The following is a 144,179-nucleotide window of genomic DNA, read 5'->3' on the forward strand; positions in this document are numbered from 1 at the left end:
ATTTCTGTGAACTTGCCTGACTGGCTGCCAGGATTTTTTTTAGTTTTGGTTTTTGGTTAGGAATCCTGACTGGTTGTGGGATGCTGAGTTGTCTGCCTTACACATAGGAATCTTGTTGTGGTTGGTATTTATTTATTTATTATTTGATTTATATCCTGCCTTTCCTCTCAGCAGGAGCCCAGGGCAGCAAACAGAAAGGCTAAAAACACTTAAAATATCATAAAAAGACCTTAAAATACATTAAAACAAAGCGACGTTAAACACATTTTTTAAAAAAGCTTTAAAAACATCTTTTTTAAAAAAGGTTAAAAACATATTATTAAAGAAAACATTAAAAGCAATTCTAACACAGATGCAGACTGGGATAGTTCTCAACTTAAAAGGCTTGTTGAAACAGGAAAGTCTTCAAAAGGCACTGAAAAAATAGCAGAAATGGTGCCTGCCCAATATTTAAGGGGAGGGAATTCCACAGGGTAGGTGCCAACACACTAAAGGTCCATTTCCTATATTGTGCAGAACGAACCTCCTGATAAGGTGGTATCTGCAGGAGGCCTTCACCTGCAGAGTGCAGTGATCAACTGGGTATATAAGGGGTAAGATGGTCTTTCAGGTATCCTGGTAGAAAAAGAAAAACAAGACAGTGATGATGTATGGTATTGTATTTAAGAAATCATCACTGTCTTTTGTTTTTGTTTGTCTATTCGCATTTCATTTACCTTTATCCTCACTCCTTTTCATCCATAAAAGCAACAACAGTGGTTCCATGCGCTCCACTCAACCTTCTTAAACCCACTGATGATGCACCCTGTTGCTTGTTTCTTGCCCAATAGTGATAAAAGAGAATTGACATACTGGGCAGCATGGCTGCAATTATTGTTGTTCCCAAGTTGCTCCCTATGAAGGTAGACAAAATCATGTGTGCTTTCTCTCTGCCAATTATATTCACTGGATTTGGGTTTGCTGATGAAGTGAGTTTATAGCAGCCCACAGGGGAGACAGAAAAGGGTAGAGAAACTTTTTCCTCATTTCTCAGACCTCTTTCTGAAGTGAAGGTTCAAATCTGTAAAGAAATATGGATGTTAAAAGGTAGGGGCAGGGCATTCTAGGCAGCGGGTTGCCAACCCTACTTGGATATGGATATCTTTGCAGAGGATCCCTAGTCAGGCTTTATCAACAACACAATCTAAACCATGTCTACTGAGAAGTAAGTCCTATTGAGTTCTATGGAGCTTAGTCCCTTAGTAAGAGTGTTTAGAATTGCATCCTTCGGGGGCATCCTTCTTTACTCCTGAGTGCTCCCATCTAACATCACCACAACACTAGGCTTTTTTCTTTCCACAATGGTCTTCTGGTGATTGGCCTGGCCTGAGGGTACTTAAATCCTTTTTGCAAGAAGCAAGTTGGCTAGATTAAATGTCCCCTACCCAGGTTCCATTTTTTAGCTAAGATTTATATCTTAATTTCCAATCAGAGAAATGTTCTTGTGTGAATTGTATGCACCAAGCAACTATGGTTGATGCTTAATGTATCATGCTTAATGACATCACTTGGGCCTGCCCTGTGACATTACTCAGACCCACCCCATAACATCACTTGGACCAGTCCCATTACATCACTCGGGCCTGACCCCAAAGTCTCGGGGTTTGGGATGCTTCTGACCTGGCAACCCTAGCAATAAATGAAATAGCTAACAGTTTGCTGTCTTTTCTTGACACCCCAAATCAGCTGCTTTGAGGCAGCTGTCTTACTCTGCCTAATGATAGGGTTGACCTACTGAAGTGTTTTGGCCACGCACCTATTTCCCAGTAGTGTTGAGGTTACTGTGGAACCCATCTATAGCAGGTGCAGATTCTTGGATTAAAGCCTCCATTCACGTTAATAGCTGCACTGTACATTACCAGAAAGTCCAGTGAAATGGTTCCTAGCACTCTGCCATCTTCTCTTTACACACGGAGTTCATCCACAAAGCATTAGGAGCACAGAATTGTCATAATTCAGCACAAATGCTTTGTCTGGCAGCTGCCTCCACTGAATAATATCTACCGAAATTATTCACTTATACAGAAGCGATACTGGGAATTGTTCCAACAACTCACCAGAGGTATGGCTGCTTGGTTCCAGGCAGGATGGCTTTCTGCTTCACAAGATCAAGTTCTGAATCCCTATTCCCCTTAATTGTTGTGTATTGCTGACATATCATTTAAAATTGGTATTTTACATTTTGACATTAATCGTGTTTATCTCTAGCAGCCTGTGTCATCTTGTGTGAAGGATGAAATTCCAATTGACATTTGAATCCCTTTTACTGAAATCAGTTTGATCTTTTCAATGCATTCTCTTTAAAACTCATATTGGCCTCTTAGAGCCGTAGCAGATGTCAAAATATACATGAATCCAGTCTGAATTTATAGCTGCCCAAAGACATTCTCTTCTCAATAACAAATATTGGTGGCAAATTTTAAATTTGCTTAACACATTGATTTATCCTTGCATAATTGTAGATTAAAACTTTAATACAAAGCTGGATGGGAGGTCCCTCCCATTTCTCTCACGTTCTGACACCCCTTTTGCTCTTTCTCTTTCTGCCACCCCTTCTCTATCTCTCTCCTTTTCTGACAGGCCCCTTTCCATCCATTTTCTCTCCTTGTCACCTGCATGGAATTAGGTAAGTACCATGCAAAGTTAGGCCTCATGAGGCCCTCCCCAATCTAAGTAAATATAAATGCCAGGAAGCTTGGACAGAGAAGCATAGGGAATCAGGCTTCACCTAGTAAGCTGGTGCATACTGTATTTTCTCTAGCCTCAAAGCACGCTTCAGAAGATAACAGGAAGCACCGTGAAGCATCCGTTTTGGACATAAGTGCGATGGGGCTGGTTTTTGCTGCTAAGTGGGTTATCAATTATTCCGCAGAACAATTGAAGCTACTTAGCAGGACCCCTGAGCTGGATAGTCAGCTCCAGTTATGGACATCTATAGGTCTGGCCTTGCCCTGATATGATCCAACAGTTTTTATGTGCATGTGAATGATTTATGAATGTAATAAACAACAAATTACAAGATGCTTTTGAAATCCACCCAAGATTCAAGAAAGACTTGAAAAGTGGTATTGGTGGGTGCTGATTGAAATATAAAGAAGCCCCAATGCTGCATATGGATCACAGCAAAAGCCCTCTAGAGAAATGAAAGATCAGAGCAACACAGCTTACCTTTTACAGAAAACAAACTTCGCAGTACAATTATGTGCACACCTACTCAGAAGTAATTCTCACTGTATCCAAATGTCCTTACTCTTTAGTAAACATGTTTACTACTACAGCCAAAAGGGCCAATTCCATTATTTATTTATTTACTCTCTAGAATGGTTCCACACATCACTCTTAAGAAGAGAGATTTATAAGAACAAAACACATATATGCCTAACTTTAAAAAGTGATCAATTATTGTTTTAATCATAGGAGTATCTGGGATGGGGACTTTTTCATGTGTTAAAGTTAATAGCATGACTATATTCAGACGATAGTTTTTAAATTATAGAAATGGTTCTGAATATCCATGACATCTAAATTAATAACTTAGGATGCATTGTTCACACGCATATGCTCATTGCTGAGTTTCCCCACTCTTGAGTACTGTGTAAACTCAGAAAGTGGGGGTTGGATGTATGAACTGACTACAATGAAAAGTATTTTGTTTTAGGTGGTTTAAGGAGATAACAAAGCTTTCTTTGTGATTCTCCTTCACCTGTTCAAGTAATCAATTCATAGCCCTAGCCAGTCACTATTGTTCCCATGCAGAGCTGCATAAGAACATAAGGAGAGCCCATCTAGTCCTGCATTCTGTTCTCACACTGGCCAACCAAATGCCTGTGGAAAGTTCAGATGTGTGATACTGCATCAAGAAGCCTTTCCCCCTGACATTCTCACATACAATGCAAACATCTGCAGGGAGGGACACTCTGTGTGCACAATGCCCTGTTGGCTCCACTGGTGGATTTGCACAGCACTTACTGTTCTGGCCTATTTGCCCCTGCCACTCTCCTTCACAGTATGCAGCAGTAACTGCGACCAGAAGGTCAGGGTGGCGCTGCTGCTCACCAGCCACTATTGCCTATAAAAGGCTTTCATGTGACCTGGAACCCTCATTGCTCAGGATTCCAGGTCACATGGAAGCCCTCACACATAAAGATGGATAGGAAAAGGCGATCTCCCTGTAGACATTCACACAATAAGTGTGGACTGGACACCAAACAGCAGAGCAAGTCAGCACATGCATTGTCAAGAGTGGGGTTACTTGGTGAAGTCCTGCTCTCAGTTCTACCACAGCATCAACAAAAACTTCATGTGACTTTCATAACTCAGTCATCAATGATGCACATACCCCCAGTCCACTTGCACAGGACAAGTTCTCAGCTGACTGAAATCCTAAATGCTATATCGTAAAAGATAAAGTGGTTCAATAAAGTTTTGTTGTTGTTGTTGGTCTACTTAAACCCAAACACCCCATTAACAAAGAACCAGATGATGTTTCTTGATTGCAGAAGACAGGCAGTCTGAAAAAGACCCATTTTGGCTTTCTGTTGACAGTTCTTCATGGATCAGTAATTTCTTCATAACTGGCCTTCTAATGGGGCATCACAGAGGAATCTATTTAACTCCATTACAGTTTAATCAGATGTGGCATCTGTTAAACGTGCCTGATATAGTTCTAACATTTTGCTGGGCTACATAGCTGGGCATAAGTTAACCAATTCACAATGGCAGAAGCAGAATGGTCAGAATCAAGAATAAGCATGCCATAATAGAGATAGATCACAAGTAAAAGATTATCATATTGATACTGTTGAACAGACGATCATTGGTAAAGTAGATATTTTATGATATCCACTGATAATGTAATTGATGCAAGTGTCTTCCTTCTCAGTCTCCACTAAGTATGAAAGAGAACCGATGTGAGCTATCAGTTGTTATGTTGTAGACTTCAGTCAGAAGAAGTTCATAGAGACAAAGTTTGATTACCTCTTTGTCAATGTTCCATTTTGAATACACAGTGTATAAGAACATAACAAGAGCCCTGTGGGATCAGACCAAAGGCCATTCTAGTCCACCATCCTGTTCTCACATTGACCAACCAGATGCCTGCAGAAAGCCTGCAAGCAAAACTTGAGTGCAGCAGCACTCTCTCCTGTGATTTCAACAACTGGCATTCAGAGGCACACGGCCTCTAACAGTGGAGGTAGAACATAGCCACAATGGCCAGTAGCCGTTGATAACCTCGTCCTCCATGAATCTGTCTAATCCTCTTGTAAAGTCGTCCAAGTTGGCAGTCATTGCTTAACTACATCTTGTGTGAGTGAATTCCATAGCTTAACTACGCACTATGTCAAAAAGTACTACTTTTTGTCTGATCTGACTCTCCCAACATTCAGATTCATTAAACTCTAGTATTATGAGAGAAGAAAAACTTATTTCGATCTACTTTCTCCACACCATGTATATTCTTACATACACCTTTATCATGTCTCCCTTTACTCTCCTTTTTTCTAAACTAGAAAGCGCCAAATGTTGTAACCTTTCCTCGTAGGGGATTTGTTCCAGCCCCTTGATCATTTTGGTTGTCCTTTTCTGAAATTTTTCCAGCTTTACAAATCCTTTTTTAGGTGAGTCAACCAGAACTGTACACAATATTGTATGGTTTCACCATAGATTTGTATAACTCAGTTATGATATTGGTGGGTTTATTTTTTACTCTTTCCTAACATAGAATTCATATTTTTCATAGCTGCTAAACAGTGGGTCAACATCTTAACTGAGCTATCTGTTTTGACCCCAAGGTCTCCTTCATGGTCAGTCACTGCTAGTTCAGATCTCATGAGTGTATATATGGAAATTATTATTTTTTGTCCGTGTGCATTACAGTTGCTTACACTGAATTGCATTTGCCATTTTACTGACCATTCACCCAGTTTGGAGAAAGCCATTTGGAGTTCTTCACAATCTCTTTTTGTTTTAACCACCCAGAACAATTTGGTTTCATCAGGCAAAAGTGACTATTTCACTGCTTACTCCTAAGTCTATATCATGAATGAGCAATTTAAAATGCACAGGTCCCAGTACTGATCCTTGGGGGACACCATGTTCTACATATCTCCATTCCTACATTCTGCTTCCTGTTTCTTAACCAGTTACTGATCCATAAGAGGACCTCTCCCATGACTGCTAAGCTTACTCAGGAGTCTTTGTGAGAGACTTTTACTGAAAGATTTTTAAAGTCCAGTACTACCAGATCACCACTATCCACTCACTTATTGGCACACTCAAAGAACAATCAAAGGTTAGTGAGATAGGACATACCTTGCAGAAGCCATGGTGTTTCTGCTTCCGAAAGACTTGTTCTTATATATACTTGATTAGTCTATCTTTAATAATGCTTACCACCAGTTTTCCTGGGTCAGACACTATGCAAATAGACTCATAACTTTTTTTAAAAGCTTTACCTTGGCTACTTTCCAGTCCCTTGCAATCCTATACTTGTCTACTCAGAAGTAAATCTCATTGGGAGTTCAATGGGAGTTACATCCAGATAAATGGATATAGGATTGCAGGCTCAGTTAAGATGATGCAAAATAAAATCTGCAGCACAGAAACTTGTATAAGTAATATATGGTATTGTTTAAAATAGTATTTTTATAGCTTGATAAAAATGGCTTAAGGTTGATAGAACTTTGTTTCTCAAACACAAGATCTATTTTGGGAATAGGTTTCAGCAGCTTGAACAGCTCCTTGAAAATTCAGACTAAAACCTGGAGTGGATTCACTGCTCCCAGATGTTATTTGACTACAACTCCCATCATCCCTGACTGTTGGGGGTGATGGGGGAGATGGGGGTGTCTGGGGGTGATGGGCACTGAAGTCTAACAATGCCTGGAGAGGCACAGGTTCCCCATCCCTGCTCTACATTTTTTTAATGTGCAGAGAAGTATTTTGTATGAAGAACATTCAGTATTCCTGTAGTTTTGGGATGACAAGCTGGCAGTGAATACTATACCTTAAATTCCTAGCAAATAAGGTGTTAAACATGCATCTGTACTGTACCACTTGGTACTGCAGGTGGTGGCTCATTTGACTAAATGATCCTCTATACAAAAATATCTCACTGTTATCAGATCACCTAACTGATATCTGACAATTTTTCCCCAGAAACATCTTGCATATCTATCCAAATCCATCACCTATTAATCTTCCCCCAATTTTTTTTCATAATTTATATTGTAATTACCGATGTGCTCTGGATTCCCCCTCCCCTTTTTGGATTTAAAATTATTTTTGTAATTCCTTTCATGAAACTTTCGTTCATATTTTGTTAATAATTCATATTTAGTTCATTAGTTGTTTCAAACTGCAGTTACAAATGTGGGACTGTGTTGACCTGAAAGGACCACATTGCCCTATGGAGGTTTGATACGGAGGTATTCACCCCACCCCACCAGCCTTTTATGGGTGTGAGGCTTAATTCCCTAAAAAACAACTATAGCTTCTTTCATATTTGTGTTTCTAAATCACCATTCACAATATCCAGGAGCACATGGATGTCATTGGTCTCTGTTCCTATTGAATTCAGAAATTCACAATCTTAAGAGGTTTCTACATATGAAATCCCTGCTTATGTGTAACATCCAAATTGCCTTTTAGTAACGATACACTCTGCAAAGAAAGAAAGAACCTCCCAGCATATGTGAAAACCAACTGTGAAGGAATTAACCCCAAGAGGTGGGTTGTTTTGAGTTGTTTTCAAGATGCCTTGGCCATTTGAGACAATGGCCTCTTGCAACGTGCTGCCAACAAGTTAATGTCAGTTGCGATGTACATACTTGTCCAGAAGAATTGGAATAATGCTACTAAATCATTTTGTACACAACACTGAACAGCTGTCAGCGAGTAGCACTTCCTGTCACTACCGATCTGCTGTACGTTAAGAGAAGTGGCCTCGAGATGTAAACCTTGGCCTCCTATTACCAACTGTATAAGACATCTGTATACCTCCTTTTAACTTTAATGATGTACTTTTCCCTTTCACTCTAGATTGGGTTTCTCTCCCGTCCAAAGTCCTGGGTCACCCACTGTTTTTTAGCCTTTTTTTTCAAGTCATGCTGGGAATTATTAATACATATATAATGCTATAAAATAGAGTTCTTGTAAGGAACAGGGTCAACAGAAGGGAGACTTTGAAGTGCATCCACTCTTTAAGACATGCAACTTAATTGTTCATGCTGATTCAGATCATTGTCTCTCACTTTTCTCTTGAAAATCATGTGCAAGCAAAAAGAATGTAAATGTCTCAAGTTAGTATAATCAAGACTAGGTATGGGATCTGTTGGCTGGTGCTGGTTTAAAAGCATTCCATTATCCTAACTCAATTAGAATTCATCCTTTGTCCATTAGCCACTGCTTTTACTAATCCACTTTCCCCCTCGCAAAAAAATATGTTGATATTAATATCAATATTTTGAAAGAAAATATTGATATTTGAATTATTTTGAAATATCAAAAAATGAAGGAAATATGTAAATTCTCATTATTAATAGTGATATTTTAGAGGCAGTTTTTGAAAATAGCTGATGGGTGGGCGAGCGGGCATGGTTTGGGGAAAATGGCCTTGCAAGCCAAATTGGACCCCCTGGTAGGCCACAATTGGCCCACAGGCTGGAGGTTCCCCACCTCGGCTTTATCCACTCATGACTGCTGCAATGCCTGAAAATTTCATCGAAAAGGAATGTCAAAAGGAAAAAAAATGTTACAGCCAGTTTTTTTATTTATTTTGCCATAATAAAGAATGGGAGAGAACACAAAACTTCATTTTTCTGAATTAGGATTTCGTTTTCAGTTTGAACCAAACCAGGCATTAGTTCTGAATTGGACTGTTTTCAGACTGTTGTGGATATGGTGGGTAGGAGCAATATAGTTTCTTTAGCTCAAAGCCACATTGCCAAAAGTATTTGGTAGATTGTAAACTAAATATGACTTAGCAGTGTCATGAACCTGTAATGGTCATGAGTTATTAGAAATCTGATGACAACACTTTGGTTCCAGTAAGGGACTCTGGGAGATGGTTATAGTCAGAAAGGACAGGCCTTGCCAATTTGCAAAGTTAAGTTTCATTTTCCCAGCTGAAGACGGTTAGAAGAAGCCTTAACGAGCTGCACCTGTTTATCTTTGTTGATTAGCCAGTGCCTGGCACCCAAGGTCATCCTTGGCCTATGCAGTTGGAAAACACCGTTGGGAGGGGGGCCTGAAGGCGCGAAAATGTGAGAAACATCGAGAAGAAAGTTATATCAGTCAATTCCTGATTGGTCAATTAATCTTGGACCGTTAGGATCTTTTTCCCTTAAGTATAGGGCTAGGGACCCACAGCCTTTGTTCTCTGTTTTCTGCCTATGCTGACTGGCACCAGAGTTCCAAACCTTTTCTGCCTTATGGTTCCTGGGGTTGCTTATGGGAAGGCAACCTATGTCTGGTTCCATTGCTTTATGTTGAACATCCATCTCTCTTAGGAGAGGTACCACGCAACCAACTACCTCGTATGTAAGTAGTTAGGTGAGCTAGTTTATTATTTTCTTGTTGTGTGTATGAATTCTCTTGTAAGAACCTAAACCCCTGTTGGGTGAATGGTCTTAAAGGATTACTTGCTGCTATATGATATGTGCACTTATATATTTTAATAAAGCTACTTCTATTTAACCTGGTGTGTTCATTTGAGAGAAGGGGTGGTTCTAAATTCAGTGTTTTGACCCAACCTCAGTCACTCACTACCAAAGAGGGTTAAGAAGTTAAAAGCTTGGATTTTAAGTGTTAAACCAGAGGTGCCTGGCAAGGAGTGTAACTGTGACTCTTGCCTTTTAGGACCTTGGTTTTATATACCTTCTGGGCTCAGAGATCCCCTGGCTCTGAGTGGACCAGTATACAGGGGTGGTGGCAGCCTACCTTCTACCTTGCAGGGTTGTTGTGAGCGTACACAGCCTTGGCAAGGGTGAAGTAATAGCTTTTCGGTTCCAGTCTCATTTCCCTAAGGGTGGGGGTCTGAGCCTGATGCATGTTCCCGGGACCCTGAGGGTCGGGCGGGCATGACATGGTGGCAGCGGTGGGATCGAAGCCATTCCTGCTCTTAAGTGAACACGCTGTGTGAGATAAGTGCATTGCAGCAAGTTGTAAATTTTAAAGAGACTTCTGACACAATTGTTTGTTACTTTGGGTAGTAAGGTTAGTGCAGAATGTCGCAAAAGATAAAAACCAGATCTCAAAAGAATGGAGCCGAGGATGTGCTCCTGGCAGACACTGCGTTGCCTAGTCAGCTTGTTCAGCTGGAAGAAGGCGCTGCTGCTCTGTCGTTTATGCCTCAGCCTTCTGTGGATGACCAGGAGTTTGTGTCTAAGCAAACTGAGGATAGCGAAGAGGAGGAGGAATCAGATTTGGATGAGGAAGAGCTGCCTAGGAGCATGCAGCGCTACCTGGCTAAGCAAATGAAGCTGTTGTCCCTGCAGTTCAAGGCTATGGAGGAAGATCGCCGGAGTAGGGAAAGCTTTGCTCGTGAGATGCAACAACCGCGAGGAGGAAGACCAGACCTCCATAAAAAATCCTTTCCGACCTTTCGTGAGACAGATGATATTTTTACTTTCTTCCAAGTTTTTGCTCACTCTTGTAGAGATCAAGGTGTGCCTAAAAAGTACTGGATGAGTGCTTTACGCATTAATGCTGAAGGCGAGTTGAGAGAACTGTTGAACTCTTTGCCACTGGAGTATGTAGATGATTTTGACTACTTTTATGCTTTAGCCAAGTCTCATTTTGCGCTAACTTCAGAGGATTGTTTTCGGCATTTGGAAACAGACCAGAAGAAGTCTCGGGAAAGCTTCTCAGCCTTTGCTGCACGGATGGGCAGAAATGTGGAACGTTGGGCTGACACAGCCGAGGCTGTAACCCGAGAGGAGGTTTTAGATCTGTTTGCAAAAGAACTGTTTTACAGACGCCTCCCTCGAGATTTGATGGCTCTGGTCAGAGACCAGCAGCCCCGTTCTCTGACTGAAGCAGGCATGCTAGCCGATCGTATGTTTAAAAACAGAGCTGAAGAAAAGTATACTTTGTTTCGGAGACCGGAGTACGTTCCTGTGAAACCGCTGAGGCGAGAGACCGCAGGTATGCAGAAACCAGGGCAACCGGCGAAGGAAGAGAAAGGGGGGCCTGCTGGCTACTTCAAAGTACCTTCCGCCCGGCCCGAGGCTGCGTTGCAAGAGAAGCCCCGTGGAGAAATAATTTGTTTTAAATGTGGGCAAATTGGTCATAAGGCTAATTCCTGTTCTAAAATCTTGTCTAAGCCCAATCCTGCTGGAAGGAAGAACCCAAAGGTTGCTCCAGTTGCACGTGTGAGAGACTTAACGTCCCCTGGAGCGGAACCTCCTGAACTTTCTTCATGGTCGTCAGCCGAGGAGAATGAAGGAGCAGAATCGGATTTTGTATTTTCTGCCCCAAATTCACAAGACCGTCCTGAGACCCCTCGTGGACCAGTTGTTAAAGCCCTGTCGGTGAGTGTTGTACAAAATATATCCGGGGGCCAAGAGGGAGAAGAAAAGGATGGTTTGCTGCAAGGGAGGGACTGTCCAGAACCTCTTTCATCGGAATGCAAGGAATGGGTTCAAACGCAGTTTTCAGAACCCATATATGTTAACTGTATTCAGGTCATGGGACGGGTAGATTCGGGCGCAGAGCTCTCCAGTGTTGCTGAACACTTGGTGAAGCCAGAGCAATATGTCCCTGACTTACAAGTGACTGTCACGGCGTATGGACCCAGGGCCGTGCAAGCTCGTGTGGCCGAGCTAGTGCTTTCATACAAGAATTGGACTGGGCGCCATAGAGTTCTAGTTCATTCAACCAATAGTTTGTGGGACGTTTTGATAGGAACAGACCTGCTCTTCCTGCACCATAGAGAGACTGAACGTAGGGCGGAGAGGGATGCCCTTGCTAAGTCTCAAGTTTTGTTAGACACCTTGAAATGTAGTGGGAGAGAAGCCAAGGCTTCAAAGGAACGGGCCGTGCGCTTGTCTGAACCACAGGAAAAAAAGTTTGCCTTTGCAGCCCAGAGAGGGGGGCTGATGGAATGCAAAGTGCCGCCTGTTGGCTCTCAAAGAACTAAGACAGCTCTAATAAAGAAGGGAAGCCTCCACAGTTGTAAAAGCAAAAAGGAAGCCAATTCGGCCGTTTTGTTACAAGCGGAGAAATCTGATTCTCTTAATGAACATTTAATTATGGCTTGTGCTAAAGTGTGTGACTTTGCAGAGGGGAGAGCTGAGAGCCTGCCCGAACAACAGGAAAAAAACTCCTTGCAACCCAGTGTGGGGGAGACAGAGGAATGTAAATTACCGGCAGCCAGCTCTCAAGCCTTTAGGGCAGCTTTATTGAAGGATGAGAGTTTGCAAAACTGCAGGGAAGAAGCCGGGAGAAGCCCTCCTGCCTTATCAGAGACTGTGAAAGTGAGATTTTATTGGGACAAAGGCTTGCTTTATCGAGAACATGTTCCTGGGGGGAATTTCACGGACTGGCAACCAGTCAGACAATTAGTCGTGCCAAAATCTTTTCGCCGGGATGTATTGCAGCTGGCCCATGATGCTGTGACTGCGGGGCACCTAGGTGTGGAACGGACTTTGTTTTTTGTTACCCAACAATTTTATTGGCCCTTAGTGGCTAAGACTGTTAAAGAATATGTAAAGTCCTGTGATATTTGTCAACGGCTTGGGGATGCACGTGATCACCCCAAGGCACCCTTACAAGTGTCCCCGATTTCTAGGAAATACCTGGTTTTGACTTGCACTCCTGCTGTGGAGGTTGCTGAAGATGCTTTATCTCGGTTACCTGTTCCAGTTGACTGACATTTGATTCATGCTCATTCCACGGACTGATTTCCCGGCTCTGATGACCTCTGGACCGTTTTTAGACCTTGTTTTACTCTTTTACGCTTTTAACATGTTTTATGGACTTTTTAAAGATTTTATGGCTTATGACCTTTTTTTTTTGAACTTGGACCAGTTTTGGATCACCCCATTTTTTATTCTATTTTTTTTATTATTATTATTTTTTTTTGATAATAAAGTTTTCTTTTTTTTTTGGGTGTTTTAGGGGTCCCTTATTTCTTTTTTTTTTTTCTCCTTTATTGTTTGTTATTTTGTAACTTTGAACTTAATTAGAAGGCATAAGACAAGAAGTAGCTCACTTGCTTAAAATGTATTAAATTGTTTTTTCTTTTCTTTTTTTATATGCTGTATTGTAATGTTGATGGAATTTCTTTTTTTTCTGATTGTTCCCTTATTCCTGGTTGCTGTGGCGATGACGCAGAACTATTCAGAGTTCTGACATCATCTTCCCAAAAAGGGGCGTGTCATGAACCTGTAATGGTCATGAGTTATTAGAAATCTGATGACAACACTTTGGTTCCAGTAAGGGACTCTGGGAGATGGTTATAGTCAGAAAGGACAGGCCTTGCCAATTTGCAAAGTTAAGTTTCATTTTCCCAGCTGAAGACGGTTAGAAGAAGCCTTAACGAGCTGCACCTGTTTATCTTTGTTGATTAGCCAGTGCCTGGCACCCAAGGTCATCCTTGGCCTATGCAGTTGGAAAACACCGTTGGGAGGGGGGCCTGAAGGCGCGAAAATGTGAGAAACATCGAGAAGAAAGTTATATCAGTCAATTCCTGATTGGTCAATTAATCTTGGACCGTTAGGATCTTTTTCCCTTAAGTATAGGGCTAGGGACCCACAGCCTTTGTTCTCTGTTTTCTGCCTATGCTGACTGGCACCAGAGTTCCAAACCTTTTCTGCCTTATGGTTCCTGGGGTTGCTTATGGGAAGGCAACCTATGTCTGGTTCCATTGCTTTATGTTGAACATCCATCTCTCTTAGGAGAGGTACCACGCAACCAACTACCTCGTATGTAAGTAGTTAGGTGAGCTAGTTTATTATTTTCTTGTTGTGTGTATGAATTCTCTTGTAAGAACCTAAACCCCTGTTGGGTGAATGGTCTTAAAGGATTACTTGCTGCTATATGATATGTGCACTTATATATTTTAATAAAGCTACTTCTATTTAACCTGGTGTGTTCATTTGAGAGAAGGGGTGGTTCTAAATTCAGTGTTTTGACCCAACCTCAGTCACTCACTACCAAAGAGGGTTAAGAAGTTAAAAGCTTGGATTTTAAGTGTTAAACCAGAGGTGCCTGGCAAGGAGTGTAACTGTGACTCTTGCCTTTTAGGACCTTGGTTTTATATACCTTCTGGGCTCAGAGATCCCCTGGCTCTGAGTGGACCAGTATACAGGGGTGGTGGCAGCCTACCTTCTACCTTGCAGGGTTGTTGTGAGCGTACACAGCCTTGGCAAGGGTGAAGTAATAGCTTTTCGGTTCCAGTCTCATTTCCCTAAGGGTGGGGGTCTGAGCCTGATGCATGTTCCCGGGACCCTGAGGGTCGGGCGGGCATGACAAGCAGCAGTGGCGGCTGGTGACTCCATGTTAGTAGGACAATGGAATCTGCTCCGGGATTTAGTCTGAAATTTCAAGAAGCTGTTCAGCACCTTGGACAGCTCCTTGAAAGATTGGACCAACACCGACTTCCGGGAAGGGTGACTTCGCTTGTGCCTGCTTTTGAGATGGGCTCCCGCCTCAAAAGAAGCTTATTCAGATATAAATCAGTCAGAACATTTTTTTTTTGACTGATGAAATTTCTCTCGGGCAGGGAGAAATGTAGAGATCAACCTCAAAAGCCTGTTTTTGTTGGGAGGACTGGATTTCATTAATTTATGAGAAAAGGTCCAGCCAGCAATGCCGGACGGACTTCCGAACAAGCTCTATCTGATTAATGCGATACGTTTATCTTTTCTTCAAAGAGAAAACGGACTAACAGGCAAGCACCCTTCTTTCTATTATTTTTTTTACTTGGTTTAAATTGTTGCAGCAAAAAGAGATTTGTCAAATGAATCAGCTTTAAAGAACTTCTGGGTGAGCTATAACTCTTCTCTGTTATTCACGAAATTAACAGCTTATCTCTGTTTCTATTGCAAAAAGCTGTCCTGGAAGTGCATTCTAAAGATATAAACAGAAGAGGGATTTCTATTCCGAGGAACATTATATTGTCTGGGACTATTCTCTTTTTGGTCTATTTTATTTTGATGAATCTGCTTCTTCATGATGCCACTAACTGTTTTGATGCTGGGAACTAAATTTGTTTTGTATTCTTGAACATAGAGAGATAAGGCAGGCTGCTCTGTTTATACTGTGATGTCATCAAGCCTGGAATATTAACCCAATTGTTGCTGAAATAAGAAGTGGTTCTTCTTTATTTTTGTTTTGTTTTGTCTTCGTGGTTTTAAAAATGGCAATCAAGAAAGTGGCTGAGAATCTGGAAGTAATTATGTTTCAGAAAATAATGGATGAGATTGAGATAACGAAACAAACCCTGCGACAGGGCAGTAAGGAGCTGAAAATTGAACTGAGCAAAATGACGCAGGAGCTTAAAGAAATAGGGGATCCTGTGAGAGAGGAGAATGAGATCAGAGATGAGAAAAGAATAAATAAAGGGAAGATACAAGCCCTGGAGATTGGAACAAATGTGGAATTGGAAAAAGATCTGGAGTTTATGGATATTAGAAATAAAATCTACTGTTTGGAATTTAACGTTATCTCTGAAGAAATTAATGAAGATATTAGAGATAAAGTTATCAATGTCTTGGATAATCTTCTGGACTGGAATGACGTGATGGAGCTTGATATAGAGAAAATCTATGGAATTAACTGCAGCCATGTGACAATGAAAAAACTCTCAAGAGATGAGCCAGTGCATTTTGTAAAAAAGAAGAACAGAGATATGACTTTACAACAATATTTCAGCAACTTATTCAGAATTGATGGCAAGAAAATATTTGGGATAGAGGAAATTCCCATCAGACTTTTATTATATGACTATGGCTATGACAGCAAGATTATTATGGAATACTGATAATGGAAGATTGGACACTGAAATTACTGGACTTAACAGGACTATTGAAGATGGAAGATGGAATTAATAGGGATAATGGAATAATGGCTATTGAAATTATTGGACCTAACAGATTTTGATGAGATGGATTAATCGATATGTTTATTTGGACTATGGTTATGACAATAAGATTATTATTATTATTAACGAGATGGATTAATCGACATGTTTATTTGGAGAAAAATTGATAGATATATTTCTTAAAGAATTGAAACCTCTCTTTGACTTTTTGTGGAAAGAATAAAGTAATGTTTATGAGATTTGATGATTAATTAAGATAACTACTGGAGGAAAGTGATTTTATAATATAATTTAAGAGACAGGATTGTTATATATTGTAGACCTACAACTGATTTGATCTGCGACAAATGGGAAGTCAACATTTTATTTTTTTGTTTAATCATTTTTGTTTTGTTTTGTTTTTTGTCTTTGAATGTTTTATGATTTTGTTTTGTATGTTTTATGAAAATTTGAATAAAAATTATTGTAAAAAAAAAAAGAAAGATTGGACCAACACCCAGAGTGGGTTCCACTGCCGTACTGACATTGAGGCACCAGCCGCCACTGCTTAGCAATGTAAGGCTGTGGCACAAAAAAAGAAAAAAATCAGTGCCGTTATGTCAACATGCAGAAAGAGGTTACGTGAAGTGGTTTAAAATGGCCACAACTTTATTGAGGGACACAAACAACATAACTAAGATGAACAGTGCCAGCCATAATCAGATCCTAGTTGTGGGACTCGTGCGTGTGTGTTTGGAAACTGATGGAAAGTAAATGCTGGGCAATGTCAGATGGGCACTGTAAGCAAAATAAATAGAAGTTAAGTAGGATTGCCTAAGATGTGGGGGCTCTGATGTATGTATATTCTCTGATGTGTGTGATGGTGTGTACAAGAGTGTGGGTGGCCACACACCTACATTTTGGGCACACTCACTGCTAACCCTTTTGATTTCAAAGAGCCAGTGAACTTGGGAGAGGGGCAGTGGAGGTTCATGGACTCATAAAAGGTTAGGCTGCCTTGCCACAGATGTCAGCACATGATTTGTGTCTGTTATTCTAAATTAGCTGTTAATGACAGCACACTTTCAACATAAACCCAAACGTGCTGCTTTCTTTTAAAAGTTAACTCACTGACAGCTAACATAATTAATTTTCCTACCAAAAAAATGGGCTTAGTCGCATTGTAATCTTTCTTTTGCCGCACAGTTTGACACACAAAGAGAAAAGAAGCAAAACACATCCTAAATTGTAAAATGACATTGATTAGACATCCAATGGCAAACAGTTCCTCCCCCCCGCCGTGGAAATGTAAATATGTGTTTTATGTTCCTTGAAATTGGTACGCTCTCTCTTTCTAATAGTAAATGGCATATTAGTCCTTCAGTACATAACGTTTAATGCACACAATGTTTTAGTTTGTTACTGTAAATCACTGCACACAAAAATGCTTATTTCATCCAGTCAATACTCCTCTAAAGTAAGCCATGCTCAGGGAAGTCATTCACCCAAACAGTGGGTGTGGTAGGTAGGTAGGTAGGTAGTTTATTGCAGGCCATAGGCCGTCGCAGCACAAATATAAATACAACAAATACAGCAATAAAAACTTCAAAATTTCAGAATAATTAAAATTGTCTGAATCTAAAATAAAGCTATGACATTTAAAACTATAACAACGCGGAATGCCACGATAAAACCTTTATAAGGTTTATGAATATCTCATGGACCTATCTTTATTAGGCTGTAATTAGCGATTATAATTAGAGTGTAAACAAATTTTATAAGTAGACCTCGTTTATTTCTGTGATCCTGTAGTGATCAGAAATTTTGTCTTCAGCTTTTGGGCAGCGAGGGCGAAATGCGCCACAGAATAGGTAATTTGAAAATTATTGTCTGATAATAGGAAAAAAACTAAACAATCGTCCTCCTCGTGTCTAGGATAGGATATCAGACTGTCAAGATATTTGGATCTAGGATGTGTGTAAATCGGGCATTCAAATAAGTAGTGGTTTAGATCTTCCACCTTCCCTAGATGACAGGAACATAGTCTTTGTTCATATTTAATCTGATGGTATCTGCCTGTTACGATGGCGCTGGGCATAGATTGAAATCTCAAGGGGGTAAAAGCATGTCTAATCTGTATGGGTAGAGGATAAGACAAATAATTGGCCCTTAGATGATTGGTTTTAATTATACCATACCATCTAGAGAACTTGGAATTTAAGATAGCCAGTCTATCTCGCCAAACACTATTTCTCTCTATCTGGGCCCGAAAGTTGAACTTGTGCAGAGAGGGAAGTGATTGAACTGGAATGTGATAGTGGGATAGAACCAATTTGAATTTTGTGAGCCAGTGTTTCTCTACCACTGCCACATCAAAACATGCCTTTGCTAATACCTTAGATGTTGAATTTGGTAGTGTGGCCCAGTATGTCAGGAGTGTTTCATGTATCCTTGCTGAGACTGGGAGTAGGCCAGTTTCAGCTCTCATAAACGCAGCCGGGGTACCAGATGGTACAGATAGCAAGCGCCTGAGAAAGTTATTTTGAATGGCCTCTAATGTCGGGAACGAGGGGACCGTCCATCCCCAGATAGCCGCCCCATAAGTAATCTGTGAGATGACTTTGCTTTGAAATATTTTCAAAGCTGGAGAGGCTAAGTATCCCCCTGCTGTCCTATAGAATTTGAGGATCGCCCCTGCAGTTCTAGAGGCGGCTAATTTTATAGCTGACAGCTGATTTTTCCAAGCAAGATTGTATTGGAAATGAATTCCCAAATATTTGTATGAGCGACACTGCTCAATTGGGAAATTCCCGATAGACCAGTTATGTTGGCGATATCTGTTACCGAAGACCATGATCTTAGTCTTCTTGTAATTAATTTGTAGGCCCTCTTTGTTACAGTAAAGTTCTAATTTCGCCAAAAGTCTTCTCATACCTATAGAAGTCAGTGAAAGTAGGATCATGTCATCAGCATATAACAGGAGGGATATCTTCCTGCGACCTACAGATGGAGGAAAGAATTTTGGACCGTCTAGCTCGGTGGTAATATCATTCAGATATAAATTGAAGAGGGTGGGGGCTAATAAACAGCCTTGTTTGACGCCTTTATTTGTTGATATTAAATCTGTGAGGTTATTACCCACTCTAATTCTGGTGGAGTTGGAGGAGTAAAGTTCTCTAATTAGGTATAAGAGGCGCCTGTCAATGTTTGTTTGTCCCAGTTTGGTCCACAGGCGAGCTCTGTCTATCGAATCGAAAGCGGCCGCTAGGTCTACAAAAGCAGCGTAGAGATGTTTTGTAGGGCCCCTTATCGATTTTCTAGCACGGTATGACAGGGTGGCACAGTGATCAATAGTACTCTGACCATGATGAAAACCCGCTTGTTCTGGGAAAATTATTGAATTTTCCGATACCCACTCTTCAAGTTTGTCTAAAAGTAGTTTGCTATATAATTTGGCGCCTGTATCTAGCAAGCTGATAGGACGATAGTTGTTTGGATCGTCTTTCAGTCCTTTTTTATATATGGGGATAATTATGCTTTGTTTCCAACCCTCCGGAAAAGTACCCGTATTATTTATCTGTGTAAATAATTTGACTAGGATGGGAATCCACCAACCGGGGAAGTTATAAAACAATTCCGGGGGGAGCATGTCTTCCCCTGGGGCCTTGCCCTTTTTCAGTGTGGAAATGAGCATCTTTACCTGCAATGGCGAAACCGGGGGCCAATTTTCCTCTGTGCATCGCATGGAAGAAACCACGGGTGCCGTCGGGTCATGATAAATCTTAGTAAAATGTTCAGACCAGACTGAAGTTGATATATGGCTAGTTACAAATTGTTTAGAATTTCCTGAACCTCTAGCGACCAAATCCCAGAATAGACGTTCATTTCCCTCTGCCAGGGCTAGGTGGAGCCGTTGCCACTGAGTTCTCGCATATTGTGCCTTTTTTTGTTTGGTCAAATTTTTATAAAAAGAACGGAGGGTGATTAGATGAATTTGATCAAAATTACCAGGGTCCCTTGTCCTTTTTCTTAAGCATTTAGATAGTTGTCACTTTGCCTTTTTACATTCTAAATCGAACCATTCAGAAATCCTCTGGTGGGTAGATTTGTATGACTCTTTCCGGGTTAGCACAGGTTTTAGCAAGGAAGTTATCTGTCGATAAGCCTCCTGAACATCAAATTTTGAGGCAATGATATCCTGTCTGAGAACAAGAAGGGAGTTATTCTCAAGGTAGCTTAAAACTGAGGAGTGCAGATTTGAAGACCAACGAACTCTATGTTCTATTATTTGGAGATCATCCAAATTAGGGAGGATCAGACATCTCCCAGGCAGAGTCGTACTTAGTACTGTTAATAAAGGAAAATGGTCACTATCATATCTGTCAAGCACCGAGAACTCGAGTACTTCCGGAACTAGGGAACTTGAAACCAGCGTGTAATCAATCACGCTGGCTCCTCTAGAGGATAGGTGGGTGAATGTGCCGTTAGACCGATCCACATATGAGCCGTGTAGACACTCCAAGGAGTGTGCATGAATTATTTCTAAAAACCTCAGACCTTGTTTGTTTAGTATCCGATCATGGCAGACTCTTACATTGTGAGGGGTAGTATATGTCGGCCCTTGGTTTGAAGAGGGGCTCTCAGACCAGCCTAGACCCAGCCTAGCGTTAAAATCCCTGCAGAGAATTAACTTATAGGCGGGGTATTGGGATTCCAGGGAAATCAAAAATTCTGCGAGGAGATCCCAAACGCAGCCTGGATTCAATGTACTGGCCTTGAGGGGGGGGAAAATAAACATTTATAATAACAATGTCTCCAAGCAAGGGGCCTGATAGCCTCAGGGCCTGTACATACTGCTTGCAGGTTGAACTTAACACAAAGATATCAATCGGCAGGTCGTCCGAGATGAATATACACAAACCCCCACTTCCTCTGCCATTAAGATTAATTTTGATTGCAGGTAGGGGGTAGGCACGGAAGCCTGGGAGGAGTATCTCGGATCCCTCCATTACCCAGGTTTCCTGTAGACAGATGATCTTAAACTGATTTATGAAGGAAATGAAATCAGCGTCCTTAACTTTGTTGTTCCATCCCATGATGTTCCAAGACAAAAACCCGATCTGTCATTTGGGGTCTGGAGCTAGAGTAGATACAGCCAAGACTGGAAGTTGTTTCTGGACTGCATCTGTGTTCGTCATATGCTGAGTTGGACTTGATTGGAGTTCAGCAGACAGCAAAATAGACCTTTGAGGAGACTGAGTCATATGATGCGAGGTTATTGGGTGTGATTCCATTTTTCCATCCATCATCTTGCCTCCTTCTCGAGGTGGAGGGGGTGTCACTTCTAGCTGTTCGTGTATGACTGAGAGGCGAAGCAAAAGTTGGACCAACCTATCGAGTATTGCATTCCGTTCTGTTGTGGGGAGAAACGCAAATGAGTGTTGCAAGGATTGTTCCTCATCTGTCAAGAGGATATCCTGCATCCCCAATTGTTGTAACTGATCAGCCGGAAACAGATGAATATCTCTCTGAAAAAGGGCAGGGGAGTTATCGGCATCCAAAAGGTCTTCCTCCCCACTCTTCTTCTCAAGTAGGTGTTGCCGTGGCTGAGTCAGTAATGTTTTTCCTAGATCTAGAAGCATATCTTGTTGTTCCCAAAAGTTGATGGTTTCAGTTCTATTTACAATCAGTTCATGTGTATCCAAGGTGATCAGGAGTGCGTCATTTGGAATATTCTTACAAAATAGCTCTTTTTGGGGTAGCTTGTTGACCAGTAATAAATCCGTGGGTGGTCTTTGGTTTTCAAAAAAGCGCACGGTGATGATATCCGGCTTGTCTAAATGTACCTTGTAACGCCAGAGGTGATTTGCTGTTTCCGTGGATGTAAAAGTAACCACTGCACGAGCCTTAACGTTGTTAAAATAGAGATATTCAATTTGTTTAATATCCCTAATGTTGATATTTATATTTGGTGATTTTGGTAAAAATTTCTTTAAAATATTGATAAAATGCCTCTTTCTAGATAGAGGACTAATAATGCCCCACGGTTTTGGGCAGTTTTCAAAAACTAATTTGTTCCTAATTAGCACTAAATTCCAGCTGGGAATAGTGGTAGTCGGCTCTGGTAGCTGTAGCAGCTGCTTCTTTAGAAGGACATCCTGCCATGGATCCTGGTCTGTAATATGGCAGGTTAAGTTTGTTCTGATAGGGGGTTCTATAAAATTCCCATTTTTCTGTAATGAACAAGTTTTGGGTTGCACATCAGGCGAACCTCTGGGCTTATTCTTTCCAGTGAAATTATCCTGAGGCCTTTTTGAGTTCTGGAGCCCCTTTTTAGTAAGTTCGTCCAGTATTTTGAAGAGTCTATTAAAATTCATCTTGTTATTTCGGCGTGGCTTTTGAGCCTTCATATTTTTGCTCTTTTTTAGCTGAATTGTTGGGTGCCTCTTTTCCTTCTTTGCTCGCGTAGTATTCCTTCACAGAGGTTTATTTATAGCTAGCCGGTTTGTTGGAGGGACTTTGCCAGTTGATGTCAATAGGACTTGAGGGATTGATGCTAAGGTGGTTAGCAAGGAATTACATTCCTTCATGTAGTTTTTTAAGTGTTCCAGCTCCGTTGCCAGCATAAAAAGCCATCCTTTTACAGATAGTCCATTTAAATCATCTAGAATACCACTCTGGTTCTCTTTCGGAGCTTGTGTACCCATTAGATTTTCAGGGTTGGTGATAGAAGAATCCCTAGCCTGTAGAAATCGGGCATCTGTCTCCAGGGAGTCAGCACAGAGCTTTGTAACCATTGTTGGAGTTATGACCTTCGCCGTGTGTTGTAGGGCCGAGTCTGTATACACTGAGGTCTGTGTGACATCACTCAGTTGTTTAATGTCATGTTTATCAAGCCTGTCAGCTAGCCTGATTTCTTCTGCCAAGTTCATTGCCGGGGACTCCCTCTCCTGACTATCTGGAAGTCCCTTATATGATATAGACCAGTCCAAACAGGTTGTAGTGTCTTTCCATTCTTGGTCAGCTTTATTTTGAGAAGGGGGAGTAAAAAAACTTGTGATTTTTTGCTGGCCCTTTAACTCTAAGTAGCTTTCGGCATGGTGTAATGGAGATGAAAAAGCAGGCTGGGACTTTCTGCATTTTTTTCCTTTTGTTTATTTTCTTTGGATAAGCTCTCCGAGGGGGGAGGGAGTCCTAAAACTTTCCTCTCCTTTCTTGTTAGTACCATGAGAAAGCCTTCCTACTTCCAAAGTGAAAGTGCAAGAAGTAGAGTGGTTTTTTAATAGCTGATAGCAAAGAGTGGGAGGAATTCAGGCTTGCTCATTTTAATTGGAAGCAGCCGTTATTCTTTTTCTTTTCCTTTTTTCTTTTTAGCTCTTTTTAAGCCCCACAAGTTCTCCAAATATATATGTAGAAAGGAAGTCTACAGATTGATAAGTTCATAAGCTAATTAGCCGTTTATAACTGAGCTGACTAAGCCTCTGGGGAAAAAAGCTCACACTTCTTCGGCGACCGGAACCGGAAACCCAGTGGGTGTGTTTATGAGTTACGCTGTACTCAGGGGAGTCATTCAGCCATACAGTAAGTGTGATTATGGTTTGTGAGACTACAATATTTGAAGAAGAAGAAAAAAAGACTGCACTTGAACCATCGTTTATGTCCTATTACAGAAAAGGTTAAGAGATATGGAAAAAAACTCCTTCTCATAAGGACTGAGTATTAGATCTTCCTGGGGAAATATCACAGTCTGTACTTTTTGGGTGCCATGAAAGGGCTGCAAATTGTTATTTAAAGTGTAATCCTATACATGTGTATTCAGCAGTAAGTCCCATTTTGTTCAGATGGGTTTACTCCCAGATAAGTGAGTTTAGTATTGTATTTATTTTTATTATCACATTTATTATTACATTGTCCCCTTACAGTGCAATTCTAGCCATGTCTACTCAGAAGTAAGTCCTATTGAATTCAATGGGGCTTAGTCCCAGATAAGCGTAGTTAGGATTGCAGCCAAGATTTATTATTATTGTGCTGTGCCAAACCTTGCTATCTGCTTTCATGAAGTTCTTTGCCTCCTAGCAAAGGAAGCACTATTTTTCTTTCTGCCTTTTTTGCTGCTGGAAAACTTTGATGGAAATGTATCTGTCAGAGACAGTGCAGAGACGTGGGTTGTGCTTACCTTTTTAACTGTATGAGGTAGCTGAGAAGTGTTTATTTTTTTCTCTGTAATAACTTTAAGCATATATGCACTGGAAGCAGTGCACAACTCTTTATATTTAGGCTTCCTTGCTTACAGCACTTCCTGAATGCCCATGTGATCAGACAATTGTGCATGGTCACATGGGCTATTAGGAAATGCTGAGGGCAAGGAAGCCTAGGTGACTAGAACCAAAAGGATATTTTCCAAAATGCTGAGAGCAATTAGAACTTTACAAAAGCCCTTTCAAGATAACATTCTTCTCTCCTGGGCCTTTTCAGAGGCTTCTTCACCTCGTCCCCCTCAAATTGCAAACAAAACAAAACAAAACAAAGGTTCAGCACAGGACTGAGTTTTACTGCCAGAGGGACCGGGGAAGGGGTGCTTGTGAGATTTTCTGCCTCAGGTGCCAAAATAACTTGACTGGCTTTGTGGGGCAGGGGGTCACTTGCTGCTTACCCTCAGGCAGAATAATATATTTATTTAATTTATTTAAATCATTTCTATCCCACTTTTCATTCATAAGTACATCCCAAAGCAGTTTACAATAATAAAATGATATCATAGCAATAGTAATAAAACTTTACCAGGGCAGGCACCAGAGGGCAGCCAGGTTGGGCCCTGGCCAAGGGGTCCTGCAGCCCAAAGGGGCCCCTAAAGGGCCCCTCCTTAGGGTTGGAGGGTAGCACTTCTGTTTCACAATCCACCGCAGCATCGACTCCCGACCAGAACTTGGAAACGTTACTTTTTTGAACTACAACTCCCATCACCCCAGCCAGCATGGCTACTGGATTGGGTTGATGGTCGTAGTTCAAAAAAGTAACTTTTCCAAGCTCTGCTTGTGACCCTGCTGCAGATCACAGAGAGGGATCTCCCAGTCCCCCCATACAGACCACATGGGCCTGCAATGCCCATGCCATCAACTATCAACCAATCAGTCCCTTAGAGAAGCAAAATGATATGCTTTTAATAAAACATATAGTCAAGATACATCTTGGGGCAGCTCTGTATGTTGCACAGCATAGAATTTAGCCATCTGGAATGCCAGAAGAATTCTGAGAATTTTAATTTTTCTGTTTTAAGAAATGCAAGGTTTTAGTCCTCATGATTGTGGAGAGCATCTTGAAGAAATAGGGGCTGTTCTGATCTTCACAGGCTGTAAACTTCCCAGGCTATGTTGGTGTGTGGTAATCTGGGAGCAAATTCTAGGTAGTAGGTCAAGGTAAATGCACTCTTCTGAAAGCTCTCAGGGCCAACAGATATTGTTTCAACAACTGAGTCTTAAGGATATATGCTGGTCTCTGCAAAGAGCTAGCATTAATATAAAGCAAGGATGGGGAACTGTGGCCGTCCAGTTGTTTTTGGACTCCAACTCCCATCAGTCTCAGCTATGGATGGGGAAGAAATTTGATCAGTTCCCGTTTAAAGGCAAACTTACCTAATTCAGATTTTCAGAAACAATACACAAACCAAAACACATCCATCTTTTTTTGCAATGCAGTTCTCCAGCCAAATGACATCTAAAATAATGCATATAAAGGGTGTGCAGAAATGCATATATTAGTGAAAATAATATACAAAATGTGTTATATATTAGGCAAAATTGTTTGGCAAAATGTGTATTAGGCAAAATTGCTTTGCAACAATCTGTATATCAGAAAAAATGCACTAAAATACTAATGAATTTTCATGAGGACTTTTTTTTAAAAAAATCAAAAACTGATGTGAAAATGTGGAGAATTGAATTTAAGACTGGAAAAATGAGAAACTGGCAGAAATTGAAACTGTCAGATTCTCCCACCCTTAGCTAGCTGGAAGGACCAGCTGGTATGGCCAGTGGAAGGGACAACTGGAATGATAGTCCAACTACCATAGGGTGATTTAAATGGACATACCCCTGGCTTGGAACCTTGGATTCTGGTGTAATGATTGAATGCACATTACTGGGTTATCTGCCATTTTCTAAGGTGGAAGTAAGGGACAGGAAACTGAAAGCCTTTGAGCAGGTGGCAGGCCTGCAAATTCAAGCCCCTCACATGAAAAGACAGTCTTCAGCATAATCAGGTATTAAGCCCTTTATAAGATTGTTCTTGGGACCAGGATAATGCAGAGAAGTGGTCTATGCAAAGTATGGTTTAATAAAATGTCCAAAACAATTTTAGCACGATCAAGTGCTTAAGAAGGAGCCCTAGAAGAATCTGTCATGGCTGCCCAGCCTTGTCTAGCCTGTGTAGGGGGAGCCCAACTTCTAAGTGAAACATGGGTTGGAACTGCTTGAGTATGGTAAGCTGGAACTGCTAGGAAAAATGTGGGGTGGGATTCTAAATATTACCTTCTGTTCCTTAGGATGCCCTACAGACTGGGTATTAGGCAGCCATGGGGAATGTGAGGTTCCTGAGGATGATTGCTGCTGTCCTGTGTATTAGTAGGTACACTCTGGTTTAGACTCCCTCTCTTATAATACTCAGGGCTACCCAATGAAGCTGAATGTTGGAAGATTCAGGAAAGACAAAAGGAAGTACTTCTTCACACAGTGGCATTTGCTCCTACAGGATGTAGTGATGGCCCCCAACTTGGATGATTTTAAAGAGGATGAGACAAATTCATAAAGGAGAAGGTTCTCAATTGCTATTACCCATTGTGGCTATGTTCTCATCCCGCTGTTAGAGGCACTATGCCTCTGTATACCAGTTGGTGGAAATCACAAGTGGGGAGAGTGCTCTTGTACTCAGGTCTTGCTTGTGGGCTTCCTACAAGCATAGTGGTTGGTCATTGTGAGAACAGGATGTTGGCCTAGATGGGCTTTCGGCCTAATCCAGGTCAGCTCTTCTTATGTTCTTATTTGAGGTTGTTAAGAAAACTGGGGTATAACAATGGTCTGCCTCGGGTTGTGACCAGCAATCTGGCCACTGGGTATTGAACACAAAGCCACATTACATAGCAATGTTTCTTCTTTCTGACTGCATGCCATGAGAGATTCCTGGTAAGACAAATTCTCTCTTTTCATGATTGTTTCCCAATAGCTATGTCAAGTGACTGCTAAAAATCACAGTCCTGCCCTAGCTTTATTACAGTGTTGCAGGCATATGTACCATCTGAAATAGTTTAGGCTTGAGATTCCAGACTTTTGCAATAAACCATTCAACAGCTTATCAGTTAATTGTCCATTCAGCAATTCTTCCCACTAGTCCCACTCAACATTTTTCTAAAATGAGAACAGTGTTGGACCTGGTGTACTAACAATAACTTCCGCCATGTGGGATAAGCTACTTATCCCCCCTCCCTGTCTTTCAGTCCATGCTAACCCATTGTTATGCCTTTCACTCTTCTTTGGAAAGAGGGATAACATATGTGCTGCACTCAGAACTTTTCAGTGTTTAAGATTCAACATGACATTGGCTGCTGGGACTTCTGAAATGTCAAAAGACAAAAAAAACCCTCCTTCAACTAGTCCTCCATGCTTGGCCTAGTTACAGCTTGACCATCTGTTCCTGTTGGACTCCAATTCTGACCATACTGGCACCGGACAGTATTGTCTCAGGTGGTGAGTGAGAACGAAGAAATGATGACATATGGTAGAAGGCTACTTAATCCAGCAAAATGAAAATGGAGTACATTTCATCATGGCAATTACAGTTTCACTTATTCAATCGATATGCAGAATGGTATTTTTAAACCTATGATTAAGGGAAATGGTGAAGTCTGTGACATTCATTTATGCTATGGTAAATGATAAAGTCTAAGTTGATCTCCAGGTTGTTTTGAGAGAAGAGCTGTTGTACAAGGTGCTCTTTTCATGTAAGTGCAAGTTAGGATTTTTGAAGATTTAGGTCCATCAAATCCCATCGTCAGTGGTGTGGGTTGTGAATTTCGTTAGCCCCCTTACTTTACACCCATAATCTGAGTACTGAGAGAGAATCAGCAAGGTGGCAGTCCCATCAGATGAATTGTCCTTCCTTGATGTCGTCTTCCCTACAACTCTCACATTTCCATCAATCACCTGCCTTAGAATAAGAGTGATATTTGTCAATTGGCCACTTTTAATAAAAGCAAGCAATGATAATGATTGAGAACCCCTGATATAAATGGCTCAAGAGAAAACAGAGGTGAATCTAATGACAACAATGAAATGGCATTTGCTCATATAAATGCACATTGTCTCAACTACTGGAAGCATTTGGCCCACTGTGAATTGTTTGCAAGGCACTTTGAGGGTAAAGTTGCTTGCCTCCATAGCAATCATGGTACCCCTTTCACATCTACTGTAGTCTCCAGTGAGGTGTCCAGTGCAGTTTCTGCTGCAACTTCTTGGGATCAGTTTCTGTTGATGTGGCCTGATGACATGGACAAGGTGCTTGCGATGATGCAGCCAGCAACATGTCCTCTGAACCCTTGCCCTTCTTGGCTTATTAAAACTTGCCGAGGGGGTTTGACTGAATGGATCCAGGGTGTGGTCAATGCATCATTGTGGGAGGAGTGGTTCCAGCTGCCTTGAAAGAGGCAGTGATCCCACCGCTCCTGAAAAAGCCCACACTGGACCCATTGGACTGTGACAATTACCGACCGGTCGCAAATACCCCCTTCTTATGGAAGGTGATTGAGAGGGTTCTGGCACAGCAATTGCAAGTACTCTTGGATGAAACAGATTGTCTTGGCCTGTTCCAGTCTGGGTTCAGGCCTGGTTATGGGATTGAATCAGCCTTGGTTGCCCTGATGGATGACCTTTATCAGGAGAAGGACAGAGGGAGTGCAACCTTGTTACTCTTGACGGCTCTTGATACCATTAACCATGGTATCCTTCTGGGCCGATTTGGTGAGATGGGTATCAGAGGCACTGTTTTACAGTGGTTCCAATCCTATCTCCAAGGTCATTTTCGAGAATAGGATTGGGTGATTGTTTTTCGGCCCTCTGGCAGTTGTGCTGTGAGGTGCCTCAGGGTACCATCTTTGTTCCCCATGCTGTTTAACATCTATAAGAAGCCCTTGGGAGCAGTCATCAGGAGATTTGGAATGAGGTATCAGTAGTACACTGACAATACCCAGCTCTATGTCTCTGTAACATCTGGATTGGGAAAGGCTGTGCAAGCCCTGTACCTCTGCCTGGACTCAGTGGTGGACTGGATGAGGGACAATAATCCTAGCAAGATGGAGGTGCTGTGTGTTGGTGGTTCCCGAGTTTCGATAATTGATCAGTTGCCTGCTTTGGATGGGGTCGTACTCCCTCTGAAAGAGCAGGTCCATAGTCTGGGGGTGCTCCTGGATCCAACTTTGTCGCTACAGGCCCAGGTGACCTCAGTGGCTCAGACTGCCTTTTACCAGCTTCAGCTTTTAAGACAACTGCGACCTTTTCTAGACTGGGATAGCTTGACCGCTATTGTCCATAAACTGGTAACCTCCAGGTTGGATTACTGTAATGTGCTCTATGTAGGGCTACCTGAGGTTGGTCCAGAAGCTCCAGCTGGTGCAAAATGCAGTGGCGTGACTGCTCACTGGGGTAGGGTATCACTAACATGTCACCCCACTGCTGAAAGAATTGCACTGGCTACCTATTAACTACTGGGTTAAGTTCAAGGTTCTGGTTTTAGTACAAAGCCCTATACAGCTTGGGACCAGGATATCTGAAAGACCGTCTTACCCAGTCGATCACTACACTCTGCAGGTGAGGGTCTCCTGCAGATATCATCTTATCAGGAGGTCCATTCCAAACAAAGTAGGAAATACACCTTTAGTCCAGTGGAACCTACCCTGTGGAATTCTCTCCCCTTAAATATTAGACAGGCGCCATCTCTGTTATCTTTCGGCACCTACTGAAGCTCCTCCAACACCATATTTCAAATGAGTGGATTTTTCTCTTATCCGCTTTTTTCTCTGTCTAACTTCCACATCCATATATAGAGATCAGGAATACCATGGTCTGAATAATCCTGACTTTAGTGTTCAGTGATACATCTTTGCATTTGAGGACCTTTTCTAGTTCTCTCACAGCTGCCCTCCCCAGTCCTAGCCTTCTTCCGATTTCTTGACTATTGTCTCCATTTTAGTTAATGACTGTGCCAAGGTATTGATAATCCTTGACAAGTTCAATGTCCTCACTGTCAACTTTAAAGTTATATACATCTTCTGTTGTCATTACTTTAGTCTTCTTGATGCTCAGCTGTAGTCCTGCTTTTGTGTTTTCCTCTTGAACTTTCATCAGCATTCGTTCCAAATCATTACTGGTTTCTGCTAGTAGTATGGTATTGTCTGTATATCTTAAATTATTGATATTTCTCCATCCAATTTTCACACCTCCCTCATCTTGGTCCAATCCCGCTTTCCGTATGATATATCCTGCATATAGATTAAATAAATAGGGTGATAAAATACACTTTTGTCTCACACCCTTTCTGATGGGGAACCAATCGGTTTCTCCATATTCTGTTCTTACAGTAGCCTCTTGTCCCGGGTATAGGTTGCACATCACGACAATCAGATGCTGTGGCACCTCCATTTCTTTTAAAGCTTTCCATAGTTTTTCATGATCTACACAATCAAAGGCTTTGTTGTAATCTATAAAGCACAGGGTGATTTCCTTCTAAAATTCCTTCGTCCATTTCATTATCCAAAGTATGTTTGCAATATGATCTCTGGTACCTCTTCCCTTTCTAAATCCAGCTTGGACATCTGGCATTTCTCACTCCATATATGGTAAGAGCCTTTGTTGTAGACTCTTGAGCATTACTTTACTTGAATGGGATATTAAGGCAATGTTTCAATAATTACTGCATTCCCTGGGATCCCCTTTCTTTGGAAATGAAATGTGTATGGAAACCTTCCAGTCTGTGGGCCATTGTTTAGTTTTCCATATTTCTTTACAGCTTTATGTTAAAATTTGGACAAATGCAGTCTCAGTAGCTTGTAGCAATTCTACTGGTATGCCATCTGTTCCTGATGATTTGTATTTTGGCATTAAGATTGCTTTGTTCTTCTTCTTAAGCTTTACTCTGATTTTCGATATTACCAGTACCTGATCTGTACTGCAGTCTGCTCCTGGTCTTATTTTCACAGAAAGTATGAAACTTCTCCATCTTCTGCTACCAATTATATAATCAATTTCATTCCGATATTGACCATTTGGTGATGTCCACATGTACAGTCATCTTTTCGGTTGCTCAAAAATGTGTTTGCAAGGAATAAATTATTGGCTTCACAGAATGCTATAAGTCTCTCTCCTGCTTCATTTCTATCTCATAAGCCCCATTTCCCACAATTCCAAGTTCTTCTCTATTCCCTACTTTTGCATTCCAGTCCCCCATGATGATCAGAACATCTTGTTTGGTGCGTGATCAATTTCTTCCTGTACTTCTGCGTAAAATCTCTCCAGTTCCTCTTCTGCATTTGCCGTTGGAGCATAGATTTGGATGATGGTTATGTTAATAGGTTTCCCATTTAAACTCATTGACATCACTCGCTCAGACCTTGCATTATAGCTCCTAATTGCTTTTGCTACATCACTTCTCACTATTAAAGCAACCCTGTTTCTTCTTAATTTCTCATTTCCTGCATAAAATATTTTGTAGCTGCCTGTTTGAAAATGTCCCATTCCCATCCATTTTAGTTCACTCACACCAAGTATTATAATGTTGATACTTTCCATTTCTTGCTTGACAATTTCTAACTTTCCCTGGTTCATGATTCTCACATTCCATGTTCCTATTATGTGCGTTGTACAACTCCGGACTCTCCTTTCACATCTGTGCGCATCAGGTCTTCCTTTTTACTTTGACCCAGCTGCATCATTAGTCACAGTGCTACTTGAACTTGTCCTTTGTTCTTCCCCAGTAGCTCATTGAGTGCCATATGACCTACGGGTCTCATCTTCCAGCACTATCTCATGTTGCATTTTGGATACTCTGTTCATAGGGCTTTTGTGGTAAGAGGTATTCAGAGGTGGTTTACCATTGCCTTCCTCTGAGTTTGGATGCATCTTAGTCTGGTTCTCCGCTTTGACCATTCCGCCTTGGGTGCCCTTGCTAGGAGTCTGGCCTCTTGGTCTAGACTCCTAATGGCATTGCTCTCAGCTTCTTCAACACTCTTAAATGCCCTCATCATGTTACGGTGTGCATCCTAGAGGGGGAAATAATTTGTAATGGCATAAACTGAAAGAAATATTGTGACCAATCACCAATAATCCAGGGCATAAATAGAACAGGGATGGGAGACTTGTGGCCTTACAGACATTATTGGACCACAGTTCCCATCATCCCTGACCATTGGAACTGATGGCTGGGGCTGATGGGAGCTGAAGTCCAACAACAACCCAAGGGCCACAAGTTCCCCAACCTCACATCAGATAATGCTTGTCTACATAAGCAGCAATGTAGCATGGCAAAACTATCCTGGACTGTACTATTTCAGACAATGGATTGCAGAGTGGACTCCCACATAATACTCCCACATAAATATTTGTTCACATACAAAATTGACATATCATGGTGAAGACTAGACTACAGTTGGTATCCTGGAAATCTTTTTTAAAAACTGTCCAATGAGGGTTGCTGGGTTTTTTTTTTTAATGGACGAGCACTCAGTAATGTTATTTCCCCACCTACAATCTGAACTTGTACAGTCCAGTTTATCACATGGCTTGCTTGTTATATATATACATTAGCTCTCATTGGAGCATGAAAAGTAGGATATCATGATCTGACACACAGAGTTGTTGTTGTTGATGATGATGATAATTAATAATAAGATTTCTACCGATCCGTTACCATAACATCCTAGGGTGGGTTACAACAATGTAAAAATGTAAAAGTAAAATTAATTTACATTCATAAATATATCTCAGGTGTTAAAGACCAGGGGAAAAGGTGCATCTTCAGTATATAATAAAAGCTATACAGTGAAAACATCAGGCACACCATCAGCTTAAACTACTGACCCATCAAACTATATATTGTCACTTCGCTGATTAGCACTGACTTTTCCTTCTTGCTTTCCTGAGTTTCAGACTGAAGTAGTTTTCCAGCCTTATTACCCAAAGATTGCCTGATTGAACTGAATCTGGGGTTTCACATATGCTAAGTGTACATGGTGCCTGTTCTGCAAGAGCCCTAAATAAGAAGGAACTTGAAGCATCTGCAAATTTAGTGTGACCAGATTGTGTGTCAGGAGTTCTATAAACAATGTCCAATAAATGATGCCACATAGGTCCCTTTCAGCCACACTGCTGAAGTCTGCTTCAGTGAGACAAATCCTTTGTGCATTTTCGCAACGAGCCTTTCTTTATATGAAAGTACCACTGATCAGTGCTTTTTGTGTGGTGATTTATTTTTAGATATTTCAATGGTCAAATACTGTGGCAGCAATTCAGCCACCCTGTCATGCAGAAAATAATCAGAAGGGGGGGAAGAACTAATGCATAAATTTGAAAAGGGGGGCAAGGCACAGAAAAACAGAACTGTCTCAGCCATGCCCTTTTTTCACAGACAGCCCTAGAAAAATGTTTGATCTGTCTGCTGTGTAAATGATGCCCCTGACACATAATTATTAATTATTGCTTCCATTTAGCAAAGTTCTGCCCAGTGTTTAACCATTGTGGTTCTTATGAGACAGCCCTATACATATAGCTGAAGCCAGCACCTATGACATTTTAAGAGCTGGGTTTCAACATTGGTACGATGAAGTGGAATGACATTTAATTACTGATGTGCAGTCATTCACTCCAGCTAATTATGATCCCTGGAGTTTAGTCATCATACGTAATTAACTTTTACTTTCATAAAAGCTTAATGTGCTGCAGAGGCATCTATAGTGGGGAATGTTACACTTTATAATTACTGACAGAATCCAAAATGAATTCTAGAAGACAATATTTCCAGCTAAGTGTTAACATTGCCATCTGCTCTTAAACAATGTCTTTTTAAAAAAGATTGGATTGTTATCATTATCCATGAATTTAGTTGTGGTAGTCTCTGCAGTAGGAGAAACCAAGGACATTGTCTAACGATGACCAGGTTTGGATGAAACTTGCAAACATGAGAAACACATTTGAATGACCACCTAGATTTCTCTCTCTTAATTTTGATTTATTAATTTTTAAAAAACCAGAAGTTAAGCACTTGCTATTACATGACATTAACAGTACAATCTTATGCATGTTTTCTCAGAAGTATGGATATTAGCTTTTGTTGTTGTATTGAATTTTAAAAGATTTATTATAACATTGTCTTGAATTTTCATTCTTGGTTTGGTTTGGGCTGCCTTGGTGGATTGATCTAGAAAGCTGGCTTATAAATATTTAAATAAATGAATAAATGAATGAAAGAAATGGCCAATCCTCATGCAGTGGTGGCATTGCAATGAAAATTACCCACTGAATGTATCACCTTGTTCAAGAGTTATGCAATTTCTTGTCACCAGGAAGCTGTTCTTTACAGATTTAACGAATACCTCTTTGGTAAATGCTTTGCTGATTACTGAATTATACTGGTGTACCAGTTTGAACAACTTCTATTACTCCTGTTTCTCTGAAGAAGGATAATCTTATAGGATAATCTTACCTCCATTGGCTTTGCCTTTCATTCATTCATCCTCCTTTCACCTTCACATGCACCATCCAATGATTTTGTACCAATCCAAGAAAAATACATACATGGAATGCTTAAAAGGAGAGAGAACTGGGTGGGCCCAGTTGATGGAGTTACCAAAATAAAGTTCATTGTGCTGGACTCTGAATAGTCACTCGTTAAAAGCTAGACAGTGACTCTCAGGACAAATGCACACTAGTAGCAGTTCAATAAAACCTGACATTCAGGGCCATTTTACATGCATTTCAAATAATCAGCCACATGCTTGTAATAGTGTACATATCAGTGGTATTCCCCATAAAGCATGAGAACCATATTAATATATATTTTTAAACAAGACAAACCTTTGCTACAGTTGGTTCCTGATTCAGTCCCGATTTCCTGGGGAAATGAAACCCCACTTACCTGCGCAGCATGGATAAGCGGGGCATAGTTGTGAGGAGGGAGCGATGCTGCCGCGGCCATCTTCGTTAAGGGCAACGTCGTGTGTCGCAGCGTTATGTGTGTGTGATGTGTGGCAGGGAGGGGAGGGGCCATGGGCCTATTTAAGGCCAGGCTGCCCCTCCTACCTCCTCTTTCAGTGAGCAACGAGAGGACGATGAGGGCCATAGCAGAGAAAGCTGCAGGACAGTTGGCGTTGGTTGGGCCTATTAGGCCTAATTGGTTACCCCCAGAGGGGGTTTTGGGAGCCCCAACAGCTGTGGGTGGTAGTGTTGCGGCGTGGCTGTGACTGGGGCAGGCCTCGTAAAGGGACCTGACCAGTGGGCCTCGTAGTGGGGCCTAGCAGTGGCACGTCCGATATTCCCCCCCACCTAGCAGTTGTGGATGGGTTGATTGAGGCTTTTTATTGAGCAGCGCGACATTAGTGCTGCTGCTGGTTAAAAGAAAGACACAGGAAGTTTAAAAATAAATGAGACTATACTGGATATACAAACAAAATTAAATATAATCATGCTAATACACTGGTTAAAGACAGACACATGCACATAAAGGGAAATTAAAAATAAATCAGAATAAAAGGGACGAACAAAAGAAATTGTATCTAATCCTTCTAGTTTAAGTTCCCTCTGAGCACTCTCCCCCCAACAGGTTCAGCTTAGCCCCCCCTGATGATATACACAGGTTGGTTCTTTATTATATTATTACAGGGTGGATGCATGATGTGATGGCAGAGCCCTTTCGTGAGGCTTATGACTTCTTGCTAGGCCCAGGCATAGGTACAACTTCTTGCTAGGCCCAGGCATGTATGAGGTTTGAAGTACTTAATTATATGATTATTATACTACATATTAGTATATTGGTGGGGCTTAGTGAGCCTTTTTAGCCTTTGGGCCTTTCATAGTTATATGATAATAAGGGCGGAGATAACAGTTTGCTAGAAAATGTCTAAATCGCTGTATCTTAAGTGAACGATCCTTTTGCATTCCAAGTGTTAATTTCAGGCTATTTGTTCACTCTGAGACAGAAGAGGCATTTACCTGAATTTAGTTAGGAATGGAAAGTTTAGCAGATGGTAATCATATTGATTGGGGAATAGGAACAAAGAGGAAAGCCCGGTTTGCCTAATAGAGATCCCTCATATTACAGGATCTTAGACTCTTATTGACATAGGGCTGCCTTTTAAGGTCCAGGCAGACTCTTCCCCCCTTTACTGAGGATTGTGGCACCAACAACGAAACATCATTACCTGAAATTACATTTTAGTTAGGACTTCTGATATCATTACCTGGAATTACATATAGCGTGCAACTGTTGCATTGGCTCATCTATTTTGATATGTGTTGGAAAACCTGCTATAGTGCAGCCACATATTGGTGACAGCAACACATCTTCAGCATCTGCTGCTCTTGGATTTATGATATCATTTACTAGAAAGGGATATAGGATGTTAATTTTGCATTTTGGACATCTATTATGATAGGTGTTTGGAAGCCTACAAGGGGGAGGCCGCTGCAGTGGGCCAAATATGGGTGGCAGCGCCATATCTCCAGTATCTGTGCTTTGGGGAACTGGGTTAGCTGCACTAAAATGGTGTCTGGGAAAGTGTGCTTACTCATAAATTATTTCCTTTCTTTATGTGAAACAGGGAAATATGAGGCCAGCGGCCCTCACAGCAGGGAGGAGAAGCACCCAGCAGTAGCTGCTCAAGGAAAGCGTTCCTCCCTGTTACTGGGACCTTGCTTGCAGACTGCCCAGTTCCTGGGGAGGTTTGTTTTGTTATGGGGTTTTCTTTCAGTTTCTGGATCCCATATTGTAGTCTCAGGGCTTGCCTTAAGGGACTGCGCTCTTAAATTTGTCTTGGGCATAGATGCAATGGCAATCAGTAATGGCTTCCTACCAGTTAGTTAATGCACTGCCTATGGGAAAGTATGACATCTAATCTGTCTTTTCATCTACTGTGGGGATACAAGGGGATTTATAGCTGCTGGGTTTTTGCCTTTTCAGTCAATTCTATGAGGTAGAGCATTACATATAGACTGCTCTATTCTCGCACGGAGCACTTCAGCTCCTTCCTTGAAGGGGCTGTCGGGACGAGAGGGTAAAAAATTTGGATGCATGTTAACACCTGATGTCACAGATTATGGAATGGCTATGTAACTGGTTCATCTTAATGGCTGTGTCAATGGACCATCCTGCCCGGTGTTAACCTTCCTGGGCGTACCACCTAATTCACCACCAATCATACTCATGTGGTCAGTCAGTAAGGGCTTTATGCCAGTTAGGCCAAGAAAGTGTTTCTTGTCTGCCCTCCAGGTATTAGAGGTCTTTTCCGGTGGTTTATGAGGTCGCAGCAGGGCTTTCACAGCCTTACTACAGGTTCAGGTTTGTGGCTGTATAATAATTTAATGCTTGTTGTGATCAAATATTGATCAAGAAATTAGAGCCAAACTGCAGGTTACATTTTATATTCTGGCCCAAATCATTTGGTCTAGTTTTCCCACACTCCTGGGGAAGAACTAACTAACTTGCTGTAGAATTACGTGACATAGCTCAGGGCTAGAGCCTCTGAACTGCAGGCTGAAGGTCCATAGCATCTCTAGGTAGGGCTGGGATGTAGAACTGGAAGTCCGTGGATGCATCAGGGTTTTCGTGCTGGCTGCAGGCTTGGACTTATAGGCAGTGAGGCTTGGGAACTCTTCCGTCCATTTTAGTGGGATAACATGGTCATGGGACAGGTCTGTGACTTCCTTCTATTTTGGAACGGTAGGGTTATGGCCCATGTCTGTTCCTTTGTTCTCTAGTGCCCAGATTTTAATGTTTTCTTTTGGGGCATGGTAAGGTAGACTCAGGTGGAGTGGTTCAGCTGTGCTGTGCAACCGCACATTGGGAGATTGGGGAGCAGAGTCAAAGATGGCCATAAGCTGGTCTGTCGCCCCAGCATGCTCCACAGCTATCAGAATGCAGGAGGGGTTTTTCCCAGGACTTCTGGACCGGCAAGGGCTATGCACCAGAGTGGCCTATTCAGTGAGTCACCTGCTGGGATTGCCTAGTGAATGGCTGGAGACTGGGCCTCTCAGTCCAAGCACTTTGAAGTGAAGGCTGATGATTTCCCCACTTATTCCAGGGACTTTAGAGTCCGCCGTATGTTACCTGGGTGGGCTAGAGAACACCCTGCCACTCTCGATCCCCGTTGCCCTTTCTCACGGGACATTTTATTGAGTATGGTGGGCCAGTGAAAAACAGTATGCTCCTCAAGCTATTAAGCCAGACTATTCCAGACAGCAGCCCTTATGCTGGTTTTTGGAGCTTTTCGGATAGGTGAGGTGGTGGCTGGATCCAAGGGAGATTTGTCTCGATGGGCCCTCCAGTAATCAGATATCTCCAGGGAAGGGAGTTGTACCTGTATAACATTGATGGACTGGCAATGTTGCTGGACAGGGATGGAGCAGCTGCACACCCTATCCTGGGCTTACAGTTAGGCCTCAGTCAATGGGCTGCAGTGTGGTGGCTTGGCTGGCGAGGAATACTTTGGGATGGGCTCCTACCCACTTTGTTCCAGCTTGGTTCAGTGCGGACATCTCCGCATGTGGTGGTCATTCCCTGAGTTGGGAATGACCTCAGTATTTGAGGCAAGGCCCTCAGGTGGCGGGCATGTGCAGACATGCAGTTCGGGATGCAACAATGGCCTCGGTTACCTAAGGTCATGGTCCTCAGTTTGGCGGGCATGTGCAGACATGCAGTTCGGGATGCAACAATGGCCTCGGTTACCTAAGGTCATGGTCCTCAGTTTGGCAGGCATGTGCGGACATGCAGTTGGCGAGGCAATGGAAGGGCATGGCCCTCAGTTTGGCAGGCATGTGCGGACATGCAGTTCAGGAGGCAACGGAAGGGCATGGCCCTCAGTTTGGCAGGCATGTGTGGACATGCAGTTCAGGAGGCAACGATGGCCTCAGTTACTTAAGGGCATGGCCCTCAGTTGCAACGAAAGGGCATGGCCCTCAGTTTGGCAGGCATGCATGGCATGCAGTTAATAAGGCAACTTCGGCCTTGGGTACGTCTGCTTTGGTCAGACATACTCCCGCGAAGGGTTTGGCGTGGTGTCTGGAGCCCGATAGGGATAGACCAAGCGCGAAAGAAGGCCAACCGGCAAATTCGGTTGGCTATTCTGGAGCAGGGGGGGTTGGCTATTTCACACCCTGCATTCAGCATTGGATGGGTGAACTGTACAGGGCCGATGGCGTTCACCTGTCTGACGCAGGTAACGTCTTTTTGGCAGACCTGGAGAGGTGTCTGTGAGAGGTGCTTCTCGGCAGTGGGTAAAAGGGGACTAAATAGAGATTTGTCCCCTTTTTGTGGCGGGAAGGTGCGGAAAGGGAAATAGGTAAGGACAGCTCGGTGGCCCCCTTAGGCACCTTTGAGGTGATTGGCGGTTCCAGAGGCCTGTCTGTCAGAGCTTTGCGGCTTGAGGGCAGGATATGGGCTGCTTTTGGGGCCAACTTAACTCATCCACCCGAGGGTTGTGCGGCCCTGGGGGGTGGTGACCTGAGAAGGCCCCCCTACTCACCTACTGGGTGTGGCTGGCGGAAGGGGTAAGCAGATGGGGCTTGCCCTTGTCCCAAGCAGGGGCTGGTCACCCATGAGCTGTATGGCAAGATGCTTGCTTATAGATAGTTCCTCACCTAGGTTTCCCTCTGCAGGTCACTTTAAAAGGTGTTTTAGTATAGTTTAATAAAGTGGCCCTTGTTCAACTCAAGCTGATGTGTCCTTGTCTTATTTCGCCCCTTCACTCACAAATGAAGCCCCACTGACCTGTGCAGCATGGATAAGCGGGGCATAGTTGCGAGGAGGGAGCGATGCTGCCGCGGCCATCTTCGTTAAGGGCAACATTGTGTGTTGCAGCGTTATGTGTGTGTGATGTCCGGCAGGGAGGGGAGGGGCCATGGGCCTATTTAAAGCCAGGCCGCCCCTCCTACCTCCTCTTTCAGCGAGCGACATCCACCCTGCCCTCCCTCTCTTATAGTGTGTTCAATGGTCGCTTCGGGACCGAGTAGGAATTTTTACCCTGCCCACCCTTGTTTGGCGGGCAGGTTTTTTGCCTACTCCACACTGTGAGAGTCGGATGGAATCGGGTTAGGGGGCATTGTGATTAATAGGTGAATTTGGCTAATTTGGCTATTTTGTTATGGTCGAAGTTTAATTGCCCTAGGAGGGCAGTTTATAATTGGGGCACTGGTGTGGGAAGGTGTGGAAAGGGAAATAGGTGAGGACAGCTCGGTGGCCCCCTTAGGCACCTTTGGAGGTGATTGGTGGTTCCAGAGGCCTGTCTGTCAGAGCTTTGCGGCTTGAGGGCAGGATATGGGCTGCTTTTGGGGCCAACTTGGAAACAGCGGGGAGGTGAGTTTAGACCGCATTACCTCTCTTTGCAGCCGCGGGAGCAGTAGGTGCCGCTAGAAGGTGGGGGCTTTTTCTTTCCCCCCTCTCTGTTCTTCCTTTTGTCTTGACCCTTTCCCGGGCGGCCGTTGTAGAACAAGGTGTCCTGTTCTCCGGCACTTGATTTCTTGGCATTGCCTTACATAGACATGTGGATCACGGCATTTGGATGATCTGGTGGGGCCAGCAATCTGCCTCTAGCCTGTGATCCGTGGGCTAGAATTACAGCTGGACTTGGGGTGCATGCCCTTACTATCTGTGACTGTTTTGCCATGCCTGGTGGATAAAGACGAGGACTGGACTGTTTTAATAACGATGCTGCCCATTTTCGAGGAGGCTACCTGACATATGTTTAACATCTTTGACACCATCTGACGACGAGGTTTTTCCTGTTGGAAGAAGAGTGCTCTCACGCCGGCGCTTGTGTGTATAGAGTGTGGGACTGTGTTTGGTACTTGGTATGGTTGAATGTCTGGATGTGTATATGTGTTTGTGTTCATTGGTGAATGAGTATGTAAGTTGATATATATAAGTTTTTATTATGTGCCTGGGAAGGGGGCTTTACCAACAAATGGGAGGACTTGAGGGGACCCCAATTAGCGTAGTGACGGGCAGAGGGAGGTATGGTGTTGTGAGAAGGACATGCCAGGTAAGGGGAATGCGGCCCAGACAAGTAGTGGCTGTGCCTTGTTCCAGTCCTCCTCACACCCACAGGGTTGTTGGTTGTCCTCTCAGCCAACCCTCAGATCTCCAGTTGCTGCTTCTAAATGCCAGATCGGTACACAGTAAAATCTCCCTTGTCCATGATTTGATTGTGGATGAAGCGGCCGATCTGGCATGCATAACCGAGACCTGGGTGGGTGAGCAGGGAGAGGCTAGCCTTTCCCAGCTCTGCCCACCGGGGTACTTGGTTCAGCATCATGGTAGATCTGAGGGTCAGGGAGGGGGGGTTGCTGTGGTCTATAAGAGTTCCATCTCTCTCATCAAGCACCATGTCCACGTAACAACTGGTCTGGAGTGTTTGCACCTTGTGTTGGGTCAGAGGGACAGACTGGGAATCCTGTTGATGTACCGCCCACCCTGCTGCCCTAACTGAGCTGATGGAAGTGGTCTCGGAGGTATTGCTGAGATCCCCCAGACTCTTAGTACTGGGGGATGTCAACATCCATGCCGAGACTACTTTGTCTGGGGCGGCTCAGGACTTCATGGCCTCCATGACAACCATGGGGCTGTCCCAATATGTTAATGGCCCAACGCATGTGTCGGGGCATACCCTAGACCTTATTTTTGCTATGGGACATGGAGATGGCGATCTGGATGTGGGGAATTTTACATCTCTTCCTTTGTCATGGACAGACCACCGCTTGTTGAAGTTCAGACTCACAGCGGCTTTTCCCCTCTGCAAGGGTGGGGGACCTATTAAATTGGTCCGCCCCCGGAGACTAATGAATCCTAAGGGTTTTCAAAGGGCTCTGGGGGATTTTCCGGCTGAAAAGACTGGCGCTCCTGTCAAAGCCCTGGTTGAACTGTGGAATACGGAGATGGCTCAGGCTGTTGACACGATTGCTCCTCTGCTGTTGACACGATTGCTCCTCTCACGTGCCCTCTCCTGTGTAGAGCTCATACAGCTCCTTGGTACACTCCAGAGCTGAGAGCGATGAAACAAGATAGGAGGCGGCTTGAGCGGCGGTGGAGGCGAACTCCCGACGAATGCAACTATGCACTGGTAAGTGCCTCTACAAAACTGTACTTAGAAGCGGTGAGGGTGGCGAAAAGAAGATATTTTGCTGCCACCATTAAGTCTTCTCTTTCCCACCCAGCGGAGCTTTTTAGAGTTGTCCAAGGGCTACTTCATTCTGGCCCTAAGGACACGATAGTACCATCGGTAGCCTGCTGTAATGAGTTTGCTGGGCACTTCCAGAACAAGATCTTATACATTCGCCGGGACTTAGACTCCCAGTTTATAGCAGTTGATCCTAAGGAGGTGTCCGGAGCACAGTCTTGTCATGTTTTGTTGGATGAGTTTCAGTTGGTTCAGCTTGAGGACGTGGACAAGCTGCTTGGACAGGTACGTGCAACCACTTCTGCACTAGATCCTTGCCCCTCTTGGCTTATAAAAACTAGCAGGGATGGAACAGCTACCTGGGCCAGGGAAGTGATAAATGCCTTTTTACGAGAGGGAGTGGTCTCTGGCTGTCTGAAAGAGGCAGTAGTGAGACCACTTCTGAAAAAACCTTCCTTGGACCCAGAAAATCTTGATAGCTACAGACCAGTAGCGAATGTTCCATTCCTGGGCAAGATCTTGGAACAAGTGGTTGCTAGCCAGCTCCAGGCGCTATTGGATGAAACCGATTATCTAGATCCATTTCAATCGGGTTTTAGGCCCGGTTTCGGCCCTGAGACAGCCTTGGTCGCCCTGTATGATGACCTATGTTGGGAGAGAGACAGAGGGAGTGTAACTCTGTTGATTCTTCTTGATCTCTTCACGGCTTTTGATACCATCGACCATGGTATCCTTCTGGAGTAGCTTGTGGAGTTGGGTGTTGGAGGTACTGCTTTGCAGTGGTTCCGCTCCTACTTGACGGGTCATCTCCAGAAGGTAGTGCTTGGGGAACATTGCTCAACGCCGTGGGTCCTCCAATATGGAGTCCCACAGGGGTCAGTTCTGTCCCCCATGCTTTTTAACATCTACATGAAGCCGCTTGGTGCGGTCATCAGAAGTTTTGGAGTGCATTGTCACCAGTATGCTGATGACACGCAGCTCTACTTCTCCTTTTCATCTTCTTCAGGTGAGGCTGTCAATGTGCTGAACTGTTGCCTGGCTGCGATAATGGACTGGATGAAAGCTAATAAACTGAGGCTCAATCCAGACAAGACTGAGATGCTGATGGTGGGTGGTTTCTCTGATCAGATGGTGGATACTCATCCTGTTCTCGATGGGGTTACACTCCCCCTGAAAGAGCAGGTTCGTAGTCTGGGAATACTTTTAGATCCTTCTCTGTCACTCGAGGCTCAAGTAGCCTCAGTGGCACGGAATGCGTTCTACCAACTTTGGTTGGTGGCCCAGCTACGTCCCTATCTGGACAGAGAAGATCTCACCTCAGTTGTTCATGCTCTGATAACCTCTCGATTGGACTACTGCAATGCGCTTACTTACTGTACTTAGAAGCCTACGTAGGGCTGCCTTTGAAGATGGTTCGGAAGCTACAGCTGGTGCAAAATGCGGCGGCCAGACTAATAACGAGGACCAGGCGGTCTGAACACATAACACCTGTTCTGGCCCGCTTGCACTGGCTACCTATATGCTTCCGGGCCAGATTCAAAGTGTTGGTTTTAACCTATAAAGCCTTATACGGCGCTGGACCACAATACCTTTTGGAATGCCTCTCCCGATATGAACCTGCTCGTACACTACGCTCAACATCGAAGGCCCTCCTCCGAGTTCCGACTCATAGAGAAGCTTGGAGGATGGTAACAAGAACTAGGGCCTTCTCAGTGGTGGCCCCCGAACTGTGGAATAGTTTTCCCGAAGAAGTGCGCTTGGCACCAACATTGCTATCCTTTCGGCGCCAAGTTAAAACCTTCCTATTTTATCAGGCATTTTAGTTTTTCTTAAATATGTTTTAACTGGTTTTAGATTATGGATTTGCATTTATATTTTTTGTATTGTTCTATGTGATTCTATTGTATTTATTATATTTGTTGTACACCGCCCAGAGAGCTATGCTAGTGGGGCGGTATAAAAAATCAATAAATAATAATAATAAAAATAACTTAACTCATCCATCCGAGGGTTGTGCGGCCCCGGGGGGTGGTGACCTGAGAAGGCCCCCCTACTCACCTACTGGGTGTGGCTGGTGGAAGGGGTAAGCAGATGGGGCTTGCCCTTGTCCCAAGCAGGGGCTGGTCGCCCATGAGCTGTATGGCAAGATGCTTGCTTATAGATAGTTCCGCACCTAGGTTTCCCTCTGCAGGTCACTTTAAAAGGTGTTTTTGTATAGTTTAATAAAGTGGCCCTTGTTCAACCCAAGCTGATGTGTCCTTGTCTTATTTTGCCCCTTCACTCGCAATGTATACTCAACGTGCATATAATTAAAAAGAGGCAAGTAGGGTTCCCTGACATTAGGAGCTCTGAATAGTAACCCTAACTTCTGAAATACATGGAATGCCCCTGAGGATGGAACTGACAACTGGCTTAAATACTGAATGGGAAATGCTATAAATGGTACATATCTGCATGCTTATGCCAACTTTAAGATTAGTGCTTTATTTTTATTTTTATTTTTTTAAAAAAGCAGTTAGATAATGGTAGCAATTAAACTTTTACACCCTTGTTAATCTTTTTAACCTGCTATCATTAATTAAATAAACTCCACTGGTAATCATGACAGCTCTCTGATTCACTGGGCTGGGAGGAGGGTTAACCACAAATAAATAGGGGGAGTTTATTAAGCAGCCTTCCTTCTTTACGATTTTACCCAATATCACTTAAAGCAGTCAGCTCAGGGCTGGATCAAGTGGTGACTTATATGTATGACTGACCACATATATTTTTTTCATCTCACCTCAAAATTGGAAACTGTGGGTCATGTTTTATTGTTCTTTTTATAGGGATTTTTGTTATTACTTTATTACTCCAATTTTACAGTGCATTTCATGCAAATCCAATTATTTTTACTTAGAACATTTATTGGCAAATATCAATCTACAGGTGACAGCAAAAGTGGCAAGTTTCTGTGTTGCTGCCATTGCAAGCCAGAAATTGGTGACAAATGATATTATATAGGAATCCTGTATACTGATTGTAATCTTCTATTCAGTCTTTATTTTACCCATTTTATATGGTTTTGACTTATTTATGATGTGTATGTACTGGTCTGTGACCGAAATAAAGTTTTACTTACTTACACCTCAAAAATTATGGATTGTTTCCCAAGGTGCTCTTCTGCATGAGTGTCTTCCACTCATGAATTGTCTGTTTTATACCTCCCAAGATAGCAGGGACAGCAACTCTGGATTTTGTTAGACACCATCTCCCATTAGCCACAGCCAGCATGATAAATGGTGAGGGATGGCAGGAACTGTAGTCCAACAACAACACGAACAATCTGGAGGCTATACTTGTTCTAAAAATGTGCACTACCAATGCGAAAGAATGTCCAAATATATTCTTTCACTTTCACAAGAGGTCATGCACTGTCTTTATGACCATAAAGCTAATATATACTACCTATCTGAACACAGCAAGAAACCTTCTAAATATTCTTGCACAAACAGTTGTGGAACAGCCCTGGGACCTATTCTCTTTCCATTCACAGTGCTTAGGATCTCCACAGGAGCGTGGAGCCAATTCATATATTTTCCTGCAAGCCAAAAAATGATTAAGGATGCTTGAGGAATTCTTAGGTATCCACCTGCTTTCACACTTTTCCGAATGTTCCAACGTAGTTTCCAGCTAAAATAAAAGGGGGGCGGGAAGCAGTAGTTATTAAAAGCACAGTGAATACTGTGGGTTTCAAGAGCTGTACACATAAAACATAATTATTTAATAAATATTTAATATTCTTTTCATCCTACTGTTCAGGAAAATATCCTGGCACAGCTGCAATGAGCTTTTGCAAAGAAATAAAAAGAATGACAAACAGGTATAGGTAGCCAAACTGAATAATAAGGCTTATTAACATTAATTGAAGGTTTTGCATTAGTTCATTAATTGAAGGTCTTATCTTTGATAAGAGTGACTGATACACTTAAATACTTCTGTTTAGCTTGGAAGTCCCGCAAACATATAGAACTGACAACCTTCTTTTGAGGTGGACCCTTTTTCATTCCCAAACTTACAGGCAGTCAACCATTTCAGTTTGCCATTAGGGAGCGCATATCATACCTGCAACAAAATGTTGCAATGTATCCTCCCCACCTAGCAGGAGTCTGCCTATTCAGGGTTCCAGCCACCAAGATACTTTTGGGAGTAAGGAGCGCAATAGGTCATTCCACATACAAACAAGTTTTTTCCGGGTTTTTCCCAACTAACAGCTAACGTTCCTTGACTACTGAGCATGTGTAATCCTCAGTGAGCTAGGTTTGGGGGGGGAGGGTTGGGGGGGAAGGAGGGTCCCTTTTAGGTTTGTTTGTTTTAAAAAAAATACAAATATTTGTTACCTTTCAGTAAATCTCGGGATTCCCACCAGCAAGCTGTTACCCACAAGCAGGTTCACTGGCCCGGTCTTGGCTCCTTTTTTGTTGGCACTCCCTACCTGAGTTGACTACCGATGCGGATCCCTCAGTAATAGATTTTCTCACCCGTTGTCTATAGTGTTTGCCTTTAAAATGCCTGTTGAATATATATATAAAATAGAAGTCCCACCATCAGAAGTGGCTTGCTGGATGGGGTGCAGCTGGTACACTAGCTTTCTGGCAGGTGGGTTGGGTGAGGTGGTGGGGAGGTCTGCTCAGAGTAAGCAACACCTGCAGGAGTGCTGGTGTGGCTTCACATGTGTGTTTGCACTGTACCAACCTCCCTGCTGCTTCAGCCCTCTCTCTCCCAGTTAGCAAAAGGAACCCACCCGCTGGAAAGCCAGTGTAACAGCTCTGCCCTGTCTGTCATGCCGCTTCCACCTACCATATTAGATATATTCCTTTTAAAAAGGAAAACCATGGAAGACATGGCATGCGTATGTGTGAATGAATACACACACAACAATACTCATAAAACTAATGGTGACTGGTGGCTCCATGTCAGTGAGGCAGTGGAATCCGCTCTGGGTTTGTTTGAACTTTCAAAGAGCTTTAGCTCTTTAGGGCCTTTTCGGTTGTGGCTCCTGAACTATGGAATGGTCACCCCGATGAGGTGCGCCTGGCGCCGACGCTGCTATCTTTTCCGCACCAGGTGAAAACCTTTTTATATTCCCAGGCATTTTAATGCGTATTATTATATGTATTGTTGTATTTTGCTACTGTTTGATTATTTTTGTTTACCTTTGTTGGTTTGATTCTATTGTTTTATTGTATTTATATATTCCTGATTGCTTTATTTTATGTACACCGCCCAGAGAGCCCTTGGGCTTAGGGCGGTATATAAATTAAATTAAATAAATAAATAAATAATAAATAAAAGTTTGGACTAAAACCCGAAACAGATTCCACTGCCCCACTGACATTGAGCCATCAGCTGCCACCACATAAAACCAATATTTAATAACAGTAGAATATAACATATCATATAAATATGGAAATCTACTATTTAGTAACTGAACACATTTACGAATCAGAAGGTTTTGGCAAAATGGCAAAGACAAGACATCAAGAAGGGCTTTGTAGGATTGAAAAGACTCTACTCCAGGGGTAGTCAACAAATGTGCTTACAGAAGTTGTTGGACTGCAATTCCCATCAGCCCCATCCAGCTTGGCCAATAGTCAAGGATGAGCTGAGCTGTGGTCCAGTAACTTCTGGAGATCACCACGTTGGCTACTCCTGTTCTACCCAATGGCTTAAAAGTCTTGGTTCAGAAAAGAATATGACACAAGCAATGCCTCCTCTGTGATCTGAGGGAACAAAAAGGTACCTGTGGGATAGATTGACTCTCAGGCATGCTGTTTTTAGTTTGACTTTGAATGGACTGAGATGCTGACAGCAAGCCTCTTGGGGGCAATGGACTGAGCTGTTAATTTTTGTAATATACACTGATGCTTCTAATTTTATGACTGCACAGTTATGCACATGTAAGTCTGATTGGTATCTATCAACAGGGTTTAATAAGTGTTCTGGCAATAATTTGTTTTTAATTCAAAACGATAGGCCTTTGGATTGTGGCTTCTCCAGTTAATCCCATTTTTTTTTCTTTGCCAAAAAGTGGCATTGTGTGCTCAGCATTTTAACCAGCAAATGCTGATATGTAATCTTCACAAAGAAAGGATTTTCTGATTTGTTAGTTTATTTGTTTGCTCAGATCTTACCAAGCACATAAAAGACTAACATGCTTGTTGTTTCACTTTGTGTTGAGTTATGGCATTTAAAAAGTTGGCTATCTCCCATTGAATAGGATGCACCCTTTTCCCATTCTGTGCAATGGCTGCGGGGTGGAAGAAACTGTCTCCCAGTTTATCATTTTTTTTGGTCTTCAGTTCAGTTCTCTATATTTCCACATCATTTTAAAAAAATGTCCTCATGAAAATTCATCAGTATTTTAGTGCAAATTTCTCATAATGTACACTTTTGCCTAATATACACATTTTTGCAAAGCAATTTTTCCTAATACCATGCAATTCTGTTTGTTATTTATGCTATAAAAAAAATCTATGCATACTTTACCCTAGGATAAACAAGTTTGACTGAATACTACATTGCAAACTGAAAAAAATGTGAATTTCAAAGGATGACTGTGTTTCGGTCACCTTTAATGTGAACTGAATCGAATTTCTCCCCCTTCCATAAAAGGACCATCCTTATACTTGATTTGTGTCACAAATCTAACAACCTGTTTCCAAATAATTATTGCAGAAATAGGAGAAAAATAAAAAGGATGGTTTGTTTGATATCATGTGCAACCTCTTCAAATTCCTCCCCTTCCCCTTTTCCTATTTCCCACAGATCCATGATAACAATGCCCAAAGCTGTTGCTATACTGAAACGCTTATCCTCAGCAAAGAATATGGCATTTTTGCTCCCAAAATTAAAATTTCAAATATTTATTAGATACCTACTTTTGGAGTATCTTTTTAGTCACTTCCTGGCTCTCACACAGATCAAGTTATTGACAATTACGATTTTGCAATTTAGTCCTCCAACTTGAAAGTGTTTTTGTTTAGCTTGGTTCATAACACAGTTCTAATTGGGGAAAGAAAATAAACAATGGAGGAGACTTTCAAACCCCTCTGGTTGCTGCCTTGAATCATTTTGGGTTATTTATTCTTCTACGAGAAGAGTGCCTGGAGCTGATGTTACAGATTGCTATCTTGATCATGTAAGACATAGTATCATTTGTTGATGCCAAACTATCTAAACACAAGAGCCAGTTTGTTTTGTTGTTGCCAGATTAAGCCATTTATATTTTGTAAAAGTGAATAATTTCAGAAGGCAAAGATTTTAAAATTACAAAGAATATAGTACAGAAGATGGAAGTTTAGCAACAGCATCTTGGGTGAACATTAAAAAAACCCCTCAGTGCTGCAGTATGTCAGTTATAACTGTCATAAATCAGGAGTGGACACCACCTATTTATATATGTATTCTTTTGTTTCAGGGCTAAATGGTGGAGTAGGTTTTCACATAGCATTTACTCTCTATGACACTTTGTTCCTTTCATCAATAATACTTGCCATAACTTCTTTTAAAGCTTCCCTGCTGCTGCTGACTTATATTAGCATTCTGCTTCTCGGGATATAGTTTGTTGTCGGTATTTGGATTCTGTTATTCCCCCCAACTTAATTGAAAATGTTACTTTCATTTTTAATTATTCTTGTACATTTCTTGCTGGCTAATTCAGAACTATGGTAGCACAGTGGTATAGTTTCTATGAGATGACTGTACCATCTCATTTTTTTAAGTGAAGGACTGTGAGTGTGACAGTGCCTTTGCATGAAAATTAAGCACCACACAATACTATGTTAATACATAAGGAAATTATATGGGAGGAACTGATCTCATAGGAAGTTCCAAAGTCAGTTTTGTTGACACTGATGGCATGAGATCTTCAGTCATGGTGATGTTGCCTTTCCCTGTCCCCGGCACACATTATTTCTTTATTTTAAAGGTTTCTTGTGCAACATGGAGAAATTGAACCCATACTGGTTGAGTAACATATGCATCAGGTCAGAATTGTCCATGTGAAATGGCACTTAAAAAAAACTGGCATTGGGAATGAGGATGCATTCATCATGCAATTTTTCTTGAGTTCTCCAAGTTTGGATGGAAATAGATTTTCTGCAAGGTCTAAGAGTCAGTGACAGAAATGCCAGTTTTTTATTATCACAAAATCATATATTCCATCATCACTGCAATGCATTATCAGGATGTGGTTTGGACCGGAAAAGACCCAAATCAACCCCTATCCCATTACTCTGTGCTTTAGACCTAAAGCTGTTCAACGGGCAGATTCACATTTCAGGATTATAATTATAATTAAATTTATATCCTGCCCTTTCTCCTGAAGGAGTCCAGACTGGCAAACACATTTACAACAAAACATTTTAATAACAACAAAAAACTATTCTAAAAACAATTTAAAAAGTTTTATGAACTGTTGCAGTAGTTATCAATAGTTTTATCTGCCATCTAACGTGAAACTTTTTCTAACTTAGTTTTTGCTTTGAAGTTGAAAACTGAGCTGATCCCTGCTGAATAAGTTCTCTTGTCTCTGGAGAATACATCAACTTTATACAACTGGAGAGTAACTGAAATAGCCCTGTCTTGGACTTTCCTAGTTATTGGGGTTAGGATTCAGGAGACTCAACCACCACAACATTAGAAGTAAGGACTGCACATTCAGAATTAATAGATCCACCCAGCATGGAAATTTTATTGAAGGACTAGTTATAAATATCTAAAATAAATGTATTAAACTATCATCATCATCATCTTGCTTCTAGGTGTGTCTTCTTCTGAAAAAGACACACTGTCTGGAGCAAACTAAACAAACCATTGTTAATTACTTCCAGTAGACCACTTAACAATAGTAGCTGCTAGCAATTCAATGAACTATATTGCATCCAAGGGTCTCATGCAAATATGAGAGGGTGAAACTGGGCCTAATTTGCTACCCTTCTTATTTTACAATATTTCTTTTCTTTTATTCTGAATAAAGCCAAAATCTTAATGCAGAGATGCTCACTTGGGCTAGTAATAACATTGCATATCAGTTTTATAATAGCATTTTAAATTAAACTTGATAGAATAGCTGTTTGCACTGTGGATCACTTAGATAAAATACTCATCTAGGCAGGGAATATATGCATCTTAATGAAAACCTGCACATTTCCAACTGCTATGCAGATTTTCATGGATCTCAGTTCAATTCCATACCTTCCTTACTCTGGACGTATTACAGCATCCTTCTTGAATGGCGAGCTCGTAGAGCATTTCCTGCCCAAGGCCTTTGAAGTCAGATGCAGATGTGAGGGTGTGTTTTTCTTTTATAGGTTTGATTGAGAATTTCAGTTCAGAGTGCTTCATGAATTAGCTTACCGGTTACACAGGTTTCAGCATCTCTAGAGTTCATAACTAGGCACGACTACACAGAGCTAAGATGTTGTTGCAGCAATTAGACATGCCCCCTTACAATCCTTAAGTAAATGTGGGCGGGCTCCTTCTACTTGTGTGAGAAAGGGGTCACAGATGGGAGTGCATGTGCATGTGAGCACTCCTCCTTGGTGGGACAATGGGAACTCTTTTAAGCCTGCCGGAGCAGTAGCCTACATGTGCAAAGCAAGGGCGGCAGAGACACTTCAGCAAGGTCCTCCTCCTCCTCAGGAGAAGAGGTGTGTGGTGGTGATGGTGGGGCAAATGAGGAAGGGGGGTGAAGGGAAGGTGAAGAGGCAGGCTCCTGATTAGCCAGTGCCTCATTGGTTGTAATTGGAGGTAGAGGGGTGGAGCTGTCACTGTCAGCAGAACTGAATGAAGCAGAATTTCTAAGTCTCTGGAGCCTTCCCCCAAGTCCCATTCCAATTCTTCCTCTCAGTCCTCTTCACTCCAAGACTATTCCATGGGACTCATGACAGAACCATTAATTAATGTAGTCAGATAATTCTTTTTATGGAAAATAGTAATCTACATAGAGATTGGGGGGGAGGGGCAATATTTTGCGTTATTTTCTCTAGCCAGGAATAAAGATCCTACAGTCTTTTCAGAATTATTCATGATTTATTATGATGCTTTCATCTCAATAAGGAGAATTAAAGCATAATTCTTATTTATTAATGAGATTAACCTTGAACATTGCCATGAAAGTGTATGAATCTGAACAGATCAATATAAATGGGATCAAGTCTTAAAGCAAGATCAATAATATGGTTCAAGATGTTTAATTGTATAAACTATGAAGCCAGCTAGCGTTTCCCATTCTGGTTAAAAACTACAAACCAATATTATGTTTTGTATGCTTCTTTAATAGGGGTGGATTACCTTCTTCCATTGTTTTAGAACCCAGGATTTTACAAGTGATAGTCAATAACATTAATGGATTTGGTTCTCTGTAGAAGAGAAAGGCCATCTAAAATAACATGGCACTTTTGTTTTTTCTCCATAACAACCACATTAATTAAATAACGGTTTACATCTGATTTTGTTTTGTTTAATTTAAACTTAAATTGACGGCCTAGCTTCACACTATTGAAGACAATTCCAAGCATTCATTTCCTGGTTTCAATTTCATTCTGAACTGGCAGCCACTTAACATCGTCAGCTCCTTCTGCTTTTAACTGAATAAAGGTCAAATAATCAGACATCTAAAAGGACAGCTCATTTATCATCCTTTGATAAATGTGTCAGTAGCTAATCTTTAGCACTGGATGGTAGCACCATACAGTGAAAGGTTAATGGATTCAAAGCATTGGATTTACCACAACAAGGATGTAATGATGGCTCTGGACAGAAATTTCAATTTTCATTCTGTAGCACGGAAGGATATTTGCAGGTAGAAGTTCTCATTATTACACTTTGCATGCTATCCTGCTAAATTACATCACTGCAAGGTTAAGAATCATCCTGACAAGAACTCACATATGCAATGTTGGTAAATAAATCAGTTTAACAAGTAGTCAGTAGGTTTTTACTCTTACATCCCCAAGCTAAATGACCCCGTAAGCCACCTTTTTTAGCCCAGTCAAGAATTACTAGAACATCATTTTCCAGATTGTTTCATGTGCTAGTAATAACAGTAGATAGATCATCTTTTATAAGCATATAGGTCACCTAACTAAAAATGCTCATCACACCCCTAAGGATTTGCACCTGCATTCCATTGGTGGCAAGTTCCCATAAACTGTATGGCAGGGATGGGGAACTTGTGGCCCTCCACATGTTGCTGAGCTACAGCACCCAACTTCCCTGGCCTCTAGTCATGCTGGATGGATCTGATGGATCTTGGAGCCCAACAATATATGAAGTGCCATGGGTTTCCCACCTCTGCCTTATGGCATAAGGGACTGCTGAATGCATGGGGTAACTTTCACTGCATACAACACCTCGGCTATGTATAGAACAAAATCACAGATCAATGTACTTGTGTAGGGATTTAGCATGTTAGCAAATAAGGTGCTTTCACACAGCTGCAGCTTGGGCATCCTCTACCGCTGTCATCACACTTGTTTGCAGATCTTTCACATTTGTCTTGGCTACACTTGCCTTGATGACATCCAGGCTGGAATGCTGTAGAGCTTTGCTGATAATTTTGAGGAGGGGGGGACCCCTTTTTTGATCCATTGTGTGCATGGGGGCAAAACAAAATCCTCCTGAATACCCAGAGGAATAACAAGTAGCAGAGGGCTGCGGGCCTGCAACTTTCACCCTGTCATCTTGTGGATTGCATTTACTGCAAAGGGAGGCCTTTTCTACTTATGGAGGCTTGAACAGAAAAGTTCCTCACTGCAGAAGATGCAGCCAAACATAGGGAAGCTGGAACCACCCAGGGTTGTGGATGGGGCTAAGGCATGACCTGGGTGGATCTATCTCTTTCCAGTGCATATCACTTTCACTCAAGTTCAGCTGTAAATCTGAGGACATGGCAAAACTCAAAGGGTAACTTAGTCTGGGAAGTGTGCATCAGGTCGTTCAAAGCACAGACCAAAGTTCTCCTACATCCATGGGCCTTGCTGCCCCTTTCTATGTGCATTGTGCTGTGACATCTGATAATGGCTCATGTAAGAACTGATGTGTCAGTTGGATTGTTTCCTCTCTCCCCCAGCTTTTGTCTTGTGCCTTTTAGATTGCAAGCCCAAGGGCAGGAATTGTCATGTTTCCAAAAACATACAGTGCTTAGTGCATTTCACACACTTTATATGTTATAGATTGGAGATAATAATATTCATGCAATTTTAGCCCAATCCTATGCATGTTTACGCAGAAGCTGGCCCCATCTGAGTTCAGTGGGGCTTCCTCTCATGTGCATATAGGATTGCTAAGATTTCGTTATTCAGGCGATTACTAAATATTGTTCTGCAAAGCAGCTTTGGTTTGAATCTAGACTTCACACTAACTGCTGGGAGCATCCCCTGATCCCCTGAATGGAGTTCTACTCAGGGGTGTTCCTGCCAGTGGGCGGGGAGGTGACCTTTCTCATTCTCCTTCCCCTTGAGGCCCCCAACTGTTTCAGAGGGTTGGGAGACTTTCAGAACAGTATGGGAGGTCAGGTGAGCCTCACCAGAGCTTGGAAAAGTTACTTTTTTGAACTACAACTCCCATCAGCCTAATCCAGTGGCCATGTTGCCTAGGGCTGATGGGAGTTGTAGTTCAAAAAAGTAACTTTTCCAAGCTCTGCCAGAACTGTGTGGCAGGTGGCATTTTAGGGTGCAGAATGAAAATGAATTGGTAAAGGTTACCTTCCTCATCTACCAGAGGGATCTCTCTGCTGGGTCAAAAACCTCCTGTGGACAGAAGAAGCTTTTACATCCATGGAAGTTGAAGTCTGGATCCAAACCATTGCTATCTTATTGCATACAGCAGTCCCATGCACATTTCCACAGGTGAAAGGCTAACTGTTAGATGGATGAATGTGCTGTACTCACAGAAAAATCTCATAGGGTATTGTGAGTGTACCAACAGTTGTTTCAAGCACACAGTATCTCTACCATGCATGGAACATCTCTACTGCATGAGATTGGTGATATTTTATAAGTTGAATATATACTAGAGCCACTGGTATAAATATTGAAAAACGTTGGACCAGAACTGGCATGTTGATATATAACATGAAGGTCAAGAGGACAAGTACCTCAAATTAGCAGTCATTAGTCAAAATATTAAAAAGTCTTATAGTTTCTGAGTAAGCATTTATATGCCAATTTGTATTTAACAGCTGGATCAGCTTGTTAAGGTCGATTTACACTACCACATTAAAGTGAGATTAATATCATAGCATTCACTGAATGCTGACAAACAATTTTTATGTTCACTTACACACCCTTAACCCAGTGGTTTTTGAAGAACACAAAGATAAAGTGTTTGCTTATTAAAAAACCACAACTTTTGTAGGTAGAAGCTTTACTGCATTCATTTATTGCATTCATTATTCTATTGTAAATGATGCAATGAAACTGAAATTTGTGAAGCAGTGTTTTTTGTTTTTTTAATTGAGAATGAACACAAACCGAATAAGTAGATTGCGGCAGACTGTAGGTTTCTCTGTGTACAACTGATTTTCTTCTTTTACCCAGTGTAGATGTTTGTTGGGTTCCAGGGCAAACATGGGGTGCTGGCAGGATGGTTGCCTGGCCATGACCATGTGCCAGCATTGGTAATATATACCATTGCCCCCATGGGGTGGGTAGACATGCACTGATGTTATTAGCATAAACTCAGCAACTCAGTTTTTAGCTTCCATGATTGCACAGTTCACAGCAGTCATATGTCCTCACATGAAGGGGTCACTTAATTCAACCAATTATGATCCTAATGATGCCCCTGCAGTAGGGATGGGATCTGTTGGTCATTTCTGGTTTGAAATGATTCCATTAACCTAACAGATTGGTATTAATTCAAGCTCATTCTTTGTCCACCAGCCATTGCTTTTACTGATCCGTTTCCCCCCCTTGCAAAAAAAATATAGATATTAAACAATATTTAGGAAGGAAATATTCATAATTTTACAGGAAATATTGATAAATGAATGGAAATATAAAGTTTTTGTTCTTAATATCAATAACTTAGAAGCGGATTTTTTTTTTTTAAAAAAAATCCATTTTCAAAAATAGCAATGGAAAATTGATACATAAAAATCCAATCCGCAATTATAAAGAATAAGTGTATTAACAGAAAATTTGGTACCAAATCCAAATTGGGCTGAATTCTAGCACATCTTTACCCTGCAGACAATCATATGAGCACCATCTAAAAATTGGTCTTTTGTTTCAATGTTTGTTGATTAACTGCAAATGATTAGAGCTTATTTACACCAAGAGTGTGTAAATATTTTCAACCCAAGGGCCAGATTCCCATGTGGGAAATGTTCTAAGGGCCACATGCCAGTGATCGGTGGGCAGAATAAGGAATGCAAATCGTACCTTTTTATGATAAGTATGATACAAGATCTATTTCTAATTGATCATTAGAGAAAATTATTGGCCAAGGAACAGATCTTGCCAGATAACAGCTTTACATTAACTACTGTATTGAGCTGCCATTTTAAGCTTACTTCCAGATAACTGCCAAAAAAAAGCCTCTAAAGAACTGAAGGACCCTTACCGTGGATACAACTATAGTGTTGCAATGGATGGGAATGTACATCTTCAGTAGTACTTTGTGGAGTCAAAGAGGTTGCAATAGATGTGTCCTCAGAAACCTACATCCAGATCTGCATGTGGGGGTTGGCTGAAAATTTTGCCTTAGGATCCAGGCCTGAATAGAAAGGGGATAATTGAACCTTCTCCATTTGTGAACATGTGGTAACATTGCATGAAGTTTTGTAGAGGCAGCCACTCTTCCAAAAAGGACCCAGCTAGATCAAATACATGTCACTCTTCTGTGCACAGGATTGACCCCCACACACACTCTCGGTCAGGAGGAGGGGGCAAGGAGATGCATAGTCTGACAATATGTTTAATTAGCATTTTAAAACACTAATTAAAACATTAGTCCTGCCTCCTGAATTTATTGAGGGCCAGATCTGGGGTGGGGTGCGGGGTTTCTGGGTTGGCCCAATTCAGGTGTCCAGACTGGGGCCTGGAACAGGGGGAGAGAGTTGTACACAGCCCTAACACAAATATGCTGCAGTTTCTGATTGGTTACCAGTAATCTCAAGATCATATCAGGATGTCAACAAACCGGATTCTGGATCCACATAAATTCACTGCATTTTCTCTACAGCTGAATAGGCTACTGTACAAAGTTCTGCTTAATGGACTAATGAATATATTATATTTTCTATAGTTTTACTAGGACCTTTCTGGGAGATTCAGGCTGCAATCCTATGCATGCTGCCTGGGAATAAATCCACTGAAGTCAATGCGACTTACTCCTGAGTAAACATGTACGAGAGTGTGCTGAATCGATCATCTACCAACCTGAAGGAGGAGCCAATGGATTAATTCCAGACAAATTTCCTCTTTCCTTCTGTGCTACTAAAATGGGCACACTGTTGCTGGTTAAAGAGCGTGTGTCAACCAGCTTCTTTTCCCTGCTAAACTGTTAGAATATGAAGGTTAAGCCTGTTTTGTGTTCTCTAGAAAACACAGAGTGAAGAATAGAAGATAAAAATAGCAAAGGACTAAGGGTACTTTAGTACAGTACACCTTGTACAAAAGGCTGCAATCCATGCCTGAGATAGCAGATGATTTGTCATTTTAGGAAAGTTTAGCAGTGGCTACATCATATCTTTATTTCGGTTAAGACTGGTCCATTGTATTTCACAGATTTGGTTTCTCATTATTTTTAGGCTGTTGATAAGGGGATTACGAGAAAATAATGAATAAAACATAGTGTTGGCATATTTTACAAAAAACATTTTGTTTCTTTCAGAGAACATGGTTTTACTTCAAATATTTTTTTAAAGTATGTGTTTGGCTTTGTCAGCTGGTTTTGTGAATATCATAATTTATATATAAACCGAAGTGGGATGTTATTTGTTGAAGATTTACATCAAGCAGTTTAGCTCTGCTAACAATTAGTGATGTTCCTGAATATCCCACATTTCAAAGGTATTGGTATGCATATTGTAGTTCACACCAAAGCCTCTGAATGTGGGCATCTCTCACACACTTCACTTCACTGATAAACAGGATAATTGCTATTGTCAGTCTCAATCAAATTCTTTTCTTTTAGTCAGTTAAAACACTATTTAACTATTTAACAGAATTGGAGTGGGGAACAGAGAGGATTTCACTCCCATAGCCTACAGATTTTCTGACAATGCAATTTGTTTTTCAGTGTTTAAAGAGGGGGAACACACACACATTCTATTTGACTCCAATAGACAAAATTCATAAACTCTATTCAGTCATTTCTCATCACAAGATTGAGATTGCATGGAGAGAAACAGCAGGGCTGTGCACATTTGTCCTACACATGCCATTGCACCACACACTGGACCCTCCCTGACACTGTCTATGAACTAGGGGAAGATCTAAAGGGGGCGAAGGAAGCCTGAATGTTAGTGTTCCAGCTCATGGGGACAACCAATGCACATTTCACAGACTTTCCCCACTCAGACTTCCCTCCAACTTGTAAACCATGTTAGAGAAGGACCAGAGTATGGGACAGAACAACACATGTGGCCCACTGTCTCTGTCCATGTAATCTCAATTGTGTGGAGAGAAATGCCTGAACAGGGCTATAATGGTAGCTTAATGATACACAGAACATGTAAATACTTAAGAATGTGAACATACGCCAGGATCCAAAAACTACCTGGGCTCACATAAAGAAGTTTTGCTAGTCCAGCTGATTTCTGCCATACGCTATATCACAAAATATTTTTGAGCACGATGGGGGTGGTGGCAGTGGCTGCTATTTGAGGGAAACAACTCTGAATTCCTCTTCAGCTGATGGAACTATTTATTTATTATTGTTACATTTGCATTTATATCCCACCTTTCCTCCAAGGAGCTCGAGGTGGTTCACCCCTCCCAATTTTATCCTTGCAACAACCCTGTGGGGTAGGTTAGGCTGGGAGACAGTGACTGGATCAAGGTCACCATTTGAGCTTTATGCCTGAGCGGGGATTTGAACCATGGTCTCCCAAGTCCCAATCCGATACTCCAACCACTACACAACACTGACTAGTTGCATGGTTCTTTGTATCTTGGCCATATTGTTGAATTCCCAGTGTAATGTCACAGGTCTTGCTTGGAAATGACTTAAGCCAATTTTTCCTAGCCTGCTGACCTCCTTTGTGGTCATTATGTCAACAAGGAAATCTAATAAAATCACAATAACACAGGAGGAGCCAATATGGTGACCTCCAGATGTTACTGGACTACAGTTCCCATCAGCCCCAGCCAGAAGGTCAATTGTCAGATATGATGGGAGCTGTGGTCTACAACATTTGGAAGACACTATATTGGGTAAAGCTGATCTAAGATAAATTTGTCCAAGCAGGATTCTTGTGAAGGCAGAGAAACTCTGTGTTTGTGTGTGTGTGTCACACACACATGCACATCCTGCCTTTCATCTCCAAAAAGGTGAGGGCCTCCTTCAAATACCATCTTATCAGGAGGTCCATTCTGCACAACATAGGAAGTGGAATGTTAGTGTTGTGGCACCTACCCTTTGGAATTTCCTTCCCATAAATGTTAGACAGGCACCATCACTGCTATCTTTTTGGTGCCTACTAAGGATCTTCCTCTTTCAACAAGTCTTTTAAGTAGAGACCTTATCCCAGTTTGCATCTGTGTTGGAATTGCTTTTCAATATATTTTTAAAGTTGTTTATTAATATGTTTAAAATATATTTTGCTTAAACATATTTTAAAGTCTTTTGTTTTTAAGATGTTTTAAAGTGCTTTTGAGAGCCAGTGTTGTGCAGTGGTTAGAGTGTTGGACTATGACATGGGAGACCAGGGTTCAAATCCCCACACAGCCACGAAGCTCACCTTGGGCCAGTCACTGCCTCTCAGCCTCAGAGGAAGGCAGTGGTAAACCCCTCTGAATACCGCTTACCATGAAAACCCTATTCATAGGGTCGCCATAAGTCGGAATTGACTTGAAGGCAGTCCATTTCATTTTTCAAAGTGCTTTTGTTTGTTGCCCTGGGCTCCTTCTGGGAGAAAGAGTGGGATAAATTTAATAAAATTGTTGTTGTTGTTGTTATTTATAGGGGCCTCAAGGTGGCTGACAACCGTAAAGCGTGCATTTTAAAAGAACAAAAATTAGAAGCATTTTTCCCCCTAAATCAATCAATTAGGGTAAGGGTTGTAGCTCTGTTGTACAGCAGCTGCTATGCATGCAGAAGGTTCCATTTTCAGTTTCTGGCGTCTCCAGGTAGGCATCTCCAGGTAGGACTGACAATGTCCCCTGCCTGAAAACCTGGAGAGCTGCTGCCAATCAGTGTAGACAATACTGAGCTACCTGGACCAATCGTCTGACTCTGTACAAGGCAAGTTCCTATGTTCCACTTAAGTAGCATTAAATGAGAAGGATTAATAACTATTAAAAAACCATTCATTGTTGGGGGAAAAAATCCCTTGCCTTCCTGCCTAAAAATAATCAAAGATGGGCTCAGTTGAACTTCTCCTGGGAGAGAGTTCCACAACTGGGGTGCAGCCAACCACCAGGAAAGCCCTGTCCTGTGTCACTGCCAAGCATGACTCTCTTGTCTGTAGATCAGAAGCTCTGGCTCTGTGGTCAGATCTGGGAAGGGTTGGTCAGTAGTCATTGCCGAGGTGAGTGGGCTGACATACCCTCACATTGGGGCCAATTTGCAGATTAGGCACCCATCTCACCCAGCAATTCCCCCTTGTAAACTCTCCCCCACCCTGCATTACTGTTCTGAGGGAATCACAGAACTGAGTACCCCGTGTTTTCCTCAAAACATAATATCTAGCTCTGTCCTGTGAGGCAATATTCTTTTTATACAAGAAGGAGTGCCGATTATTACCAGAATATCTTTGTTTTATTTATTATATTATATTTATTTATTATATTCCCCCCTACTTTTCACAGACAGATACTGTCTCCCAATGTGGAGAACATCCTTTTTAAAATAAAGTAAAACAGGTCCTGCCCTCAGGCTTACAAACTATAGTTGTTTCTGGCAGGGAGATGGGAAGCAGGTTCCCTGACGCTACTGGTTCTCCAGCCAATGGATGGGGCCAGGTCTGTCTTCCTCTTGCTGTGATGTTCTTCCTGGGAGGCAATGGATATCACCAGCAATGGTGCATGTGGTGGGATGAAGCAATGGAACCCCCATCCTGACAATGGCATTGCTGCTGCTTCTCTGGATGGGGCTACAATGAGGTCAGGGTAACTCATCAGTGGGAATGCCGGATTGGTGGCAGCAATCCTGTGGGTTAACCTGAGTGGTCTATCCACCAGCAGCTCCCTGATCCAGCAGCTGGACAGCTCCTTGCCCAGGTAAGCAGCAGTGCCACTGGTGATGGGAGGGTAGTTTCACCACACCCCACATGCCACTAGTAGATACATTCTCCCCATGCTCTGTAGACTGTTCCATGGACTGTTGGGTATTCCTTTCCTTCCTGTTCCTTTCTGTGTGTTTCTTTCAGCTCTGCGGTTCCTGGTGTGAAAAATCACCCTGTGCTATAGACTTCAATGTAATGCATTAAGAAAAGCAGAGTGTTATGTTCAATGCGGAAAGCATGGCTCAAATATCTATTATGCTTTGTAATGCATTAGGTTGCTTGGGTAAGAAGTTGCTATAGCCTGTGCACAGGATTGCTCTGTGAATGCAATCAGATAAGGAAGATCTAATGATGGTGGACAAAGAATCTAATTTAATAATCCTACAATGAATCATTGTGTTAAGTAACAATGATAGTGTTACATCATTCTGTTGTAAAAAGTAGATGAAAAAGTTTTATATTCTCTAACTTGTAGCTAAGAAGATTTCCACAGGATACCTAGAAGCTACAGAGGATTAATGCTACGCTATAATCAGTCACCTGTGAACAGTTTTGAGAAGTTTGGTGAAGGACATTTATCATTCTCCAATTAAAATGTCAAATCTAATTAGACTTTCCCTCAACATTCTGTACCTTATCATATAAAGATGAAGACTTTCCAGTGAATCCCTACAAAGCAAGACTGGTAGCCTGAAAGTTCAATTTAAACCTGGGGAACCTTTTTTGTAAGATATTTCTACTGCAGGGGAATTAATCCATCATTCATTTGTGGTGTAGCAGATACCTATGGGCTTTCGTATTGTAGCTGGAGTAGAGGGGGGAGTAAGTGGTTCTCATAAGACTACCAATCAAGCTGTTCTCTGATGAGGAAAGATGTGCTGGGGACCCATAGGTTGTTTTGACGGTGATTGGCACTAGCCATTGAGTCATTGGCAGTGCAGAGGCTTCAGCATTCATTTGTTGGGACTTGGTTTTAATAAGATATGACACAGCTTAACAAAGCCAACTCCTAAATGATGTGTCCGTTGCTTATTCATACCAAAGGCCTGAAGCACCACTCTTTATGAGGGATAGGAGGATCATCTAACTAGCTGCCAAAAGCAGACAGTAGCAATCAATGTGTCTAATAGATCTTTATTAATAATGACTCAAATGTCCTCAGGAACAAACCAGAGATGTCTCCAGAATGAAGCATTTCCTTCATAAATGTTGCTTTCCTACTACCTGCACATAGTGAAGGATGCAGATAATATCCTGTCAGTGGACTCAGGAAAAGAAGAAGAAACAGCTTTTGTGTGATGCTTCTGAAAGCCTCTGGACATGCAAACACTTTTCATCATCCATTTATGGTGAGAATAGTGCAACAGTTTCAACAGCTTTAGATCTTGCAATGATCATCCTTCAGCCTATACCTATATTTGGTATATTCAGTAGCTTCAGAACACAGCTATCCGCCTTCCCATCATATGTGAATGAGCAATATATTATGCAAGACCTGTATGGTGTTCAAGCTTCCCATAGTGTACTGAATATTGTTCAAGAAGATACAGTCATTTTAAAAGAGTTAGGGACTTTTATAGCTTGGAAATTAACTTAGTCTCACTGTTTCAGATCCACATTCCAAGGTACTTGAGTCATTTGAGTTGTGGACCCTCATCTGTCAGTAGACAGAATTAACTTTGTGGTGTGTTCCTTTCATAATTTCTGAAAGCCCATTTACTGGGTATGGAACCATATGCGAAAAATACCTGTTTCTTTTTTTAATGGCTAAGAAAAACGCCAACTTTTGGCCTTGTACATGATCAAATTCATGCAGTTTCATCCTACATAATTTGGAGTCTCACACCTTCCCTCCTTTCTGTCCTGTTTGAGATTTCCTGGTAACAGGTATGAATAGGTTCATGATTCCCAGGTTCTAGAGATAAAAAATGCACTGAGTCACATATGCAAGAGAAAGTAGCATAAAGCATGGTGACATCAGTTTGCCTGTTCTTTTCAGACTGGAGGTGAATCCCTTTGTCCTCATTGGCCCAGTTTTTCAGTCCTCACATTGATCAGGTAACACATTCTTTGTGCTTGATGGGAAGGATTGTATGTGTGAGAAAGAAAGAGAGAAAGTAAGTAAGTAGTAGAGTAATTGTGTTAAGTTACTCTAGTTTCCTCTCTTTGAAAAGGATATCATACAACTCAGTGTTATTAGGACTTTTAAAAATGGTTTAGGGATTTTTATTTTATTTTCTCTGGAATTCAAGAATTTGGTGCCACCTGGCATAATTTATTTATTTAATTTATTTATTATTTGATTTATATCCCACCCTTCCTCATAGCAGGAGCCCACTAAAAAGATTTTAAACATCAAAGAAACAAATTTTAAAATACATTAAAACAAAACATATTTAAAAACATTTTTTTATAAAAGCTTTCAAAATGTTACAAAGAAGCCAGACAGGGGGGGAAATAGCGATGCCTTATGATTATTTGCTCTTTCCCCAATTTTTTACATGCCTGTAATTTGATTCCCTTAGCTAAATTCCCTTGTAAAACATTTTTTGTGGAAGAAAAGGGCGCTACCTTCTGTTCTCCAGCTCAGTCTCATAGTTCTTTATTAAATGTATGTGGATGGCTCATGACACATCTTGGGGTCCACTCTAGGGTTGCCAGGTCAGAAGCATCCCAAACCCTTAGATTTCAGGGGCAGGACCTAGTGATGTCATGGGACGGGTCCTAGTGATGTCATTAAGAATGATACATGAAGCACCAACTACAGTTACTTGGAGCATACCACTCAAACAAACAAAAATCTCAGATTGGAAATTAAAATAGAAATCTTAACTAAATGAGGGTATTCTCAGGTCCAGCTGAAGTTACAGGACCATTCCTTTTCACTTGCTTAGGGAGCCTGGCTAGGGACATTTAATTCAACCTCTTTGCTTTTTGCAAGAAGGGTTTTAGTTACTGAGGACAGGCCAATCACCAGAAGGCCATTGTAGGAAGAAAGGAGCCTAGTGTTGTGCAGATGTTATGTGGGAACACTCAGGAGTAAAGATGAATGCCCCTGAAGGCTGCAATTCTAAGCACACTTACTAAGGGACTAAGCCCCATATAACTCAACAGGACTTACTTCCGAGTAGATATGTATAGTATTGTGCTGTTGGTAAGGCTTGACTAGAGATCCTCTGCAAAGATATCCATATCAAAGCAGATTTGGCAAAAAAAAAAGCCTCCTGGAATGTCATGCCCCTGCCTTTTAACCAGGCTGCTCCAAACTTCTTTAAAGACTTGACCCTTCACTGCAGAGAGAGGTTTAAGAAATGACTAAGAGTTAAGAAGTTTCTCTATCTTTCCTGCCTACCCTGTGGGCTGCTATAAAGTCATGCTGGCTGGGGCTGATGGGAGTTGTAGTTCAAAAAAGTAACTTTTCCAAGCTCTGAATAATTGACAGAGAGAAAACACACATGGTTTGGTCTACCTTCATAGGCAGTAGGTTGGGAACAACAGCAACTGAAGCCACACTTCCCAGTATGTGAATTGTCAGCTCTACACTGCATCAGCAGTGTCAGGGGGGGCTGGAAATTCCTGGGTCTTTGGCAGGGAAGGAAAGTCCTTAGCCAGCAGTCGGGTTGTAAATCTGCCAGGCCTATCCGAAGCGTACTTGCCGAGTCAGAAGTCCAGAAGCGAGGTCAGTGGAGGTCCGGGATCAATTGCCAAGGAGGTCAGTCAAAGAGATGCTGCAGGGAAACTAGGTCTACACAAAGCCACACCTGACGTTGCAGTCAGCAACAAGCTGCAGCCAAAGTGCCTTATAAAGAGCAGGATGGACAGCAGGTGTGAGCCCTCAGCGTTTGGGCCTTAAGGAGACAGGCCTGCCTCTCTTCTGCCTGACCTTCTGCTGTCTATGTTCTGCAGGTGAGGGGGGAGTATCCTGTTCACTGTCTGTGTCTGGCTGCAGGGCCTCTGCTGTCTCTGGGGTGCTCTGCAGCTGAGGGGCAGAAGGAGCTGGATTCTCAGGAGGCTCCTCCATGTCTCCTGCTGCTCCTGGGTCTGCTGCTGTTACTCCCGAGTCATCCTCATCTGAGGAGTCCTCTGATGGGGCCATGACATGAATTTTCTTTTACCACTATTGGGCAAGAGACAAACCATCACTCAAACAACAAGGTGTATCATCCTTGGGTTTAAGGGGGTTGAGCTGAGCACATGAAACCAATGTTGTTGTTTCTATGGATGTAAGGGAATGAGGTCACAGTTAAATGAAATGCAAATAGAAAAAGGGAAAAAATGATGATTTCCTAAATGCAATATCATACCAACCATAAGATTATTATGAGTAAGGCAGACAAATCAGCATACCACAACCAGTCAAGTTTCCTAACCAAAAACAAAAACTAAAAAATACCTGGCAGCCAATCAGCCATGGTCACAGAAATTCCCATACGGCACAACCTGACATGGGGGCTGCAGTTAGTGCAGAATGCTGCAGCACAATTGCTGACATGAGTGAGACTCTGTCAGCACATAATACCTCTGCTCTGAAATCTGCACTGGTTGTTGAATTGCTACCAGGCCAAGTTTGTGCCCTGTCCATGTTACAGTTGCCACATACTATTTGTTCTGCTCTTGTAAGAAATCAATCCTTCAGTGTGGCAGTATGCACACTTTGGAACTCTCTGACTATTGACATTAGGCAGATGCCTTCTTTGTACTCTTTTCGGCCTCTGCTAAAAACATTTTTTGCTTAAGCAAACCTACCCATGCATGTAGAAGCTATTATTTTTTATCTATTTTAACTCATTGTTGGTTTTATTAGTTTGAATGTTTTTAAATACCTGTCTTTCACTGTTTTTGCCAATAATTTTATTGTTTTAATTCCTGCTATAAACCACATTGAGGTTTTTTATAATAAAGCAGTATATAAATGTTGTAAATAAAATAAATTTTGGAATCACTGTGGCCTGTGGGTCTCTTTCTTCTTTTGTACTGAGTCAGGCCATTTGGTACTATCTAGCTGCAGGATTCCAGGCAATAGTCTCTTCCAGAGATTGAATTTTGGACCTTTGTATGCAAAGCATGTGCCCTACCACTGAGCTACAGTCCTTTCCCTTTTATCTGTTTTAATTCATTTTATTATTTTGAATGTTTTAAAAAGCTTTTGCCAATAATTTTATTGTTTTAATTCCTTCTGTAAACCCCGTTGAGGTTTTTTTTATAATAAAGTGGGATATAAATGTTGTAAGTAAAATAAGTAAATAAATTTTGGAGTCTCCGTGGCCCTTCAGTCTCTTTCCTCTTTTAAGAGCAAAGGAATCTGCCTTCTACTGACTCAGGCCATTTAGTACCATCTAGCTCAGTACTGATGACATGGACTAACATTGGCTCTCCAGGATTCCAAGCAATAGTCTCTTCCAGTGATTGAATTTTGGACCTTTGCATTCAAAGCATGTGCCCTCCCACTGAGCTACAGTCCTTCCCTTGTTTAAAAAAGTATCCTTTAAAATGGTTCTTTTCAATTCAGTAATGAATGCACAGCATATCTAGGAGAAATCCACACCATGCATTTAAAGCCCATTCAACATACATTTGAAGCACATGAATCCCACCACAGAATCATGGGCACTGTAGTTGGTTAAGGGTGGTGAAAACTATAACTGTGAGGGGAAAACTACACTTCCCAGGATTCTTTTGGGGAAGTCATGCACTTTAAATGTGAGATGGATCTGCTATAAATATATTATGTGGATCTGCATTGCTGCATTTCTTCATAAGCTTTGCCTGAATGTAAATTGTTTTAATTAATCTTTTAAAATGGAGATCAGCTACAGAGTTAACTGGATGGCCATGGGCTACTCACCATCTCTCAGCCTAAACTGCCTTTCAGGGTAAAAACTACAAAGGGGGACCATGATCACCCTAAGAAAGAAGGGCACAGTTAAAATGTAGAGGAAATTATAATGCACAACTCTAATGTGAAATCAGATACATATTGAGACATAGTATGAAGAAATATTTATATAAGCATGAATCTCAAAGATGTTTATTATTTACACAACCTGTAAATATATTTATTGTGTAATCCTATGCTTATTTACTCAGAAGCAAGTTCCTTTGTCTTCAGCGGGGCTTACTCACACAGGGGAGTGTGTACAGAACTGCAGCCTCAGGTGATATGGAACTTCACTCACCGACCCCAAAATTCAGAATCATGCCACTTTAAGCTGTTTTGCAACTGTTTCATATTTGTTTTATGATTATTAGATTTTAAACTAATTTATTTCTTGTTGTGAGCTGCCTTGGTTTCCAACCCTACCTCACAGCATTGTTGGAAAGATTCCACATACACATACACTGGAGATTTAAACAGACATACACTCCATATTATACAGCCACGAGAGTCAGCATGGATTTTTCCCATTCTGAAATGTTCAATTGAAAATACCCCATGACATTCTGATGCTTCCCATAAGCTCATTTCAAAACAAAACCTTACAAAACGTATAGTCATGAACTCAGAAACGCTTGCTTAACAAGCCTCTAAATTGTCATGGCAATACACAAAACAGTCAGAGAGAATCAAGAGTTGAAAGTGCAAAAAGAGAGAGAGAGAAACCAGACCCCTTTTGGACTTTTTTCTGTCAGAGTTCTCATAATTTGTTGAAATTAATTAAAAATAGACCATGTTCATAGAGTACTTGTAATCCTATTACTGACCTTGCCCCATACTCTGACCTTCATAATCTGCAGTTTAAAAGTTTTTTTAAAAAATGCCTGACTGATTTTTAATTAATTTAAGAATTTTAGCATTGAAGTTAATGATAAACCTGGGCATGCTCAGTAAGAACCAACTGTCAATGTTCTAAAAGCCAGACTCACAAGCTGCTGGTCTTGCCTAATCAGAAGGCCACACCCACACCAGACTTTTATTTCACTTTAGACTGTCATGGCTTTTCCCAAAGAATCCTGGGAAGTGTAGTTTGTGAAGAGTGCTGAGAGTAGGCTCCTATTCCCCTGACAGAGCTCCAGTGGCCAGAGTGGTTTAACAGTCAGCCACTCTGATTTAAGCTCTGTGAGGGGAACAGGGCATCTCCTAGCAACTCTCAGCACCATTCACTCACTACAATTCCCATGATTCTTTAGGAGAAATAATTACTGTCAAAAGTGAAATAAAGGGCTGGTGTGGATGTGGCCAGGGACTGCTTTGGTTTAAATTTGGGTTGGAGGCTACATGTGCCTGCTGTAGAATAAAAAGGTGGGGGAAAGGCTGCCCAGTGCCCACCCATCCAGTCTCCTCCCCTCCCTGCCTCTCTTCTTACTGTCCTCCTCCTCCCCTCCCCTGCCGCTCCCCTAGGTCAGTTTCACCAATCCTAAGCATGATTGCACAGGAGTAAATCCCATTGAACTCAAAAGGCATGCAAATGATCAAACCTGTCCTCCCTCCTCCTGCCTCCTATACCCTCCCTCTTTATATATATATTAGAAATTTGTATTATGGTCTAGAGTTAGACTCCACCCTTTGGACTTTCTTTTCTTCTGCTTTTCAGTTTCAGTTTTTGTTGTATTCTCTACCCAGCCAGCAATAAAGAAGCATGTTTGTTTGCTTGTTCTGCAGTTATTATGATGAATAGAGCAGAACTGAGTGCTTATTGCTAAAGGGTGAAATAAAGAGAGAACCTAAAGTGATCTGGAAAAAAATCTACCTTAAGTTACCTTTATTCATTCTAGCACTTACTTTATTCACAAACATAGTGGCTATTTTTTCTTCTTTTTCTTTTCTAATGGCAAAAGATGAAAACAGCTCTAGAGGATGGCTGTGCACACTACAGTTAACTGGCTGGACACCTAGGTTATAACACAGGCCTAATTTCTGGTTTTCCCAATGTGTGCAGCTCAGCATAGAGCCTTTTCTGGGTTTCTGGGCAGAAAAATCAACCCAGCAACCTGTTAAAAAAATCCAACTGCTTTCCACAATTAGTTTCCAAAGATAGTCCTTTAAATAGCAACCAGTTAAAAAGATTTCCCTTGATTGTCCAACAAGGAGAGAAATATAAAGATCAGGGGAAAGACTAGTAGGAGGGAGCCTCAAGGAGGAGTTAACATCTTTTGGTATCCCCTTGTTCATCCTTTTTTTTCCCTTATGAAAGAAAAAATATGCCAGGTATTTAATTCCTGTTCATATGAAATTTTCTGTGAACGTGACCTTTGCATGGCCCATTATGTAAGTTAACAGACTGTCTGCATGGTGGAGGAATGAAGGAGAAGGTCACTGCCTTTCCCTTCTCCTGGCCTGGCCTTCACATCCTCTCCACCATTGAGTGGAGTTGGTAGAATTGGCTGCCACTATGCATCTTCCCCCCAAAATGCCCCACCTAGAAATGTAGCTGCCCCACCTAACAAGTTAGGCTGGTCACAGAGCTGGTTAGGAATCAGAAAGTCCTCTGTCTGAGACTCTTGAGAACTGCTGCTAATTAGTATGTAGACTGGGGCTAACCCATGACCCGCAGGCCGAATGCAACCCACCATGTTGCAGGAAGCAGCTTGCCAGCCCCCACAACTTTATCTCTCAGATCAAAACTGAGCACAATAGGCCAATGGTCTGATCTAGAGACAGCTTTTGAGCAAACAGTAGGGTTTTCTGCCAAGGAAGCTCATGACAACAAATAATATTTTAGTACCCCAATCCAGAGATCCATGGAATTAGTTCCATACATCCATTATTGTGCTTGTTCTAGTTAAACAGCTTTTACTGTGCTAGACTTCACAGTAAACTGATTTAAAAAAAAAAGAAAGAAAAACACTTCATAATAGGACATGGGTAGTTCCAAGGGAAAAAAAGAAGAAGTCCCATAAACATGCAGAAGTTCCTTTGAGGGAACTCAATTTTGCCTTCAGGTCCAGATTTACAATACGCATAAAAAACCTGTAACAAATATATCATTTCCAGTTGTAATAGTTTGCACAGTGAAAAAATTCCCAACCTTTTATTTGGAAATTAGTGGTCTGGCAAAATTATAAACAACCCCTCTCCTGACCAATTTCTCCCCAACTCCAAGAAACCAGCGGAAAATTGTCCCTTGATGTAACAAAGGGAGAATATTTTGGAGAGAATGAAGAGGGGGGATTTCAACTCTCTTTGCAGGCAGTGAAATTGGGATTTCATCAAATCCTTTCAACAGAAGGGATGGAAATTCTTGAACAGATTATTGGGGGGGAGTCTAATTAGCAAGAATGATGACACAAATGCTTTCCGTTAGGGTTTTGTTTTTTTCCAATGGGGGCAGACTTGCTGCAAACCATAACAGCGGCAACAGCAGTCCAGGGCATTGTGAAGGAAAAATGGAAGCCAGCTCAGAAACGATGGAGAGTAGTCAAAGAATATTCTGCTAATTTACCCCTTTTTCAAAAGAACTGAAATGAAAAAAGATGAAATGAAGAAATAAAAACTAACATTTTCAGAAAACCTCAGAAAATTTTGCCTCATCTTCCCCCCCTCCACACACACACTCTCTTCTGTTCCACCTTCCCTTGCTATGCATGTAGCATTTGTGGCAAAGCTTTTCTACTATAAGCATGATACGATATAAGATTGTGAGGAAAGGCTTTGTGTGTGTGTTTTCCTGCCAGGAAAGTTTTCTTGGGGTTTATATTCCTTCCCACTGCTATTTTATAGCACTGTTAACAAAAGCCCCCTTTTTAGTGTATACTCTGCAGCTGAGCAATAAAAAACCCTTCAAAGCCTATTCCACATTTATAACATAACATACTCATAATTTATGGTGCTGTTACTCTTATTTAGGCTTTTTATATCTCATATTTATTACCTGGCAATGAAAACCACTGTTTATATTATGAATCAGTATGACATTTCTGACTAAAGTTCTGAGCATTTACCGTTCTGAAACCAGGAGAGATACTCCTTCCAGTAATAAACTCTGAAGCAGGGGAAAAAAGAGCTCCACAATATATGGATTGGCAAAGGAGTGAAGGGAGCCATATTGCACTTCAGGGGCAAACACAATCTAACCCAGACTAACCTTACCGCCTCCGTTTCTCCCTCATGAAGAAAGAGGCCCCTTAACATATGTCATGACTGAATCCAGATTACATATGGGATGCAGCAAAGCATAGATACCGGTGTCTAAGACACTCCACAGATGAAACTAAATAAATAAATAGCTGACAGTAATAATTAGAACACTTAAATCTATGTGTACAATGAATGACTATCTACAACACGAGACTATCTTGTTCTTTTATGTTGAGTCCAGAGCTGAAGCTTATCCAAAACCTGTGCACCATGCTCCTGCTGAAAGTAAACAGATGGCCTCTTTCTCCCATGTAATGAATCATTTCTCCATGTTGTGCATGTGAATAACAGCAGTAAAAACAAAACAAAAAACCGCTAAGAGATGAATGGAAAAAACGGTAAAACATGAATAGAAGAGATATGCGATGCAATTTTAATGAATCAGGGTGGTGCTTTTCCCCCTCTCTCCAACACAGCTGCCTAAACAGAGTTTGAGATATTCTGCCTGCCTATAAATTACCAACATTTAGGTTAAGACTGATGCAACAACCACAGATGTTATTTACTGCAAACAATGAATGGGAAGGAAATAAGCACTTGAAATGACACCCCCTTTTTTTACCTTGCACAACTGTATAGTTACCGTCATTATTAAGTGGGACTAGAATCTATTCCGAGAACTGATTTACCATAAATATTCATGATGTTTTATTTCCACAATAATACTAGGTGGCACATACCTTCAGTATCTTGGCTTCTCGTGCCAGTTCACTTTCTCTTCATTGCTTCACCCACCACTGGCTTCGTTTTGTGATTCTCTTTTCTCCTCTGTCCTGCTTTTGGGAAGTGTGAGCCTTTCTGTGCTCAGTGTTAGAGGCTCCTGAACCTTCATCAGTTGTAAACTTTATGGACATAGAGTTATAGACGGAGAGAGAGATAAGCAAATAGTTACGATGCGTCCAACAAAGTTTAAATAACCAGAGTTTTATTGATAGAGTGGCCTTCTCAGTGAAAAGATATCCTACCTTCAAGATTCATGCACCTTTGTTTTATGGGACTGTTGGGTGATGAATAGAAATGTCTTTCACAGTTTGGTGGAGGTTCGGTTGTCATTTTTAATTGGCAGCTGGTTACAGTTGTTGTAAGCACTTTGTTATTTTCTGCTTTTCTTGCGTCATCCTTTTCTATAGCCAAAAAAATAACGTTGTTTTAGTTTTTTCTAATGTTGGCCTCCATTTTTTTTAATTCAAAGGCTATTCCTGTCCAGAAACGCGTGCAGCTGGGCCACCAGTCAAAGCTGGTGGAAGATACCCCATGCCACCAAGGACACTTGAGCCTCAGACGACAGTAATGGATCCAGGAGTATCCCCAGGCTACATACCTGTTCCTTCAGAGGGAGTGTACCACCATACAGAGCAGACCACAACCCATCCGTCTGGTCTAGAGAACCACCCACTAACAGTGCCTCAGTCTTGTCTGGATTAAGCTTCTGTTTATTGGCTCCCATCCAGTCCATTACTGAGGCAAGACATCAATTTAGCACATCCACTGCCACACCTGTAGGTATAAAGAAGCAGAGCTATGTGTCATCAGCATATTGCTGACAACCTAATCCAAAATTCCGGATGACCCCACTCAGCAGTTTCATGTAAATATTAAATAGCATGGGTGATAGAATTGAACCCTGTGGGACCCCATATTGAAGGTTCCACTGGGCCAAATAGCATTATTAGTGACACATGCATTGGTGACATCGAGGCTTGATTACTGTAACACACTCTACATGAGGCTAGAAACTACAGTTGGTCCAAAATGCAGCAGCCAGAATGTTAACTGGAGCACAGTGCAGGAAGCATCTCAACCCTGTGCTTTATCGACTCCACTGGCTCCCAATTTGTTTCCAAGCCCAATTCAAAGTGCTGGTTTTGACCTTTAAAGCCCTAAACAGCCTTGGACCAGTGTACCTAAGGGACCGCTTACACCCATATGTTCCTACTCTGGATTTAAGATCATCTGCCTCTGGTCTCCTCTGCGTGCCTGGAATGAAAGAAGTTAGATTGACAGGCATGTAGGAGAGAGCCTTTTCAATTGTGGCTCCCAGACTTTGGAATTCCCTGCCCCAAGAAACCCACTTTGCTCCCTCCCTGATGGTCTTTCGGAAACTTGTAAAAACTGTTTTGTTCCGGAGAGCCTTTGGTTGGGACTGACAGGTCAGCCTGACACTGTTTAAAGTTTTTTATCTTTTATTTTTATCTTTTAAGTTCTTTTATTCTCACTCTTTTATATGTGTATGCACATATATACATGTATGTATGTTTATATCTGTGTGTATGTGTATGCATAATGCAGTTTATGTATTTTATGCATTTTAATTTACTGTAATGTTTGTGTTTTTATTGTGTATTTTACTATATATGTGTGCTATTTTATTGTAGCTGCCCTGAGTGCCCTATTGTAGGGTAGAAGGGCGGGATGGAAACATTTTATATTAAATAAATAAATAAATAAAATTGTTCAAGCACCACTCTCTGAGAATGACCATCCAAGTAGGACTGAAATCACTGCAAAGCCATTCCAGAAAACTATTGAGAGATCAAGGAGAATTAACAAGGATACACTCCCCCGTCTCTCTCCATAGGTCATCATACAGGGAGACCAAGGCAGTTTCTGTGCCAAACCCTGGGCCTAAACCCTGATTGAAATGGATCCAGATTACATGGGATCCCAGGGATCATTCTTCCTTTATACCGGGCTTGGCAAGGTCAAAGAGAACACACATCAACTCCAATCTGGCTGGATGAAAACCAGATTGCAATATTGGCTTCTCATAAGTGGATCCTTTAATTCATGAGCGTAGAAGCTTTTTCAGCCTAAGAAGTGCATTCCCACATGGACAACCTTCTAAAGGGTTAAATGCCAGTGGTGGGCAGGCTGAAAGGCAAACGTGGGCAGAGCATTAAATGTGAATTTTACCTTTGTACAGAAGGTTAGTTTCTTCACACTCACACATTCCTCCCTGCCCTTCATCTAGGCAAGCAAGAAGCTTTATCAGAATTCAAGGACACATTCCAGTCAAACAAAAATGCTAAAGCAGGGTTAAGGGTGGATGTGGACAGGGAAGTGGTGTGGCCTGTGGAGAGAGACCTGGAGAACTGTATTTGACCACCTGGCCTGAGGTTCCCCATCCCTGTTGTAATGGGTGAGGGCCCTGGCAAGTGTCCAACCATAAGTGCCTGTGGTGCCAGTTATGCTAAGAGCCATGAAAAAATTGTGATAGACCATGTCCAAAATAATCCCGTAAACCAAGAGGAAGTATTTACAGGGGATTTTTTGACAAAGCACTAGCAAAACCTCAGAAGACTTTATGTTTCCTTAAACATTTGGTGTCTTTCAGACAGTCCTCATAGCTATACTCTATAATTAGCAGCACACTAAAGATAGGTTTTCTTTAATTCTTCTTATATTCTCGTTGCTTTGTGAGTTCTCAGAGGATCCTTCAGTCTTTCGCTGAACAGCTGCCCTTCAGTATAATGTACACTGAGGACAATCTATGTGTTGGAAAATGAGTCGGGATATGCCAAGTGGAGAAAAAAGGTGGAATGAATACATTGGGAACACCACTGAAGATGGCATTGGGAAAATACCTTGTCTCACCCTTGAACACTTGAACTTTTCAACTCCTATGGATTATTTCATTCCATTGCATTTGTATTACATGGGGCATCTGTTCTAATGTTAAAAATAACACCTCAAACCCACAGTGCTCTGTTTTCACTGTGCATTTAGTTCTGGTTCATGGAGCTTCATCCAGTCATATGGATGCATTGTTTGATTTCATATTTTTCCTATGTAAATGAGCAGTTCAGCTTGCACACAATCTGAGTTCAAGCTGAATAAACACGTCAAAGTTTGGGGATCACAAACGAATGGTAGATTGTTGACCTCTTATGTGCCAAAGCTCTGTATCACTATTCACGTTGATTAGCAAGCTATGAGATTTTCTGCTCTGTTACTGATGTAGAAAACACTGACATTAATGGCACACAAATGGTTTTTACACTCAAAAACTCTGTTGCAAGTAGGTTTTATTTATTTTTTTGCCATAATTTAATATTTCTCTCCAAAAGATCTCCCCTAGTGATGGGAATAGATATGTATTCCTATTCTTTCAGAAGCTTAAATTCTGTGGTGGATGGTGTCCATTGGGACTGGTAGTTCAGGAGGCCAACAGTAGGTGGAGGTGGAACCAATGACAGGCGCAAACAGAGCCAGTGTCAGGCAGAGCCAACTAATCCTAATTTAGTTCCCATCTTCCTCTCTGCTGTGTCCTACAAAGGTAGCACTGCGCCCAAGAAGAAGGAAGCTAGAGCTAACCTCTGGATAGGCTGTAAGTAAAAGGGCAGGTGGGGGGTGCTAGCTAAAGGCAGACTGAGGTTGGTGGAGCATTGCCCTATTCTCCTGTATAAACCAGCCTTCACTGCTTAAATTAGTGCAAAATGCAGCTGCAGTTGTAAGCAAAGAGGAAATCTGACCCCTGGGATGTTAGGAAGAGCAGCCAAAGTATCTCTCTATGGCCATGCAAGAATTTTGACTTGCATGGCCTAGTTCCTCCATTTGGAAAGATCTTTATTAGCTGCCTGTTTGCTTTCTAGCCCAGTTCAGGGTACAGGTACTTGCCTTTTAAGGAGGTCTGAACAGAAGCTTTCTAGGAGAGATTTTTTGCCAAAAAAATGTGTGTGAGGGAGAGATAAGACAGACCAGGCAGGAAGAAAAGGAATACATTTTTCAGGGGGAGGAGAGCAGGAAGTAAATGCTAACAATTTTAGGGGAGGCAGGCTTAAAGGAAAAGTGGTGGCTGGGTTGCCTTTTTAACAAAAATGTTTTTCTCTCTTAAATGCCAATGCTCTACCATCTCAAGTAGTCACTGGGCTACAACAGGTCATTGTCAATGGGCTGCCACTTCTTTCTACAGATTCACAACATGAGGCCTTTGCACACAATTGCAGAACCTAAAACATACTATTAAGAAAACGCTATGACCGGCCCACGTAAGGTGGCCAGATGCAGAGGAGGGCAGAGCTCCTACACCTTTCATAGCTGGGCAGAATAAAAACATACCCACTTTTACTAAGATTTGGAAATCACTATCAAATCCCATAATAAACTCCATAGACAGGTACTTTGGTTGCTCTCCATAACATCCCAAGGGTCAGATTTCCTCTTCACTTACAGCTCTGTGAACTAGTAGCTTGAGTGCTGGATTAGGATGGGAGAGTACTAGGGATGTGACAGAAATTTGGTTCAGCTCACATCTAAAGGAGAACCTACTTAATCTGCACTTCCTGAGACAATACACAAACCAAAACACAACCATGCCTAAGAAGTCACACTTTTCTGAATTTTGCAGTCCAGTTCTTCAGCCTAGTAATATGTACAAAAAATGCATATGCTGGGTAAAGTTGCAAAAAATGCACAAATTAGTGAAAATAACATACAAAATGCATCAGGTGAACTTGTCTGCAAAAAGATGCATATTAGGCAAAATTTCATTATTTGTGTATACTAAGAAAAATTCGCATAAAAACGCTGATGAATTTTCATGAGAGCCTTTTTTTTAAAAAAAAATTGCAAGTGATGTGGAAATGCAGAGAACTGAACTTAAGACTGGTAAAATGAGAAACCAAGAGAAAGAGTATTTGACAGATTCACCAATCCCTAGACAGGAGTGAGTTGTAATTCTCACTCAGCCGTGAGTTATCATAGGAAGCATGTAGGGTTGCCAGGTCCATGGCCTGAGACTGATCCTGTATCTTTAGGAGAAGAGAAGGTCAGCCAAGTGCAGGTGTTCTTGCAACCCTGTAATGGGAAAAACCACAAGGTGGAATTCTCCCTCCCCCCTTCCCAACTTTTAAAGATACAGAAAACCTCTTGGAGGCCGGGTCTGGCAACCAAGAGGTCTTCTGTATATTTAAAAGTTGTGCAGGGGGAAGGGAGAATTCCACCTTGTGGTTTTTCCCGTTACAGGATTGCAAGAACACCTGCACTTGGCTGACTTTCTCTTCTCCTAAAGGTATAGAATCAGTCTCAGGCCAAGAACCTGGCAACCCTAGAAGCAAGGTAGATTTCTGATTTTCATCAATAATGTTAATGTCTATTTTCTCTTTTAAATCACTTAGAGGTTTTACAATTAAGTGGTATATAAATTCTGTTAAAAATAAATAAATAGAGGAACTGCAGCTTGTGCAAAATGCAGCAGCCAGATTGGTAACAGGAACCAGACAGTCCGAACATATAAAACTGATTCTGGCCCGCTTGCACTGGCTGCCTGTATGTTTCCAAGCTCAATTCAAGGTGCTGGTTTTGACCTATAAAGACTTACACGGTTTGGGACCACAATACCTGATGGAACGCCTCTCCCGATACGAACCCACCCGTACACTACATTCAAGATCAAAGGTCCTCCTCAGGTTCCTACTCCAAGGGAAGCTCGAGGGATGGCAACAAGGGAGAGGGCCTTCTCAGTGGTGGCCCCCAAATTATGGAATGATCTCTCTGATGAGGTGCATCTGGCACCAACACTGTTATCTTTTCGGCGCCAGGTCAAGACTTTCCTCTTCTCCCAGGCATTTTAGCATGTGTTTTATACTGTTTAAATTTTTAAATTGTGTTTTAAATTGTTTTTATAAGATCTGTTTTAAATTGTATTTTTTAATGTTTTTAGTTACTGTAAACCGCCCAGAGAGCTTCAACTATGGGGCGGTATACAAGTTTAATAAAATAAATAAATAAATAAACTTCTCTATGGAGGTTATTGTGGAATTTGATAATGAATTCCAAACCTGAAGAAAAGTGAGAATGTTTATTTTACTCTTACTTAAAATATAACAAAGCAATACACCTAAATTTATTAACCCAACTAGCGAATTGTTTAACTTTTTTGACTAAAGATTAGGATATCCTTTGAATTTTCATTGTTATTCCATTGCATCCCCCCCACACACACACACCCTTCAGCTTTCAAGCTTTGGAGTTTCTTGACAGAACATAAAGTATTACACACTTCTAATAATCCCCAAACTTATCTTGCCCTACTTATTTGACCCAGGATCCATCCAACATTCTATCAGCTGTGCATGTGTGTCCTCATGTCTTCTCAAGTTCAGCATTGCAGTTTATGAACAATGAATCTCAAGTTGCTGTATATAAAAGCAGCTGGTTAATAAGCTAAATCAAATCTGTGACTGAGTTCTATGTCTTTGTCCTGCATCTCCCTTAAACAGTTTATAATAGCCTCCAGGAGGAAGTTTAGTGGCCACAGTGCATATGTTTGAAATGTTGTTTTCCATATGTTTTGTGCAGCTGTCACACTGATCATTTAAAAAGGAGAGAAGTACTGGGGCTACATGTTTGGTCGCTAGGAGGGACGAGGAGTAAAGGGGCCAGACCCGGCTGAAACAGATTTGAAAAACAAGATCCCCAATGCGATATTCACTGTGGTGGGCAGGAGAAGCCAAACACCAGTTGGGCAGTAGTGGGGCAGAGGTGATGGAGCAGTGGAGTCACCACCACTTCCTCAGCTCCAATGCTCATGCTGGCTAGGAAAGGGGGGAAGGCAAATCACAGCGCCAGCCTGGAGCTGGCCCACAGATTGGGCCCAGATCAGGCTTCCTCTCCCTCTGCATCCACAGATTGCCCCATTTTGAGGCTTTCTGTGGACTGTCACATGGGGGATCCAGCTGGTGGCACTGCACAGTACTTCTGCCCACGTGTTCAGTTGGCAGAACAGGGAGCTCCATGCCGGTGGAGCTTTTCTGCCCCAAGTACACGTAGCAAGTGACTTTCAGAAGGAAATGAACAATGAAACATTGAAAATCAATAATGTATAATATGCATAATGCATAAAGGAAAGCAGCTGGAATCAAATCAAATCAAATCCAAAGTGAGAGATTTAAAAAACAAGCATAGCACAATGGCAGAAAACTCACAAACCAATGGCAACATGAATCCAAGAAGTCTTAATTGTATATCTAAATCAGGAGCAAGGAACCTCAGGCTCAGGCTTCAATTGCGACCCTCCATGCTTCTCCCTCTGGCCCTCAAACCTCTTCCCAGGCCACATTCTCACTGACCTTGTTCACTGGCTCCCTTGAATGTTTTTTGCCTGGCTGGAGAGGGTCCTTGAACTCTGATAATCCTTTTTGGGTCCCTGGAAGGGTGATGGAGAGGGGTGTATGTGTGGGTGCAGAAACTAGCTTACTCTAGGAAGGCAAAATTGACATTCATTGCTCCGCCTGCTTTTTCCTCTACGGCTGCCCACCGCTAGATGTGGCCCTTGGAAGGTTGCCGAGAAGGGTATGGGGTCTTCAGGCTGGAATAGGTTCCCCACCCTTGATCTAAAGGTTAAAAGAGAAGGGGACTAATTGATCTCCACAGGGAGGGTATTCCACAATCTCAGTGCCACCACTAAAAAGTCCTTCTCACAGCTACCCATAGGGATAGCTGAATCTTTCTGGTCCATATAACGTTTTCATATTTTAATCCATAATTTTTTTCTGTTCCATTCTTCCATTAATTGGTAAGTATTATTTTTTAAAAAAACTTCTCAACACCAATATTTCAGTACAAATTTTAATATATTTAAATGTATTTTGATAGTATAGTGATAATGGAAAATCAAGGTTCTAAAATGTGTGAAGAACTCCATGACTACAGGAGGTATTCACTCTTCAACACTCAGAGGGCAGTGGGAATGGCAATGGGGGTACAGCTAATGTGCTTATTCCTGCAGCCTCCCCCACGTGTGTATACTGTGTGTGAAATGAGGATGTCTGAAGAGGACTGTTGTTAAAGACAGAAGACTCTCAGACAGTGAAAGAATGTTTATTAATTTAATTATGAAAGCAGAGAAAAAATCTGGGTTTGATAGACTAATAAACTCTGATTTGTTTTTTGAATGACACTTTTTTTCCCCTTGGCAGCAAGTTGTGATATTTATAAAGCCTTTATAAAAGAGCATATACTCTCTTATATTTCCTGGTTGGTGGTGGGAATATAAGAAACACAGCAATTTATTATCTCACTGGGACAGGAACACAAGCAACTTTCTTCTTGAATGAAGCAATTGTGATTATATACTAATTTTTTAAAAAAATAAAATAAAGCAAAGGTACCTTTAATTTGGGGAATAAATCAGGCAAATTTTTAGCCTGAAAGCTTTCCAAAGAACCTCAGCAGCAGTCTATACACATACTGAAAGTTAAAGACAGGCATAATAATGATATATAGAGACTGTCATGATCCTAATGGAATATCTCTATTTTTAAAGAAGAAGAAGACGAAGGAGACGAAGACGGAGACGGAGACGAAGACGGAGACGAAGATGGAGACGGAGACAAAGACGGAGACGAAGACGGAGAAGACGAAGAAGACGAAGACGGAGAAGACGAAGATGGAGAAGACGAAGACGGAGAAGACGGAGAAGACGAAGACGAAGACGAAGACGAAGAAGTATACACCAGAATGCCCAAAGTCATGGATGGCTAATTTAGAGTTCTCAGATTATTATTTATATTTCTTAAATATTATGATTCATTTGGAGCATGCCATAGCATCCACCTTCACTCTGTCTAATGGTGAACAATGTACGCCAGCAGCAGGGAATCTTTTTTTAGCCAGAAGGCTGCATTCTTTTCTGGGTAATTCTCGGGATGGGGGGGTACACGCCAGTGGAGGGATGAGCCAGAAGCAAAAATGGGCAGGCAAAGAATTTTGTCTTTAAATGTAAACTACCTTTTGACTAGTTTCTGCACACACTCACACACCTCTCCCTATCCTCTATCGAGGCGAACAAAAAGTATTATTAGACTTCAAGGCAAAAACTCTCAAGAAGGGGGTGAAGCAAAGTTGGTAAAGGGTATGACCTGGAGAAAGAGGGTGTGGCTGGGGAGGGGTGTGACCTGGGGAATGTCCCAAGGGCCAGATAGACAGCACTGGAGAGCCACATTTGGCCCTTAGGCCTGAGATTCCTCAACCTTGGAATAAGCAAAAGAAAAATCTGGGTGGGCAAGGCAGATCCAGATTCAGGACTGTAAGCTCTTATATTTCTACAATTCAGTTAGAATGAATTCAACAGAAAAATGGCCTCCCTCCCAAGAAGGTAATCTAAGGAGGATGGAGGACATTTGGTTAGCAATTTATTTTTAGTTCACTTTAAAAAAAGAAACAGATCTATCACATGTAACAAAGCATGGCATAAAATAAGCAAGAGGAAAATATATTAACAGTAGCTTTGAACCTACAGGCTAGATATAAATGCAGATGTTCATTTCAGGAACAGTTGTGTTATCCAATGATTACAGTTCGTTACTTTTATGTGGTGCTGGCATAATAAGAAGGCAAAACTTTGTCAAAGAGTTTGATGCAGCATCAAACTGCCTGAAGACAGGTGTGTTATAATTAGACTGATGTGTTCCCCAAAGGTAAAACATTTGTGTTAATACCTAAATTAATTCCAATGCTACTAACAAGCACGTGTGGTAGAAGCTGATAATTATCTTGCAGCATTGTATTGAAACACTTGGAACATCCAGGGATGTCAGCAAGGACTTGCCTACTATTATCTTAAAAAAATTAGAGCACAAGGCAAAAAATAAACAGCATTTGCACTCTAATTGCCACCTGCAATTGACTTCCAAGTCCAATTGATCATGGTTCTTGGTAATATAATGTATATTTTGCCCTATAGAACCTTATTACATGTAATAATCACTTTTCTTTCTTTCTCGTCCCCATTTCCAATAGGAGTGACAATAGCAATGATATGACAATCGTATATCATGGGTTGCTTTCAAGGGTGCATTGACAGGGGTGCAAATCCAGTGCCATATGGCACATTTCTTGTGTTTAAAACTTTGATCTCAGCATATGGCTCCCCCCTTTTCTTCTTTCCAGATCAACAGTTTCTTTCATCTTGAATATTTGTGTGGTGACAGCAGCTACAACATTTACACCCTGTTTTTTAAACAAATTAAAGTACAGTTGCAATGCAAGTGAGCTTTACATAGACACTGTTGTCATTTCCAATATTAAAAGTGTCAGTGCACTACTGTTATTGGGACAGACTACGAAACCCTGTTCGTTGGTGAACTAAACATCCACCACAAATCTTGGAAGCACTGCAGTGGAGACTGACTGATGGGTTGCTGATACTGATTTTCTTTTCTTTTCTTTCCTTTCCTTTTCTTTCCTTTTCTTTTCTTTTCTTGAGACAACTCTGAAGTTTAGGCAACCTGGGTTTGCCAAGTTGACACAAAGGGGAGACAGGTGTGTCTGAATTGTAGGGGCAAATCAGCTGGAGAGAGGAGACTATCATACTTCCTGTGCCCACCAGTTGTCCCCATAAATATTCCCCTGGAGTTGTTTCTCCCTTAGCTGAGCTTGCTTCTGAGCTGGAACTGGAAGGGGTAGAAGTGATAGTAGTGGTGTGGTGGGCATTTGCAAGAAAGGAGTTCCACATTAATTAGGGAAGCACTATAACTTAGTGCCAGATAGGAATGGAAGGCTTTGTCAATTTTAGTTTTCTCAATGTCTCATGTTCCCAATCTTACATACAGTTCTCCACATTTCTTCAGCAGTTAGTGATTTTTTTTAAAAAAATTCCTCATGAAAATTCTTCAGCATTTTAGTGAGAATTTCTCCTAACACACTGCGTGGCACCAGTTTGTATGCAGTTTCAACAAATGTACACATTTTTGCAAGCAATTTCTCCCAATACAATGCACTTCTGTATGCTATTTTCATGAGTATATTCATTTTTATGCACATTTCCCCCCAATATATGCATTTTTGTAAATACTATGGTTGGAGGACTGCATCACAAAATTTGGATAAGTGCAAATTTCAAAGGATGGCTGTGTTTCAGTTCTCATACTGTTTCAGAAACTTCAAATTTGATAAATTTGGTTTTAAATGTGAACTGAATCAAATTTCTCTCTCAAACCTAGTGGTAGAGTCTATGCTTTGTATTTTAAAAAACCCAGCTTCAGTTCCTGGCATCTCTGAGTAGTGCTGGGAAGGAAATGTGCCTAAAAACTTGAAGATCAATCTTGCCCAATCTGGGGCCCTCCAGTGGTTGTTGGACTCCAACTCCCATCAGCCCCAGGATGCATAGCCAATGGGAGTTGAAGTCCAAAGCATCTGGAGGGCAGCAGGTTGGGAAAGGTGTAGACTATACTGAGCTAGATGGATCATTGGTCTGACTCTTCCCATAAGGTGTTTCCCTATGTTCCTGCTTATCATTACCCCTAATTCTCCCCTGCTTATGTCACAAGACAACCACAGCACCGGAAATTCTGTGTTTGCTTCATAACATGTAGTCCCATTGTAAGGGAGAATATATAATATGATGATTGCCTAGCCAATAGTCAAAACACCCAGCTGAAGCTTTATACCTGTCATTTTTGGCCGGTCATTAACTTGCTCCAATTCCATTGCAAAAGAACAACCGGAGACTGTTCCATAATTTGAGCGGCTGGGACATGTAGCATATTTTGTGAAAACTCACTGAGTGTTAGCAATGTTCCTTTTGCAAGGGCAGCTCTAATTAAAGGCTCAGTCAATCCCTGTGCCTTTGCTGGCGGTGAGCTTTAAAATATGTTTGATGCCTTGATCCAGATGACAGGGAAAAGAAATGGTTTCTGGGACGTCTATTTTTTTCCCTATCCTGATTGTGCTGAGGTGGTAGCAGTGCTGGAAAGAACGGTGGTTTGCGGGAATGTGCTAAGAGGCCAGATATGAAAAAGAGTGATCTTAACGACTACACCTTGTGGCTAGACAGGAATCAAATTACCTTTGAGGAGATAACATCGAAGCCTTATAAATCAAGACAAAATACCGATTTTCTTGAAAAGAAAATACACAGGTTCCACAGGACCAGCTGAACAGAGAGAAGAATGTACTTAAGGTAATTTCTTTTGAAATAACTTGAAGTGGGGTTAATAGGTTCTTAATACAACTCAAGAAAAATGCTGTATGTGTATATACAGCTCATAATCCAAATCTTCCTTTTCTAAGAAACAGAAAGGAAAGTGTCCTCTTTCTCAAGGTTATAAGCTACCTCCACATCAAAGAAGGCCTCAGGATGGAAGATACTAGATATATTGTTGCTGGATTACAGGGAGCAAATTGCCCTGGCAATAGGTGGGTTAACATATAACTATTTGGATGAATCATACGGTGAATATTGCTGGTTCAGACCAAGCCTCATCTGCTCCAGCATGCAATTCTCACAGTGGCCAGCCAGATGCTTATGGGAAGCCTACAAGCAACAGCACTCACCCCACCAGCAACTGGTATTCAGAGGCATAACAGAGGCTATCTCTCATACTGGAGGTAGTACGCAGCCATAATGGCTATTGGCAGGTGTCTGGGGAAAGGCTCTCTGCTTAACTGTTCACCCTCTCCAAAGTATGCCTCAGAACTCCAGAGCAGAGTCTTACTTTAGGCAATTTCCCAGGGAGGCAAGGATACTTCTCATCCCTGGGTCCCCTATGTGCTGCTCTGCCTATCATTTCTTCTCTCCTTTGTTTGCCACTGAGGTTTTAACCCCAGACATTTCTCCCACCCTTGTCATCTCCTAACAACTGCTTGGGCCAATGTCTTCACTGAGACAACTCTTCCTTGTTTTCACCCTTCCTGTCTTCTATCCAGCTAATCTGGATTTTCTTGGTGAACTCACTTATCTGAGACATGGAAGTGGGGGGCACTGGGGATGTTATTTCTGTCTCTGTGATGTTGGTTATTCTTGTCTCTGTAAAACAAAAATATTTAATTTGTATAAAATTATTTAACATTTATTTAAAAAACAAGGATGTACACATAAAAATTATCTTGGATCAGTAAAAGGGCATGTTTCAGTTTGGGTGAAATGTCAAAGCAAGGGAGTTCAGACGCAGCTCCACTAAAAGCCAGTGTGGTGTAGTGGTTAGAGAGTTAAACTAGAGCCCAGAAGACGAGGGTTCAAATCCCCACTCAGCCATGAAAACTGCTGGGTGACCTTGGGCCAGCCACAATCTCTTAGCCTAACCTACCTCACAGGGTTGTTATGATAATAAAATGGAGAGAGAGAGAAAACCATGTACACCACCTTGGGCTCCTTAGAGGAAAGGTGGCATATAAACATAATAATAAATAATAATAGTTTCCTATGTGAGACGCCATTGAAAATGCTCTTGTATGATAACATCTCCTTGTAGGGACTATAATGCATACAGACCAGTTATCATGTAGATCAATCTAAACTAAAGAAAGTCTTCATACCCATATCAGAGCTACTAGGAACCCAAAGTACTAACACAGAGAATCTCCAATTACCTATATGGCAAGTGGCTTAGAACCATCACTTGGAAGGGACCTTGGAAAACTGTTAGTCCAGCTTTCACCATCCTGGTGCCCTCCAGATGCTTTGGACTACAGTTCCCATCAGTTCCAGCCAGCACACTGTGGGATATGGTGGCTGGGATTGATGGGACTTGTGGTCCAAAACATCTGAGGGCACCGGGTTGGTATAGGCTGATTTAGTCCATCCCTCTGCTCAGTGCAGGATCTCCAATACGGGGTACAATTACAATATCATTGACATATGGCAATTCAGTCTCAGCTTAAACACCTCCAGCAAAGTAAAGCCTACTACCACAGGAGGTTATCAAACAGCCCATACCATTAGGAAGTTTCTCCTAGTGTTTAGCTCAAATTTGCTTCCCTGCAATTTTCACCCATTGCTTCTAGTCCTTCCCTCTAACTTGCTAATGGCTACCTTGTGGACCTGTTTCCTTGCTTCAAACAGTAACATTACTTTATTGAACAAAACTTCATAATTGGGTATTCCAGGTCTCAATGTCTTACCATCTAGTTTTCGCTTCCTCTGTAGGATATGTGCAGTATGCAGGGCTGCAGCTCAGTGTCAGAGCATGACACACAGAAGGTCCCAGTTTCAATCCCTGGCATCTCCAGGTAGGGCTGGGAGAAACTGCTGTCTGAAATTCTGGAGAACTATTGCCGATTAATGTAGACAATACTGGCCTAGATGAACTAGTAGTGTGACTCAGTATCATGCAGCTTCCTATATGCTCCTATGGATAGATGGATTTTTATTTCAGGGATTACCCAAACTTCAGCAACATCTGGGTGATGTTATAACATTTTACAACACAATAAAACAAATTTAAAGCATGCATATAGTAAAACCACTAGGAACAGCATAAAAACAACAAACCTGGTTAAGACAAAAGTCATCTCTTAACACAGATACTCTCTTGAACTTATCTCTGCATACAGCACTATATAGTGCTTGTCATACCTTCCCTCTCTTCAGGTCAGCTCAAGGTGTGGAGGGGAGAGTAGGACCATGACAAAGGCACTGTCCCTAATGTCTGATCTCCTGAACAGTTAGAAAACTAGCTTACATTCTGAACCAGGTGAGATTCAATTTATTTATTTAAAACAAATTCTATTTATCTATTGTTTCACCAAAACAATTACAAGGTGAAGAACAACATCATCTATACAGTAAAACCATACAACTACAACAAAGTAGAATATGCCAAAAGGTTAATTAAAAGCTGATACTAAGAATCAATGGCCTGAGAATACCTGATTAAGCAGGTGTGTTTTAACTGGCAAAACACCTACACTATAGATGCCTGCTGCACCTCCAGACGAGATCATTCCATACAGTGGATGCCACCACAGAGGAGGCCCTCTTCTGAGTTGTAAGATAAATTTTCCTTCACATGTGGTACAACAAACAGGGACTCCCTTGATTATCTTAGTGAAATTACTGAACAGGTGGGTTCACTGAAACACACCTCAGATGAAGCACTTTTAGGGGGAAATACTGCCAGATTCAGAATACTTAGGAGCTGGCTATATTTGTATTCTGAACCAAGTCATCATAAACTTTGGCTATGTCACTATTTCCTTTTGAGAGAAGCAAAAATATATCTGTTTAAAAAATGCTAGTAGCTTTCTGAATATGTTTGATAATATTAAAAAAAACAGTAGCTGAAAAATGTGTAAGAGAGAGGAGTGGTGGTATATGCCACAGCAGTATAATTCTAAGTCAGACAACTCACTGGTAAGCAGATAAGAGCTATCTGATTATTCCCCACCAATGGGAAACATAAACCACAGTTTTGCCCACTTACCATATGGAGAAATGGCAGCAGATTAACTTTTTTCAGTCATGTCTTTTTTCCTTGTATAGCCTGCACAGTAATTATTCACAGATAATGTCATTTCAGCAATTCTTGTCATTGCCCATCACTGCTTTCCATTATTCATCTCACCAACTGTCATGCTCTAGACTGAAGTTTCTTGCCACAGCACACATGACTATACCATGTGCTTGTCTGGATGGAGACTCCACTGGTATCATGGGCACCTGTTGGGTGGTACTCATGGTATCATTGTCAAGCAACTCACAAGTCTCTTTGCCCATCCTGCATTGAATGCTCAAATTGTTTTAATTGCCTTCCTCCAGTTTTACTCCTTTATTTCCCTAGAGCTTGCATGCTCTCTCCCTTTAGTGATCAAGTGCACATCACTATACAACTTCTGTCTGTCTTCAATGTGGTGAGACAAAACCTACTCTGTGGTAGGCAGTTTCCTAGCAGCAAGGTTTGTCCTTACTGACTCATTGAATGGGGCCAGAACTGTTTTTACCATGTATAGAGTGATGCAGCAGAGAGAATTCTCATAAGCATCTGTTGTAGAACAATAGCGCTTTGAAATGTGAGGGTACATTATTTCCCCATAAAATTAAACACGCCAGATGATGAAAAAGCTTGGAAAGTGATGTGCATGGTTGTCGTCAATAATCTCAGTGAAACGAGCACTAATGGGGATGCTTCACTCATTGTTTAGCCCTAAAATAGCCTCAGTCACCTGTGTAAGTTGACTACTCCTCAGGACCGGGTAGCGATAGTATCTCCCTCCATATCAGTATCTCTCCCCACCAAGGACAATATCACAGTTCAAGAAAAGAGATAGTATTTGGGGCTGTGGATTTTGGGACATTATCCTCCTTGGCTGAAAGGAAGGCATTGTCTCTTCCCCGTTAGTGATGGGATGGATTTAGATAAGGTCCACCTATATAACCTATTCTATCTGAAGGATCCATTTTTGTGGTCCTATTTCTGGAGTTCATTTCATAAAGACTGTGGATGCCGAAGTCTGATACACCTCTAGGATTTGTCATGGTTTTGATGACATCATCACGATCTGTAGAGATGTGGGGAGTCAGTTGGGAGAATTAATTATGGACACAAAAACAAAGGGTTCTAGTTCATGTTGTGCTTCTGATGATGTTTTTTGAAAATGTTGGGATCTATACATCTTGCAAATTTTGGATTGTTCTATGGAAAAGAGAGAGAGAACATTTTTTGGATTTCTGGTGAAGATGAAAATAAATATCTTTTTAATGGCTCAATTACAAACTCGGTTCAAAGTCATTGTCTGCCTGTCACTGTTAACAATAGTCTTTGACAGTAGGCAAAATTAAGAAAACTAAAGTGCCAGTAGCTGGAGATAAGTGCATAAGATAAGTGCATAATGCTAGGAGCCTCCGAACCAAGATGGGAGAACTGGAGTGCTTGGTCTTAGAGAAGAGCATTGATATAGTGAGCATAACGGAGACCTGGTGGAATGGAGAAAACCAGTGGGATACGGTTATCCCTGGATATAAACTATATCGGAAGGACAGGGAAGGACGTATTGGTGGCGGAGTCGCTCTATACGTGAAAGAAGGCATTGAATCCAGCAAGCTCGAAACCCCAAAAGAGGCAGACTCCTCCACAGAATCGTTGTGGGTGGTGATACCATGCCCCAGGAGGGACTTAATACTGGGAACGATCTATCGTCCCCCTGATCAAAATGCTCAGGGAGACCTTGAGATGAGATATGAAATTGAGGAAGCATCCAAACTAGGAAATGTGGTAGTAATGGGTGACTTCAACTACCAGGACATAGACTGGCTGCATATGTGTTCCAGTCATGACAAAGAAGCAAAGTTTCTAGATATTCTAAATGACTATTCCCTAGACCAGTTGGTCATGGAACCGACCAGAGGGACGGCAACCCTGGACTTAATCCTCAGTGGGGACCTGATGCGAGATGTAAGTGTTGTTGAACCGATTGGGAGCAGTGACCACAGTGCTATTAAATTAAACATACATGTAACTGGCCAATTGCCAAGAAAATCCAACATGGTGACATTTGACTTCAAAAGAGGAAACTTCACAAAAATGAGGGGATTGGTAAAAAGAAAGCTGAAAAACAAAGTCCAGAGGGTCACATCACTCGAAAATGCTTGGAAGTTGTTTAAAAACACTATATTAGAAGCTCAACTGGAGTGCATACCGCAGATCAGAAAAGGTACCGCCAGGGCCAAGAAGATGCCAGCATGGTTAACGAGCAAAGTCAAGGAACCTCTTAGAGGCAAAAAGTCTTCCTTCAGAAAATGGAAGTCTTGTCCGAATGAAGAAAATAAAAAAGAACACAAACTCTGGCAAAAGAAATGCAAGAAGACAATAAGGGATGCTAAAAAAGAATTTGAGGAGCACATTGCTAAGAACATAAAAACCAACAACAAAAAATTCTATAAATACATTCAAAGCAGGAGACCATCTAGGGAGACAATTGGACCCTTGGATGATAAGGGAGTCAAAGGTGTACTAAAGAACGATAAGGAGATTGCAGAGAAGCTAAATGAATTCTTTGCATCTGTCTTCACAGTGGAAAATATAGGGCAGATCCCTGAACCTGAACTAACATTTGCAGGAAGGGATTCTGAGGAACTAAGACAAATAGTGGTAACGAGAGAGCAAGTTCTAAGCTTAATGGACAATATAAAAACTGACAAATCACCGGGCCCGGATGGCATCCACCCGAGAGTTCTCAAAGAACTCAAAGGTGAAATTGCTGATCTGCTAACTAAAATATGTAACTTGTCCCTCGGGTCCTCCTCCAAGCCTGAGGACTGGAAAGTGGCAAATGTAATGCCAATATTCAAAAAGGGATCCAGAGGGGATCCCGGAAATTACAGGCCAGTTAGCTTAACTTCTGTCCCTGGAAAACTGGTAGAAAGTATTATTAAAGCTAGATTAACTAAGCACATAGAAGAACAAGCCTTGCTGAAGCAGAGCCAGCATGGCTTCTGCAAGGGAAAGTCCTGTCTCAGTAACCTATTAGAATTCTTTGAGAGTGTCAACAAGCATATAGATAGAGGTGATCCAGTGGACATAGTGTACTTAGACTTTCAAAAAGCGTTTGACAAGGTACCTCACCAAAGGCTTCTGAGGAAGCTTAGCTGTCATGGAATAAGAGGAGAGGTCCTCTTGTGGATAAGGAATTGGTTAAGAAGCAGAAAGCAGAGAGTAGGAATCAACGGACAGTTCTCCCAATGGAGGGCTGTAGAAAGTGGAGTCCCTCAAGGATCGGTATTGGGACCTGTACTTTTCAACTTGTTCATTAATGACCTAGAATTAGGAGTGAGCAGTGAAGTGGCCAAGTTTGCTGACGACACTAAATTGTTCAGGGTTGTTAAAACAAAAAGGGATTGCGAAGAGCTCCAAAAAGACCTCTCCAAACTGAGTGAATGGGTGGAAAAATGGCAAATGCAATTCAATATAAACAAGTGTAAAATTATGCATATTGGAGCAAACAATCTTAATTTCACATATACGCTCATGGGGTCTGAACTGGCGGTGACCGACCAGGAGAGAGACCTCGGGGTTGTAGTGGACAGCATGATGAAAATGTCGACCCAGTGTGCGGCAGCTGTGAAAAAGGCAAATTCCATGCTAGCAATAATTAGGAAAGGTATTGAAAATAAAACAGCCGATATCATAATGCCGTTGTATAAATCTATGGTGCAGCCGCATTTGGAATACTGTGTACGGTTCTGGTCGCCTCATCTCAAAAAGGATATTCTAGAGTTGGAAAAGGTTCAGAAGAGGGCAACCAGAATGATCAAGGGGATGGAGCGACTCCCTTACGAGGAAAGGTTGCAGCATTTGGGGCTTTTTAGTTTAGAGAAAAGGCGGGTCAGAGGAGACATGATAGAAGTGTATAAAATTATGCATGGCATTGAGAAAGTGGATAGAGAAAAGTTCTTCTCCCTCTCGCATAATACTAGAACTCGTGGACATTCAAACAAGCTGAATGTTGGAAGATTCAGGACAGACAAAAGGAAGTACTTCTTTACTCAGCGCATAGTTAAACTATGGAATTTGCTCCCACAAGATGCAGTAATGGCCACCAGCTTGGACGGCTTTAAAAGAAGATTAGACAAATTCATGGAGGACACGGCTATCAATGGCTACTAGCCATGATGGCTGTGCTGTGCCACCCTAGTCAGAGGCAGCATGCTTCTGAAAACCAGTTGCCGGAAGCCTCAGGAGGGGAGAGTGTTCTTGCACTCGGGTCCTGCTTGCGGGCTTCCCTCAGGCACCTGGTTGGCCACTGTGAGAACAGGATGCTGGACTAGATGGGCCACTGGCCTGATCCAGCAGGCTCTTCTTATGTTCTTATGTTCTTAAGAAACAGCATTGGCACACCAGGACTAGGGCACAGTAGTTTGCTAATATGAAGATTGTAGTGGAAGGATACAACTGAGGCCATAATTACAATAGGGCCCCACTTTGCGGTGCTCCGCTTTACAGCGTTCCACTGATACAGCGGTTGTCAATTGCAGAAAGGCCCCACTCCCACAGGGCTTGTTCCTGTTTTATGGCGTTTTTTGGGCATCAGGCGCCATTTTTTGTCAATGTTAGTCAATGTATTCCTCTTTACAGCGGATTTTGCTTTACAGCAGCAGTCTGGAACGGAACCTGCCGTGTGAGCGGGACCTTACTGTAAGTAGTAACATGAAAGTTTGCCTTAAGGATAATTGAAGTCAGTATGTTTGCTTGAGGTAATAATATAGCTAACAAACAGAAAAATGAGCAAAGTATTTTTGCAGACTATTAATACAAAACTTAAGGTAACAGCTATAACGTCTACTTCAACCAATTTGGCCTTATGGGCATGAACACAAAATTAATTTGGGACACGTTCCAAAGTTAATCAGCATTTGCAATATTGTTCTCATTAAATGGCAAGCAAACTAGTTCTATTGCAACTGTAACCATGAAAATAAAGAGACATGACACAAGGTGAAGTGGGTTAAAACATGGGCCACTTTTATTCAAATTATAAACAAGGAACTGCAGAGTGACAGTCTGTATGGGCACCTAATAAACTACCAATCCAGGCAAGTCATACCCTTGCCCAAAGAAGAGGTGGTATTTACTCCACCCTCCTCCCCCTTAAGCCCTACTCATTTGGTTGAGAAGGAAGTCCTCCATGATCCACTTCCTTTCAAGGCCCGACAAATATGAATGGGTGACCCAACTTGGCCCTGAAGGTGATCCTTACCATGCCAACAGGCCTGAAGGCCAGACAGACAGGCAGCGTTCAGGTTAGGCAGGCTAAATGTGTATGCACACAAACTGCAAATTAACTAGTAATCGATTTCAGTTTGAATTAGGAGATTATTACAGTTCACTAGAGCAGAGGTGGGGAAGAAATTCAATTCAGTTGAAATTGAAAGCCTAATATATTAAATTTGCACTTTACCCTTGCAGTGAGGACTGAAACACAATCATCCTTCAAAATTTGCACTTATCCAAATTTTGCAATGCAGTTTTCCAACCAATGTTTACAAAAATGTACATATTAAGAGAAAGTGTGCATAAAATGCATATATTGGTCAAAATAACATACAAAATGCATTCTGTTAGGAGAGATTGCTTGCAGAAATGTGTATATTAGTCAAAACTGCATATAAAAATGGGTTTCTTTGAAGAAATTTGCCTTAAAATGATGAAGAATACTTATGAGGATTTTTTTAAAAAAATCAAATTGCTGCAAAAATGTGGAGAACTTAATTTAGGATTGGAAAAATGGGAAACGGAGAGAACCAAAATTGACAGATCTTTCCAACCCTACTGGAAAATGTACGAGGCTGAGTATATTTCCAGTCATTTTCAGATCCATCAGATTCAACTTCCAAACTGACCAAATATGAGGTTTGGAGGCATCAGGAGCTCTATGCATGTAGGTTGTTTGTGCTAAGTCACATGGGGAGTCTACATGCATAGAAGTGCAGCAGAGCTGAACCGACAGGGACTCAACACACATTTCTAATCAGGCCAGTAACAATGCCTGCTCAGAACTAAACAGAACAATGAGGATTCTTAATGCATTCTGCAATGCGTAAACAAGACAAGGAACTTTGGAATCCTAATAAAGGAGAATCTGAGAAACATCACTCCTCAACCATATAATTGAAATGGAGTGTCTGAAAAGGTGAGGATGTAACAAGAGGGGAAAGACCCAGGACTTTACTTGAGACTTTCTTAACAGCCTCTCAATGAAAAGGTCACACTTGTACAATCAGACTGAACAAGCATGTTCATCTGTTTCAACAATGCTGGCGGATGTTTCACTGCTTACTTTTTGTTGTTGTTGAAAACTGGACGAGGGAATCATTTGTTTCTTTTATTGAAAAGTAGATGCATGGCATTTAAATATAAAATTTGAATACGCAAATCTTACCTCATTGTTGTAATTTCGTTTTAAAGTATATCAAGTACACCGTTGGGGATATGAGTGTTCCACTGTGCATAGACTGGCCAAGTGATATATAGAAGCATCAGAGCGAAAAGTAATCTTTCTCAAATTCTTCAGCTTTCATTGATATAATTAAAAATCAATTGCAGTGCCAGTTCATGAATGTTCAATATGATGCATGTTCTTACATATCTGTAAATATTGGTTATGATTTGACAGGAAATGGATGGATATCCTTCACATTGACCCCCCCAATAAGGTGCCCATCCAAACCAAACTCTTGTGCACAGAGATTTTTTAAAAAACATTTATATCCTGCTTTTTTACCATTTAGGTTTTCAAACATGTTTGAGTGAAAATCCTTACATTCGGAGCAGGAGCAAGTCTCTATGTGTAGATCTAGAACAATGGAACAGATGCGCTCACCTTCGGCTTGAGATCTACTCATGTTCTGTTGCAGGGGTGGCCAACATAATGCCCTCCAGGTGCTGTTGGATGACACCTCCCATCATCCCTGACCACTGTCTATGTTCTCTGGGGTTGATGGGAGTTGTAGTCTACAACAGCAGGAGAGCACCATATTGGCAACTTATGTGCTAGTATCTAGGCCTTGGCAGTGGGGCAATGAACAACTCCTCTCAGAAACATCTGCCCCTCCATGAAATCTAGGAGAGAAGCACCTCCAGGGTGTGTGTTTGTAGGTGGGTCAAGCCTGTTCCTCCCATAGACAGCTGCCTTGAAGAATATTCACAGGAGGGGCCTTCTCTCAATCCCTCCAACCAAAACAGCTAGGTTGGTGGGTACTAGGGAGAAGGCCTTTTCTGTGGTGGCCCCCACTCTCTGGAACTCCCTCCCATATGATCTTCGACATGCCCCTTCCCTAGATGTATTCCGCAAGGCCCTGGAGACGTGGCTATTCCAGCAAGCCTTTGAGGTCATTGGGTAAATCACCATGATTCTGTCATTTATCGTATGTTGTTATTATAATTGCTTTTATATGTATTGATGACTGTCCAGTATTTTACCTATTGTTATTAATGTGATTACATCTGTTATTATTGTATTTTATCTCTTTTAATGTACGTCGCCTAGAGTGGCTAATTGCCAGATAGGCGACAAACAAATTAAATATTATTATTATTATTATTGATGGATAAACCCAATTGTATGCATGTTGACTCAGAAATAATGACTGCTGAGTTCAGTAGGACTAATTTCCTAGAAAAATGGCCTTGGGGTTGCGATTCAATACCACCAAAGTTTACTGGAAACTAAATTCCAATCAGTCCAGTGGAACTTGCTCCCATACAGGTGTTTATAGGATTCCAATCCTATAGTTATATCCAATGCTGCAATTCTACTTGTGTCACACACTTTTGCTTGCACAATGGAACTTCCCTCTCCTCTCCCCTGCTGCCCCTTATGCACTCTTAAAATTTGGGGGCAGGCAAGCAGAGGAGAGGGAAATTTCATTGTAAAAGTGGAAGTCTGTTCCATGAGTGGATCAGCAGCATTGGATGCAACAGGCTTTAACAAGTCTGTTAAGATGATTGAGGCCAGCAAATGCTGCCCCTAAGATGTGAAAGTGGAATGCATTTTTGTGAGTTTGACTTTAGGACAAGCTTGCCAGCTAACTAGCTTTCCACTGCTTTGTTAGGCTACAATGTTAATCCCAGACCACACTTGCCAGTTCTTCATTTCCTTTCTCTTCCATCCATATGTCCATTTCAATTAGGCAGACTGTTAATGAATCTGGACCTGACTCGGCTGCCATCTGGTTTCTTTTGAATATGCTGTTATTGAGGTATTTTATTTCATTTACCTATCCCCTTTAATTAGTTGTATTTATTTATTGTTCTCTGTGTTGCACCTTCATTTATTTTAAAACTTTTATATTCTGCCTTTCTGAATAATAATGAAAAATTGTTCCATGACAGTTTACATAGTAAAATAAGAATACATCACCTATTAACAACAACAAGCCTTTTAACTAGAGACCTTACCCCAGTCTGCTTCTGTGCTGGAATTGCTTTTTAAGATGTTTTTAACGTTGATTTTTAAAGATGTTTTTAAGATGTTTCACTTTAATATATTTTTGAAGATTTTTAAAAAATATGTTTTGAAGTGCTTTTGTTTGCTGCTCTGGGCTCCTTCTGAGAGGAAGGGGCGGGATATAAATTTAATAAATAAATAAATATTACAGAAAAAAATAGGCTTCCTGAAACTTCCACACTAACAAAAATAAATAAAAGGCATGGTTCATTAAAAAAAGAGCACTAAAATATCCCCACAGTTGAATAATGTTGCCTATCTAAAAGCTACTTGAAACACAGCTTACCAAAAAGACTGGAGACTTCTGTATAGCTACAGTTAAAAAGGTTCCAGAGAAAACCATCTTTCTTATCCTGCCACTCTCACTGACTTGGGCAACCATGAAGGGCTTCTGTGGTAGATCTCAGAGTGCCATCAGTTAGGATTACAGCTGGTGTGTCAGCCAATGTTGGGAAACACAGTCCTGACAATTGATGCTTCCTGGGCCTTCCTAGTCAGCTCAGAGCCCAGAAGAACTTTCTGCTCCATTTTCATTCCAGTTGTCAGTCTAATCATTTCATCATCTTTAGTTGAAAAGCCCCTTTCATCCAAGTCCCACCTTTACCTGCATCTCACCTACTGTCCTGGCTCCCAAACAGAGAAGCAGACCTCAGAGACTGGGTTTTTCTGCATAAAGATTTATTCCAGAAATCAGAACAGAGATCTAGCATCTTATGCTAGGCCTAAACCAGGATTCATATAGGAACAGGCATACTAGGCATTGGAAACAACAGCAGACGAGTTGTCCCAACAGCAAATTCGAGCGGTGCTACTTCTTATGTACAGAAATAGGCTGGACACCTAGCACTATTAATTCATGCTCTTTTAAGCATGAGCTGCAAGGTGAGGGCTGCAATGGGAGGTGGTGGACAAAACTGAGCTACTTGTAACAGTCACTTCTCTATCCTCCACAACCTTGGAGACATGCCAGTTTCTGACTCTGCTGAGTCACTTTCATTTTCCTCTGCCTGAAAAATTCCAATATTTTTATTAGCACTTATCTCTTCTGCCATTATGCTTGGCCTTGGTGCCTGCAGAGAGTCTTCACTGGCCAGCTGAGACAAGGAAATACTATCAGAGCCTTCCTCAGTAACGCCAGCAGCCAGCTTCAAGGCTTCTGGAGATACCTCCTCTGTAACCCCCTCATTTCCTTCATCAGTGCTGGCAATGTCCTCCCCTATGTTGGTAACCCCTGGGGATGGCTTGTGCAAAATGGCCTTGTGGGCCAAATAAGGAGGCCTAGTGGGTCTAACTGGGGCCATAGGCCAGAGGTCCTCCACCTCTGCTCTAGCCAGTCAACCCATCCAATGCCCAGCTGTCATCTTGGAATGGTTCAGACATGATTCTCCCCTCCTCCCCTGGCTGTTATCAGCTCTCACCTGGAACAAACCTCAAACAAAACCTATTGGGCAACAAAGGGTAGCACCCTTGCCCTGCTCTTATACTGCTATGGGATGGAAGTGAACTGACCACAAGTTTCCTTAAGCTCCTCACATCCTCCATTCCCAAAGGTTTTGCTGCAGTTGCTGCAGGCAAAATACCAACGTAGCAGGACCGTTTCTGGCTCTGTCTTGGAAAAGGGACTCCATTGGATTCAAGGGTGCTTATTTTCAAGTAAGTGGGTACTGGATTTCAGCCTTAGACATTTTCCTGTGGTCTTTGGGTGATGTTAATAAGATAACATTTAACTAGATTAGGGTTGCTACTCTTTGTTCTGACAGACATCCTCTGCTCTAAAATTCACATGGCCAGGCAGAAATTCAAGGCTAAAGCCTTTCCCATTTATCTTCATGGAAGGAAAACAAGAATTTCTGCCTGTCAGGCAGCCCTGCCAAGAAAACAACAGTGTCAGCCCCTAAACCAGCATGATAATCTTAAGGACCTATCAAGTACATGCCATCTTAAATTGACTACTTTATTTTTAGCAGTTATTAACTTAATTTTATATAAGAATGAAAACTTATGACAATGAATGCCATGTCAGTAAATCTTTCACCTCCATGATTCTGTCGTGGAGACTTGGATAATACAAAGAAAAAAGAGGAAGTCAACCAATAATAAATATGTGATTTAACTGCATTTGTAATGGTACAATGTAATCACCTGTGCCTCAGCTAAATTAATTTTGTATCTTAATGTTAAGAAATTCAAGTTTGAAGTTCATAGTCTATACTACTACAAAAAAAAATATCAATATTACATTACCCAAAGGCATCAATGAATACATTACATCTGGTCGAGGTAGGTAAAAACTGATTTCACAAGGCAACATCTGTGCTTATTAGATTACCTGCTTGAATTGCTAGGGCTGATAACATAACTATTCACAGGAGTCAAATACTGAAACGTTTCCTATGGGATGAGCCATGGAATGGAATAGGATGGTGAGCAAAATCACATTCTCTGAATGAAAGATAGTCCACAAGTCTCTCACGGAGTAAGGGAACTCAGTAAAAGGATAGAATGTCTTTCTTATCCTTCTCTCTGTTGTGCTGTTAACTTCAATAGCTGCAGATAGGAAGAATCCAGTAAGGTATGCACTGGATCTCTTGGGGCCACATAGCAGAGTGATTCACAGGTCTCTCCCCCTCCCAAGTGAAAGCACAATGCCAATGCCAATGCCAATACCTCCACACAAACACACAAAAAGCCTCCACAAAGGGCCCCAGTTTGCTCTGTTGTTTCTGCCCTTGTCTGATCTGTATAGCTTTATGTTTTCCAACTTCATCAGTGGTCTTTGCAAGAGGCTGTCTAAAATGTTGCATGCAGAACACATCTTTATTGATGGCAAATCTGTGCACTGCAAAAAACAATGGAAAGGTAGGTAAAGCAGGGAGATGGCAGTCCATGGATGCTTCTGCGGATCGGGGAAGGAGAGCGGAGGGCCCCCTGTAGCTCCAGGGGCCCTCAGGCCAGTGCCCCATGGGCCTCCAAGAGCTCCGGGCCCCTAGGCTTCAGCCTACTAAGCCTAATGGATAATCCGGCCCTGACCGATGCCCCTACCAGGGGCTGCTGTTGCGTCTCCTATACATACCACTCAGTCACCTCTTAATTAAAATTAGAAAAAGACAAACTGCCATCCTTCCTTCAAAATATGAAACTAATAGGGGTTATGAAGGAAATTAATCCCTTGTATTAAGAACATAGGAAGAGCCTGCTAGATCAGGCCAGTGGAATATGATAGGTTTCGAGAGGGGAATGTTACCAGGAGTTGGTTGAAAATGTATAAATGATCATGTTGATCATGTGGTTTTAAATTGTATATGAAATGTTTTTTATCTTGATGTACACCGCCCAGAGAGCTTCGGCTATGGGGCGGTATAAAAATTTAATTAATTAAAGAAAGAAAGAAAGAAAGAAAGAAAGAAAGAAAGAAAGAAAGAAAGAAAGAAAGAAAGAAAGAAATCTCAATATAAACATCATAAAATTAGCCTGAAATTATAAGAAGAGCCTGCTGGATCAGGCCAATGGCCCATCTGGTCCAGCATCCTGTTCTTGCATTGATAACCAGTTGTCCATTTCAGGTCATCTCTTACTCACCTCGTCTCTTAACTAAAAAGCCCCAAATGCTGCAACCTTTTCTCATAGGGAAGTAGCTTCATCCCCTTGATCATTTTGGTTGCCCTTTTTCTGAACCTTTTCCAACTCTACAGTGTCTATATCTAAATAAAATAAAATACAAAAATAACAACATATCAACAAAACCGCCATGGCTGAAAAAGGTTTTACAAAAAAGAAAAAAGTAATCAGATATAAATGCATGTTCAAATATGTATAATTTCTAGTGGGCACATTGGGGTTCTTTACATGTTTGGTTAACAAATACTTATAGATTAGATCAAGAAAAAGAATTAGGAAAATATGAAGTTTGTAATTTCTGTTCAAAGAGTTCCCAATATCTTATAAGGTTTGATATTATCATGATTCATATTATTCCAGTCTATTGCAAATAAGCTGTATTTCTATATAAAAGAATCTTACTATTTTCTTCCTTCTCTTGTTGTATGTTAGTAAATTTTACAAGATGGACTGTATCCCATGCTTTGACTATCCATTCATGCATTGTTGGAGTAATTGATCCCCCCTCTATTTCTGGTTACAGTCAATCTGGCTGCAGTTAGAAGGTATCATCAGATAGGATAGGATCCTTAAAATTATAACAACAACAAATAAAATTAGAGGATCCATGGTTAGTTCATACCCAGTTATATCTTTTACATGAATGATAATCCCTTTCCAAAATGTTTTGATTTTAGGGCAGGACCACAGAATATGGAGTAATCCTGCATTATTAGCTTTGCATCTCTAGCAACCATCCAGTGTGAAATTATAGATATGACTTGAGGTTTTTAGGGATCAGATATCATCTAAACATGACTTTGTAGAAGTTTTCGTTAAGATTTACACCAATTGTAAAATGTGGTGCGTGTCTCCAAATCCACTTCCATGTTTCTGACGAAATCTGATAACCGACATCTCTCTCCTATTTAATCTGGTATGCATTGGATCTTAATTCAGTACAAATGAGAATCTTATATATATATTACAGTATTCTTTTTGGGGTGAGGTGTCCAGAGCTATACACAGTATTCCAAATATGGACGCACCATATATTTGTATAACAGCATTATGGCCTCCTATTGGGAGAAAGGGCAGGATATAAATCTAATAGACAAATAAATAACATGATACTGGCAGTTTTATTTTCAGTACCTATCCTAATGATCCCTAGCATGGAATTTGCTTTGCTTTTTTCACAGCTGCCATGCAGCTGGGTCTACATCTTCATAATGCTATCCACTACAACCCCAAGGTCTTGTTCCTGGTCGGTCACTGTCAGTTCAGTCCTCATGAGTGGATATATGAAATTAATTCAACACTGGTTAGGCCTCATCTTGAATACTGCATCCAGTTCTGGTCTCCGCACTTCAAGAAGGATGCAGACAAACTGGAACAGGTTCAGAGCAGGGCAACAAGATTGATCAGGGGACTGGAAACAAAGCCCTATGAGGAGAGACTGAAAAAACTAGGCATGTTTAGCCTGGAGAAGAGAAGACTGAGGGGAGATATGATAGCACTCTTCAAGTACATGAAAGGATGTCACATGGAGGAGGGCTGGGATCTCTTCTCGATCGTCCCAGAGTGCAGGGCATTGAATAATGGGCTCAAGTTGAAGGAAGCCAGATTTTGACCAGACATCAGGAAAAACTTCCTAACTGTTAGAGCCATACGACAATGGAATCAATTACCTAGAGAGGTAGTGGGCTCTCCGTCACTGGAGGCATTCAAGAGGCAGCTGGACAGCCATCTGTCAGGAATGCTTTGATTTGGATTCCTGCATTGAGCAGGGGGTTGGACTTGATGGCCTTATAGGCCCCTTCCAACTCTACTATTCTATGATTCTATGATTCTAAGATTTTTTGCTCCAATATGCATAACGTTACACTTGTTTACATTAAATTGCATCTGCCATTTTACCACTCATTCACTAAGTTTGGAGAGGTCCTTTTGGAGCTCTTCACAATCCCTTTTTGTTTTAATAACCCTGAAAAATTTAGTATGATTTGGGGTGTTTTTACCTCTCCTGAAGTTGAATTACGATATCAGCAAAGCACCTCAAGTCAGATCAGGGCTCCCACAAAGCTTCATGTCACTCTGTGTTCTGTACTCTCTACTTTTCTGAACACTTTTCTGAACACTCTTCTATGTCTCCATGGCTGGTATTCAATACTAGTCTTATTCAGAATAGACCCATTAAAGTTAAAAGACATGACAAACTTGGTTCATTTATTTCAATGGGTCTGCTCTTAGGGAAAGGGAAAAAAATGATTCCATTCACATTTCAAATGGAATCTATCAAATTTGCACTTTCCAAAACAATACAATGATAAATTGCTTGCAAAAATGTCTACATTAATCAAAACTGTATACAAAAATATGTTTATTAGGAGAAATTTGCACTAAAATTCTGGAGAATTTTCATGAGGATTTCTTTTTAAAAAAAAATGCAAATTGCTGCAGAAATATGGAGAACTGAATTTAAGATTGGAAAAATGAGAAACGGAAAGAAACAAAATTGACAGATCCTTCCATCCCTAACTCTGAGTAGGACTTAGTTGAATACAACCCAATATTTCTGTATTCTCAGTGCATGTGCATTGCAAGACATGAAGCTATCTAAACACTGCCTCTGGAGTACTGAACTTTGGATGGTTTTGTTTGTTAACAGAGAGCAGCAAAGTATTTTTTTTAAAAAAGTTACAAGCTTCATTTATTTGTTCTTTTTTTTAAAAAAACCTGTGCTACTGGCCTGTTCTTCAGCACTTTACAGGCAGTATTGAAAGCCACACCTTATTATTGTTGGAATCAAGCAAAAAGACTTGTAATTAGTCACCTGAACCAGTGGGAGGTGCTAGACAGAAAGAGTAAGGCTTTGTGCTCCTCTCACTGACCAGCTTGTATCTTGTTTGTTTGAGCATCTTCTTCCTTTATTCCAACAGGCTTTTGGGATAGAAGGTGTTTAGGATTGGGCTTTACAAGGCTTGTTTTATTGTTTTATATTATTATTTGTATTATTTTAAATTGTTTTTAGATTTTTAAGTGCCTTTTACGGTTTTAAGGTTGTGCATAGTTTAATTGTATTTTAATTGTATGTTTTCTATGTTTTTAACTACATGTAGTTCTATTTGTAAGCCGCCCTGAGTTCCAGTTTGGAAAAAGGGCGGGGTAAAAATAAAGTTTCAATTCAATTCAATTCCTGCTTTTTCTCAAACCATACATTCTCCTTCCATGTTGTGAGAATGTGTCTATCTGAGCTGTTACTCAGAAAGATGGCTACATATGTTCTTAGTGAACAAAGCTTAACTTTCTTTTTCACCTTTAATAGTGGTCTTAACAAACTGATTTGTTACCACTGCTGTGTCAACTCTGCTGACCTTCTAATAGTTATGTCTATTGGAGTACTTTCTCTCCCAAAACAAGAAGCACCAGAAAGCTAAACTGGCCAGTGTGAAGTTGCCATTATTTGTTTTTTTTAAAAAATGTTCAAGCAAGAATACATATCACTTAATTATTTTACAATAAGAAAAAGCAAGAGACAAACCATAATTCCCACCCTCTCAAAAATATTAAACAGATATGGTTTTTGGAGGTTTTGTTGGCCTATTAAAAATGCCCTGCTATGGATTATGGAGAAATGTGAAGTGGCCCCAGGCCTGTGATTTAGCAGGTTTAATCCATTCTGTAAGGGTTTCTGTGCCTGCAAATTTCATCTGCTTCTGCCAAAAGGGAAGCAAAGTTATAGTTGTTTTTAGATTTGCCATAAGAGTGAATGGGAAAGACAGAAGTTCATTTTACACAGAGTGGTTCAGAACCCAAATCACAGATCAAACAGGACATAGCAATTCAGAAACATTCTGGAATCTTTTATTTTAAAAGACAGATACAAGGCAAATCTTGTATTTTTTTAAAGGACAGATACAAAGCTCATTTGTAAACCAAATCTAAGTGTGTTTATGATAGCAGTCGTATAAACTCCAATCTGAAATACACAGATTTATATTCCCATGTTGGGTATAGTTGACTATGTCCTAAATTTAGGATTCTGAGGAAATTGACATCTGTGGTCATCAGAGTTTAAAACCAGTAGTGGATTGTACTGGAAAAGGCAAAGTTGAGTGGCTGATTACTTTCTTCTGTTCTGTAGGTCATAGATACTGTTGTCTATTAACTGTATCATTCTCATGGCATGATGGAATTTCACATAACTTTGCATAAATAATGGCTCCACAAATGTCCAATCCAGGGAGATTCTCCAATCTCCAATTCTAAACAGGCTGTCAGGGCAGAAATGTATAGTCTGTTATACCATATATTATATTGCCTGTCTTTGCGGGAAAGACACTGGATGCCAGAACTGAATTCCAGATATAATTTCAGAGGCTGACCAATTTACTATTATGTTTATTTATTCACATTAGTTGAATGGCAGTCAACAAAATGGGAAAGGGCATACCTACTTTGAGCCATGTATCCAGACATCCCTTTATCACTGAGCCTAGGCTTCCATTTCTCTCGGAAGCAACATTTGGCCACCACCATTTATTTACATATATTCATTTATATAAGCACATGCAACTTTTCAAATTCCCATTGTTCAGCTAAGACACTTGATAAATACATAAATTAAGCAATAGCTGAGTGATCATAAAAATGATTCCAGTCTGTCTGGTTTTACTGCTTGTTAAGTGGACTTCTACACAAGTTTATGTCAGTCTTCAAAGTAAATTAGTCTGATTATATTCTGTTTTCTCAACCCCTTCATTCATAGGGAAAAGCTGTTAAAGCAATCTCTTAGACACATAGCAAACACTACTACATTAATTTGAAATGATAAAAATGTAATTAAGGATTGCTAGAGGCAAATCTAAGTTAAATAATGGGTGTATTTTTTTTTTAACAGAAGGTATCACAGAGAAAAGATGTCATCCATTTTCTGGAAAAAGTATGGGAAGTGAGTGTTTCGTGGGGAAAAGATTAGGCTGCGAGCTTTTAGCTAGGTTTGGAAATTTGGACATTTGATATCAGATCTCTGTGTAACATTTGGGTTATTTGGCAAAGCATACTGCTTTAGATCATGTTAAAGCCTCTGCTTTACCAGAAAGCAGGACACTGGCATGAATCACTCCAGTCAATTTTAACACATTCTCAGCTTGCTGTTTATTCTTAGACACCCCACCTACTCCCAGAGCTTGGTGCTTATGGAACTCAAAGTTTGTCACATTGGAAAACCTATACTTCAGCAGGAGCAGCTTGCCCAGTGAAGTGGAGCAGCAGCAATTGCCTCCCAGTAGGGGTGTCACTGCCACTCACTGAGAAGGTGAAAAGTGAAGTGGCTGCAAGGTTGTGGTTCTGCAGGTGCACTGGCAGGAGTGCCAGATTGGATGCCCTGTCCTTGCCTTCACCCTGCACTGTTTCAATAAGTGGCAGTGACAATGCTGTCAGAATGGTGGCTTTGTGCCATTGCTACACCAGATGCTCCTGGGAGAGTATTGGTGAGTTTCATCAATGGCAGAATAGGCAAAGGGCAGAAGGCAAATAGCTTTCCTTAATACAGGAACATCTACTTTCCAATTGGTATCATTTATTTGTAGCTGATATTTATCATGAAGCAACTGAGCTATGTCTATATGACTATACTTCTGGAGAAGCTTTTTTTCCCTTCAGAATATTTTAAAAATGAATGCTTGATGGCAAAAATAAATTTCATGTTGTCCACTAAAATAACAGTGCGTGTGTGTGAGAGAGAGAGAGTGAGTGAGTGAGTGAGTGAGTGAGTGAGTGAGTGACAGAGAGAGAGAGAGAGAGAGAGAGAGAGAGAGAGAGAGAATTAGTACACATACCAGAGAATTAGCACATGTACCTAACTGTGATTCATTTGCATTTTGCATTGTGTATTACAGCTTTGATTAGCAGCAGCACTTCAGAGAAATGGTCAAATTGTCCAACTGTTTCTGTAGCATTCTTAATTATTATTATTTATTATTTATTGGATTTCTTAGTTGCTCATTTGGCTGGCTAACCAGTCACTCTGGGCGACGTACAAAATAAGCAAAATAGCACAAAATGACACATCAATACAGTAACATTAAAATCTAAAAGCAATGATGTTAAAATCTAGCCCACCCCAAAGGTCTGCCTGAAGAGCCAGGTCTTCACGGCCCGGCAGAAACTCATTGTAGAGGGGGCCTGGCGGAGATCATTTGGAAGGGAGTTCCATAGAGTGGGGGCCACAATTGAAAAAGCCCTTTCTCTAGTCCTCACCAGTCTAGCTGTTTTGACAGGTGGGTTAGAGAGAAGGTCTTTTGAGACCAATCTTGTTAGGTGGCATAGCTGATGATGCTGGAGGCGCTCCTTCAGATAGGCTGGGCTGAAACTGTGTAGGGATTTAAAGATCAAAACCAACACTTTGAATTGGGCCCGGCAAGCAACTGGTAGCCAGTGCAACTCTTTGAGCACTGGAGTTATGTGATCTCGCTGGTGACTGCCTTTAATCAGGCGTGCCGCCGCGTTCTATACCAGTTGCAACTTCCGGACCGTTTTCAAGGGTAGCCTATGTAGAGCGCATTACAGTAGTCAAGGCAAGACTTTAGTGCCTTTAGTAATGAAATTGGTTATCATGATTGTTTTTAAAAAATCATTTGCTTCTAGCAATTCTTAATTATTCTCTCTCTCTTTCTCTCATTTTCATTTGAACCAGTCCTGAAATGGAACTGTCTAAAGGTGGAAAGGAGTACAAGTTGTGTCAATAATAGGGCAAATGTTTCTAGCTCCCCTGCCCCCCATCTGTGATTTTGTTGTATTAGTGAGATTTTCTACAATTTGTGGTGCATATCTGATCAGGGTCATGACTCATGAATGAATTGTTTGTTAAATTCTAATATGATCCATTTCAAGATTCTCCTGTGCTTGCACGGCATAATATCAGTGTTGAACCCTGCATTGTTTCACACAATGCACAGTGGCAGAGGAAATGAGCAGACGGTTGGGAGGAAATTACATTTTTGCCCTTGGAATACTATCATTTGGGTTTTCTTGAAACCTTAAATCTGTTTGATATGCACTAATAACTTTGAAGCTACAGTTAAGTAAGTACCACTGTCCTGAAAGCTGATCAAGACTAATGTGATCATAAAGTACAGCAGAGATAACAAAATGAACTGCAGTCAGCGTCCTCTCACGATGTGCCTTTTGTGCTAGCCTTAAAAGCTTAGTGATTCCTTTCTGTGTAACATATGCCAAGGAGGCAGAAAGCAATGCCAAGACAGGTTCACTGGAAAAGATTACGAGGGGCTCTATGAAACTAGCTTAGGGGCTTGTTCACATGGGAGCTAAACTTCGGATTAAAGATGCAGCTTTATCCATCACAATAGATTTGCAAAGTTCACACTACCTTCTAATCCGTTGTTTTCCATTCACAGATGGAAAGGTTTAGTATCGCTGTTTCCTTATGGCCCCGCCCCCAAATTTACATGTTTACTCTCTCCATAGTATTGCTAATGGAGAAAGGGAGGGGTTTTTGTGTCATTGTTTCTTGTCAATTGCACGCTGAAGCCGGTGGAGCATGGGGATACAATTGCCATGAAAAACTTTTTTCTGTCAGTTTCATTTTCTCCTGACATATTTATAGCACCCCCCCTTTTTATTAAGGATGTATGAAATGCAATTTTTAATGGAAGTGTGTGTGTGTGTTTAGGCATGCACATCTTCTGTCACCTCGCTCACACAGGGCACAGGATTATTTTCTAATTATCTCGGGACAGTCACTCCATGTGGAGCCAGAACTTGCCTTTCTCTTTTGCCATGTAAAAACAATGATTATTCCCCTCCTCTTCCTGTTCTGCCCGCTCACTCTCTCCTCCTTTCCCCTTGGCCTTGCCCGGAAAGCAAAGTCTTAACTGTGGGTCCTGTCATGAACCTGTAATGGTCATGAGTTATTAGAAATCTGATGACAACACTTTGGTTCCAGTAAGGGACTCTGGGAGATGGTTATAGTCAGAAAGGACAGGCCTTGCCAATGTGCAAAGTTAAGTTTCATTTTCCCAGCTGAAGACGGTTAGAAGAAGCCTTAACGAGCTGCACCTGTTTATCTTTGTTGATTAGCCAGTGCCTGGCACCCAAGGTCATCCTTGGCCTATGCAGTTGGAAAACACCGTTGGGAGGGGGGCCTGAAGGCGCGAAAATGTGAGAAACATCGAGAAGAAAGTTACATCAGTCAATTCCTGATTGGTCAATTAATCTTGGACCGTTAGGATCTTTTTCCCTTAAGTATAGGGCTAGGGACCCACAGCCTTTGTTCTCTGTTCTCTGCCTATGCTGACTGGCACCAGAGTTCCAAACCTTTTCTGCCTTATGGTTCCTGGGGTTGCTTATGGGAAGGCAACCTATGTCTGGTTCCATTGCTTTATGTTGAACATCCATCTCTCTTAGGAGAGGTGCCACGCAACCAACTACCTCGTATGTAAGTAGTTAGGTGAGCTAGTTTATTATTTTCTTGTTGTGTGTATGAATTCTCTTGTAAGAACCTAAACCCCTGTTGGGTGAATGGTCTTAAAGGATTACTTGCTGCTATATGATATGTGCACTTATATATTTTAATAAAGCTACTTCTATTTAACCTGGTGTGTTCATTTGAGAGAAGGGGTGGTTCTAAATTCAGTGTTTTGACCCAACCTCAGTCACTCACTACCAAAGAGGGTTAAGAAGTTAAAAGCTTGGATTTTAAGTGTTAAACCAGAGGTGCCTGGCAAGGAGTGTAACTGTGACTCTTGCCTTTTAGGACCTTGGTTTTATATACCTTCTGGGCTCAGAGATCCCCTGGCTCTGAGTGGACCAGTTTACAGGGGTGGTGGCAGCCTACCTTCTACCTTGCAGGGTTGTTGTGAGCGTACACAGCCTTGGCAAGGGTGAAGTAAGAGCTTTTCGGTTCCAGTCTCATTTCCCTAAGGGTGGGGGTCTGAGCCTGATGCATGTTCCCGGGACCCTGAGGGTCGGGCGGGCATGACATGGCTGGCAGTGGTGAGGATCGAAGCCATTCCTGCTCTTAAGTGAACACGCTGTGTGAGATAAGTGCATTGCAGCAAGTTGTAAATTTTAAAGAGACTTCTGACACAATTGTTTGTTACTTTGGGTAGTAAGGTTAGTGCAGAATGTCGCAAAAGATAAAAACCAGATCTCAAAAGAATGGAGCCGAGGATGTGCTCCTGGCAGACACTGCGTTGCCTAGTCAGCTTGTTCAGCGGGAAGAAGGCGCTGCTGCTCTGTCGTTTATGCCTCAGCCTTCTGTGGATGACCAGGAGTTTGTGTCTAAGCAAACTGAGGATAGCGAAGATGAGGAGGAATCAGATTTGGACGAGGAAGAGCTGCCTAGGAGCATGCAGCGCTACCTGGCTAAGCAAATGAAGCTGTTGTCCCTGCAGTTCAAGGCTATGGAGGAAGATCGCCAGAGTAGGGAAAGCTTTGCTCGTGAGATGCAACAACCGCGAGGAGGAAGACCAGACCTCCATAAAAAATCCTTTCCGACCTTTCGTGAGACAGATGATATTTTTACTTTCTTCCAAGTTTTTGCTCACTCTTGTAGAGATCAAGGTGTGCCTAAAAAGTACTGGATGAGTGCTTTACGCATTAATGCTGAAGGCGAGTTGAGAGAACTGTTGAACTCTTTGCCACTGGAGTATGTAGATGATTTTGACTACTTTTATGCTTTAGCCAAGTCTCATTTTGCGCTAACTTCAGAGGATTGTTTTCGGCATTTGGAAACAGACCAGAAGAAGTCTCGGGAAAGCTTCTCAGCCTTTGCTGCACGGATGGGCAGAAATGTGGAACGTTGGGCTGACACAGCCGAGGCTGTAACCCGAGAGGAGGTTTTAGATCTGTTTGCAAAAGAACTGTTTTACAGACGCCTCCCTCGAGATTTGATGGCTCTGGTCAGAGACCAGCAGCCCCGTTCTCTGACTGAAGCAGGCATGCTAGCCGATCGTATGTTTAAAAACAGAGCTGAAGAAAAGTATACTTTGTTTCGGAGACCGGAGTACGTTCCTGTGAAACCGCTGAGGCGAGAGACCGCAGGTATGCAGAAACCAGGGCAACCGGCGAAGGAAGAGAAAGGGGGGCCTGCTGGCTACTTCAAAGTACCTTCCGCCCGGCCCGAGGCTGCGTTGCAAGAGAAGCCCCGTGGAGAAATAATTTGTTTTAAATGTGGGCAAATTGGTCATAAGGCTAATTCCTGTTCTAAAATCTTGTCTAAGCCCAATCCTGCTGGAAGGAAGAACCCAAAGGTTGCTCCAGTTGCACGTGTGAGAGACTTAACGTCCCCTGGAGCGGAACCTCCTGAACTTTCTTCATGGTCGTCAGCCGAGGAGAATGAAGGAGCAGAATCGGATTTTGTATTTTCTGCCCCAAATTCACAAGACCGTCCTGAGACCCCTCGTGGACCAGTTGTTAAAGCCCTGTCGGTGAGTGTTGTACAAAATATATCCGGGGGCAAAGAGGGAGAAGAAAAGGATGGTTTGCTGCAAGGGAGGGACTGTCCAGAACCTCTTTCATCGGAATGCAGGGAATGGGTTCAAACGCAGTTTTCGGAACCCATATATGTTAACTGTATTCAGGTCATGGGACGGGTAGATTCGGGCGCAGAGCTCTCCAGTGTTGCTGAACACTTGGTGAAGCCAGAGCAATATGTCCCTGACTTACAAGTGACTGTCACGGCGTATGGACCCAGGGCCGTGCAAGCTCGTGTGGCCGAGCTAGTGCTTTCATACAAGAATTGGACTGGGCGCCATAGAGTTCTAGTTCATTCAACCAATAGTTTGTGGGACGTTTTGATAGGAACAGACCTGCTCTTCCTGCACCATAGAGAGACTGAACGTAGGGCGGAGAGGGATGCCCTTGCTAAGTCTCAAGTTTTGTTAGACACCTTGAAATGTAGTGGGAGAGAAGCCAAGGCTTCAAAGGAACGGGCCGTGCGCTTGTCTGAACCACAGGAAAAAAAGTTTGCCTTTGCAGCCCAGAGAGGGGGGCTGATGGAATGCAAAGTGCCGCCTGTTGGCTCTCAAAGAACTAAGACAGCTCTAATAAAGAAGGGAAGCCTCCACAGTTGTAAAAGCAAAAAGGAAGCCAATTCGGCCGTTTTGTTACAAGCGGAGAAATCTGATTCTCTTAATGAACATTTAATTATGGCTTGTGCTAAAGTGTGTGACCTTGCAGAGGGGAGAGCTGAGAGCCTGCCCGAACAACAGGAAAAAAACTCCTTGCAACCCAGTGTGGGGGAGACAGAGGAATGTAAATTACCGGCAGCCAGCTCTCAAGCCTTTAGGGCAGCTTTATTGAAGGATGAGAGTTTGCAAAACTGCAGGGAAGAAGCCGGGAGAAGCCCTCCTGCCTTATCAGAGACTGTGAAAGTGAGATTTTATTGGGACAAAGGCTTGCTTTATCGAGAACATGTTCCTGGGGGGAATTTCACGGACTGGCAACCAGTCAGACAATTAGTCGTGCCAAAATCTTTTCGCCGGGATGTATTGCAGCTGGCCCATGATGCTGTGACTGCGGGGCACCTAGGTGTGGAACGGACTTTGTTTTTTGTTACCCAACAATTTTATTGGCCCTTAGTGGCTAAGACTGTTAAAGAATATGTAAAGTCCTGTGATATTTGTCAACGGCTTGGGGATGCACGTGATCACCCCAAGGCACCCTTACAAGTGTCCCCGATTTCTAGGAAATACCTGGTTTTGACTTGCACTCCTGCTGTGGAGGTTGCTGAAGATGCTTTATCTCGGTTACCTGTTCCAGTTGACTGACATTTGATTCATGCTCATTCCACGGACTGATTTCCCGGCTCTGATGACCTCTGGACCGTTTTTAGACCTTGTTTTACTCTTTTACGCTTTTAACATGTTTTATGGACTTTTTAAAGATTTTACGGCTTATGACCTTTTTTTTTTGAACTTGGACCAGTTTTGGATCACCCCATTTTTTATTCTATTTTTTTTTATTATTATTTTTTTTTTTGATAATAAAGTTTTCTTTTTTTTTTGGGTGTTTTAGGGGTCCCTTATTTCTTTTTTTTTTCTCCTTTATTGTTGTTATTTTGTAACTTTGAACTTAATTAGAAGGCATAAGACAAGAAGTAGCTCACTTGCTTAAAATGTATTAAATTGTTTTTTCTTTTCTTTTTTTTATATGCTGTATTGTAATGTTGATGGAATTTCTTTTTTTTCTGATTGTTCCCTTATTCCTGGTTGCTGTGGCGATGACGCAGAACTATTCAGAGTTCTGACATCATCTTCCCAAAAAGGGGCGTGTCATGAACCTGTAATGGTCATGAGTTATTAGAAATCTGATGACAACACTTTGGTTCCAGTAAGGGACTCTGGGAGATGGTTATAGTCAGAAAGGACAGGCCTTGCCAATGTGCAAAGTTAAGTTTCATTTTCCCAGCTGAAGACGGTTAGAAGAAGCCTTAACGAGCTGCACCTGTTTATCTTTGTTGATTAGCCAGTGCCTGGCACCCAAGGTCATCCTTGGCCTATGCAGTTGGAAAACACCGTTGGGAGGGGGGCCTGAAGGCGCGAAAATGTGAGAAACATCGAGAAGAAAGTTACATCAGTCAATTCCTGATTGGTCAATTAATCTTGGACCGTTAGGATCTTTTTCCCTTAAGTATAGGGCTAGGGACCCACAGCCTTTGTTCTCTGTTCTCTGCCTATGCTGACTGGCACCAGAGTTCCAAACCTTTTCTGCCTTATGGTTCCTGGGGTTGCTTATGGGAAGGCAACCTATGTCTGGTTCCATTGCTTTATGTTGAACATCCATCTCTCTTAGGAGAGGTGCCACGCAACCAACTACCTCGTATGTAAGTAGTTAGGTGAGCTAGTTTATTATTTTCTTGTTGTGTGTATGAATTCTCTTGTAAGAACCTAAACCCCTGTTGGGTGAATGGTCTTAAAGGATTACTTGCTGCTATATGATATGTGCACTTATATATTTTAATAAAGCTACTTCTATTTAACCTGGTGTGTTCATTTGAGAGAAGGGGTGGTTCTAAATTCAGTGTTTTGACCCAACCTCAGTCACTCACTACCAAAGAGGGTTAAGAAGTTAAAAGCTTGGATTTTAAGTGTTAAACCAGAGGTGCCTGGCAAGGAGTGTAACTGTGACTCTTGCCTTTTAGGACCTTGGTTTTATATACCTTCTGGGCTCAGAGATCCCCTGGCTCTGAGTGGACCAGTTTACAGGGGTGGTGGCAGCCTACCTTCTACCTTGCAGGGTTGTTGTGAGCGTACACAGCCTTGGCAAGGGTGAAGTAAGAGCTTTTCGGTTCCAGTCTCATTTCCCTAAGGGTGGGGGTCTGAGCCTGATGCATGTTCCCGGGACCCTGAGGGTCGGGCGGGCATGACAGGTCCCACCCTGAAGTTTCCTTTTTTTCTTTTGGTTATTGCTGATCTCTGGGAAAAGAACGGGTGATGGGAAGTAGGAGAGAGAGAGATCAGCATGGGTTATGCATGTGTGCATGCTTGTGTCCAGCTGCCAAAGTTGTTAGTTGTTATGCACTCTGGGCTGGGCTGTTTCTATTGCACCAGGACATTGCCACCACTGCTGCCGCCACCACACGCTCTGCAGCCCAACATCCACTTCCTTCCTGCAGATTGGCGGCACTGTGTGGGCAAGTCATGCAGGTGGTTCAACTTCGCTTTTGCAAAGCCCAAGCGAGTTAGGGTGGAAAGAGTTTGAACTGTGTGTCAGTGATAGTAGTAGTAAGCACCAGTAACAAATCACTACTTCCCGATGTGGGAGGACAGAGCAAGTCGGAAGTGGCTGAGGTGCCAGGAAGAAAATGGAATTCATGGAGAGTTTAGTGGGTGGAGAAACGGGAGTATCTGAAAGTGACAATCCACCTTCCAGCAAAAACATTGGAGCAAAGCACCTACATGGAGTAACACTGTGAAACGGAAACAGTTTTTCCTTCACTTTTTTCATTATCCCCAGATTGGTTTACTGCAGATTTAAAGGGAAAAACTGAGTCCTGCAACTTCATGTGAACCCTGTGAATTAAACGGGGGTGCAAGTAGCACTGATCTCACATTAAGTCACCATGTGAACCAGTCCTGGGATGCACTGACATGATATGCCTTGATCAGAGCTCTACCATTTCAGATCAGAGGACTTGTTCTCAGTGCCATCTCAAGAGACTGAGTGAATGGGCACAAGAGACAAGGCCTTCTCGGTGGCAGTCCCACAACTCTGGAAGGTCCCACCCAGCTGAAATTCACCAGGCTTCCTATTTATGAGTCTTTGGCCAGATATTGAAAAACTCTTCTATTTTGATGAGATTTTAAGGCATAACACCTAGTTTTGTTGTTGCTAGTTTACAATGTATAATAAAGGTGACAAACCATTTTCAGCTCAAAGTCCACTTTCTTTTCTGGGCAACCCCCAGGGACGACCTGCCAGTGGTGAGTGGAAGACAGAGGCAAAAATGGACAGAACAATTAATGTCAACTTTACCTCTGTACAGTAGGCTAATTTCAACGCATACTCTTCTCTATCTTCCAAGCAATCCAGATGCATTATCTGAGTTCAAGGACACATGCCAGTCAGGTAAAAATGAGCATAGAGGATGCAAAGCAAGGTCAGTGGGAAGGTGCCCTGGGGATATGGGGTGTGGCTAGGGAGAGAGTGTGGCCTGGGTAGAGTCCAGAAGACTAGATAGAAAAAGTCTGGAAGGCCGCAGTTGGCCCCATGGCCTGAGATTCCCCATCCTTGATATAAAGCATTCATTATTTTGGTTGCCACCAAGATGGCTTTGTTTTTGTTTGCTTTGTTTTCATTGTTGGCTGTATTTTGTTGCTGCCTTTATTATTGATGATACTATATGGTTTTATGATTATGTTCTATGTCACTCTGGGTACTATCAGTAAAAGAGCAAGATTTGTTATTATGTGCCTTCAAGTAGATTACAACTTATGGCGACCCAATGAATCAGCGACCTCCAATAGAATCTGTTATAAACCAGATCTTGTAAGCTGAGGTCTGTGGCTTCCTTTATGGAATCAATCCATCTCTTGTTTGGCCTTCCTCTTTCTCTACTCCCTTCTGTTTTTCCCAGCATTAGTGTCTTTACTAGTGAATCATGTCTTCTGATTATGTGCCCACAGTATGATAACCTCATCATATTAGCTTCTAATGATAGTTCTGGTTTAATTTGTTCTAACATCCAATTATTTGTCCTTTTTGTGGTCCATAGTATTTGCAATACTGTCCTCCAACACTACATTGCAAATGAGTTGATTTTTCTCTTATCCACATTTTTCACTGTTCAACTTTCACATCCATTCATAGAGATCAGGAATACCATGGTCTGAATGATCCTGACTTTAGTGTTCAGTGATACATCTTTGCATTTGAGGACCTTTACTAGTTCTCTCATAGCTGTCCTCCCCACTCCTATCCTTCTTCTAATTTCTTGACTATTGTCTCCATTTTGGTTAATGACTGTGCCAAGATATTGATAATCCTTGACAAGTTCAGGGTCCTCATTGTCATCTTTAAAATTACATAAATCTTCTGTTGTCATTACTTCTTCTTGATGTTCATCACTACTCCTGCTTTTGTGCTTTCCTCTTTAACTTTCAATGGAATTTGTTTCAAACCATTACTGGTTTCTGCTAGTAGTATGGTATCATCTGCATATCTTAAATTATTGCCATTTCTCCTTTCAATTTTCACACCTCCTTCATCTTGGTCCAATCCTGCTTTCCGTATGATATGTTCTGCATATAGATTAAACAAATAGGGTGATAAAATACACTCATGTCTCACACCCTTTTAGATGTGGAACTAATCGGTTTCTCCATATTCTGTCCTTGCAGTAGCCTCTTGTCCAGAGTATAGGTTGCAGATCAGGACAATCAGATGCTGTGGCACCCCATTTCTTTTAAAGCATTCCATAGTTTTTTATGAACAACACAATCAAAGGCTTTGCTGTAATCTATAAAGCACAGGGTGATTTTCTTCTGAAATTCCTTGGTCCGTTTCATTATCCAACATATGTTTGAGATATGATATCTGGTACCGCTTCTTTTTCTAAATCGAGCTTGGACGTTGGGCATTTCTCACTCCATATATGGTAAAAGCCTTTGTTTATTTATTTTATTTATTTATTGTATTTATATACCGCCCCATAGCTGAAGCTCTCTGGGCAGTTTACAATAACTAAAAACATTAAAACAAATATACAAATTTAAAAACACATCTTTTAAAAACAATTTAAAACACAATTAAAAAAATTAAAACAATATAAAACACATGCTAAAATGCCTGGGAGAAGAGGAAAGTCTTGACCTGGCGCTGAAAAGATAACAGTGTTGGCGCCAGGAGCACCTTGTCAGGAATATCATTCCATAATTTGGGGGCCACCACTGAGAAGGCCCTCTCCCTTGTTGCCATCCTCCGAGCTTCCCTCGGAGTAGGCACCTGGAGGAGGGCCTTTGATCTTGAACATAAAGTACAGGTGGGTTTGTATTGGGAGAGGCATTTGTTGTAGGTGCTTGAGCATTACTTTACTTGCATGGAAGATTAAGGCAATAGTTCAATAATTACTGCATTCCTTGGGATCTTCTTTCTTTGGATCTGGGATATATATTGAACGCTTCCAGATTGTGGCCCATCGTTTAATTTTCCATATTTGTTGACAAATTTTTATCAAAATTTGGACAGATTCAGTCTCAGTAACTTGTAGTAACTCCATTGGTATGCCATCTGTTCCTGGTGATTTGTTTCTTCCAAGTATTTTAAGAGCAGCTTTCACCTCACAGTCTAAAATTTCTGGTTCTTCATCATATGGTTCCTCCGTGAATGAATCTGTCATCCTTGCATCTCTTTTATAGAGTTCTTCAGTGTATTGCTTCCATCTTCCCTCTATTTCATCTCAGTCAGTCAGTGTGTTCTCCTGATGATTATTCAACATCCCTACTCTTGGTTTAAATTTCCCTTTCATTTCTCTAATCTTTTGGAATAGGGTTCTTCTTCTACCCCTTTTGTTGTCCTCTTCTATTTCTATACAATAACTATTGTAATAGTTCTCTTTGTCCCTATGTACTAGTTGCTGTATTATTGCAATTAGGGTTCCGACCATGTTTCTATCTCCTTTTGCTTTTGCTTTCCTTCTCTCTTTTACCATTTAAAGAGTTTTCTTAATCATCCATTGAGGCCTTTTTCTCTTTTTAACTAGAGGTATTGTCTTTTTGCATTCTTCCCTGATAATATCTCTGACTTCAATCCATAGTTCTTCTGCTTCTCTCTCAACTAAATTTAAAGCCTCAAATCTGTTCCTTATTTGATCTTTATATTCTTCTGGGATGTTATTTAATTTGTATTTTGGCGTTATGATTGCTTTGTTCTTCTTCTTTAGCTTTACTCTGATTTTCAATATTACCAGTTCATGATCTGTACCGTAGTGTGCTCCCAGTCTTGTTTTCACAGAAAGTATGGAACTTCTCCATCTTCTGCTACCAATTATATAATAAATTTGATTCCTATATTGACCATTTGGTGGTCCATGTGTACAGTCATCTTTTCAGTTGCTCAAAAATTGTGTTTGCGATAAACAAATTATTGGCTTCACAGAATTCAATAAGTCTTTCTCCTGCTTCATTTCTATCTCATAAGCCCCATTTCCCCACAATTTCTAGTTCTTCTCTGATCCCTACTTTTGCATTTCAGTCCCCCATGATGATGAGAATATCTTATTTTTATGTGTGATCAATTTCTTCATGTTCTTCTGCATAATATCTCTCCAATTCCTCTTCTTCTATGTTTGCCATTGGAGCATAGACTTGGATGATGGTTATGTTAATAGGTTTCCTGATTAATCTCATTGATATAACTCACTCTGACCTTGCATCATAGCTCCTTATTGCTTTTGCTACATCACTTCTCAGTACTAAAGCAACCCTGTTGCTTCTTCATTTCCTGCATAAAATATTTTGTAGTTGCCTTATTGAAAATTTCCCATTCCCGTCCATTTTAATTCACTCACGCTGAGTATTGTAATGTTGATGCATTCCATTTCTTGCTTGACCATTTCTAACTTTTCTAGTTCATGCTTCTCACATTCCATGTTCCTATCATGTGCGTCATACAACTCCAGACTCTCCTTTCGCATCTGTGTACACCAGCCTCTGGTCTTCCTTTCAGCTTTGACCCAGCTGCGTCATTAGTCACAGCACTACTTGAACTTGTCCTTTGTTCTTCCCCATTAGCTCGCTGAGTGCCATCTGACCTGGGGGTCTCATCTTCCAGCACTATCTCATGTTGCATTTTGGATACTCTGTTCATAGGGTTTTCATGGTCAGAGGTGTTCAGAAGTGGTTTACATTGCCTTCCTCTGAGTTTGGATGCATCTTAGTCTGGTATCTCAGATTTGGCTATTCTGCCTTGGATGCCCCTGCTAGGAGTCTAGCCTCTTGGTCTAGACTCCTGACGGCATTGTTCTCAGCTTCTTCGACACTCTCAAACCTCCCCACCATGTTATGGTGTGTGTCCAAGAGGAGGGGAAGAGCAATATATAAATGCATATATTAAATAAAAATAACTGTGATGGTCCCTATGATTGAATATTCCCCCATGTAAGAAAACCCCTCTGTATAGAAAACAAGATGTGAGCAAGAAGGTTCTAGGATAGTGTTCTGTCTGTCATGGCAGCATGTTAAGTGTGGGACATTTAGTGCATATTTGAGCATCCTATCATACAAACTCTCCCTGCAATCTCACAATAATATACTAAGGTATATTAGACAGAGATGTGCTAGTTGCTTAGGTGTTCAAAGCTGAGTGAGGATTTAAACCAGGGATTAAACTAACAAGATGTGGAATGTCCATCTTGTCAAGGAGCTCAAATCTGGATTGGAGCCAAGGTCCAGTGGAGAGGGTCTTTAACCCATTTCACCCATACTATTTTCCATAGAAACACTTCCCCACCCCAAGCTGTCCTAGGAGAGAAACTCCTATTTACACCCCAGAACCATAGCTCAGTGACAGAGCATCTGCCTTGCAGACAGAAGGTCCCAGGTTCAGTCCCTGGCTGGCATCTCCAGGCTGGTTCTGAAATCTTGGACAGCCATTGCCAGTTAAGTCTAGGCAATACTAAACTAGATAGACCAATTGTCTGACTCGATAAAAAGCAGCTTCCTATTTTGCTGTGGCCTTTTTACACCTGATATATATAGTTGCTCACTTTGGGGAGGGAGTATTTTAATGGGAAAACTGATATGGGATAATTGGTTAACCCCCCCTCCTCTCACACTGCAGATCCAGATTGGGATTCCTTCTGATTGTGTTTAAAGGGGGGAGGGCAGAAAAGCAATCATGCATTTGATTCTGGGCTTTGCATATGAGGATGTGCCATACTTGGGTCACATGAATGAATGTTGCAGTATTCAGAATGCATTTTTTCAGCATGTTGCCTAGCGAATGAATACTGCATTTCTGAAAGAACATGTTTTGCCAGCAATTAGGTGGCAATATGAATTAACTCTTTAAAATGCCACTGAATTAAAAATAATCCACCTTTTAATAATATCATTTACTTTGAACTGTTTCAGTTGAAAAATTAATGATGTTGTGACATCACTATCATAAAGTCTTTATATATATATATATATCAACATACTTCAAATTATTGAGTAATAAAGTGATCATGGCTTTAAGTGAGGAAGAAAATGGTGTAGACATAATTTTCTCTCATGCACACACACACATACACAGTTGATATACTACAGGGGGAATGCTTGTAAATGTATTCATTTTAGGTGTTCGTCTCATCATTTCAAAGAGTGCTGAACTTTCGACTCACTCTAAGGTCCAGATCAGACGTCAAAATAAGGTCTGTTTCTTTCTACTACTGAACATATCAAAGTTTCGGGTAATACTCTTGTCTGCTTCTACTGACTTTTTGCTATTTCATTTTGAAGGATTACAAAAACCACAGAACTATTAAAAGAAGAATCATCCTGCCAATTTGTTACTGATCAGTAGAGCATTTTATTGTAATGCAACATATTAATAAAGGATTCGCACACAGTCACAACAGAGAGCATCAGCTGTATCTCTTCTTCCAGAAGTGAGTTTGTATTAATCACCAAGATCAGGAAGCCTGTCAGATTTTGAGGCATTTGAGTTTCCTCTCCCCCCTCAGTAATTATTACTGCAAAACCATCATCTTAATGAAAAAAAATTAATGAAATTGATGAATGAAGTTCAGATTCCTGACTCCATGTGTGCTTCTCTCTGTTGTTTTTAGCAGCAGGATCCAAGGAGAAAGGACCACTGGAACAGAAATAAGACATAGATGATTTGGGCCTATGGATGTTGCTGAATGACAACTCCCATCATCCCTAGCCAGTGGACATGCTTGCAGCGGCGTCACTAGCGGGAGTGTGTGTGTGGGGGTGTGGACCTCCGGTGTTTTGGTACCAATGGCCCAGTTACACAGAATATCTGAAGGAACGCCTTCTGTGCTAACATTTGTAGGTAACATTTGCTGTGTGCACCTTTACTGGTGGAATCACAAGCCATGGCAGGGAGATGCTGCTACCTACTTTCAGAACTTGTCTCCATAGAGAGGCCTACCTAGCTGACTCTTTCTAATGCTGTTACCCATCTTTGAAAATACATCTCAACAGAGGCTTACCTGGTGTGCGTGGAGCTGCCTGTCCTCTTGACACCACTTCTGCTTATTTGGACAGGCCTGGGGAAATGTTAGGGATGTGCAGATGTACCAGAAGGACTACCAATCTGTTGTTGCTCCAGTACAACTGCATGACCCTGATCTCACTGCTTTCCCACCTCAGCACTATCCCATTCAAGGAAATAACAATGACCCTGGTGTCAGGAGACTCCATGCACATACAACCAAATGCACGGACATGTGTGATCAGGGGGGCATGTAGCAATAGAACTACACATCCCTGTGTTTCTTTGCTTCAAACTGCAGCCCTAAGCACTTATACCTCCCCTGTAATTGCAAACTTGTGTTCACAAGGGCAAACATGCATTTAAAATTCTTCAAGAAAGAGTTAATCACCCACCCTACAGCGTCCCCTTCCTGAAGTAACTTTTTTAAAAAATATTATTGAAATATGCATTAATATGCATCATGAACTTTGCTCCTCAAGGACTACTATTTTAGTTTTTTATTATTATTATTATTCTGCTTTTACTGTAGTGATGTAAAATCACTTTTGTGGAATGTATGCCATTCTGAAATCCCATTAGGGTCAGTTAAGCAGAATCAGATTTTTTAAATACATAACTCTATGATCACTTTTCTCATACTCATTTTGGTTTAAGTAAATTCTGTGGATCATGTCAGTAGGCCATGTAACGTATTCATGGAGAAATATCTTTCCAATGTGCTTTCACCAGAATGCTCCTGAACTTCCCAGTCATTGTAGCCACCAGAGATTTATCTGCACATAAAAATCTTGACTCTTGAAGAATTGTAATTAAAATATAAATGTTTCAGAAAGAGTTGGTTACATTTCATGGTTAATGCTTTTCTTGACCTTGATAATTTATTTTTATTTCCATAGAGATCTGGGGGTTTTCTTCTCCTACCTTCCAGGTCCCTCTGAAATCTGTATGCTGTTTTATGACTACATGCTAAAAGCTAACCAATACCATGTGGATAGGGACACTGAAAACGCCCATCATTTCATCAGTCCATTGCAATAAAACAAAAGTTGGTAGATTTCAGAAAAAAAGGGGGGATAATAATAACAGATGGGAAATCTTTAGCCCTCTAGATATGCTGAGCTACAACTCACATCAGCCCCAGTAAGCATGGCCAGGGATGATGGAAGTTATAGTTCAGTAACATCTGGAGGAGCAAACGTTCCCCACACCTGATATATAACAGCCATAGAGTAAATGGAAATGAAAATAGACTGCCTTTAAGTCGATCCCGACTTATGGCGACCCTATGAATAGGGTTTTCATGGTAAGCAGTATTCAGAAAGGGTTTACCATTGCCTCCCTCTGAGGCTAGTCCCCCCAGCTGGCTAGGGCCTGCTCAGCTTGCCACAGCTGCACAAGCCAGCCCCTTCCTTGTCCACAACTGCCAGCTGGGGGGCAACTGGGCTCCTTGGGACTATGCAGCTAGCCCACGGCTGCACAGGTGGCAGGGCACGTAACTCCTGAGCCATGGGGTGATCTTTAGCTGGCCCTTTACACCCAGGAGACACGAGCGGGGATTTGAACTCACAGACTCTGGACTCTCCTCCCCATTGTGCTATACCAGCTGTTCATAGCCATAGAGCAGATTCATTAATTTCAATGACTCTACTCTGAGTATGACTTAATTGGATATCACTGCAGGGTGAGGGGAAACCTGTGTCCCTCCAGAGGTAGTTGCACTACAACTCCCATCATCTCTCATCATTGGCCATGTTGGCTGGGGCTGATGGGAGTTGGAGTCTAACAACATCTGGAGGGACACAAGTTTCCCATCCTAACCCTAGGGTTTTTCCTGCTTCAAAAGCCTAGATTTACCACATTTTGTCAATCCTGTCAATGCTATCCCAAGGTGAAGTTTTGTATCATCCTGCCAAGTGGTAAGTAGAATTTCACTAGATTAGGCGCAGATGTGTGACAGAATGTGGGGTAAAATGGTTGTCTGCATGGGCACCAATATGTGATCTCAATAGCCTAATAATATTGCCAGTGCTTCTTGGGTGAAAGCAACAACAATTAACAAGCATAGGCCATCGTACCTGAAGTGCATCTAAAACAGCTAATTAAAAGCACACATGACCTATGCTTTTGAAAGTTGAAAGGCAATCCAGCCAATGCAAACATAGGTTTCAAAAGAAGAAAGTTAAGGATGTATTTATCTCCCACTAAAATCAATGAGACTCACAGGTGCTTGGCCAGCTCCAAATGTTCTGGAATTGTGAATGTTTTTTATGGGCTTTTGTTTGGTTTGTCTTTGACAAATGGTTCTTAACAAATGACAATGCATGTTTTCAGCTACACTTTGAAAATGGTGAGCCCATTGTTCCAATTGTCTTAAACACTTATTGTCCGAGAGCCACTCATATACCTCTTAACCATCTCTTGATAGCCATTTGAAATGTTTTTGTTGCTGTTCAGCAGCTGATAAGGACCATTTGAGAGTCAAGTGGCAGTGGTGCACTTAGATGATTTTAGATGCTGCACTTAATATTCTCATGAGAATCTGCTCTTTGGATGGTAACGTGTATTACTTCTTCTGTGGGTTGTTATGGCTATTGCCACTTATTAATTATATTCTTTGAGCCCTGATGCCATTACTCGGTTAACTGGCTGCCAATAAGAGCTAACACATAGAAATCTAAAGAAGGTTTCATAGTCCTCTCTTTTGCTCATTCATAGCTCATCAACTGCAATCACTTCAGTGTAAGTGGCAGCCTGTGTGAGTTGAAGTACAAATAGTGCTGTCGATGAGGACATCTATCCGGAAGGAAGAAACAACAGGATGAATAGCACTGTTACTGGCATCTCTATCTTATATGTGTGTGCAGCACCACATGGGACCGGTGGTTCTCACAAATAGGAAGCTGTCTTACCAAGATAAGACCATTGGCCCATCTAGCTTGGCATTATGTATACAAGGGGTGGACAACTTTTGTCAGTTGGGAGCTGTTGTTGGAGGCTGCCTGATGGTGGTGGGTGGAGCTGAAGCCAGAGATGGGTGGAGCAAGAGCCAAGGTGGCAGGGCCCCCTTCTCTCTTACTGTCAACCCCACCCCCCACCCCTCTCTCTCTCTCTCTCTCTCTCTCTCTCTCCCTTTCCCCATCCAACAGGCTGTGTGGTGAGGGACAGATCACTCTTGCCAAAGGTCTGATAGCTTGCTGAAGTTTTTTGAAATTAGGCTGAGGACCACAAATGACCCTAGGGCCAAAGACGGTCTACCATGGTCTACAGTGACTAGCAGCAACTCTCCAGGGTTTCATACCTCTCTAGTCATACATAGAGATGCTTGGAATTGAACCTTTTGCACGCATGAGATCTACTATTGATCCCCAGCCCTCAAAGCGTATGATATCTCTATCCCCAGATGCCTGGGCTTATTTGGGAATTATGCTTCCATTCATGCATTCAGGAGATCCAGTGCCTGCAAGGGAAGAGGACTATCACTGCCCAGGGAGGGAGAGCCATCTGCCTGCTTTGCTGCTGCTGCTTGGTCAACATCTCTGCTCTCTCCTTCTTGGGCTCCTGCTCTGCACGTGGGCACCTTGCAGGACCAGGCCCCAGGTACTCAGCCAGCTGTGGCTGATACTGTTCCACCTGTCCCTTCTTTGGAGGGGATATATAAGCCGGCTGGCTGAGGGGGCTTGGGAGACCCACTGCCTGCAAGGGGAAGAGGACCATCGCTGCCCAGGGAGGGAGAGCCATCTGCCTGCCTGTGCTGCTGCTTCTTGGTCAACATCTCTGCTCTCTCCTTCTTGGGCTCCTGCTCTGCACGTGGGCACCTTGCAGGACCAGGCCCCAGCTGTCTGGATCTCTGTTGCGGTCGTTGGCCTGGATAGGGTTGCTGTCGCTCGGGAGAGGACGCTAATACCATCACTGTGCTGCTGCTATCATCTGCTGCTGCCATCTGCTGCCTGCTTCTATCAGCTGCTGCGGCCGATTGCTGTGTGCTATTGTCATCTGCTATTGTCATCTGTTGCTTGCCTAGAACTGTTGTGGACGCTGTTGCTGCGGCTGCTATTGCCTTGACCTGAGTGTGGACATTGCCATCACTACTGGCACTTTATTATTTTAATGTTGTTGTGTTGTATGAGTGAGGATTGTGTGTGTGTATGTCATGTGTGTGTGTGAATTTAGTGTGTATTGGTGTGAATGTGCATTGTGTGAGTGTCTGTGACTTGGTGTGTGTGTATATGTGAGTTTTATTTGTTTTAATATGTGCCTGGGAGAGAGTATTATACATCGACCGGGGAGACTTTCGGGGCCCCCAATTAGCATAGTGACGGGTAATGGGAGGTATGGCGTTGTGAGGAGAACGTGCCAGATAAGGGGAACTCGTCCCAGACAAGTAGTGTCTGTGACTTGTTCCGGTTCTCCTCACATCCCCAGGACTGATGGTTGTTCTATCAGTCAGCCTTCGGATCTCCATGTGCTGTTGTTAAACGCCAGGTCGGTTCACCATAAGATCTCCCTTGTCCATGATTTAATTGTGGACGAGGCTGCCGACCTGGCGTGTATAACTGAGACCTGGGTGGGCGATCAGGGAGGCGTTGCTTTTTCCCAACTCTGCCCACCTGGGTATGCGGTTCAGCATCATGGTAGAACCGAAGGACGGGGAGGTGGGGTTGCTGTGGTCTATAGGAGTTCTTTCTCACTCACCAAGCACCCTTTCCAGGTGACGACTGGTTTAGAGTGTCTCCACCTTGTGTTGGGCCAGAGAGACAGACTGGGAATTTTGTTGGTGTACCGCCTGCCCTGCTGCCCAACAAATTCCCTAACTGAGCTGACAGAGGTAGTCTCGGAGGTACTGTTGCAGTCCCCTAGACTTTTGGTACTCAGGGACTTCAACGTCCATGCCGAGACTGCTTTATCTAGGGTGGCTCAGGACTTCATGGCCTCCATGACAACCATGGGGCTGTCTCAGGTTGTTACCGGCCCAACACATGTGTTGGGACATACTCTTGATTTGATCTTTGCTGCTGGGCATGGAGATGGTGATCTGGTGGTTGGGGATTTGTCATCTACCCCATTGTCATGGACAGATCACCGCTTGCTGAGGTTTAGGCTCACAGCGACCCTTTCCCTCTGCAAGGGTGGGGGACCTATTAAATTGGTCCACCCCCGGAGACTAATGGATCCTGAGGGTTTCCAAAGGGCTCTGGGGGATTTTCTGACTGAGAAGACTGGCGCTCCTGTCGAAGCCCTGGTTGGATTGTGGAATACGGAGCTGACCCGGGTGGTTGACATGATCGCTCCCATGCGCCCCCTCCTATGTAGAGCTCATACAGCTCCATGGTATACCGTGGAGCTGAGAGTGATGAAGCAAGAGAGGAGGAGGCTTGAGTGCAGATGGAGGCGAACTCCTGATGAATGCAATTATGCTTTGGTAAGTGCTTCTTCTAAGCGGTATATAGTAGCGGTGAGGGCAGCAAAAAAGAGATATTTTGCTGCCACAATTAAGGCATCTCTCTCCCGCCCGGCGGAGCTCTTTAAAATTGTATGAGGGCTTTTACATTCTGGCCCTCGGGATATTATGGATTCATCTGTAGCCCGCTGTGATGAGTTCGTGAGGCACTTCCAGGATAAGATCGCATGCATTCGCCGGGACTTAGACTCCAATGTTATGACAGTGAGTTCCAACGAAGCATCCAGAACACGGTCTTGTCCTTATTTATTGGATGAGTTTCAGTCTGTACAGCTTGAGGATGTTGACAAGATCCTTGGACTGGTGCGGGCGACCACATCTGTTCTGGACCCTTGCCCCTCTTGGCTGGTGAAAGCTGGCAGGACCGGAACCACCGGCTGGGCCAAGGAGATAATAAATGCCTCTTTGAGAGAGGGAGTGGTCCCTGACTGCCTAAAAGAGGCGGTAGTGAGACCACTCCTGAAGAAATCCTCTTTGGACCCAGATAACCTGAACAACTATAGACCTGTGGCGAATGTTCCGTTCTTGGGCAAGGTACTGGAACGGGTGGTTGCTGGCCAGCTCCAGGGGCTCTTGGATGACACTGATTATCTTGATCCATTTCAATCCAGTTTTAGGCCCGGTTTTGGCACCGAAACAGCCTTGGTCGCCCTGTACGATGACCTTTGTCGGGAGAGGGACAGGGGGAGTGTGACTCTGTTGATTCTCCTTGATCTCTCAGCTGCTTTTGATACCATCGACCATGGTATCCTTCTGGGAAGACTCATGGAGTTGGGGGTACTGCTTGGCAGTGGCTCCGCTCCTACTTGGTGGGTCGCCACCAGAAGGTAGTGCTTGGGGAACATTGCTCGATACCCTGGACTCTCCATTGTGGAGTCCCGCAGGGATCGGTACTGTCCCCCATGCTTTTCAACATCTACATGAAGCCGCTGGGTGCGGTCATCAGGAGTTTTGGGCTGCGTTGTCATCAGTACGCTGATGACACGCAGCTCTATTTCTCCTTTTCATCCTCCTCAGGTGAGGCTGTTAATGTGCTAAACCGTTGCCTGACCGCGATAATGGACTGGATGGGAGCTAACAGACTGAAGCTCAATCCAGACAAGACTGAGACGCTGTTGGTGAGTGCCTTCTCTGCTCAGATGGTGGATGTTCATCCTGTTCTTGATGGGGTTACACTCCCCTTGAAGGAACAGGTTCGTAGCTTGGGAGTTCTTTTCGATCCTTCCCTGTCTCTTGAGGCCCAGGTGGCCTCGGTGGCACAGAATGCTTTTTACCATCTTCGATTGGTAGCCCAGCTACGTCCCTATCTGGACAGTGACGACCTCGCTTCAGTTGTTCATGCTCTGGTAACTTCTAGATTGGACTACTGCAACGCGCTCTACGTGGGGCTGCCCTTGAAGACTGTTCGGAAACTACAGCTAGTCCAGAATGCAGCGGCCAGATTGTTGATGCGGACCAGAAGGTCCGCTCATATAACACCTGTTCTGGCCCGTCTGCACTGGCTTCCTATTTGTTTCCGGGCTAGATTCAAAGTGCTGGTTTTGACCTATAAAGCCCTACACGGCATGGGACCGCAATACCTGGTGGAATGCCTCTCCCAATATGAACCTACCCGTACACTACGCTCAACATCTAAGGCCCTCCTCCGAGTACCATCCCATCGAGAGGCTTGGAGGGTGATGACTAGAACCAGGGCATTTTCAGTAGTGGACCCCGAACTGTGGAACAGTCTCCCTGATGAGGTGTGCCTGGCGCCGACGCTACTATCTTTTCAGCGCCAGGTGAAAACCTTTTTATACTCCCAGGCATTTTAAAGTGTATTTTAAACAGCATTTCCGTATTTTGGATGTTGTTTGGTTCGTTATTGTTTGTTTTTTTATTATTATTATTTATTGTATTTATTGTATTTATATATTGTGCTTGTTTTTATCTTTTTGTACACCGCCCAGAGAGCCTTCGGGCTTAGGGCGGTATATAAATTAAACTAAATAAAACTAAATAAAAATGCAGATCCTAGTTGAAAGTCCCTGAGACTTCCAAAAGTGTAAACCAAGCTCTGGCAAGCTGTAGCATGCTAAGCCAATAGAGATACTACATGTACTAGAGATCTAAATGTACTCAAAAGCTAGTCCCAAAGTATTCCTTCTTGCTAAAAATACCCATAGGTGGCAACTACCATGTGGCACAAGCAATCAGCATCTATTGTCCTGTCTTGTGGGCCCACTCATTATATGCTTGTGAGTTGAGATGGAAGGATCTGTCAATGTTCATTCTCTCCATTTCTCATGTTTACAATCTTAAATTCATCTCTCTATAGTTCTGCAGCAATTTGCATTTTTCTTTTTAAAAAATCCTCATGAAATTCTTCAGCATTTTAATATAGATTTCTCCTAAAAAACACATTTGTCTATGCAGTTTGACTAAAGTACACATTTTTGCAAGCACTTTCTTCTAATGTAATGTATTTTGTATGTTGTTTCCACTCATATACTCATTTTTACACACATTTTTCTGAATATATGCATTTTTGTAAACACTGGCTGAAGAACTGCATCGCAAAATTCGGATAAGTGTGACTTTTCCTGGATGGCTGTGTTTTGGTTCTCATATTGTTTTGGAAAGTGCAAATTAGATCAATTCAGCTTTAAATGCAAACTGAATTGAATTTGTCCTCCATCTCTACTCATGGGAAATTCCTACCAAGTTGCAAATCTTTCTCCACTTAGCTGGGTCCAGCTGCTGACCATGACCCTGTGGGTGTGCTGTACCCAATGTAGAGAAATAGAGAGGCCCAATGGGGACTGCAGAGGCTGCAGTTGTCTTCTGCAGGGCATCCCCTCTGGCATGAGAAGTCCAGCATCTGGCCACTATAGAAGAATATAACTTCCCTCCATGGCCTGAAATAGATGTTTTACAGCTGTATAATTATCTCTCTCTACAAAGAATTCTAGACTAGCATTTGGAGCCAACTAAAATGTCTCCAAGGTTCTGTAACCCCTGATGCCCTCATAGAATATTGTAGTTCACTATGAATATTTCTGGGCAGGTTTTCCCACCAGGTGGTGCAATATTTTTCATGCTTGCATTCACATCTTGCTGTAGTGATTCATTAAATTGATGCAAACTCCCTCCGTAAGATTTCTTTTCAAATGAACTGTGTCAGTCATATTTCTTTAAAACTTGAAAATAAGGGAAACAAATTGGAATGTGAAGTATTAAACTGGCCTTAAAAATAAGATGCATATCAATATTTATGTCTACCAATATATTTAACTAAATTCATGAGCCTCAACAGGCTCAGCCTCATTGGGGCACCTCACCTGTAATAACACTCTAGTTGAATAAACCCACAATCATTGGATTCCTGCATTCAGTAGGGGGTTGGACTCGATGGCCTTAAGGCTCCTTCCAACTCTATGATTCTATGATTTGTACTAATGTGATTGTGGTTTTTTAAAAAGGGGGATTCACAAAAGGAGTCTCACCCTCCTTGCACATTATGTTGACATTACTTCCAAGCACCATCTCTGACCATTCAGCTACTATGGCAACAAATCACCTATACTTGGCCAAGTCTATCACCTATACAAAGCCCATTCCTCCAACAAAAGGCTACTACTTAACATAAGAAACTGGTTATTTGCTTGACAAAGGGATTTCTGCTTAACAAAAGAAACTAGACATTGGATGTGATTCCTTACATAATGAAAGAGTTATGAAGACATCTAAAGTGTAATAAATAGTTAAAAAGAAAGAAAGAAAGAAAGAAAGAAAGAAAGAAAGAAAGAAAGAAAGAAAGAAGCAATGTATAATTTGCCACACACAAAAAGGACAGAAAAAAAATCTACTTTTGAACATGAGATGGGACAAATGGGGAGGGTAGGGGATGCTATGCATGGGATAGAGAAGTTGAGAACTGAACATCTCTAGACATTTGAAACCAACTGTAGTCATGGGGTACAAGAACGTGAACCAACAGGCAATGCCCATGGTTCTCTACCTATGCTTGCCTGAGAGTGCTCCCGTAGCTGAAGACGAGCAGAAGCTCAAGAGCATACTTCACTGCTAAGGCTCAGCTTGGAGAACCAGAACCAGCATCAGGTGGTGACTTGGAAGGGGAGATCTGGGGAAGGAAGGAAAGTAGCTGTGACATGGGAGCTGGAAGCAAGATCAGGAAAACAGAACTGTTTGTCCTATATCAAATTACACATTTTGTTAGTAGTAACAGACATCTCAATATAATTTGGTCCTGATAGACCACACTTTTACCTTCTCAATAATGTTACCTTGTGGCTATTTCATTACTTCAAAATGTATTTGTTTGTATGGATATACAGTGTCTTCAGTGTGCGTGACTGAAGTGTGCATGTACTTTACCGAGTACAAGAGGGAAGGTCCCTGCCCTGAGGACCTTACAGTCTGAAATTCAATAAAAGGGAAACAACAGCCAAAGGAGAAAGAGTGGAGGCAGGAGTAAACAGGGAACTAGTAGATTTAGTCTGTGAGGATATTAAAGCATCCCTTTGTTGTAAGCGTTGAGCATATACATTTCTAAGATGATTTCCTACAGGCTATCTTCAATATAGGATGACATCATGTGTGTCTGGTGATTAGCCATTAGAAGGCTCCATTCAGTTAAATGGTCTGTTTGTGGTGTAGTGGTTAAGGTGTTGGACTATGACCTGGGAGACCAGGGTTCAATTCCCCACATAGCCATGAAACTCACTGGGTGACTTTGGGCCAGTCACTGCCTCTCAGCCTCATGAAAACCTGATTGATAGGGTCAACATAAGTCAGAATTGACTTGAAGGCAGTACACAACCTGTGATTTCAGATTTACTCTGTAACCCAGACATATCTTAACCTTAGGTTAAGATATTTCAACCATTGCCTTCTCAACATATAATCAAAACCATGTCCTAGACTCCTAGTTAAGTGGAAGTTCCTTTTCATCCCTTGACGTTAATGGGCCTGAATCAACCAAATATCTGCATTTCATCTTCACTGCAATGGAGTTTGGGTAAAATTCTTGTAAACAGAAGCAGCTCTCCGGCTGGGTTGCTGCTGCTTACTGGGAGTGAGGGGGAGGGCAAGGAGGCAGGGAGGTTGGCACAGTGCAAATCCACCAGTAGGAGCACCATATTGGCTCCATCGATAATTTGCAGCACAACAACCTCCCTCTCTCCTGGTTAACATCAGTGACCCACCTGCCAGGAAGGTAGCTTTAGTGGGTCTGTCCCACCCAGTTAACTGCTTCAGTTTTTAATTGGTCTCAGGATGTCACTGGGTGACTTGCATTGAAAATAATATTGATGCAGTGTGAGGTCACTACAAATAGCTAAGTCTAAAGTGTACTGAAAACCTACTACATTTTCAGTGAATTCCTATACATATCTACTCAGAAATAAGACCCAATAAGTTCTTTTTTTTTTTTACAATAATTTTTATTCAAATTTTCATAAAACATACAAAACAAAGTCATAAAACATTCAAAGACAAAAAAACAAAACAAAACAAAAATGATTAAACAAAAAAATAAAATGTTGACTTCCCATTTGTCACCAATCAAATCAGTTATAAGTCTACAATATATAACAATCCTGTCTCTTAAATTATATTATAAAATCACTTTCCTCCAGTAGTTATCTTAATTAATCATCAAATCTCATAAACATTACTTTATTCTTTCCACAAAAAGTCAAAGAGAGGTTTCAATTCTTTAAGAAATATATCTATCAATTTTTCTCCAAATAAACATATCGATTAATCCATCTCGTTAATAATAATAATAATCTTATTGTCATAACCATAGTCCAAATAAACATTTCGATTAATCCATCTCATTAAAATCTGTTAGGTCCAATAATTTCAATAGCCATTATTCCATTATCCCTATTAATTTCATCTTCCATCTTCAATAGTCCTGTTAAGTCCAGTAATTTCAGTGTCCAATCTTCCATTATCAGTATTCCATAATAATCTTGCTGTCATAGCCATAGTCATATAATAAGAGTCTGATGGGAATTTCCTCTATCCCAAATATTTTCTTGCCAGCCATTCTGAATAAGTTGCTGAAATGCTGTTGTAAAGTCATATCTCTGTTCTTCTTTTTTACAAAATGCACTGGCTCATCTCTTGAAAGTTTTTCCATTGTCACATGGCTGCAGTTAATTCCATAGATTTTCACTATATCAAACTCCATCACGTCATTCCAGTCCAGAAGATTATCCAAGCCATTGATAACTTTATCTCTAATATCTTCATTAATTTCTTCAGAGATAACGTTAAATTCCAAACAGTAGATTTTATTTCTAATATCCATAAACTCCAGATCTTTTTCCAATTCCACATTTGTTCCAATCTCCAGGGCTTGTATCTTCCCTTTATTTATTCTTTTCTCATCTCTGATCTCATTCTCCTCTCTCACAGGATCCCCTATTCCTTTAAACTCCTGCGTCATTTTGCTCAGTTCAATTTTCAGCTCCTTACTGCCCTGTCGCAGGGTTTGTTTCGTTATCTCAATCTCATCCATTATTTTCTGAAACATAATTACTTCCAGATTCTCAGCCACTTTCTTGGTTGCCATTTTTAAAACCACGAAAACAAAGCAAAACAAAAATAAAGAAGAACTACTTCTTATTTCAGCAACAATTGAGTTAATATTCCAGGCTTGATGACATCACAGTATAAACAGAGCAGCCTGCCTTATCTCTCTATGTTCAAGAATACAAAACAAATTTGGTTCCCAGCATCAAAACAGTTAGTGGCGTCGTGAAGAAGCAGATTCGTCAAAATAAAATAGACCAAAAAGAGAATAGTCCCAGACAATATAACATTCCTCGGAATAGAAATCCCTCTTCTGTTTATATCTTTAGTATGCACTTCCAGGACAGCTTTTTGCAACAGAAACAGAGATAAGCAGTTAATTTCGTGAATAACAGAGAAGAGTTATAGCTCACCAGAAGTTCTTCAAAGCCGATCAATCTGACAAATCTCTTTTTGCTGCAACAATTTAAACCAAGTAAGAAAAATAATAGAAAGAAGGGTGCTTGCCTGTTAGTCTGTTTTCTCTTTGAAGAAAAGATAAACGTATCGCTTAAAACAGATAGAGCATGTTCGGAAGTCCGTCTGGCATTGTTGGCTGGACCTTTTCTCATAAATTAATGAAATCCAGTCCTCCCAGCAAAAACAGGCTTTTGAGGTTGATCTCTACGTTTCTCCCTGCCCGGGAGAAATTTTATCAGTCAAAAAAAAATGTTCTGACTGATTTATATCTGAATAAGCTTCTTTTGAGGCGGAAGCCCGTCTCAAAAGCAGGCACAAGCGAAGTCACCCTTCCCGGAAGTCAAGACCCAATAAGTTCAATGGAACTTTCTCCTAGGTAGTTAAGTAGATATAGGATTGCAGCCTTCTTCCCTTCTATGGTAATGAAAGCCTGATGCCACATTACTTTTGTGTTGTTAGTTGGGTTTGGTTTTAAAACCTTTATATAAACTAATTGGTAACTTTCCAGAACTTTTGTTTTCTCATTTTCAGTAAATGCCCTGTCTCAGTACACTTTAGTGACAGAAATGGACATTTGGAGTTTAAATTTGCCAGCCTGAAAAGCAAAGACGTCAGTCACCATTATTCACTGTCGGCATTCAGTTATACAGCACAAGCCGCAGCGCAGTTGCTACCCAGCTCATCTTATTTCTTAGCTACTGCAAAGCCCACACTTTTGCATTGTGTGAAAGACTGCAGAATTGAAAAAAGCAACTTTCTCAAAGAACAACATTGATGACTTAGCCAAAAAGAACAAAAAAAACAAACTTTTTTTTTTAAAAAAGCAAACTTTGCCCACTCAATAATAAAGAAGAATGTAACACCGTGCAAAACATTATTTTGTAGCTGGAGTGGCTTTTTTGAAGAAACTAAAGATTTTGTCACATGCTCTTAAACGAGTAGTGTGCAAAAGATTAAAAAAAATAAGAGTAACTTGGTATTAGTTTGGTGCTGGTTCTTACATAATCCCTTCTAACTGTATCTGAATCCTTATGGATTATGTGGAGATATAGTATGAATTTACAATACATTGATTCATTCCCATTTATGTGTATGATTTCAATGGCAATGAACTGTTATGAAGTGCTGCAATGACTGAAATAGTTTAGAGTGCTGAATCACACAATACATTTATCTGCACAAATCCTGTGTGAAACAATTCAAGATCAGCTTGCAAATAAGCAATCCCTGGCAGGCATTCGAAAGTAGTACAGCCCTGTAAGAAGATATAGTGGTCTTCAGGCATTCAAGCAATGAGGGGGAGAGCAGGGATGAGCCTATTGGCCTTGCACCCTCTGTCACATCTCTGGCGCTGGCTTCATTACCTTCCACATGTTGAGAAGGGAATACCAAGCAGGGAAGCTTCTCCGCCTTTGTAGGAGTTGCCACAGTTTTTGAGCCAGTGGGCATATTTCAAATTTTGAGAAAGTGCCATAGGCTCCAGTCACAAAATGGCTTCATGAGGGCATGGCATAACACAAAATGGCTCCCACATTCAAACAAGCAGGAAAAAGAGACAGGACCACAAAATGGACTGTGGGCATTCCCATAAGCCACACGTATCAATGGAGAAAAGGCACCTACATCAGGTATCACTACAATTGGACACAGAGAGAATTTGCATCGCTCCTCTGTTCAGAACAGGTGGGAGGACTGGCATCCAAGGACATGTGGGCATGTCTAAGGGGACTTGTCCAATGTAGGCAAGGCTGAGTCCATACAAAGAGGAAGTCAGCATGAAGATAAACAGTCTCTCAAGCAGTGTGGATTTTTTTAGGGGATATTTATTGAGACCTTATGTGGGTGCCATGGGAGGAACTAACCTCTTTATGGAAAATTTTGAGAAAGAAATACACACATCGTCTAATATTTATGTGAAACAATTACGATATTGGTGGAGATTTATTGATGACATCTTTTGTATTTGGAAAGGTACTCCTAAATTATTGGAAGAATTTATAGAATGGATAAATAATAGAGATCCTAACATACAGTTTGACCATCAACATAATATAACAGAGATAAATTTCCTAGATTTAATAATTAAGAAAAAGGATAACCATCTTTACACCACAATGTATAAAAAACCAACAGATAGAAACACCTATCTCTGTTTTGACAGTTCTCATCCAATACCATTAAGATGTAATTTACCACATAGTCAATTTCTGAGGATAAAACGAAATTGCACACTAGAAAAAGATTTTCTTTTTCACTCAGAAATTCTAAAACAACAATTCATTCATAGAGGATATCCCTCACAAATTATAGAACATAATTTTGAAAAAGTTTTACACAAAGAAAGGACAGATTTAATGGAAAAAAACCCATCTCAGAGAATATATTGCAATCTTACTTACAACCATATATCAAACAAATTACAAGGTAGTATCAAAAAGAATTGGCACATAATACAACATATTTCTGGATGTCAGGATTTACCACTCTTTTCATATAAAAGAACAAGAAACTTGAAAGACTTATTAGTCCATAGTGACGTCAAAAAACATACACCTTCTTCCAATTGCAACCTTATTGGTGCAAGCCCACCGATAGGACATTACCCCTGTGGATATTGTTCCTTTTGTTTTTTTTTTTTTTACAATAATTTTTATTCAGATTTTCATAAAACATACAAAACAAAACCATAAAACATTCAAAGACAAAAAACAAAATCAAAAATAGTTAGACAAAAAAAAATAAAAAGTAAAATATTGACTTCCCATTTGTCACAGATCAAATCAGTTATAGGTCTACAATGTATAACAATCCTGTCTCTTAAATCATATTATAAAATCACTTTCCTCCAGTAGTTATCTTACTTAATCATCAAATCTCATAAACATTACTTTATTCTTTCCACAAAAAGTCAAAGAGAGGTTTCAATTCTTTAAGAAATATATCTATCAATTTTTCTCCAGAAAAGCATGTCGATTAATCCATCTCATTAATAATTATAATAATCTTATTGTCATAACCATAGTCAAAATAAACATTTCGATTAATCCATCTCATCAGAATCTGTTAGATTCAATAATTTCAATAGCCATTATTCTATTATCCCTATTAGTTCCATCTTCCATCTTCCATCTTCAATAGTCTTGTTAAGTCCAGTAATTTCAGTGTCCAATCTTCCATTATCAGTATTCCGTAATAATCTTGCTGTCATAACCATAGAAATATTAACTTCCCATTTGTCACAGATCAAATCAGTTATAGGTCTACAATGTATAACAATCCTGTCTCTTAAATCATATTATAAAATCACTTTCCTCCAGTAGTTATCTTACTTAATCATCAAATCTCATAAACATTACTTTATTCTTTCCACAAAAAGTCAAAGAGAGGTTTCAATTCTTTAAGAAATATATCTATCAATTTTTCTCCAGATAAGCATGTCGATTAATCCATCTCATTAATAATTATAATAATCTTATTGTCATAACCATAGTCAAAATAAACATTTCGATTAATCCATCTCATCAGAGTCTATTAGGTTCAATAATTTCAATAGCCATTATTCTATTATCCCTATTAGTTCCATCTTCCATCTTCCATCTTCAATAGTCTTGTTAACTCCAGTAATTTCAGTGTCCAATCTTCCATTATCAGTATTCCGTAATAATCTTGCTGTCATAACCATAGTCATATAGTAAGAGTCTAATGGGAATTTCCTCTATCCCAAATATTTTCTTGCCATCCATTCTGAATAGGTTGCTGGAATACTGCAGTAAAAACATATCTCTGTTCTTTTTTACAAAATGTACTGGCTCATCTCTTGAAAGTTTTTCCCTTGTCACATGGCTGCAGTTAATTCCATAGGTCTTCTCCATATTAGGCTCCATCACATCATTCCAGTCCAGAAGATTATCCATGCCATTGACAACCTTATCTCCAATATCTTCATTAATTTCTTCAGAGATAACATTGAATTCCAAACAGTAGATTTTATTTCTAAAATCCATAAATTCCAAATCTTTTTCCTGTTCCACGTTTGTTCCAGGCTCCAGGGTCTCCTCTCTCACAGGGACCCCTATTTCTTTAAACTCCTGGATCATTTTGCACAATTCAATTTTCAGCTCCTTACAACCCTGTCGCAGGGTTCGTTTCGTTATCTCAATCTCATCCATTATTTTCTGAAACCTAGTTACTTCCAGATTCTCAGCCACTTTCTTGATTGCCATTTTAAAAGAAAAATATAAGAGAACCACTTCTTATTTCAGCAACAATTGGGTTAATACTCCAAACTTGATGACATCACAGTATAAACAGAATAGCCAGCCTTATCTCACTATGCTTAGGAAAACAAAATGTAGTTCCCAGGATCGAAACAATTAATGGCGTCGTCAGGAAACAGATTCGTCAAAATAAAATAAACCAAAAAGAGAGTAATCTCAGACAATATAATATTCTTCAGAATAGAAATCAGGAATAGAAATCTCTCTTCTGTGTATATCTTTAGAATGCAAATCCAGGACAGCTTTTTGCAACAAAAACAGAGATAAGCTGTTAATTAGTGCATAGCAGAGAAGAGTTATAGCTCACCGAAAAGATGTCCAAAGCCGATCCATCTGGCAAATCTCCTTTTACTGCAACAGTTTAAGTCAAGTAAAAAAATATAGAAAGAAGGGTGCTTGCCTGTTAGTCCGTTCTCTCTCTAAAGAAAAGATGAACGTGTCGCTTTATCAGATAGAGCTTGTTGAAAATCCGTCCTTCCTTGTTGGCTGGACCTCGTCTCATAAATCAATGAAATCTAGTCCTCCCAACAAAAATAGGCTTTGAGGTTAATCTCTTCGTTTCTCCCTGCCCGGGAGAAGTTTCATCAGTCAAAAAAAAAAAAGTTTTGACTGATTTATATCTGAATAAGCTTCTTTTGCGGCGGGAGCCCGTCCCAAAAGCAGGCACAGGCTAAGTCACCCTTCCCGGAAGTGATATTGTTCCTTTTGTAAATACACTCTCAAAATTCAACATTTTATAAATCCGATTGATCAAAGAAAATATTTGATACATCACTTTTCCAATTGCAACACTGCACAAGTAATCTATGTTATACAGTGCGGATGTTTGAAATTATATGTAGGACAAACATCAAGGAAAATTAAGATACGGATAGAAGAACATCTAAGTAATATAAAAAATTAAAAAACAGGAGCTCCTTTGGTTTCTCATTGTCTTCAATGCCCTAAATATATTAATACAGGTTTAAAATTTTGGGTCCTACAACAAATATATGGATCATTTTCTAGTTCTCTTTTATATAAAAAAGAAATAGAATGGATTTTAAGACTCAAAACAATGACACCTAATGCCCTAAATGAGGAGTGTTCATTTCTTCCCCTGATGTAAAGGATTCCTCAGGTCCAAAAACATTTTTTACTCACAAGTATTCGACAGGTGTTCTTAATCCTATATCTAAAGGTCAGAATAATTATTCTCCAGACAAGTAAAAAATAATAATAAAAGCTCCTACCAGTTTTAAATAATCATAAAGACATTGATGCCATTCACAGCAAAAGTGAGATAGAAAACTCTATTGAATAAAGCACTTTAACAACTTAAATGTAAGTATCTTTTAAATATTACAAATAAATGCTATATATGAATTTACTTACCTATATTATGTACAGAAACATAAGAAGGAAAATTCTTTAGAAGCTACTGTAACAAAAAATCATTTCTGCATTTGCATATATGAAATGTCTGAGAATATACAAAATGAAGAATGTTTTTATATAAAAACGTTTTATACAAAGAAAGGACAGATTTAATGAAAAAAACCCATCTCAGAGAATATATTATAATCTTACTTACAACCATGTATTAAACAAATTACAAGGTAGTATCAAAAAGCTACTGTAATAAAAAATCATTTCTGAATTTGCATATATGAAATGTCTGAGAATATACAAAATGAAGAATGTTTTTATATAAAAATTGTTTTAATAGAGATTGAAATTTGTATATGTCTGTCAAAATGATGTTTTTCTATTTGTTCATAGCCCCTGATGAAAGCCCTTGTGTAGGGCTGAAACGCGTTGGGTATTTGAAAGAAATTTATTCTCTTTTATAGAAATCAATAAAGAAAAAAATATAAATTTGGAATTTCCCTTTTTTGACATTCTGGGGTTTACCCTCTTTTTTTCTCATTAGGAATCCAGCCTAAGGGTCTGTCCTCCCCCCCCCCTCCATTGAACACGGCTTCTACATCACACAACCCAATTCTGTTCCTATATCATTTGCTTGCCACTGAATGTGAATCTGTCTTTCATCTTAAAAGCTGTAGTTTTCCTTACTACTATGAAACAAAAAAAAAAATTCTATACTCTCAGCGACACTTGGTTTCTTTCGATACTACATTTAAAAAAATAATATTATTTATTTTAACTGTTATTTAACAACAAGCTGTTTCTCACATCACCTCAGATGATGAGATGAAGAGAGCCAACAATTATCTTTGGAGATGTGCTCCAGAAAATGCCAACTAAGTGTCAGAAATGAAAGCAAGTGAGGAGCAACTTAGTTTGGCTAAATAAGACAGAGAATCTCCCTCTTTGCCTAAAACATTATTCAGCAATAGACAAAAAGCGTGCGGTTTAAGAATGTACCCACAGCCAAAAGATATTTTTATCAAACTTTAAAAAGCAGGGAAATTGGGCAGCTATAGTGAATGCACCAGAGGTGCAGGAGACCTCACCTCCTCTCTGAGATATTGTACTGCCCTACAAATTTGTAAAAATGCAAACATAATTTGGGTTGGTTTTTCACAGTCCAAACCACTTCCTGTGTAGCTTGGAAGAATTTGGTAACATGTGCCTCAGAGCATATGGTGGGTGGAAACACCTGCAATCAGGACTGCATCTCTGAAGCTGGATAATTACATTTTTGAATGTTTGTTGGTATTTAGAGGGGGGAAGAGGAGTAAGGGGAAGGACACGTTTGATTATTTGCATGCTTATTGAGTTCAATGGGATTTACCCTCATGCAATCATGCTTAACATGCTTAACATGCTTAACACAGGTGAAACTGACCAATGGGGGGTGAGGAGGGAGGGAAGAAAGTGGGAGGGGAAGGGAGGGAAGGGAACAGCAGAGGGGAGGGAAAGGAGAAAGGAGGTTGGGGATGGGAAGGAGGGGGAAGGGAGGGTGTGAGGGAGATGTAGGGGAGAGCGGGAGGGAGGGGGAGGGGAAGAGAAAGCCCCTTTCCTTTCCAAAAGAAAAACATTGCTAACAGTATCATTTTTCAGTCTTTTCACCACCTTTTTATTCAACAGCAGACACCTATAGTCTCCCACTCAAATTTAAACCAAAGCTGATTAGCCAAGCCAAATAGCTGTTAGTCTGGTTTCTAGAACATTGCCATCTGGTTATTACTGAGCATGCCCTACGATATCATAGATTCCAATTTTAATTTTCTTAATTAAAAATCAGCCATGTTCTTTAAAAGAACTTTTAAACTGTGTAAGATGAAGGTCAGAGTATGGGGCAAGATCATTAATGGGATTACAGGTGCTCTGTGAACATGGCTGATTTTTAATTAATTTCAACAAATTATGAGACCACTGACAGAAAAAAGGCCAAGAGGGGCCTGGATTTTTTACTCCTGTTTTAGACTTAAACTGTGGATTCTTTCTGAGTGTTTTGTGTATTGCCATGAAAACTTATAGCAAGCATTTCTAAGTTCAGGAATGTAAGCTCTGCAAGTTTTTGTTTTGAAATGAACTCATGGGAAGCAGCAGAATGGCATGGGGGTATTTTCAATTTAACATGGTAGAATGCAAAAATCCATGCTACTCTTGTGGCTGTATAATTTTAAAGAGCTGTGGGATTGGGGAGAGGAGATTGCTCCTTCTTTCCTCATGCCTTATTCTAGGTCACCCGAAAACTTCAAGTCACATATGAAAGCTTGAAATAAAAGTGCTAAAAACAAGTGCACATCATGTTATTGATCATTCTGGAAGTCGGAAGGACAAAACATATTGCAACAAGCAGAGCCACCGGTGTCTGGAGGGGTAGAGCCTGCAAGAAGTCAAGCAGCTCTTAAACTTAGAAAGGTCAGGGCAGAAACAGGAAGTGTCAAACACTGCAGCCACAGCTTGAGTGTTTTTCTCCTTCTCTGGTATCTTTTAAACCTGATTAGCTGTAGAACTTTGATCTTGCTTCCTGAGAAGACAGAGATTGGAAAGGAATGTTGTCAGTTATAGCTAGCGGTTGAGGAGGAAATGTTAGCTGCAGCCTCATGGCTTCCAGCGATGTGTCAGAGCTGTCATATGCCCAAGTAAATCACTGCCTACCACTAGGAATGGGAGAGAAATTCCGTTTTCTTTTTAACATGAACCTTCCAAAGTTGCACTTCCCGAACTAATACACAAGCTCTCATTTGAAATGTGCATTTCTCTGAAGGTTGCACTATAGTTCTCCAAGCAGAGAATGCATACAAAAAGGTGCATATGAGTGAAACATGCATACAAAAATATGTGTGTTCATACAAAATGTTTAGGTAAGGATAACTGTGCATGAAAATGCATACAGATTTCCATGCAATCTTTTTTTAAAAAATGCAAATATTGTGCAGAAATGGGGCCAACTGAATTAAAGACTGGAAAAATGAGAAAGGGAGAGAAACCAAAATGGATCTAATGTTCCATGCCTACCTACAACTCCATCTCATGTTTTCATATGAATCCACAATAATTAAGGGGAAAGATGTAATGTCTCCTTATTTCCCCAAAGTTATAAAGCTGGGGGGACTAGGTCCCACTTTTCTTTATTTGTTAGGTCATTTAGGACTATTTAATATGTTACTTTTTCTCCCTAAAAAGGTGTGTGGGGTAAAACATGTTCAAAATACATGCACTGTCATATTTGAAATTCACATACGTTTATTTTGCCATTATAGTTACATACAAACCGGTGCAATTTTCCACACAAAAGTGTCCCTATTCTGTACAGGTTTTGCTATAGACACGTAGGGGAAATCAAAACATCATGTCTGAAGTAACCTTACTTCTTTCTCAAGTCCAAGATATTCTACCTAGATAACAAAGAGAGAAGAAAGATTGGTGACTCCAAGTGTGTTCTGATTACTTTCAAACCACTTATATATATGAAACCCTATTCCCCTCATGGAGCTGCAGTTACAGAATGGTTTAACAACCAATCCCTCTCCCCAGGGAACTCTGGAAACTGTGGCTCTGTGAGGGGAATAGGGGTTTCCTAACAACTTTCAGCACTCTTAACAAACTACAGTTCCCAGGATTCTTTGGGGGAAGCCGTAACTGTTTAAAATTGTATGATACTGCTTTAAATGCATTCTGCAAATGGGACCCTAGCCAGTATGCACCAAGAAGTCCTCTTCCTCAAAAACGTCCCTCAGAGCTCTCTCTCTCTCACGTACACAGAGCACAGAGTCAGTGCTTTAGTAGAAGCAAACTCAGGGGTCTGAAGCTGAACTCCGTATTAAAACCAAAGCTGTTGTCTTTGCAATAGATTTGCAATGTTTATTTATTTATTTATTTAATTTAATTTATATACCGCCCTAAGCCAAAAAGGCTCTCTGGGCGGTGTACATAAAAGATAAAACAAGCAAAATATATAAATACAGTAAATATAACAGAATCAAAAGTCAAAACAACAAACAACAACCAAGCAACATCAAAATATAACAATAATAAGATACTGTTTAAAATACACGATAAAAACAATTATTAAGATACATTTTAAAATGCCTGGGAGTACAAAAAGGTTTTCACCTGGTGCCGAAAAGATAGCAGCGTCGGCGCCAGGCGTACCTCATCGGGAAGACTATTCCACAATTTGGGGGGCACCACCGAGAAGGCCCTAGTTCTGGTCACCACCCTCCGAGCTTCTCGATGGGATGGCACTCGGAGGAGGGCACACTGCTACCTTCCAATCTGCTGTTTTTCGTTCATACTGAAGAGAAAGGACCAATCACGCAGCTTCCTAATGATCACGCCCTCTTAAGGTCAAATTACCACTTCCTCTGGTTACCTTTGCAACCGAGCATGCTCAGTTTGTTCCAGAGTAAGTTTCATAAAAAAGAAAAAAATCCTGAAGTGCAAATATTTGTATTTTCATAATCCATCTGAAATAAATATTTGTTTAAACAATGTTATGCGTTTTTGCACAAGTTGGGGAAAAAGAAAAATAAAGCACTGTTTGCAGCAGGCTTGCAGAATGGGAGTCAGCAGGAAATGACATGAACAAAGGAAGGAGGAGGGAGTGGGCGTGGAGAGGGAATGATTGACACACCCAGCTAAATGCATCAGAGCAAAGTGTCTGCAAGCCCTAGAGATACAAACTAGAGACGCTTTTTCCATCCCTTTTCAGATTATAAATGGATTGGTTTGATATGGGGAAACTGTGATAGCTGCTGATTGCCTTCAACATCATGTGAACCATCCAAATTAAATGGGATGTAAAGAGAACCTATCTCACAGTAAGCTGCCGTGTGAACAAGCCCTCAATAAATGAGAACACTGTATATCATAAAATAATTCAAATTCTGTTGCTGTACCTCCTAGCAGGGTACAATGATGTACAAATACAATAATAAAAAACAACAACTGTATTAGTGTATTCTGACATTGTGATACAGAATGCAAGAAGGAGCTCTGTTTGTGAACAGACCAACAGATGGCAAGTGTGGTCACAGGTAGCTTACAAGCCAGAATATAAAAAGCAATGGTAAACCATAATAGAAAATGTTCAATAGAA

At 41.3% G+C, this 144,179-nt stretch overlaps 1 protein-coding gene across 2 annotated transcripts; it reads left to right on the plus strand.

The window, feature by feature from the left end:
- Positions 1-23,233: 23,233 nt before the first annotated feature.
- Positions 23,234-96,409, plus strand: LOC133390014 (uncharacterized). Of its 2 annotated transcripts, XM_061637855.1 has the most exons (3): positions 23,234-23,644; positions 81,261-81,442; positions 96,339-96,409. In XM_061637855.1, exons 1-3 carry the CDS (start codon positions 23,605-23,607, stop codon positions 96,348-96,350), a joined length of 234 nt encoding a protein of 77 aa, XP_061493839.1. In that variant the 5' UTR covers positions 23,234-23,604; the 3' UTR covers positions 96,351-96,409. The 2 variants fall into 2 exon arrangements, with proteins under 2 accessions (XP_061493839.1, XP_061493838.1); XM_061637854.1 differs by lacking the exon at positions 96,339-96,409 and having other exon boundaries at positions 23,237-23,644; positions 81,261-82,944.
- The last annotated feature ends 47,770 nt before the right edge of the window (positions 96,410-144,179 follow it).

This window comes from Rhineura floridana, chromosome 8 (assembly GCF_030035675.1).
Source record: "Rhineura floridana isolate rRhiFlo1 chromosome 8, rRhiFlo1.hap2, whole genome shotgun sequence".
Classification (NCBI taxonomy): Eukaryota; Metazoa; Chordata; class Lepidosauria; order Squamata; family Rhineuridae; genus Rhineura; species Rhineura floridana.

What these genes read in the sequence shown, in the direction of transcription:
- LOC133390014 (XM_061637854.1), top strand. Translation starts at nt 23,605, where the DNA reads ATGAGTTACGCTGTACTCAGGGGAGTCATTCAGCCATACA. An exon ending in GGGAGTCATTCAGCCATACA is followed by an intron (nt 23,645 to 81,260) that starts GTAAGTGTGATT and finishes CTATTTTTAAAG; the next exon opens with AAGAAGAAGACGAAGGAGAC.